This window comes from Macrotis lagotis, chromosome X (genome assembly GCF_037893015.1).
Source record: "Macrotis lagotis isolate mMagLag1 chromosome X, bilby.v1.9.chrom.fasta, whole genome shotgun sequence".
Taxonomy (NCBI): Eukaryota; Metazoa; Chordata; class Mammalia; order Peramelemorphia; family Peramelidae; genus Macrotis; species Macrotis lagotis.
In genome coordinates, this window is record NC_133666.1 from 385,493,007 (window position 1) to 385,637,185 (window position 144,179).

The 144,179-nt window shown below is 35.8% G+C and overlaps 4 protein-coding genes and 1 long non-coding RNA gene across 9 annotated transcripts; 4 read left to right on the top strand and 1 right to left on the bottom strand.

The window, feature by feature from the left end:
• Positions 1-1,710: 1,710 nt before the first annotated feature.
• SERPINB10 (serpin family B member 10) lies at positions 1,711-31,812 on the top strand. Its single transcript, XM_074207276.1, has 8 exons — positions 1,711-1,953; positions 8,840-9,016; positions 10,586-10,654; positions 11,115-11,252; positions 15,256-15,373; positions 20,419-20,561; positions 23,105-23,260; positions 29,699-31,812. The coding sequence occupies exons 2-8, from the start codon at positions 8,849-8,851 to the stop codon at positions 30,101-30,103; spliced, it is 1,197 nt and encodes a 398-aa protein (XP_074063377.1). The 5' UTR covers positions 1,711-1,953; positions 8,840-8,848; the 3' UTR covers positions 30,104-31,812.
• Positions 7,503-53,314, bottom strand: LOC141502525 (uncharacterized). Of its 5 annotated transcripts, none has more exons than XR_012472578.1 (7): positions 53,270-53,314; positions 51,703-51,802; positions 43,434-43,650; positions 22,402-22,535; positions 9,738-9,969; positions 9,279-9,414; positions 7,503-8,615 (listed from the first exon to the last, which is right to left on the bottom strand). It is a non-coding gene; the product is annotated as an uncharacterized LOC141502525 (long non-coding RNA). The 5 variants fall into 5 exon arrangements; XR_012472577.1 differs by lacking the exon at positions 7,503-8,615 and adding an exon at positions 8,634-8,996; XR_012472580.1 differs by lacking the exon at positions 9,279-9,414.
• LOC141502523 (serpin B6-like) lies at positions 43,344-64,766 on the top strand. Its single transcript, XM_074207275.1, is given in 8 exon segments — positions 43,344-43,638; positions 56,548-56,725; positions 57,321-57,458; positions 58,222-58,339; positions 60,093-60,235; positions 62,649-62,804; positions 64,229-64,586; positions 64,589-64,766. Coding segments are annotated over 8 exon segments (1,242 nt in total). The 5' UTR covers positions 43,344-43,597; the 3' UTR covers positions 64,699-64,766.
• Positions 64,767-77,229: 12,463 nt separating this feature from the next.
• Positions 77,230-100,481, top strand: LOC141498421 (serpin B8-like). Its single transcript, XM_074201579.1, has 7 exons — positions 77,230-77,798; positions 89,098-89,273; positions 91,890-92,027; positions 92,380-92,497; positions 95,206-95,348; positions 97,292-97,447; positions 99,850-100,481. The coding sequence occupies exons 2-7, from the start codon at positions 89,106-89,108 to the stop codon at positions 100,249-100,251; spliced, it is 1,125 nt and encodes a 374-aa protein (XP_074057680.1). The 5' UTR covers positions 77,230-77,798; positions 89,098-89,105; the 3' UTR covers positions 100,252-100,481.
• Positions 100,482-106,752: 6,271 nt separating this feature from the next.
• LOC141498422 (leukocyte elastase inhibitor-like) lies at positions 106,753-117,896 on the top strand. Its single transcript, XM_074201580.1, has 6 exons — positions 106,753-106,920; positions 111,567-111,695; positions 113,201-113,318; positions 115,601-115,743; positions 115,878-116,045; positions 117,484-117,896. Exons 1-6 carry the CDS (start codon positions 106,753-106,755, stop codon positions 117,892-117,894), a joined length of 1,137 nt encoding a protein of 378 aa, XP_074057681.1. The 3' UTR covers positions 117,895-117,896.
• The last annotated feature ends 26,283 nt before the right edge of the window (positions 117,897-144,179 follow it).

The following is a 144,179-nucleotide window of genomic DNA, read 5'->3' on the forward strand; positions in this document are numbered from 1 at the left end:
CCTAGGTGAGTAGCAGCCTTGAACCCATGCCCTGGGGTCTTCCTTCCCCTCCTTTCCTACCAGCTTCTACTAGATATGGTTTGTGGTATTTGCCTTCAAAATATTCGAATAAAAATTTTGATCAATGAATTCTAAGCAACAAAAATATGACAGTTGTTTCCCAGAAGTCTACCAAAAAGGTTCCAGGGACAGAAAAAAGTTTACAAAAAAGGAAGAGGAGAAGACAAAGAATATATGAATATGAAGATGAGACAAAAAGGAAAATGAAGAAGTGTGGGCAGTTACTTATATAATTCAGTATTCCCAAAAGTCAAAGCCTAATAATGAAAACTAAGCCATTTTATTAAATAACTGCCTCAATGATCTATGTTTTCGGAGTTTAGACACAGCCCACATAAATTACCTTCTTATATACTTCCCTTAGTGGCAATGATGATGATGTTTGTCCTTTGTTCCTGAGGAAGACCATGACATCAGGGAGGTGATGCCATGAGAAGCACATGAATTGGATTTCAGTGAGGGGGTGTTGTGCTGTCACCAGCCTCACTTTTTCTTCCAGAACCATCTGGTTTAAGTGGCTAGATATGAATCAGGACAACTGGAGATGTCCTTGATGTGAGGAAATCAAGTTTAAGTGACTTGCTCAAGGTCACACAGCAAATGAGCATATCTGAGGTCAGATTTGACCTCTCATTCACCTGACTCCAAGCCAATGCTCTATCCACTTCTGCTTCTTTATAATTTCTATGTTTGATAATAGACTTAGGAGAAGCTCTGAGTTAAAAATATTTGCTTACAAAAAATCAGGAGCCATTTTCAGGAGTGGTTTCCCCAAAGGAATGACAAGTATCTGTCAAACAGGGAAGACTAGAGAGTATGTATGAATGAAGGAAGGAAGTATGTATTAAACTTACACTATGTGCAAAAAATTACAGAAAAGTAAGACAGTTCATTTCTAGAATTAAGGGGAAACTCTATGGAAGATTATTATACTTGAACAGGTTGCCTTTTCCATGTACCTCTATTTTTTTTTATTCTCTTTTTTTATCTTTTTATATAGAACAAAAGGTTTAAGGTATCTTCTCTTGGATGCAATGACCTGGGAAGTCTTCATTCAGCAATAAATGGGTCTATGAATTTTGCTATAAATGCTGTAGTTCAGTTTCATGAATGAGGACGTGGAGAATTGTCTCTCCACTCCCTGCAGTCTTGAGCTTCTGTAGTCAGAATCCATTTCTTTCACAGCACCCATTTATGTGAAATACAAATGAGCAAATTTAATGCACTTTAAACATCTAAGAACACAGACTAATCATCAACTGCTAATTCTTTTAGTCCTATAGCAGTCATTTGGATTTGAGTGAAATGCAAATTATAAGCTATGGCTGCAATTGGAAATAGATCTGACCAACTTTATTTTTGCATGCCTGAAAGCAGTGGAAAAAAAGGGACATCGCTATGCAGTGTCTGCTTACAGGGATCAGTTGCCACTGCCACTCCCATGTGTTGCAATCAGATTTAATAAAATTAAATCGAGCATCAACTTGAAGACCTTCCATGTTGGCCCTTTTACAAGTCTGCTCAGAAATAAAGGATGACAAATACCCTCCCTTGGCAAATGAGGAATCCCATTAAGCCAGAAAACCAGGGGCTACAATCTGCCAGAGCTCAGGTCTGCACAAGTAGCATGAAATGGAAAATCTTAATCTTTTCTAAGTCAAGCAAAACTTTCAAGTCTCCACCTCTCAGAATCTTTTTATCTCCCCTTTTCAGTAGGAGGAGTCTGGAAAAGAGGAATGGAAGTGTACAGGAATGAATGAAGGGGGTGTAGCCAAAGAGGAAGAGGCAGCCCGAACTGATACTTTTTGGCAGTTGCATGTTACTTAATACTATAGTCAAAGGCTCTTACCAAAGCACAAAATTGCCATTTCTGCTCCTTCAAAGAAAAATAAGGTAATGTTAATATATCTTAAGTGTTTTAAAGTTTAAAATTGTTTTTGTTATTAGATCATTCAATTTTAGCAATTTTTATCAGCCAAACCTTGTTGGAAATGATTTCTTTAAATATCATAGAAATAACTATTTTCGTTATTGTAACTTTTTAGAATTCTTAAATTAAATGGATTAGAGGGTAAAAAGAAGGGATGTTTGCTTTGGAGAAAGGGCTAAGAGAGGGAATTTTCTCTCTCTGAAGGTTTAAGGACTTTCTAAAGGGATAGGAGGAAAGCTCTACTGGGATATGGGCTTTGGGTCCGATTCTGATTTCTGTTTGCCCTGATTCAATTAGCACAGGTAGGATAAAATAGTGAACTGGGATAATTATCAAGATTATGATTGTTTGCTTTTGACTGGAATGGAGTGGATCAGATTTTTGGTTATACTGGAATCATGAACTGCTCATAAGGAAAGAAAAATAATCAGTATTTTTACTACATTGGTAGGTTTGTAAAGCTAAATATATTATCATGAGTGATCATCACAACAATTCTAGGAAATAGATGCTATTATTATTCCTATTTTACATATGAGGAAATCGAGGCATGTAGAGGTTAAGAAATTTATCTAGGACCACACAGTAAGTATCTGACGCTGGTTTAAAACACAAGTTTTCCTCTACCAATGTATACCAGAACCTTCCTTGTAACTTATGGTGTGAGATTAATTAACTCAGGCCTTTCTGTCTTAAGGTCAGTCTTCCATCCCACTATTCCAAGATGCTACCTCTCAGGTTAATTCATTCTAAAAGAAAATCTCTCCAAACTAGTTAGTGAAGCAAAGGTCATATTGTTAGGGAAATTATTTGTCTAATCTTTTCTGCAGGATGAAGGAACTATTATCAGTGCTTGTCTGGAATTTTCTGTGGGTCTCAGACTTCCTTCCCATCATTCAGTCTAACCTTCTCAAATGTAAATTCACTAAGATAAAAGAAAGCAACCTCAGCCCCTTTCTCTCAGCCCTCTTCCACCTGTCTGGCTCTTAGCCTTCCAAGAACTATGCCTGACTCTAGTCATATCCAGGTGGGTCACTTCTTGATACCCTCCCCGACTCCTCCCTACATAGGAGGTGAGTTAGGTCTACTCTCTTCTCCATGCTGGACCCATGTGGATCTAAACCTAGTCACCAAGTTGTGAATATTTCTCTTTACTCCCTCTTAGTTGCCCTTGATATTCTGACCAGCCCAGCTTGTAGCTGTTTCTTTGCTTAACTTTATTACTTCTACTAAAACTGATTATCTTGCTGCTTCTCCTAAGAGTCTAATCTATGTATTTTTGTAGTAACTTGTGAACTTTTGCAGTAACTTGTGAATTAAAATATAAGCCTAAGAGAAAACCTAGTGATTTCTTCACACATAGACCCTTAAGCCCCCTTCCTTCAAGCTCATGTGTAATTTGAATTGAAAAGTATGTGAAGTTCATAACTCAATTTTTACCTAGCCTTACTCATTAAATGGATTGACTTCCTCAGTTATACTGTGCTTGTTAAAGATCTTAGATAAAAAGTTGAAAGTCTCCCATGGCATGACATCCAGGATCAATTCCTATTGTCTTGATCCATTTCTGGCCACTGGACCTAGATGACTCTGTAGGAGAAAGTGAGGACTTAAATTTTTGGCTAATCCCTATTTAGGACCTTTCAGGTTTCATTCTTTTAACCCTACTTCTTTGGATTTGAAATCTTTTGTTATGAATCACTGAACAGGCATTTGAATGTGGGAGGATCAGTCCTAATCCATAATCACTCTTTCCGCTACTCCAGGATATGGTTATTGACATAATACCTCCCCTATTGGCAATTCCATGAATTTTAATGGAACTCTGGGTATATCATTTCCAATCTTTGTCCCCAAATCAACTGAGATGGAAAGACTAGGTTCACTTTCTGAGTTTGTTCTTTTCAATTTATATCTGCAAAAAGAAATTACCTGAACTGTTTAATTGAGTTGACTTCAGTTTAAGCATCTAGGTTATAGAAGTATAGGCTGAACCTTAGGTTTCTACTACATGTAGTTCCCTTTTACCCAAAGACATTATTTAGTCCCATAGTTAAATTACATTTTATTCCTTTTTAAAAACTTACCTTTGATTTGGATTTACTGCATATAAAGAACATTTATGGAAATATCCTATGAAATGACAAATCCTAAGAAGGTATTCTTTCTTTTTTCCATTTCCATGTGACCCCTAAAGAAATAAAGAAGCCTACAACAGTATCATTCAACTTGCTGGTTTCAAACATTCCTCTATTACATTTAAATGAGAGACTTAACACTAAAATCATTATCTCTCTTCTAGTACCCTTTTGTAATTAGGTATAAAGAAAAATGGAGCTGAAAAATAGTCTCTTTGGCCTGGAATTAGAAAAGAGTATGCTTCTCTTTCCCCAATCCCCCCTTTTTTTCCCTGCACTGACCAGCAGATTATTGACAGTTGACTCTTGTGTGACTCTCTAACCCCTTCTAAGAAGTTTCCTGCTCTGACTTGGACACATTTATCAATGTCTATCTTTAGTCAGTCTGTAGCTTCTACAAGTCACTATTATATTTTAGTACATGTGAGTATTGGGCCTTGAAAAAATCAAGCCAGGAGGCAAGTCCAGAGGATCCATGTCTGAAAAGGTCAAGAATGCTTTACTGAAGAACTTTTTGCATATTGAAGTTCCCCCTCCCTCTGGAGAATCCTTTAACTCAAATAGCTTAATTAAATTAGACTGTTATTCTAGCAGTTTAAAAATTTAGGAATGCAAGCTCCCAGAAATCAGGAAATATGTCTTTTGTGTGTGTCTGTTTTGTGAAGTACTAGATATTAAATAAATAAATGAGCTTTTTAAAATTGAGAGGGTAGTGAAGAGCTTTCCACAACCCTATAGAGAGGTCCTTGTGGCAGTTAATCAGCTATGTGGCACAGTTATGAGCCTGAAGCCAGGAAAACAGGAGTTCAGATTCAGACACCTAAATAACTTTGTGTCCTTAGGACAGTCACTTAGTTTCCTCAAAAGGAACAAAAAGGGGGGAGGGACAATAATAGCATTTACCTCCTCTCCCTAGCCCTGAGTTGTTGGAAGGATCAAATGAGATAAGATTTGTAAAGCATTTATGTATTAGGTGCTTAATAAATACTTATTCCCTTTTCTTCCCCTCCTCCCCCTCCCCACCTCTTTAAGAACCTCCTTCAACAATTTATGTAGGCAAATAACCTAATTTAGAGTCTTAAAGGTTTCTTAGGGCACTGAGAAATGATATTAATTGCAAATGTGTATACCACTGCTAAATGTTCTAGATTCCAAGGTCTAAAAGCCAATCTTCCTGTACACTGCCACTAATCAGTGATTAGGGTTATTTTTATGCTAACAAAGATGAAGATAAACTCATACTGATTTTCATTTAAAAATCAACTTTTGCACTGCAGAGAATCTTTTCTTTGAATAATTTAAGAACAAATCTAAACTCTAGCAACCAAGTAGATAAAACTCCAGTGGATTCAGATACTGAGATACTTTTAAAGTCACTTCTCTACCCTAAGTGGATGGTTTGGTCACAAAAATCACATCTGTTTCAAAAAAGGTCTGGGTCTAATGCAAAAGAATATAATTTATGCCTCACAGGCAAATAAATTTGATAAATAAACCATAAAAACTGGTGGTAAAAAAGTATAAATGAATTATTTTATTAAATATAATTTTATTATTAATTTATTAAATATATAAAAGGTATAAATACAAATTAATTTCAATGAATATAAATTAATAATAGCAATATATATATATATATATATAAATAATTTAAAAATAAACAATAAAAGCCAATTGGATAAAATCTCCAGGCAAAGCAGAGAAGAGTATCTTACTTTTATAACAATAAAGAAGCCAACATCATACTGATACTGAAATTGTTTTCCAAGGATGATGTGGCAATAGCTTTATGTCAAGATGGAAAAGCTGATTGGGTTAATAAAAAGGTAGTCAGAAAATTCATAAATTTCTTGAATAGGGGAAAACCACAACCAGAATGTAACTTGCCTCAGTTGCTAAATCTGAATTCTGCAGCAAGAGAAGTCCAGTCTTGATGCACTTTGTTCATTTCAAAAAGAACTTTAATTGTGCAAATAAAATTATATCAGCAAAGGGCTAGGGGATTAATCATTGAACACAAATTGAGTCAAATGATTGATAACATGAATGTATACTATGAGTCCTAATATAAAGTTCACAAAGAAGCTTCTCTCCAAGTCCATCTTTGGAAACATACATATCCTCAGGACCCTGGAGGTGGAAGGGGGTGGAAGAAGAATGATTGACTTATTTAATGGGTACCCAAGCACTGTACTGTAGGGCAGAGGTGGGTGTCAAAACTCATGGCCCCACCCCATGGGCATCATGTATCCACCAAACTCCAGGAGTAGACAGAATCAGATAAAATGATATTGAGAAATGTTTAAAAATGAATTAAAATAGAATATAAATTTTAAATATGTGATTTTTCTAAGTCAATGTGCCTGTTTCTATTTGAGTTTGACACTTGCTATTGGGACTGTTTTCATAGTCATCATGTCTATGCATATGTTTTTTCCTACTAAATTAATCAAATTAATTATTTTAGTCTCATGTAGACACAAGTTTCTCTGTATACAAGGTGGCTAGTCTCTTTATAAGAGATCCATTTTCTAATTGATTTATTTATTGTATATTTGATTTTTATAAATGCCGAGGTTATGAAATCCAGTGTTAAGAACTTCAATATGGTTAACAAAGTATTAGAAAGAGAAAAGTGAAAATCCAAAATCTATAGTCATTCAAGAGATAAATCTCTTTTTTTTCTCCTTTCTAAAGAATGATAACAGTGGAGTAGAAAAAGGATAAATTCTTTTTATTTTCTTCCTAAAGAGAGAGAACAATGTGAAAAGAACTCTGGATCAGGAATGAGACTTGCCACTTGCTAGCTCTATGACCACAGGCCAGTCAGTTATCCTCTCTGATCCTCACTTTGCACATCCAGAAAAGGAAACTAACTTACTTGTTCTATCTTCTTCATACCAGTGTTTGTAAACTATGTTGCTAGGCATGAAGTCAGTATTTCCTGAGTTCAGATCTAGCCTGAGGAACTAGTTATGTGACCCTGGACAAGTCACTTAGCTTTCTTTGCCTCCCTTTCCTCAATTAGAATATGTGCTGGAGAAGGAAATGACAAACTATTCCATTATCTTTGCCAAGAAAATTCCAAATGAGGTCACAGAGAATTGGACAATACTGAACAAAAACAACTAAGTATTGTATAAATGGGAAATTCCCCCCCCAAAAAAAAACTTGAGAAAGGGAAATATCCAGAGCCTTCAGGGCAGGGATTGTCTCTCTCTTCTGTATCCTCAGAGCTAAACCCAGTATCTGTCATATAATAGGTGCTTAATAAATATTTATTGATTGGTTGATATTTGCCTTCCTATTTTTTCTATCTTAGATTCTTTTATACTAATAATGCACTATAATTCAAATTGAAATCAAGAAAGAGGCAACAGATAAATTTCTGGTAATAAACACAAATTTATTGTATATTTTGTTCCTGTGAGGAGATATACTTGATGCAGAATGCAAGAAATGGTACCTGACCTCTGGGATCTTTCATGCTAATTAGACAGATAAGAAATACTCACAGGAAAATAACATATGATGTCAGAACAATAACACTGATGCATTAGAAGGCTATGAAAAGTCAGGAGTGAGAAGACCACATTCCACCTAATTAGTCACAGGAATGTTCAAAAAAGAAATGGGATTTGAGATAGGTCTAAAAGAAGTAAAATGCAGGAATAGAAAGGAGAGGTCATCTTAGGTAGAGTGGGAGTCATAAACAAAGGCCTAGAAGTAGGAAAGAATAATGCACAGATCAGAAATCTGAATACTGAATGCTTTCCTTTTATAACAAAGGAAAGATTTAAGGTTCAGAGATCATATCATCTATTTTTCATAGACAGTATTGGGCTAATGAAATATAGTTGGAATAGGAAAGGATTGAAAATTGAAACCTTGGTTCTAGAGTAGCCTCAATAATTCATTAGTCAATTAACTTAATAATGTCTAAACTATGCATTTATTTTATTTTATTTTATTTATTTTTTTAGGTTTTTGCAAGGCAAATGGGGTTAAGTGCCCAAGGCCACACAGCTAGGTAATTATTAAGTGTCTGAGATCGGATTTGAACCCAGGTACTCCTGACTGCAGGGCCAGTGCTCTATCCACTACACCAACTAGCAGCCCCAGAACTATCCATTTTAATCTTCAAATGATTCCATTGACTTTAGTTTTTAGATGCGTCAGTTTAATTCTAAGAGCAAATGTATTTTTGAGTCTTACTAGCAAATATTTTAATCTTTTGTATGTGGGAAGCCTTTTTGAAAAGCATAAGATGAAAAAATTGGTCTCTAGAGTATGACAATTTGTACCAGGCATCTTCATCTTGGAGGTGTGTTTTCTCTTACAGAGCACACTAGGCTGTCATTTCCATACCCTGTGATCCTCCATTGGTTTCATGCTGACACCTCCAAGGGTCTTCTTGCCCCTCTTCTGGGCTCTGCTTCCTCTAATCCCATGTCCTCCACCTGCTGCTTTCCCCTAATTTTTTTCTCCTAAGAGTTCAGAGATGAGATGTGATGTTACAGGGATTGGGGCTAGATTTTCTGGGCAATAAACCATCCCTGTTCTGGGCACAACTTTATCTTTGCCTCAGGAATCAAGAATTATGGTTCTGACATAGAATAATTGTTAATTTTTTTTTTACAGAAGGAAAACTGGCTAAATATAGGGAAAGAAATATTTACAGACTATTTTTTTAATGTATTATTTTTCTTAGGTTTTCCCAATGGATTCTTTAACAACATCAAACAATCAGTTTGCTCTTGAGTTTAGCAAAAAACTAGCTGAGTCAACTGGAGATAAAAACATCTTCTTTTCCCCCTGGAGTATTTCTACTGCTTTGGCCATGATCTATTTGGGTGCCAGAGGGAACACTGCAACACAAATAGAACAAGTAAGTTATAACGTTCATTGATGGCTTTAAAAAAATCAAGAAGGTAATGTTGTTTGGATATGTGCAAATAATTTCTCATAAAAATATAAGCTTCTTGAGAGCAAGAGCTCTCTGTTTTTGTTTTTGTGTCCCTAGTGCCATGCAGCTGGGCACTTAGTGTCTAGGAAAAATGATTGAGGACAAATTTCAATAACATCCCATAATGAAAAGATAGATGATTGCTAATTAATGAATTACTAAGATTAGGGATTAAGTGAGTTACCTAAAGTCACACTGCTCACATGCAACAAAGAGTAGATGTGTAAAATCTTCTTTAGTTAATTCTACATCAGCAGTAGTGATTGAAGAAGAGCTTTGGGACTTGGAAAGGAAAACTGTGGCCAGAAAAGTGAATAACCCTATTAAAAAAAAACCATGCTTACCATTAGCATTTACAACCTGGTAACTTATTCATAGGGATATCACTCAAGTTTATCTTATATGACATTTAAAAGCTTTATCTATATACTTATCTTGATTGTCACTAAACCATTATCAATAGGTGAAAACACTAAGGAAAGATGGTTAGGCACTGCTTGGTGAAGTCAAAATAATATCAACTTGTGTAATAGATATAAGTTTATCTGTGATTGCAATTCTGGTCTATCAGACATAAGGGAACAGCAGAAAGTTGTTTTGATATTGTAGTCAAAGTTTTAGCTGTTCATCCTTATAGGCTCACCTTGCTGATTGTGTTTTCTCATCCAGAATAAGACATCTGCTGTAAGTCTCCTCTCCCTCTATATTTTTTTGGCCTTCAGGAATATACATCAATACCTCTTCTTTCCATTGGCTTTGGCCAATTAAATTAACTTTGTTCTCAGAAAGGACATTGGTTCCTTTTAGAAAATTTCCTTTTAGCTCACTTGCAGGAGATCTGGAGGCCTTCATCTCATCCACATCCTTCCTGCTGACTTGCAAAGGAAACAACAAGATAGGGACAAAAGAGAGTAAGGCAATATCAACTAAGCCACATGGTGATGCTGAACTGAGACAATCATGAGAACAAAGAAGAAAAAATATAGCATTTTATAATAAAAATGTACAAGAGACAAGACATTTGCTTTGTAAATACAGACAGAACTTACAGTCAAGTTTAGGTTCACCTTAAAAATATCCTCAAATGAAAGTGAAACTTAAAGAATAAAATAACTTCATCTATAAGGCTATATTAAGTAATTTATCAACCAATGAACTAGGCAGCTGATGTAATTAAAAATGCAGTCATCTTGTCTGAAATGAAACAGTAGAAATGTTCAAAAAAGAAAAACAATAAATTCATTTAAGCACTGATTTAATATAACTATCAATTTTTATGACTATCAAAGAATTCTTAACTGAGAGCTCAAACTATCTCTTCTATATACCATTTAGATGATGTGTCGATCAGTTTAGCTAATTATTTGCTGGTAATTGAGGAAATGACCTTAGAGCATCAAACTGCATGAATTATATTTATTATATAAGGAAATTATTATATAAGGAAATTTTTAAAAGAATTATTTTTTAATTCTGCAACTATAATTACAGGTGCTTCAACTTAACAAAGCCCAAGGAGCTGAAACAACCAGTCCTCACTTTGAGAAGAAAAGGAAGACGGTATTTCTTATTCTCCCCACTAGAACAGTCACTATTATTACACAGATTTTAGTAGATTCCCTAAGCAGGCATGCAAAATAGACCAAAAAACATAACAAATTTGCAGTATTTTTTAGTATCTTCAAAAAGTCTAGTTTTTGTCATCCTTATTTCTTTGTCTTTTATCTTTTTTTTACCCTCCTCTCTATCAACATCTCTTCAAGCACATTGTTACCTTGCCCTTGGGAGTCTATGCTTAAGCGCATTTCTAAATAACCAGCAAAGACTTCCAAAATTCTACACTAAACCAGCTGAATTCCAGAAGGAAGATCTCACTCTTTCAGTTCAAGATTTTCAGCATTTTCTTCTGGTAACACTATCTCCTTCAAACAGTGCACCAGAAGACACCATTTAGCATTGTATAAAAATTCAATGTTCTAATTGTTTTCAAGAGTTTTAAAACACCCCTTGTCTTTTGAAGGAACTTGGCCCAAGCAAGGCAGAAGACATTTACTCTGATGTCCAGGCACTCATGTCAGAAATCAACAAACCCAACAATTCCTACTTGCTGAAGACTGCCAACAGGTTATATGGGGAAAAAAGCTACCCCTTTCATTCTGTAAGTATATCATTGTATTGGACCCATGACTTCAGCTGCATGGAGACTCAAAATCTACCTAGAACTCATAGTCATAGGGATTTTCCTGAAAATCAGATCAGGAGAATAGAACTTATTGGGGTCAAGAGGTAAAATGTTTATTTGTCTAATTTTTGATAACTTGAATGTAATGTATAATCTTAATAGTAAGTGTTGACTGAAAATGAATAGATAACTTTAGATGCTTAAGGCTAACTTCATCTATATTTTCCAGAAATATCTAAAAAACAAGAAAAATACTTTGGTACAGAGACACAATCTACTAATTTTTTTTTTGGAAAATTCAGATCAATTGAAGAAATCAGAATTGGCAATGAGGAAGCAAAGCTTTCATTCTTTGCAGATGATATGATGGTATACTTAGAGAACCTGAGAAAATCATCTAAAAACTCCTTGAAATTATTAACAAATTCAGCAAGGTAGCAAGATATGAAATAAACCCACATAAATCATCAGCATTTATATCTATCTATATATGTGTGTGTATATATGTGTATATATGTGTGCATATATATATATATATATATATATATATATATATGCATGTATGAACAACAAAGCCCAAGAGCAAGAGATAGAGAAATTCCATTTAAAGTATCTAGAGACAACATTAAATACTTAGGAATCTACCTCCCAAGACAAACCTGGAAGCTGTATGAACACATTTATAAAGCACTTCTCCCTCAAATAAAGTCAGATCTAAATAATTGGAAAAATGCCAAATGCTCATGTTTAGGTCTAGCTAATATAATGTAAATGACAATTCTATCCAAATTAAATTATATATACAGTGCCATACCAATCAAATTACCAAATAACTACTTTAACTCAGCTAGAAAAAATGTAACAAAATTCATCTGGAGCAACAAAAGGTCAAGAATAACAAGGGAACTGATGGAAAAGATGTAAAGGAAGATGGCCTAGCTCTCTACTAGATCTCAAACTATACTATAAAGCAGCAGTCATCAAAACTGCCTGGTACTAGTTAAGAAATAGAGTAATGGATCAGTGGATTAGGATTGGTTCAAAAGAAGTCACAGTAAATGACTACTGCAATCTACTATTTGGCAAACCCAAAGACATCAGCTTCTGGGATAAGAATTAACTATCTAGGGGCAGCTAGGTGGCACAGTGAATAGAGCACCAGCCCTGGAGTTAGGAGTACCTGAGTTCAAATCCGACCTCAGACACTTGATAATTACCTAGCTGTGTGGCATTGGGCAAGCCACTTAATCCCATTTGCCTTGCAAAAACCTAAAAAAAATTAACTATCTCATAAAAATTGTTGGGAAAACTGTTAAATAGTATGGCAAAAACTTGGCATGACCCACACCTCACACCTTATACCAAAATAAGGTCAAAATGGGTACAGGATTCAGACATAAAGGCTGACAACATGGATAAATTAATAGACCAAGAAATACTCCATTTATCAGATCTATGGAAAGGGTATAAATTTATGACCAAACAAAGATTAGAGTACATTATAAACTGAAGAATAAATGATTTTGACTATATTAAATTAAAAACTCTTGTACTAATAAAATCAATGCTGCCAAAATTAGAAGGAAGCAGAAAGCTGGGAAATAATCTTCACAACCAGGAGTTCTGATAAAGGGCTCATTTCTAAAATATATAGAGAATTATATCAAATTTATAAAGTTATAGGTCATTCCCCAATTGATAAATCATCAACAGATATGAAAAGAGAGTTTTCAAATGAAGAAATTAGAGTTATATCAATATATAATCATATGGGAAAATGCAAATAATTATTGATTAGAGAAATGCAAATTAAAACAACAATGGGGTGTTACCTCACACCTATCAAATTGGTCAAGATGAGAAAAAGAGAATAGGACCAATGTTGGAGAGGTTGTGTGAGGATTGGGTTGATGCATTGCTGATGGAGTTGTGAAGGGAACCAATCTTTCTGGAGAGCAACATGGAACTATGCCCAAAGAACAATAAAACTGTTCCTACCTTTTGATCCAGCAATTCCAATTCTAGATCTATATCCAGAAGAAATTATAAAAAATGGGAAGAGGCCTACATGTTCCAAAATATTCATAGCAGCCCTTTTTGTAGTGCCAAAGAATTGGAAATTGAGGGGATGCCCATCAGTTGAGGAATGGTTAAAACAAGTTATGGTACATGAATATAATAGAATATTGTTCTATAAGAAACCATAAAGGGCCAGACTCTAGAGAAGCATGAAATGACTTACAGGATCTGATGCTGGGCAAAGGGAGAGGAACTATGTACACATTAACAACAACATTGTGAGATGTTCCTCCTTAATGGAAGCAGCTCATCTCAGCAGTTAGGACAACTGTATTAGACCATCAATGGACAATGTAATTTCCATCCAGAGGAATAAAAACAAAACAAAATAAAACAAAACAACAAAAGAAAAACCAACCCTTTAGAATCTGATGAACACTTTAAAAAATTATCTCTTTCCCTTACTACTAATTCCTCATACTGAAAATGACTCATATGTAAACAGTTTATCCAAAATATGTATGTATAATGCTAACCTGAGTGTTCACTGCTGGGGGGAGGGGAGTAGGAAAGGAAGACAGAAGGAAATTTTGTAACTTAAAAAATATACATGTGTATATGGATGAAAATAAATAAATTAATTTTAAACAAAGGAAAATGCTGATAAAATCAGGCAAAGATCAATTCCTGGGTTGAAAGTCAGACTTCCTATCAGATGTACTGATCTCATAGTTAATAAATGTAAGATGCAATCCAGGTCTTCCTGACTTCAAATCCAGGATCCTATTTGTTACCAGACACTAAGTACAATGTCATTGGAATGAAGTTAAACTGATCAATAATGGGAATCAGTCTCAAGCTGCTGGGATTAAAGTTAACCTTTCAAGTGAGGACTGCTTCTGAGATGAATTCCAGAGGCAGGTGAGGTCTCTAAGTGAAGCCCAATGGTTGGTTTTCAGTGAATTTCTCCTACCTTTCTTCTACTAAGTCATATTGCTGAGAGTTCCTGGATAGTGATAAATCCTAATGGCAGCTCTAGGATGGTCAGGGAATAGAGTTCTTGGAATCAGGAAGACCAGAATTCAAATTTGATCTAAGACATGAGCCAGCCATGTGACATTGGACAAGTCACTTAACCTCCATCTGCCCCAAATTCTTCAACTATAAAATTAGAATAATAATAGCATCTACCTGCCAGGGTTCTCTTGAGGGTCAAATTAGATAATTGTATTTATTTAGTTTTTTTTTTTTTGGATTTTTGCAAGGCAATGGGATTATGTGCCTTGCCCAAACTCACACAGCTATATATGTATGAAGTGTCTGAATTCAGATTTGAGCTCAGGTCCTCCTGACTTCAGGGCCAGTGCTCTATCCACTGGCCATCTAGCTGCCTCTAGATAATATTTGTAAAGAGTTTATCAGTCCCTGGCAGATCACTGGATCTTCACAAAACATGTTCCTTTTCACTGAACAGTTGAGAGAATCCCACATTTCGAACTATACCAAAAGAACCAAATGCCAAGAAGTCCTTGGTGTTTTGTTGGTGGCTACTATTACACAGGAAATTACAGTTTTGGTTTCAATTTGATTTCTATGGTATCTATAGGAACCAAGTAAAATCACCTACTTGGTTCTCTTGCATGAGAGTCATCTCAAACAAGTACTTCAATTATCCCTTTCAAATCTACACATAGGCATTGTCCTAAATAAAAGAGCAAACGACCAGAGTAGAGGACAGAAACAGAGGATAGATTTTCTTCCTTCTACACTGTTAATACCTAGCAAAGTGACCTTCTAGACCTGAAAGGGAGAATAGAACTTGCTGGTTCAAGAGGCAGAATGTTCATTTATATAATTTTTGATAGCTTGAGTATGATGTATAGTCTGACATAATAAGTATTGGCTGAATATAAATAGATGACTTCAGACACTGAAAGCTAACTTGACCTGTGTTTTTCAGGAATATTTGGAAAACATAAAAAAATACTTTGATGCAGAGCCACAGTCTGTTAATTTTTTAGAAAATGCAGATCAAATCAGAGCAAAAATCAATTCCTGGGTTGAAAGTCAGACTGAAGGTAAGTTGAAAGGCTTTATTTCCCTCCCTTTCATTGAACAAGTATTAATCGAACTTTTATTTATCTATTTAATTTTAAATAAAATGAAAAATGGGGTTTCATATTTAAAATATTTTAAATCTTTTATCCAAGGCTCAAGCTATCTAAGGTCATAAATGGTGATAACCAGAAAGTTGGGCACCAGGTAATATAGGTTTGGGCATGAGTTACTAACTCAGGAATAGATTCTCCTAAGGTATAGAGATCCTGTGACATGTTATACATAGGTAACACGTCCTCAGAAAAAAAGTCAGAACTCACTGAAGGTGATACATATTTCATTCAATATACTTACCATTGTAATTCATGGTAGTTTATTCCATTAGTACCATGGTGACATGACAGAAGCTAACCTTTTTCCCTCAACCTGTATCTGGATTATAAAAATCTGAAGTCCCTATCAATTCATAGCTTTAATCCATTAAAAATTGTAATTTAAATTAACAGCCATGCCATAGAAAAAAGTATTTGACCAACTTTTCCTTTATTAAAATCAAATCTTAACATATAATTCACCTATAATTAATGAATGAATGAATAAGCAATGATTAAAATCGTATGTACATGGACCATAAGAGTTGTCTGAAGCTCCAGGCAGTTTAGTTATTTGCTCCAGGTGACCCCTGGTGGTAATGACCAGAAATAGCATTTGAATTAAACCTTGCTCGAGGATAGTTAGGTGGCACTGTGGTCAGACAGAATGCTGGAATTGGGGTCAAGAATATTCAACTTTGAGAGCTAAAATCTGGCCTTGGACTCCACCTAGTGTGTGTGACCCTGAGCAAGTCACTTAACTCGATTTTTTTTCTCAAGTTCCTCTTCTGTAAAATGAACTAGAGAAAGAAATGGCAAATCACTCCAATATCTTTGCCGAGAAAACTCCAAATGGGGTCACAGAAAGCCAGACATCACTGAGAACAACTAAACAACCAACAACAGCAGCATTCCTTGCTCCAGTGGTAACAGGTTAGCTAGCAACTTCACTATCCTGTTTTTCTTTACAGCAGCCATATCACATCCAGTTTGTTTTAGAGAAATACCAAATAAAGTAGGACATGTTTAAGGAAATTGGGAGTGGGGATAAGAAATGGTTTCCTATCTGTAGTTTTCATATCTGTATTTCCACCTGAAAGTTTCCGTTGAAAGACACAAAGCAAGTATAATTGTTAATGATCACATAAGTTATGATCTTTGTTTCACATCTTAGTCCATTGGCTAATGTGTTAGGTTTAGAGTGCTTCCCTCACCAATGCAAACAGAGATCACTTGTTAGTTAAAGAAGTGGGTGTAAGAACCAGATCTAAGCATGATGCAATAAAAATTACATATAGCAAAGGGCCATGCAAAGACAGACTAAAAATTAATTGGAAATTAAATAACCTAATGTCAACAATGAGTGAGCAAAAAACAAATTATAGAAACAATCAATAATTTCATCCAAGAGAATGACAATGTTGAGATAACATACCACAACTTAGGGAATACAACCAAAGAAGGGGAAATTAGGGAAATATTATATTTCAAAATGCATGTATGACTAAATTAGAAAAAGGAAACCAATGAATTGAGCATTCAACTAAAAAAAAACTAGAAAAAGAACAAATTAAAAGTCCCCAATTAAATATCAAATTAGAAATCCTGAAAATTAAGGGTGAGATTAATGAAATTAAAAATAAAAAGTACTGAATTAGTAAATAAAACCAGGAATTGTTTTTAAGAAAAAAGCAAAACAACAAAATAGATAAATTTTGGTTAAATTGATTTTAAAAAAAAACTGACGTGAGGGCAATGTGGCTTTCATTTGGTAGCCTCTGGAAGTCAATTGAATTCTTACTTACTTGAAAGGAGGGTTGAGAAGAACTGTCACCCTTGAAAACAACTGGAGTTAACTTGATCCTCTGGGAATTTTAGTTTTACTCTGTTAGCAATGGACCTCTGGGAAACTCAGAAAAAGTTAATGTTGTACTCATGTACAAGTAACCAGAAATTCTTAAAGCAAAAATACTCACCAGAGGTTGACCATACCATGCATCTCTTAGGACTGTGGTTATTGCATGAGTGCTTACCACTCAGCAGTGCTGTTTTGTTCAAGGACCTGTGTCCAGGAGGCATTGCTAGTTTGGGCTGAGTTACTTGTTAAAGTTAGGGTGAAGGGAAAAGGTGAGCTCTGGGTAGTCTCATAGATCATTTAAGAGATACTATTTGGCAGTATCAGAAGTTACCCTAGTTGAAGGATTTTAGCTTTTATTTCTACAGAGATAAAAGCCATCCCCTTTTCCTTTCCTACAAATTTACCATACCAATTGAAGCAAGAGAATTAAATGGTATTATAATGAATGGTATAATATGAATTCTCATTGATATATCAGGGAAATTTGGATCTAAACTCTTCCTTCCAAACACCTGCTGGAATTAGTGGAGAATATGGACTATATATCTTTAATTTTTAACCACACTTCTAAAATGGAGTATGACAAAAGCCCAGGGCACAAGTACTTGTACCTTACTCAATTTTAATTCATCTGCAAACATATACATTTCTTCATTGTCATGTATGTGTATGGTAGTAGTTGTTCAGTTGTTTCATTTCAGATCTTGGTGATCCCATTTGGGGTTTTCTTGACAAAGAATTTGGAGTGTTTTGCCACTTTCTTTTACATATGAATGAGCAGAAAACTGAGACAAACAATGTCTCAGGTCAAATTGAACAAAGATACTAGAAGTGGTTTGCCATGTCCTTCTCCAATGTGTCCTGATTTTATTTTATTTTTCCTTTTTTGGTTTTGCAAGGCAATGGATTAAGTGACTTACCCAAAGGCACATAGCTAGGTAATTGTTAAGTGTCTTTGAGTTTAGATTTGAATTCAGGTCCTCCTGACTCCAGGGCCACTTCTCTATCCACTGCACCACCTAGCTGCCCCATGTCCCCATTTTAAAGATGAGGAAATGAGCATTATAGAGTTAAAAAAAATTCATATCATTCTTTTGCAATCTAGCAGAAGATAGGTGGCATATTCATAAATATTATACCATTTAAAATATGATTAATATTAATAAACTTAATTGATAATATTTATTAAGTACCAACTGCATTACAGGTGAGGCAGTTAGGTAGCACAGTGGACAGAGCACCAGACCTGGAGTCAGAAAGACCTGAGTTCAAATGTGATCCTTGATAACCGCTAGCTCTGTAATGCTGGGCAAATCCCTCAGTTCCTCAACTTTAGGTTTTTTTTTTTTTTTTTTTGCAAGGCAAACAGGGTTAAGTGGCCCAAGGCCACACAGCTAGGTAATTATTAAGTGTCTGAGGCCAGATTTGAACTCAGGTACTCCTGACTCCAGGGCTGGTGCTTTATCCATTATGCCACCTAGCTGTTCCAAGTTCCTCAACTTTAAAATGCAGACACGCTGGAGAAGGAAATAGAAAACCACTCCAAGTTTTCTTTGCCAAGAAAACCCCATGGACAAAAATCCATGGGCCACATAGAGTTAGCCTGGATTAAACAACAACATTCCAAGTCCTGATTCATATCTGGACCCTGGACCCTGGTCCCAGATAGTTCTAGAAGAGAAAGTGAGACTGGTATCATATCACAGCACCCCCTAGCTCAAATCTTATTCATGTGCTTGTCATGGCATCCCTCCCTGATGTCATGGTCTTTTTTGAGTGCAAAGGATAAACATCATCAACTTAAGAGCCAAACAAAGGTTAAAAGATATTCCTCAGCTTTGAGTAGACTCTAATATACGAGATAACTTGTAAACAATCGTATGCAAACAAGCTATAGACAAAAGAAATAGGAAATAATGAACAGAAGGAAGTAAGTATAATTAAGAGGATTTGGGAAAGTCTTCCTATAAAAGGTAGGATTTTATTAGAATCTGGAGAAGTCCAAAGAGGCAGAGAAGAAGAGGGAGAGATGGAGTCTCTTGTGCCAGGAATAACAAGGAGATAAGTGTAAGCTGGCTGAAAGAGTATACGGCAGGTGGGGAGAGAGATGTCAGGTATATAAAGGCTAGAAATGTTGGGGGAAGAAGGCTATTAAGAGCTTTGAATCACAGAAATAGGATTTTATATTGGAGCCTGGAGGTGTTTATTGAATAGGAAGTTGAAATGGTGAGATTTAGGCTTAAGGAAGACTACTTTGATAGCTGAGTAAAGGATGAGCTGCAGTGGGAAGAGCTGGGTGACTTCTCTCACCAACCTGTACTATTTCAAAGCACAAAGAACTCTCTCATTTTCTGCTGCTTCCTGTGGGTTCATCTGTATTTGGCCTAGCATCACTTCCCCCTAAGTCAAGGTTATCCAAGTAAACTCACAGCCTTGATGGGACATGATGAGGGATGGGGGGCCATTGATTGGCCAGCTTCTTTGGGAAGACAACCTTCCCTTTATGGTAGTTGTATTAGAATGCCCTGAACTTTTCAGGTTGCTCATGGCAAAAACACCTATTATCTGGCTCAAGGGGCCACGAGGAAGAACTAGATCAGCAACCTTAGCAAAATCAGTCCTAGGCCTTATGCATGAGCTGTGGTACCCTTCCTGCTGCACCCCACCCCCAGTTTTCTAGGAGTCAGTTCATTCCCCTCCCTCTTCCCCTTTCACTTTCTTCCCACCCCTCTAGAATGGGCAAACTTTTTTTTTAAAGGAAAACAAAAGCAAAACACCAAAAATGAAGAAACCACATTTTTTACAAAAACTAATCAAGTCACTTATAAATTTTCCACCAGCCTGTTAGCTTTGTACTCAAAAGAAAACCAGTTTACACTTTACAATGAAAGCCAAGATCTTAATCTCCTCTTTTTTTTCTTCTTTTTTTTGTGTGAAACATCAGGGTTTTGTGACTTACCCAGTGTCACACAGCTAGTAAATGTTAAATGTCTGAGGCTGGAATTGAACTCAGACTCTTGACTCTAGGGCCAGTGCATTATCTACTGTATCACCTAGATGCCATGCCATCCTAGGTAAAATCCCCCCCAAAAAACCTATTTTCTTACTCTTTCAGGCAAAATTGTGAAGCTTCTACCAGATGATTCTATTGATTCTATGACTAGATTGGTTCTAGTAAATGCCATCTATTTCAAAGGAAAATGGAAAGAGCAATTTAAGACTAAAGATACAATAGAAAAACCTTTCAGAGTAAACCAGGTGGGTACCTAATGATCAATAACAATATTTATGGAGCATGGTGAATGTTATCCTTTATTGAAATCCTTTTTACACTTTTTACCTAGGTTACTCACTTAGTGGAGGAACAGGATTATTCATTTTTCAAACCAGAATTGAATAATGCTTTGAACTATAGAACTTCCTTAAGCACAATCCTGACCACACCCTCCCCCTGACCAACGTCAGCCTTGGTTATTCCAAGGACAAAGTTAGAATCATCTCCAGAATTGTACCCCCCATCAAGTATTCCGGGAACACCTGGCCATCTCTGAGTGGCATAGTATCTAAGGAAAGGAGATTAAAGACAGGCAACTCCTAAATAAATAAAAATCACAGATACCTTTGAGAGAAGACAAGAGGAAGCTACTAGAAATTTGGTTTAGAGCCTGGGGTAGGCAGAAGCACTCAGGGAGAGTATGCATATATATATGAGTATGTGGACATATGTAGAAATATACACGAATATATACATATATATATATATAAATATGTACATACATAATAGATATCTTATAAAATAAACTAAAATATATTTGTATAAATATAGCAGTTCCATGTTATATAATAAATATATATATATATTTTGAATTAAATATTTACCTAAATTAATGTTTATTTCTTCACTTCCTTTAGAATCAAGGAATTAGGGAAGACCTAGAGCTATATCTATTACAACTCCTTCATTTTTGCAAATGAAGAACAGGTTCAGAAATAGTGTGGTTTTGTAGTATTTAGAGCAGAAGGGAAGGAGGGGGAAAAAGAAGATAGGAAACAGAAATTTATTAAGTACCCGTTATGTGCTAGGCAAATGCTAAATGCTTGACAAATATCTCATTTGAGTCTTAGGAGAACTCAGGGAGGCAGGTCTTATAATTATTATTACCTGTATTAAATTGATAAAACAGAAGGCAAAAAATCATTAAATGATTTGCCCAGGATCACATAGCTAATAAGTTTCTGAAGCTGGATTTTTGAGCTTGGGTCAATGCTCTATCTACTGAGATGACTACTTATCAACCAATCCATCATTAAACATTTATTAACCATCTCTTATGTGATAGGTACTGTAGTATTTGCTGGGCAGACAAATGGAGTCAAGAGGACCTGAGTTTGAATGTGACCTCAGACACTTGATATTTACTGGCTATGTGAACTTGGGCAAATCCCTTAACCCCATTCTTTGCAAAAAACAAAAAATAAATTGTGTTACAATTAAACAGTTAAGTGTGAAAAATTAAATGCGCATTGAAGTGAAGACTTCACTTGATTTATCTGATAAAAGAATTTTGACTTTGGAATTGGTACTATGAGCAAGAAATGAAAATTCTTAAAAATTTTCAAAATTTGTTTGAATTTAAAAAACACTTAATTTCCTTCCATTTATACCAAATTTCATCATAATAGCTAGAATTTATATGGGAATTTGTTTGCAAAGTTCTTTACATGATGCTCATAATAATTTTATGAGGTTTGTTGCTAATATTATCCTCATTTTACAGACGAGGAAAGCAAGGCAAAGAGGTTATATGCCCCCCCCATGCCAAGACCATCTGCAACATTACCTTCTGCTGAGTCTTTGGAGTTGCTTTCTTTCCATTAAGTAAAGCCTATCGGAAATCCCCCATTTACAAGTTTTACCTGGTTAGCTACAAATCAGCAGTTGCCTCCCAATTATTTTGACTTGACATATATATGACTATTAAAAATGTTTGTCCTAATTGAGATAAGGAATAAATCAATGATTTCACAGATTATAGAGATCTTCAGGATTAGGAAATTCCCTCTAACAATGCAGGTTGGAACCTGTTTTGCCACTTACAGTTTTAGAATGTCTGACACAGAGGTCCCAGAATGCTGACTTCAGGTTTACAAGTCAGCCTTAATGACAGGTAGAACTTGGGTCTAGATCTTCATGGTTTAGGACAGCTATCACTTCACTATACTTTCCTGCACCTGTAAAACAGAAATTACTTGTTAATTGTAGGGGTAATTAGGTGGCACAGTGGATAGTGTCCCAGACATGGAGTAAGAAATTCTCATCTTTCTGAGTTCAAATCTGGCCTAGGCAAGATTTATGTAATCCTAGGCAAGTCACTTAACCCTGTTTGACTCAGTTTTCTCACATGTAAAATGATCTGGAGAAGGAAATGGCAAACTAGTCCAGTATTGTTGCCAAGAAGACTCCAAAAGGTATTGAACAACAGAACATTTATAGTTTATATCTGGAATATATGCTCTAGATCTTGCCAATGTTTTCAGGAATCACAATGGTTTGTTTAGACTGCCATACAGAGATTGGCATTTCCACAATTCTTTTCTATGCTCTTGCCCTTTTAGAGTATCAGTTCCAAGGGAAAAGTTATGGATTTCACTCCTGGGCAGCAGGTGGCATCGTGCCATGGCTTGCTAGGCAATTGGGAAACAAAGGATGAAGGATTAAAGAATTTGGGGAAAACCATTTCAGTGATCTAAGCATTTATTTCAATAGAAGTAAAAAAAAATTGTATATGTCTTTTTAACAGACAACAACAAAGTCAGTGAAAATGATGTCAATGAAACGCAAACTTAAAATATTCCACATAGAAAAGCCAGAAGCCAAAGGCATTCAGCTTTATTATGACAACGATGACCTGAGCATGTTTGTAGTGCTACCAGATGACTCCAATGGTCTTAAAGAGGTAAAGTCAAGTATTATTCACAATGACACAATAAGCAGAATTCAATATTTCATCTGACCAGAAGTTGTATGAGGACTTTGACATCTCTGATCATTAATTCAACCTGTCAAGAATCCCAACTTCTGTACTGAGTGGTGTCTTTGGAATGGTATGAGAAACATTGAGGCTGGATCCACACATATAACAAAAGCAAGTTCCTTGTGATTCTTGAAGGAGTTAGCATAAGCAGTAGAGATTTGGTCCTTACTTCCAGTCACAGGACTGTAGAGACCCCACATAACTTGTAGTCAGTTTAGAGGTCAATTCTTCAGTGTTTCAAGTAGATCCAAATTGAGTGAGAACTGAACAATTCATATCTACTGTATCCATTATCTAGTCATTTATCTGTCCATTTCTATTTTTATATATGTATGCATGTATTAAATTAACTTCAGATATTTATTTAAAAAATCTCCAGCTGAACATGAAAACCTTTAACACTTTTCCCACAAATTATTTATAAATATTAAAAAAGTAGAATGAGACTTGTATAGACTTTATTGTCATCCTTTTTTCCTGACCAGTAAAAGTGAAATTGAATAAAATAGTTATCTGACCCTTGTTATCTAAGACCAAAAATTTTTTTAACACCTTTGAAATAAGTTCATGATAATTTATATGGTCAAATTCAATATCCAAAATTTCAATAGTTAGTATTTATACTAACTATATGGGGAATCCCAAAAATCTAAGGGCAAGTTTAAGCTACTGGAGGTTAATATCTTAATTAGATTAAAGCTGCACTAAAGTTATAAACTTTATGGTTTGTAATATTTTCTTATTCAATACTGACAATAGTTCTATGAGGATAGGTGCCATTATTATCCTTGCATTAAAAATGAGGAAACTGAGGCACCAAGTAGGCTACCAAAGTGGTCATTCCTTTGAGTTGCTGTCTAATTTCTTTTTCACATGAACTGTAAACTAAAATTATGATATTTGTTTAAGATATATATATATTAAATTTAAATCAAAAGTCAAAACAGTACATTTTGTTTCTTAAAGTTTTTATCTTTTTTGCCTCTGTATTTTAAATATTTCATTGATAATTTCTTTTTTATTACTATAACTATCTACTAATCCTTTTTATTTTTATATTATCATTTTCTAATTGCATGTAAATACAATTTTTAGCATGTTTCTTAGCATTTGATTTCCAAATTATTTCCCTTGCTCTTCTCTTTGAGAAGGTGAGCTATTTGATATAGGTTATACATGTGCAGTCATGCAAAATATATTTCTATATTAATTATGTTGTGAAAGAAAACAAAGCCAAAAATATAAAGAAAAATTTTAAAATAATTCTTTGACCAGCAATCATATTCTAACACTTCTTTCTCTTTTTCATCATAAATTCTTCAGAATTTAGGTAGAAACTGTCATTATGTGTGTGGGTCTGTATGGAAATACATACATATAATCAACGTGGCCTATTAAGGGGAATTAACATTTTCCAGTCCTTTAGGTCTGACTTTATTTGTGTCAATGTTTTGTATTTGTGTTTATGTAGTTCTTGGGTTTGTCTTGGCAGGTAGAATCCCAAGGATTTTATATTATCTACTTATTTTAAATGGGATTTCTTTTTTTAGCTCTTTCTGCTGGACTTTGTTGGTCCATAGAAATGCAGAACTTTATGAAGATTTATTTTTCATCCTGTAAATTTTTTAAGTTTTTATTTCAATTAGTTTTTTAGTTGATTGTTGTTTATTTTTAACTATATCAGGATATCATTTGCAAAGGGATAGTTTTATTTCCTCATTGTTTACTTTCTGCCCTCTTTTTTCTTGTCTTATTACTATAGCTAGCATTATAACAATAGTCATAATAATGGGCATCCTTGCTTCATTCTTTATCTTATTAGGAAGACTCATAGCTTATTTCCATTACAGATAATGCATAGATACATACATACATATATATATATATATATATATATATATATATATATATATAGTATAATTGAGCAAAATAGCTTCTAACAATAGTTTTAATTTCATCTTCATTGGTTGTACTTTTTCCCTTTTCCTATAATCCTCTAAGTCCTATGCCTTCTGAATTATTACATTTCAAGTCCACAGATTTTACCCTTTTCACTTTTGATACTGCTAATTTGGTTTTCCACTTTCTTTTCCTTTAGTCAAATTATGCAATAATTTACCTATTTTATTGGTTTTTTCAATAACACAAGCCCTTATTTTTTTATTTGTTCAATGATTTTCTTACTTTCATTATCATTAATCTCTCATTTGACTTTCAAGGTTTCCAGTGGTGTTTAATTAAAAATATTTAATTTGTTCATTTTTCCAGCCTCTTGATCTATATTCAAATTGAGTTCTGTTTCTGTAGTGGAGGAAGCACTATCCCAAGTTTCAGGCTTTTTTTGATGCTATTTTCAGAGCTACCTCTAGGGTGTGTAAATTTTCAGTTCTTCCAAAGCGGTATGATCTAAGATGAGGTGGAGTCATATCAGGCTTGTGTTCTGGTCTGTGAATGATTACAGGAACACTTCTCTTCCTTGAAACAATGAATAGGATCCCTGCACCCTTGTAGTTACAGGTGCTAGTGCCCCTTTTAACTCTGGGACTGTAACCCAGAATTGCATATGGGCAATGTGACAGAGTCCTGAACCTAATGATTACTCCCGTAATATCCTGACAAGTTGTCCGACCTTCTTACCATCTGTGAGTTGAGAGCTCTTGAAGCTGAAATATCTCCAAGGCCTGCTGCTGGCATGCTACCACTGTTTATGCTGTAGGTGACCACCATTCCCCTAAGTATGACCTTTTCTGCTAACCTCCTAAATTGTCCTGGGCTGAAAAATTGTTTCATCCTGATCTTTTGTTGGTTTTGCTGTTCCAAAATTCAGTTTGAGATGTTATTTAAAGTTGTTTGGAAGGGAGTTTGAGAGAATTCAAGTGAGTCCCTGACTTTTCTCTGTCATCTTGGCTTTGGGTTTCTACCTTCCCCTTTTAAATGAAAAATTTTGCTGAATGAGATGTACATATTCATACTAGGATAATATATGAATTTCTTAAGAGTAGGAATAAAGTTTGTTTCTGTTTATTTTCCATAGGTTAAAAGACATTATACTATACAGATGAGTAGATCCCATTTATATGTAACAGAGGCACCAAAGGTTTCTAATCCTCTATTATGAGGCTTTTGAATTGTGTCCACAGGAAACAAGTAATGATGTTAAGATTGATTGGAAAAATCATCTAGCTGCAGAGAAATGGGAGTGTCTGCCTTATCTTAAATTAGTTAATGGTTGTCGTTTGTGTTTGAAGAGGACCATGCCATATAATATGCCTGGCACATTATGGTTATTATAGTTGTACAAATACATCCTTCTCATTGTCACTTCCTTGATATTTCACCTTTGACCTGATTCGTTAGGAAACAGGACTTTTGGTGATGTCTGGATGCTATGGGATCCCTTGACCTCTACCTTCAATATCACTGTCTGGTGGGGCAGGGAAGGAATATTCCTAGAGATGCTTATATCAGACTTCAAACTTTTGTTTTTAAGCTAATCACAATTTACTTTCTTCTATAAACTGCCCTCTATATGGCAGAAGTTAATCACAGAATAGCAGAACTAGAAGAGATCTCAGAGGTTGACAAATGCTTGCCAAAGAAGGTTCTCTTATGGTATATGTTCTCACCTGTAAAGACTTCTCATGAGAGAGAAACCATTATCCTATAGGGCAACTCATTCTACTTTGAAGTGTTTCTAATTAGTATATAGTTTTTCTTTGCACTGGTCCCTACAGAATCTAGTTATGTATTTCTAGTTCTTCCCTCTGGCCCCAAATAGAACAAGTCCAATCCCAATCTTCCATATGATAATCATCCAGAAATCCTGTCCTTCTGAAGCTTTGTCTTCTCCAGTCTAGAATTCCCATTTCCTTCAATAGATAGTCATATGCTACTATTTGAAGACTCTTAATCATATTATAGATCCCTTTTATACAGATACTCTATAAATGTTCATTTTTCCTATAGATATTCTCCATCTTATCAGTGTAGCAACTAGATTTCAATACCATCCTCTCTACATGTGATCTTTCAAGGGCAGATTTTAATCCTGGAAATTATCAGTTTTAAAGCAGTCCAAGATCAAACTTCTATTCCATAGGGTGGAACTAGTTCCCATATAAAGGAACTAATGGCCATTCCTTACGCATTCTTTCATTGTTTGTCTCCTTGTTTTAAACTGAATTTTCCATCAGTGATTGTTTTCAATATTCATTTATTATTTCTGATTTTGGAAATTTGTTCATATCTGCCACCCACTCATCTATTGGGGGATGGTGCTAAATATTATATATGAAAATCAATTCTTATAATATCTTGAATAGTAATAGATACTATTATTGCTTAGATGTTGCCTAAGAATACATTTACATAAACTCATAGAAAGTTAAAGTTGAAAGGGACCTTCTAGCCCAGTCTAGCCCAGCTCACTCATATAGGAAGAGAGACCAAGTGAGTTTGCCAAATTCATGAGGCTGAGTGGTAAATCATATATAAACATCATTTTAGAAGATTAGCAGTCTCAGGAGCACTTTGCATACTTATCATTCATGATTCCCCATTAGACAATATCTGAGGTTAAATATCCAATGTCATCCATAACATAAGACTAATTACAAAGGCAAATAGAATCAGAGGATCTAAAAGTATATTTTAGCCTTGACTTTATGACCCAACAATATCATATCATTGTCAATTGTTCAAAAAAGGAAAGAAAAAAATCATCTTGGTATTCAAAAAGAAAACTGAAAAATTTTTTAAAGTTTTTTTTTCTCTTCATGCCTTTCCTTATTATATCATAGTAATATCCCCAGATTGAACTATTCCTTATAACAAAGAAAAACAGTTAAGGAAAAGAGCCCATACCAGGGACTACAACAGACATTCGATGTGTAATATTGTAGTGTTCTAATATTCCCCACAGTCCTAGACTTCTTTGCCATGAGGAAGGTGGTTAGTAACAGTTGGGGGAGGCTATGATTCTTTTAAATTTAAGGCAATGGGTTTAAGTGACTTGTCCAAGGTCACACAGCTAGGTAATTAAGTGTCTGAGATCAAATTTGAACTCTGGTCTTCCTGACTCCAGGACTAGTGCTTTATCTACTGCGCCACCTAGCTGCCTTATTGGCTTTTTTTCCCTAGATGATCACTGGTTTTTTCAATTACTCAGAGTTGAACTCCATTTGAGGGATTAAAAAAAATTGTATAGATGGAATCCTTTAAATTGTTCATTTGATTCAACTTATTTTGATCTGTCTCAGTTTGAACCATTTGTTCATATTTCTCTGAGTTCTTCATTTTCTTTATTTCTGTCTTCATAAAAATGGCACTTTGTGTTCATATACCATGGTTTTCCAGATATTCTCCAGTTGATAGGAACCCATTTTGTTTGCTACCATAAAGATTATAACTATGAATATTTTGGTTCATATGGGACTTTTACTTTGTTTCTTACTTGCTGAGATATATGCACAGTAGAAGAATCACTAATTCAAAGAGGATGAAAAAAAGTTACTTTTCTTGCACAATTCCAAATTCATCTCCACAACTTTTGGACTAGTTTAGAGTTCTATCAACAAGGAATTACAGTATGTGTTCTTCCATGTCTTTCCATCATTAGCCACTGTCATTTTTAGTTATCTTTGTCAATTTTCATGGTGTGAGGTAAAACCTCAGAGTTGATTTAATTTGAATTTTCCCATTGGATACTATTTGAAAATAGTCACAAAATTTTCAATTTTGGAAATTGTTTATTTTGGCCATTCAGTCATCTATTAGGAGAATGATGTTAAGTATTATATGAATTTCTAAATATTTATATACTGCTATATTTGTACCACTATGATTATTATAATTTATAGATTGAATGTCTTCATTTCTTTTTTTAAGTTGACAAATATCTATTATTTTTCTCTCCCTCCTTCCTCCATCCCTAATTATCACCCCTAAAACCTTGTAACAACTATGCATAATCACAAAAAAATGCAATTCTATATTGTCCATGTCAAAAAGTGTATCTTATTTTACATATTAAGTCCATAACTTTTCTATTAGGAGAGGAGTACCATATCTTTTTATCTGTTATCTGGAATCACAGTAAATCACTCTATCAGAACTTTAAAGTCTTTTGAAGTTGTTAATTTTCGTTGTATTATTGTGATAGTATAGATTGTTCTCCTAATCCTGCTCCTTTCTCTTTGTATTATTCCAGACACATCTTCTCAGATGTCTCTGAAACTGTCTTCTTAGTCATTTTTCGGAATAAATTTTTTCTTTTCCTTTTAAATTTTAAATTATTATTTCTATTTAATTGTTTAATTTCTATTTAATTATTATTTTTATTTTTTTGTTTCATAAATCTAGCTGGAAAAGACAGTTACTTATGGGAAGTTGAGTGATTGGACTCACGAAGACATGATGGAGCTATATGATGTGCAGCTGTACCTCCCCAAATTCAAACTGGAGGAGAGCTATGATCTCAAATCAACCTTGAGCAGCATGGGGATGAGTGATGCTTTTAGCACAAATCATGCTGACTTTTCAGGCATTACTGAGAAAAAAAATCTATTCTTGTCAGAAGTTTTCCATAAGGCTTTTGTAGAAGTCAATGAGGAAGGTACTGAGGCAGGAGCAAGTACTGCAGGAGAGCATTTAGTTCGGATGAAATTCCCTTCCATAACATTCAATGTGGATCACCCATTCCTATTTTTCATTAAGCACAAAAAAACTAATAGTATTCTCTTCTATGGAAGAGTCTACTCCCCCTAGATGTTGCCTCTCACTCACAATGCAAGATTAACTTCCAGCTCTAAAAATGCACCAAAAGATGGAAGTATTCATTTGATCTGAAAAACAACTATATCACTTGATTCTCCTTTATATATCCAGGCTAATAAGGAAGTCATGATAAAAATAATTTTGAAATATGGCATTTTGTCAAAGTTACCACTTTTAAGCACAATTAATACCTGGAATTATAATTTAGATTTTTTATAACTCTGTTGTTTTTTGCTATTATTATTATTATTATTATTATGGCAAATTGCATTGTCTGCCATTATTTAGCCATTTAACTCTATAATTATTGCCATTAGCAAGATAGGAAAAAATCACTGATCTCTTGAAATATAGATGAATCAGTCTCATTATTGATATCATTGAGTGCTATTATTTAAATTCTTCTTGATGGCTAACTGGTTTTGTGAAAAATTTCTAATTCAAAAATGTTTATTAGTAGTTTATCAGGTAATATTCTGCTATGTTGCTTTTTTTCTATTAATTTTCGAAGCCTAAAAACTATTAACTCTCTCTTGTTTGTAAAATTTAAATATTAGTCAAATGTCTACTTTGGCATTTAAATATATGGGTAGTTGTAACAGGAAAATGACTCCTAAAAAGACATGGTGCTGAACTTTCAAATGAAATTTTGTTAGGGTGTCATAGCTCCATTTTTAAATTTTTAAAAAAACTTTATTTGTATACCCAATGTTTTATATTAATGGTAGTTAAATAAGATGAAAAATGATTCTTTTATAATCTTTTTACATATCTTTTATATGTTTTGATCAATGTTAGTTATTTAGGATTTTTATATCATTTTGGTGTGGGAGGCAGATTATAAAAGGAGTGCAAAAATGACAATCAGGCAAGAGTAAAGAAAATACCTAGGGAATTTAAATGGACTCACATTCAAAAAAGATCAATTCTGTTTCAGAAAGTAAAAGAAATGAAATTGTATCTCATCTGAAATGAAATTGTAATGAAGAAATTTTACCTAATCTTGGGAAATGACTCATTTTTATATAGCTCTAAGATTCACAAAATCAATTTTTTCCCCCAATCTTTTTAAGGAGAGAATGCAAAAGTATTAACATCCACATTTTACAGAAGAGGTTGAGAAATGTAAAGTGACTTGTCTAGGATCATGCAATTAAAAATTACCAGAGCTGAGATTTGAACCTAAATCTTTGAATCTCAAATCCAAAATTAGGTGGGCCAGTGGATAGCCTGGAAGACTCAAGTTAAAGCCTCACCTCAGATATTGTTAACTTCTCTCAGCCTCAGTTTTCTCATCTGTATAATGGTAGTAATAATAGAACCCACTTCACAAGGTGAAGACCAAATGAGTTAACATATAAAGAATTTTGCAAAACTTTAAATGCTAATGAAATGTTAGTTATTTATATTCATATTTCCCATTATAACCTACTGTCTCTTAAATATTGAATCACTGTTGGAATAAAATAATCTGGGTTTAAATCTTTTGGCCTACTGTTCTATTATTAGTAAAGGGTTAAATTCAATAATCTGTAAAGTCTTTTTGAACTCAAAATCTATGAAAATGTTTTTATAAAACATTGAAAAAATGTACTCATCAGAATTAAGTTGCTAATGCTTTAGAAATCAGAATAGGACCTACCAGCAAAACATTAAATAATAATTTAAAGGGAGGGAAAAAGATATTTAATGAAATAGAGGACATTCTTTTTTAATTATATAAATACCTTTTGTTTTCCAATTATATACAACAATAGTTTCTATCTATAATTTTTGAAATGATTTTGAATTTTACACATTTCCCCCCACCCTCTGTTTCCTCCCCCTTCCCTTTCACAGAAGGCAGTCTAATAATCTTTACTTTGTTTCCATGCTATACATTGAACAAAATTGAATGTATTGAAAGAAGAATCATATCCTTGAAGAAAAATAAAATATTAGAGATAGCAAAATTATGTAATACATAAGACAACTTTTTTTTTAATTGAAGGTAATAGTCTTTAGTCTTTGTTTAAACTCCACAGTCCTTTCTCTGGATACAGATGGAATTCTCCATCGCAGATACTCTAAAATTGTCCCTGATTATTGCACTGATGGAATGAGCAAGTCCATTAGGGTTGATTACCATCCACATGTTGCTGTTAGGGTGTACAATGTTCTTCTGGTTCTGCTCATCTCACTCAGCATTAGTTCATGCAAATCTTTCCAGGCTTCTCTGAAATCCCATCCCTCCTGGTTTCTAATAGAACAATTGTGTTCTATAATGTACATATACCACAATTTAGTCAGCCATTCCCCAGCTGATGGACATTGACTCAATTGTCAGTTCTTTGCTACCACAAACAGAGCTGCCGTGAATATTTTTTTTTTACAAGTAATGTATTTCCCTTTTTTCATGATCTCTTCAGGGTATAGACCCAGTAGAGGTCTGGATCAAAGGGTATGTACATTTTTATTGCCCTTTGGGTGTAGAAATAGAGGACTTGCAAGAATTCTTGATGAAGAGACCAGACCTGAAAAGAAAATTTTATTTTCAAAGACTTAAGAGAAGTATAAAAAGAAATATATTAAAGAGAAATCATGATAGACTCAATACAAATTGTTTACATTTCCAAAAGAGAAGATGATACATGTAACTTCTAAGAACTTTTATTATTATTATTATTATTATTATTATTATTATGGTAGTCAGAAGGATTCTACATAGAGAGAAGCCATTAGAAGTGAATAGATTATGTTGAGATAAGGTAAAAAAAAAGGGACCAGGGAAAAATGAGGGATATGCTGGTAGAAGGGTGTTAACAGAATTTTACTGAATCTGGGAATGGAAATAATAGGCTAGAGAAAGAGTGCTATTAATCAAGTAATAGTTTAATTAATTTGTTTCAGAGTGAGGAATGCAGATTGTTGCAGAGATTATATACATAAATCACATGTGGGAAGAGAGCAGGAAGGTGAATCACAGTGCAATCATTTTTAAGGTTTGAGGTTTCTCATGTAAGCCCAGGAGTGCAGGATGATACAAATGTCTTCAAATCCTATGGGAATTGTTAAATTGATTGTTTAGTCTTGGGGGTACTTTGGTGGGACATAGAAAACAAGCTTCTGTGATGGGGACAAGTTCTACAGTCTTTGATTTACTTAGTAAAAGAGAGAGGAAATTAGGATGGAGGAAAATACATAGTTGTAGTCTAAACAATGAATGTAAATGGCATGAATTCACCCAGAAACTAGAAGTAGATAACTGAATGAATCAGAAACTAGAATCCAACAATATATCATTTACAAAAAACAAAGAGAAACACATGGACTAAAAATAAGGAGCCTGAGAAGAATCTATTATGCTTCATCTGGAACTAAAAGAAAGGTAGGTGAGACAATCATGATTTCAGATAAAGCAAAAGCAAAAATAGACCTAATTAAAAGAATTAGCAGAGAAATGATATCTTTCTAAAAGGCACAATAGACAATGAAGTAATTTTTTTTTATTTTTTTAAAAGTGCTTTTTATTTATTTATTTAATTTTTTAAATTCTCATTTTGTACAAATTTTTTTTACATTAATAAAATAGTCTTGTTTAAGAGTAAATGAAATACCCCCTCCCCCCATAAATATATACTTGCTTGAGTGATAAAGTAAAGGGGAGAGAAAAAAATTAAAATAAAAAAAAATAATAGTAATAATTGTAGATATGGCCAGGTGGCTCAATGGATGAAGCACCAGCCCTGGAGCCATGAGCACCTGAGCCCACATCCAGCCCCACAGACCCAACAATCACCCAGCCGTGTAACATGCAAGCCACCTGATCCCCACTGCCCTGCAATAACCAAAAAGAAGGAAAAAAAAAGACCCAAAATAAAATAAAATAGCAATAATAGTAGGGGTGGCTGGGTGGCAGACAGATCATTGGCCCTTGAGCCAGGAGCACCTAGGTCCAAATCCAGTCTCAGACAACCAACGATCACCCTGCTAATGTGGCCCCAGGCAGGCCACCCAGCCCCATTTGCCCTGCACCCTCCCCCAAATAATAATAATAAAAAATGTGCTTCAGTCTTTGTTCCAACGCCAACAACTCTATCATGGGTGGATCACATTCTTTATGGTAAGTCCATTGCAAAAGTTACTTCCATATTTTTCCAACGTTGCCATTGCTGATCGCAACTCCCTCCTTTCTTATTTCTCCACTACCATGTACTTTATTTTATCTCTCCTTTCACTCTGACTCTGCTGTAGGGTAGCTGAGTGGCACAGCAGACAGATCCCTGGTCCTAGGGCCAAGAAGCCCTGAGCCCCCATACCACCCCTTAGCATCCACCTGGCCCTATGGTCCTGGACAGGCCTTCCAATCCCAGCCCCTTGCAAGAAGTAAAAAAGAAAATGTGTTATATCTGACCACTCTCCCCCCATGGTCCATCCTCTCCTCCTTTATTCACATCCCCACACCTTCCCCCTGCCCCCCTTCTCTCCTTCTTACTCCAGATGTCTATACCCCATTGAGTATATATGCTGTTTCCTCTCCTAGCCACCTCTGATGAGAGCAAAGGTTCCCTCATTCCCCCTTGCCTCCCCCCTTCCATATGATTGCAATAGCTCATTGTAATAAAGAAAAATCTTATTATATGAAATATCTTGGCCTATTCCCCCTCTCCTTTTTCTTTCTCTCATTATATTTCCCTTTTTTTCTATTGACTCCATTTTTATACCATATAATATCTTCAAATTCAGCTTTCTCCTGTGCTTCAACTATAAAAGCTCCTTTTACCTGCTCTATTAACTGAGAAGGTTCATATGAATATTATCAGTATCATTTTTCTATACTTGCAGTTCATCATCATTAAGTCCCTCATATTTTCCCCCTCTCCTCCAATCTCCATGCTTCACCTGACTCCTGTATCTGAAGACCAAACCTTCTGGCCATTCCAAAAGGAACATTTGAAATTCCCCTGGTTCATTGAAAGTCCATCTTTTTCCCTGGAAGAGGACATTCAGCCTTGCTGGGTAGTTCATTCTTGGCTGCATTCTAAGCTCTTTTGCCTTCCGGTATATTATATTCCAAGCCCTATGAGCTTCCAATGTAGTTGCTGCTAAGTCCTGTGTGATCCTGACTGCAGCTCCATGATATTTGAACTGTGTCCTTCTGGCTGCTTGTAATATTTTCTCTTTGACTTGGGAGTTTTGGAACTTGGCTATAGTATTCCTAGAGGTTGGGTTTTTGGGATCTCTTTCTGGGGGGGATCGGTGGATTCTCTCCATTTCTATTTTGCCCTCTGCTTCTAGAATATCAGGGCAATTTTCCTGTAGTAATTCCTTGAAAATGATGTCAAGGCTCTTTTCCTGATCATAACTTTCAGGTATTCCAATAATTTTTAAATTATCTTTCCTAAATCTGTTTTCCATATCAATTTTTTTTTCAATGAGATATTTCACATTTTCTTCTAGTTTTTCATTTTTTTGGTTTTGAAGTATTGATTCCTGATTTCTGGTAAATTCATCAATCTCCCTGAATTCTATTCTTTGTCTGAAGGATTTCTTCTCCTCAGAGAGTTTTCTTATCTCTTTTTCCATCTGGCCAATTTTGCTTTTTTAAAGCATTCTTCTCCTCAATAACTTTTTGAACTGTTTTATCCATTTGACCTAAGCTGGTTTTTAGCATGCTGTTTTCTTCAGCATTTTTTTGGATTTCCTTGACTAAGCTGCTGACTTCATTTTTTATGTTTTTCCTGAATCTCTCTCATTTCTTTTCCCAGTTTTTCTTCTAACTCCCTCATTTGATTTTCAAAGTCTTTTTTGAGCTCTGTCATAGCCTGAGCCCAATTTCTGTTTTTCTTGGAGTCTTTAGATGCAGGAGCTTATGCTTCCTCATCTTCAGACTGAGTATTTTGATCCTTCTTGGGCTCATTTGCAAAATATTTCTCAATAGTGTTCCTCTTATTTCTCTGCTTGCTCATTTTCCCAGCCTGGGCCTGGTTCTGGGGGTGCTTCCTGAGCTTTTGGGACACTCCCCCAAGGGTCTCAGTGTGTGAGGCTCTGTCCTCCCTCCTGGTCTGTGAATGACCGCAAGGCCCCCCTCTGCCATGGGGCTGAGATGGGGGGGGGCCTGCTGTTCTATGGGGGGGGGCTAGACTGCACTCAGGATCTGAATGTGGTCAGAACCCCAGAGTCCTGTTCCAGGGGCAAAGGACAGATCTCTGCAGTCTCTCTTCACTCCCCTCCCTGAGTTCAATGGGCTCATGCCCTGGGGGCTCCTGCATACTGGCTCTGCCTGCTTCTGTTTCAGCATCTGGGCTGCTGAAAGACCATGCTGCTTGCTGTGTGCCCTGAGGGCTGTGCTCCACCTGCTCCCTCTGGCAGAGGTCCCCTGCTGTTCCTCCACTTTGTGCTGGGTGCTCCCCAGGGTGCAGCTCAGGAGACTCCCCCGCTGCTGTGCTCCTGGGCTCCCAGCATCCTGGGGCTGCCTCTGGGAGGCTGAAGCTCTTTTGCTCTGGCTGGCAACCCCTCCGGCAGGCCGCCCCTCCAACCCCTCCGGCGGGCCGCCCCTCCAACCCCGGGGAGCAGAGCCTTTCTGCTCTTTTCCAGGTTACCTTGTGTAGGAGAACTGCCTCTCTGGGTCCCTTTGTGGGTTCTGTCTCTCAAAAGTTTAGTTAGAGTCCTTAGTTTATAAGTTTTATCAGAGAGTGCCTAAAACTTGATTCCTTCTTGTCACCATCTTGGCTCTGCCCCTCCAATGAAGTAATATTAATACTAAACACATATGTACCAAACAAGAGTGTTCAAAGTTTTTTCTTTAAAAAAGTGAAATTTTAATATTAATCTTTAATAGGGCAAATAAGCAAATAGCAAACATTAATTCTAAATAATTAACTTTAATTCCTCTAAGTCCTAAGTTCAGTGTTTAAAAGAATGTTCCTCCTCATTCTTTGAAGAAGTTAGGAAATATTCAACTCCATAAGCCAACAAAAATGCTCCAAAACCCCATCTGAATCCTCTTGTCAAAGTAGCCCACAAAGTAGAAGGTTTTCCAAATGACCCATATATTGCCAAGCTTCCCTGTGGTCCCATGGATTCCTGCGATCTTGTTTAGGCAATCTTTCCTGGATTTGCTGTAATGGTTTTCCTTCTATCTGCCACAGTTTGTAATCAGGTAATTCAATTTTTCTATCACCATATCCATCCTCATGTTCATGTGCTATGTCTGACAGAAATCGTGACTTCCCAGGGACACAGGAATCTCAACAACACTCCCTGCCCTGTCAGTCAGAGTCGAGTGTCCCAAGTCTTAAAAAGTTAAATGAATCATAGGAGGAAATAGCAAATTTTACTATTGAGGGACTTGAACATTCCCTCCCAGGGGCAGATCAAAATAACAATAAAAAAATAAGAATGAAGTTAAGGAAAAGAATAGAATTTTAGAAAACTTAGGGCTGAACAATGATGACCATTATCACCACAACTTTATGGGAGCTGAAATGGATAATTTTGTTTACATGAAATTAAAAAAGGTTTTGCAAAAACAAAACTAATCAACTCAATTGGAAGGAAAACAACAAAGTGGGTGAAATAATATAACTTTCTTTTATAAAGATTCCATTTCTCACACATATATATATATATGTGTGTGTGTGTTTATGTATGTATGTATTTATGTATATATGTAGAACTGAGCCAAATTTCTAAAAATACAAGCCATTCCCCAACTGATAGTCAGAGAATATGAATAGGAGGTTTTCAGAAGAAATAAAAACTATAGTCACCTGAAAGTGCTCTAAGTCACTGTTGATTGAAGAAATGCAAATTAATGCAACTCTGAGAAACTAATCAGATTGACTAAATTGCGCAAATTAGAGAATGACAAATGCTAGTGGCATTGTGGAAAAACTGAGTCATTAATGCACAGTTGTAAATTAGTCATTACATTCTAGAGAACATTTTGGAACTGTGCTCATAGGGTCATAAAACTATGCATACTCTTGGACCCAGCAATAGCACTACTATCTCAATGAGATCAGAGAAAAGGGAAAAAATTTATTTGAAAAAAAAATATTTTTGTGAAGACAAAGAATTGGAAAAAGAGTTTTGACCCTATAATTGGGTAATGGCTAAACAAGCTGTGATATATGACTGTGATGGAATACTATTGTGTTATAAAAAATGGCAAACAGGATGGTTTCAGAAAAAATTGATAAAACTTAATCGTGAACTGATACAATGTTGCGGAGATGATCAACAGTGAAAGACTTTGATTAAGACAACTCCAAGATAATTTTAAAGCACCCATGATAAAAAAATGTTATCCATCTCCAGAGAGAGAACTTATGAACTCTGAGTGTATAATAAAGTATATATTTTCGAACTTTATTTTTTATTTTTGCAAATGTATGTGTCTTATTTTGCATCATGGTTAATATGGAAATATGTTGTACATGACTTCACACATATATAATTGATATATGGCTTGCCTTCTCAAGGAATGGGAGAAGATTTGGATCTCATATATTTTTAAAAATGAATTTTGCAAAATTGTTTCCATGTAATTGGAAAATATTTTAAAATAGATAAAAATACATATTTTAAAAATAAAATAGAATTAGTACACCCTATATAATTCTGTCTAAGACAGGCCTTCTTTGGCTAACGTGTTCTAATATAATTAGAATAGCAGGTTTACTAAAGAGAAAAGCCAAGGAAATCTATTGGTTTTATCACTATTTTTGGATTCTATTCCTTATACTATGTGCTTTTGTTAATGAACTAGAAAGATGTAATATAGGTTGATCATTTTTGAAGTTCTTGAATTTCAATTTCTCTCTCAACTAATACAATTAATATCTGAAATAGATTAATCAGTGTTAGAGAAAATACAAATCAATCATTTCTAGCCTGTCCATGTTGTTCAATCCTGGAATGACTCCATGAACTTTTCTGGGATCACTTTCCAATGCTGCAGATTGCAACACATTCATACCTTCTGTCTGATTATTTTCTATGTATTCTTATTGGGTCTCCAAGGAGCTACTCAATAAATTTCAGGATTCCTACAATGCCTCATCATTCCAATGTGACCCTTGAAGCTCTCAAAGAATATCAAAACATCTCATTCATTCATTTACTTGAGTTCTCTTTTGTCAATTTTACAATTTCTGTATGATATCTTTTATGTTACATTCCCTAGAGAGCCTTTATAAATACCAAGACTTCATGAAACATCGTATAAAAAAAAGAGATCATAACCCATACTACCTGAAGGGTTTGAATGATGGAAAGACAGCACTGGTTTTATGATTTTGATGGTAGGGGGGGGTCCTGAATGAGAAAATTCGCTCTTCTAATGCTACAACATATAGACTTAATCACCTGAAGGCACAAAGTGATTAAGTAACTTGTCCTGGGTCACAATCAGTATGTGTAAAAGGGAAGACTCAAACCCATATCTTTCTGTAATTTTAGGAACTGCTATTCCTCCACACTAGCAATTTGTCTCTCACAATTTGAGAATGTTTTCTTGTATAGTATGCTTTTATATTCATTATTTCACTTGAGTTTCACAACAGCCTAATGAAGCAATGCAAAGTTCATGCTTGCCTTTTACAATTATGTATAGAGAACTTCCCAAAAGTTTCTACTTCCTTACTGAATACATAATGCATTATTCTTTCCCCAGGAATATCTCCAGTTGTCCTGATTCCTATCTGGCCACTGGAACATATGGCTCTGGAGGATAAAGCCAGGCTGGTAACTTAGCACAGCCTCCCTCCCTCCCCTCCCCTCCAGCACCCCATTCAAGTCCAATTCATATGCAAATAAAGTATTATTGGTGGTTTTTGAATGTAGGCACATATATCTGACATTGAAAAGGATTCTATGTTAGTAATACTTATTTGGTAACTCTGTGGAAGGCAGAGACTAGAAGCAGAGAAACCACTGAAGAGTCTATTTCAGTCATCTAGGCAAAAGATGTTGAGACTCAAAACTCATAGAGAGGTAGGATGAGAGAAATCAATATATATTTATTGAATTGGTAAATTTTTATTTTAATTTATTTTTTGGCAAGGTAATGGGGTTAAGTGGCTTGCCCAAGGCCACACAGCTAGGTAATTATTAAGTGTCTGAGACCAGATTTGAACTCAGTTACTCCTGACTCCAGGGAGGGTGTTCTATCTACTATGTCACCTAACCACCCCTTGAATTGGTAAATTAAAGACACAAAGTACAGAGTTATTGAATGCTAAAGACACTGTAGAGGTAGAGAAGACATGAGCTTGCCACTGATTGTTTATAGAGGGGGAAAGAGACAAGTCAAGTCTCCATGGTGTTACCGGTAAGAATGGAGAAGTTTGGAGATTGGTAAATGTTTTTAGGAGGTATGAATTCCATTTTGGCCATGTTGATTTTGAGAAAGTTTTAAGTTTTTAGTATGCTAAATGAGAAACAATTATCCAATAGTAAATAAACACATTTCTAGAGAAATTGGATCATATCAATCTTGACACAGCTGTTGTAAATGAAACCAAAAGGAAGAAGGAAGTAGCTGTTAAATGGAAGGATGGTTCATAGATATTCCTTGAGGAGGCAAAGAAAAGGATTGGCAGAGTGGATTTTATGCCCAAAGACAATAAAATTATTTCATGATATATTTGGTCATCATATTTTACAGCACTATTACTATAGGTGACATTTATATAGTTCTCATACTTGAAAAGGGCTTTATGTATATTATTTCATTGGATTATCACTAATGATAAATATTTGCAAAATAGATCCACATGAAAATAATTGTAGTTCATTCATTAACATGGTTTACTGAGGATGAAGTAGAGAACTTTCAAGAAATAATAGATAACTTTAAAGATTATTTCAAAATACATTCTGATGTTTGTTGACTTCATGTAAAGGTGAAAAAAAAAAGGTTATGGAGGGAAAACCTTATAGAAAAATATATAGTATCAGAAATGATGATAGTACAAGACCAAAGACTAATAGATTATACAGAAGTTAGGCTCCAGACATGGTGACCAACAAATAACATTTCAAAAAATGAAACAGATATACTCTGCCAAACAGGAAAAGACATGTTATAATGTGGAGTTATTACTGTACTTAAACATTCATCAGGGCTCAGATTAGAATAAGTAAAAAATAAGTCTAAGAAAATATATGGCATACAATTGCAAAACTCAATTCTTGGGAAAGGAATAACAGATATGACATTAACTTGACTATATCAATTTGATCCAAAAAGTTTAAAGTTTAATCCATGTTAAAAAGTTTTTTTTAAAAAGAGTGACAGAATTCAGGAAGTCCCTGCCAGCAAAAAATCTCTCTCTCTCTCTCTCTCTCTCTCTCTCTCTCTCTCTCTCTCTCTCTCTCTCTCTCTCTCTCTCTGCATTCAGACTCCATAGTTCTTTCTCTGGATGTGGATGGCATTTTCCATCATGAGTCTATTAGAATTGGATAGTTCATTGTATTGCTGAGAATAGCTAAAGTCTATCATAGTTGATCATGGTACAATGTTGCTGATACTGTATACAAGGTTCTTGTTCTGCTCAATTCACTCAACATCAGTTCATGTGAAGTCTTTCCAGTTTTTCCAGAAATCTGTCTGCTCACCATTTTTCACAATAGTATCCCATTACATCCAAATACCATAGCTTGTACAACTGTTGGTTACCCTCTCTATTTCCAATTATTTGCCTACTACAAAAAAGAACTGCTCTAAATAGGGGTCAAGTGGCTTGCCCAAGGCCACGCAGCTAGGTAATTAGTAAGTGTCTGAGGCTGGATTTGAACTCAGACTCCTGACTCAGTGCCGGTGCTCTATTTACTGTGCCACCTAGACACCTCCATTTTCCCTTTTAATGATCTTTTTGGGATACAGATCTACTAGTGGTATTGCTGAAGCAAAGGAAAAGCATAGTTTTTTAGTCCTTTGTGTAAACAAATCTGTTATTTCATCACTATAGAAAATTTCCAGTGAGGAAATTCCTTATTCCAATGAAGGTTGGCACCTTTTCTGAAACTTACAGTCTTAAGAGAGTTGTCGAGGGCAGCTAGTGGCACAGTGGATATAGTACCGGCACTGAGTCAGGAGGACCTGAGTTCAAATCCGACCTCAGACACAATAATTACCTAGCTGTGTGACCTTGGTCAAGCCACTTAACCCCATTGCCTTGCAAAAAAAAAAGTTGCTGAAAGACACTGAGAAGTTAAATGACTTTCTTAGGGTCACACAGGCTGTTTGTATCACAGGTAGAATTTGAATTCAGAGATGAGTTCCATGAGAAGAGTGCTCCAAAGGACCCTGATCCCACTGGCGTTGCCCTCAGCCCCAAACTTCCTTATGCCCCTGGTTAGGAAACAGAAGGACCCTGATCCCACTGGCGTTGCCCTCAGCCCCAAACTTCCTTATGCCCCTGGTTAGGAAACAGAAGGACCCTGATCCCACTGGCGTTGCCCTCAGCCCCAAACTTCCTTATGCCTCTGGTTAGGAAACAGAAGGACCCCGATCCCACTGGCGTTGCCCTCAGCCCCAAACTTCCTTATGCCCCTGGTTAGGAAACAGAAGGACCCCGATCCCACTGGCGTTGCCCTCAGCCCCAAACTTCCTTATGCCCCTGGTTAGGAAACAGAAGGACCCCGATCCCACTGGCGTTGCCCTCAGCCCCAAACTTCCTTCTGCCCCAGTGTAGCAGCCCTGGAAGGCGCAGGAGGAGTCGCTTCCCCTGGCTCCTCCCCCGTCCAATCCGGACCCCAGGGTGGCTGGGCTGCTGACTCAGCCGCTGGTCTTATACACTGACCCACCCTGGCCTTGGCCACTTCTCTCCAGGACTGCAGGCCGGCGGTGCCCCAGGGAGCCCCCCGCAGCCGCACTCACCGTCCCCGGCCTCAGCGGACCCAGGTAGGCGGAGGCGGACTGGGCTTTGTGCAGGTCTGCCCGGAGCCCTTCCTCCAATGGCCGCACAGCGGGAGGGGAGGCGCTTAGGGGCGAATCCTGGCCTGAGATGGCGCCGGGCACGCACCCCACTCCCAGCTTGGGGAGCCCGGCTCCCCGAGGCTGTCATCCTGGCGCCAAAGTCGGTGGGCCGAGCGCGCCCGGGTCCAGGGGGCCGCTCGTGCCCCTCTGCCGGCCTCTTGTAGGCTATGGAAGTCCGAGCCTGGCACGGAAGCCTGGCAGAGCGAGGGGCGTCCGGGCGCCTGCTCGGGTGGCCCTGGGCCCGGGAAGGGTGGTCCTTTCCTCCATCCCCACCCCCGCCTCCCGCTGGGGCTCTTCGGGCATCCAGACCTGCAGCTTCGGAATTATGCAAAGGGTAGTTGGGGAGCGGCTCGCCTGTGGCATGTGATCCTCCCCGGAACCTGGGGCTCCACCGAGCTCTCTGGTCCTGCGAGAACCCCGAACCTGCGAGGCAGGAGCAGAGGTGTCCGACAGTCCTGCTTCCTTCTCGGGATCAGTTCCGGAGGGGAGGAAGAGGAAGGCGGTTTCAGAAGGACGACATGGGGGCAGAACTCAGTCGCCCCCAGCTGCCGGCCTCCAGGTGATACTTGCCCTAGAAATAGGATATTTACCTGTGGTTAGAGAGGGGGTGAATGGGCCGTAGACTCCCTAACTCTTCCACCTTCAAAACAAAACAAAACAAACAAAAAAACGCCCGTTGCTGCACTGGGGGAGAAGAGTAGATTTCATCTGGGAACATTCCTACAGTTTTAAAGTTGTAAGTAAACTCAAAGGTTTTCTAGAGGAGCCAAAGCGTAGTCTGGTCCAGGCTACACAGCAAGTGACAGAAACTGGACTAGATAGTATACAGGTCCAGGGCTCTGTATGATATCAGCTCCAGGGATCCCACACAAGTATTCAAACCCTAAGAAGAAGCTATAAATCCTGGAAGTGAATTGAAAAAAGAAAGAAAGAAGGAAACTGAGAAGAAGGCGTTGTAATGAGGGCTTGGGCTCTGGGATTAAATCATTCATTGTTCTTCCTTTTCATTGGAAAGATGTGGAAAGTTGGGGGGCCGGGTATCTGTTGGTTTTGTTAACTGGTCGTGTTATAAGGAGGGGTTCACTGGATAAGGGAGAAGCAAAGGTATATTTCTGGGAAAGACAGCGATGTAAAAACAAAAGGTATCAAAACTTTTAAAAATAAAATAAATTCTAGATAGGACATTTGCAGAGTTGGGGCCCTTCTAATGTTGGTTAGGAAGCAGGCCATTGACTAACCCTAAGCCTATTTGCCACCAAGGATTTGACAGAGCTTCCTAGGTCAATAACCTCAAGACATAACCAGAAGGGAGCAGCTGGATGGCACAGAGGATAGAACACCAGCCCTGTAGTCAGGAGGACTTGAGTTCAAATGTGGCCTCAGACACTTCATAATTGCCTAGCTTGTGACCTTAACCCTATTGCCATAAATAAAAAAAAAAAAAAAACTGAAAAAAAAAGGCATAGATTGGCAACAGCAGCCAGGTTCTGTCTCAAAACCAGTCTGGTGTTTGTAGTTAAAAATTTGAGACCCATGAAAAATCCCATTACATTTTTTTTTTTTTTTGGTTTTTGAAAGGCAAATGGGGTTAAGTGGCTTGCCCAAGGCCACACAGCTAGGTAATTATCAAGTATCTGAGACCAGATTTGAACCCAGGTACTCCTGACTCCAAGGCCAGTGCTTTATCCACTACGCCACCTAGCTGCCCATCATTACATTTTTACATCTGTGAAAAGCACTATGATTTTAGTAAAACCAATTCAGAAAAATGATAAAAATCTAGTTTCTTTAAGACTTAGAGGCACTATGAACTTTATATCTATCATCACTTTCATTTTATTCATGTTAGAATGAAGTGAGTGCTTCAGACTCATTTTGGAAAATCAAGTTACTTCAACAGTAATGATGGGGGGGTGATAAAATTTGAATGTTCAAATCAGGACATAGTGTTATAAGAAGAAATTGGTATAAATGTTTTACTACATTTTATTGCCCAACCTAGTAATGAACCCCATTGTTAAGATTACAAGATTAAAATTATTCCACAAGGTTTTGGGTGGAACCAGATTGAATAAATAGGTTAGATATGATATCATATCGTAATATTTGGATCAGGTTCCTGAATTTTATCTGCTTCTGGAATAAAACAACAGTGTCCCTGTCATTTATATGAATCATCACCAGCTAATTTATATGACTATTGCTAATCACTAGTTAATAATTCTTGAAAATGGACAGTATAATTCATAGGGACTGCTATCACTACTAGATAGTGATATTTTGTTAAGATATGGTCAATATATCATTTGAAGTGGCACACAGATGAATTCCTATCTAGTTCCATTTTTATTTCAAAGCAAACTAGTTTGACAAACTTTATGATTAGTATAAATCAAGGCAAAGACTCCCTTGAGGGAATTTAGATCTTTTTTTTTTACATGAAGGGGAAGACTCCTTGTGACAAGCCCACCATGTAGGGTGTATGTGGGAAGAGTTTATATATCTTTTGAACAAAGAAAGATAAGAAATTAAGGGGAAAGGTGGACTTAGAAAAGAATGAGTCACTGATACCCATCCCTAAGAGGAGGGGATTTAAATCATAAATTATGATTTATTTTTCATAAATCAGATGAGCAGGCTATATAATTCAAGGCTTGATAAGGAGATGTCTCCAAAAACAAATAATTTCAACAACATATAACCATAGTTAGGGGAATGTCTCAAGATAAGGGTGTGTGCCCTGTAGATCCATAAACTACCAAATGGCTCATGTTCTTTACAGCTGCTATGTGCTTAATTGACTTTAGAGTTACTGATTTTCTGCATGTTCAGCTAAGTTTAACTCTTGGGCACTGCAAAGGATTATTGGTATGTCAAGTGAAGATATTTAGTCTACATACAGTTATTCTGGTTGCCTGGATAATTGGGAGTGGGGGGAGGGGCTGTCAAACAACTCAAGGTATCCATTTTCACATTAATTTCTGGCCCATCCTTACAATATTCTGCTGCTTAAATATCAAGGTGTAGGACTACTTCATATTTCCTAAAGTGGTTGTAATAAAATTTAGGACTGGAATAAAGAAAAAAGGATCACTACTATGAAAAAATTGTGAGATGAAGCTGCCTTAAATCATATTAAGGCCAAATACTCCTCCAAAGTGTTATTTACATTTTGTTACCAACAACTTAACCTACTTAGTAAAACTGTACTAATTACTTGGTTTAAGAGTCCAGAATTGCTTTTCTGTGTTTATAGCATATAGTGAATGGTGAATATATTGTTTTATTTTAGGGACAAGGAGAAAACAGAAAGAATAAGAATTGGTTTAAATTTAATATATTTAAATTCCTACTCAAACTCGTTTTCCCTGTAAAAGTACATTCTTTTTTTTTTTTACATTTTTTTGCAAGGCAAATGGGGTTAAGTGGCTTGCCCAAGGCCACATGACTAGGTAATTATTAAGTGTCTGAGACCAGATTTGAACCCAGGTACTCCTGACTCCAGGGCCAGTGCTCTATACACTGCGCCACCTAGCCACCCTGTAAAAGTACATTCTTATTGATTAGTTAATAATCTTCATGACAATGAAGTTTTAATTTTAAAGATTTGTGCTCTATAATATTAACATATTTTAATTATTTTTAGATTAATGTTGTAACTACATCAGAAACTGAAGGCTGATTTGGTTATTTTACTTGATGAAATGAATTGATGAAATATTTGAAGTCCTTGGTTGGCTAACATTTGAGTTTTATAAGTGATCTAAATAAGCTCAAGACCTTACTTGTGCATTAAGTTCAGAATAAAAAAAGCTCTGAGCATTAGTATTAAAATCTCAAAGGATTGACGACCCCAGTCTTTGATTTTGCAATAATTGTGTGAAATGTGGATTTTTATTTTGCATTGTTCTTCTTAGGTTTAGAACTTCAACTTATACATGTCTATTAAGAATTTAAATATTATTTTGCAGTAGTGATCAATTACTTTGTGATCTTATTTTTAAGTCAGATGATATTCTGGTTCACCTTTCAGGACCAAATGCATTAAGTATCTTATCTTCCTCAGTGAATGACTATATTGAAACAGGGCACAGGAAATGATCATGTTGAATTTGAAGGTCACACCCTTTAATAAAAGAAAGACTTGTATGTAGAATGCCACCTAGGTGCATTGGGTACTGTCTTAGCCACTTTTTGGAGGGCCACTCCTGTGGCATACCTATTTGGAATATCTGGAACCACGTGCTAAATCACTCCCCAAACATCACTGTTGTCCAGCTCACTATGGAAATGCCTTTAAGCAAGGGCTTCTGGTGTGGAGCTCTCTCTCACTCTTCCCTCTCTTTTCTTCTTTGCAGGATGGCCACTTTCTAAGCTAGAACTAGGTACTCCCAGCATGGAGTAATATGACCTCAGTTCCATGTGACTGAACTCACTGGAGTCTAAGTCCAGTCTGCTCTTTTGACTGTTTCCCTTTTTCTCTTTCCCTCAGTCACTCTCACCTAGACTTTTTGTTGTTATTTAGCCTGTCCTTAAGCATTTTATTATCTCTCTAGGAAAAAAGTTTAATCTGTGAACTTTGTAGGCTTGTGAAATAAAAATCTAAGCTTTTTCACTTTCTAGAACTCTCATCATGATGGCACCACCAATTTCCCCTGTCATCAGTATTATATAATTAGATATTAATTGTAGGTTACAGTTGACCAAGTAATTGATGTTACTTGTATAATTTTTGCCTAGGAAGGCTTTCAGTAATTATTTGGCAACTGTAGGAGTTTTTTTTTTATTTTACTCTGTTGATAATTGCTTAAAATTGTAGCCTTCAAGAGCTGCAAGGTCCATTAGATATTTATTTTGTAGGTAAATGAGGATCACTTAAGTTGGGACTTGCTAAATAGCAAGTGATTGTCAGAAATGGATCTGGATCTAAGCTCCAGATTTTTGTACTTCAATGTTTTTCCTCACCTTTTACTTTACTTTTACTTTTAAGTAACTGAGAATCAATGATACATCACTAATTTATGGTTACAACTCTAGGACAGTCTCTTTATATAGAGATATTTTTGGCACTTTAGTGATTGCCTTTTTATTTAGGTTCTATAAGGGATTGTCCTTGTGAATTCTGAAAGGCCAAAGATAACACAGATTGACCTTGCTTCAAGATGTTGCTTCAAGATGTTGTCCTAGGGAGCTATGGTGTCAACAGGTCTTTTCTTCTATTGTCTGATGTGTAGTTATTTTTATTTTTATTTTCATATTATATTGTGTCCTCCCCAGTTGCTATTCAAATTAAACTGCTTGAGGGCATGGATTGCTTATTATTTGATCTTTGTGTTCCTGTAAATAGTGAAATGGATAATTTATTAAGCATATACTGCATTCTAGGCTCTCTCTTAAGTTCCAAGATACAAAGATGAAGTGAAAAACCATTGAATAAATTGTTGTTTGATCTTTATTTTTGAAGAAGACCATGATATGAGGGATGTGATACTATGGCATGCAGGTGAATTGGATTTAAGAGAAGGCCTGTGCAAAGTTACCAGATTCACTTTTTCCTCTGGTTTAGTGGCAGATATGAATCAGGACAACTGGACACAGAAATATAAATATATGTCAATGAATAAATGAATGACAGTACAAAAGCTGTATTCTATAATGTTTCCAACTTCTATGAGCCTGGTTGCTAGCCTGGGACAGACATAAATCACAAAGAAAGATACACTCTTAATTGCTACTTAGCTAAATCAGAACTCAGTGTTTTTCTTATTGTGGTAACATTGTTATGCTGAATTCTTGTATACACATCTCTGTCCTTTGGAGGTTATTGTTATGAGGGACAAATACCACACAAAGTCCTCTTATGTCTCTGCTGTCAGAGGTTTTTGAATGGGCCAATGGTCTGACTCCATGTCTGCAATCTGGTTACAATTCATTCTAGAATCTTTAGGGTTATCTGAGGAAAGGATAGGGTTGGGGCTCCCATTGATTAAAATAGTGCAAGGCCAGCTCATAGAAGTCATAATGCGCTGCTCATTATCATATTTCTCATAGTAATTAGAGCTTCAAAATAAGAGTCAGAAAATGTTTCTTTCAAGTGAGGCCTTTTGTGATTTTCACTGAGGCTAGGGATAAATCAGCTGTCTTGTTGGAAGAAGTGAATTTGGTGCCAGTAGATTAAAGGGAACCTTGGACAGTCAAGATAGTATTCATTGGTATTATTTAGGTTTTCCCATATTCTGAGGGAAATAATTAGCAAGCATTTTCCCCAAAATGTTATTTTATTTTGTCTTTTCTAATTACATGCAAAGATAGTTTTCAACATTCATGTTTTTATAAGTTTTTGAGTTCCACATTTTTCTACCTCCCTTCCTTCCCTCCCTATCCCATGACGAGTACTCTGATTTTGATTATACATGTCCAGTTATATTTAACATATTTCTACATTAGTCATGTTATAAAAGAAGAATCAAGACTAAATAAAAAAACACAAAACAAGTTTTAAGAAGTGAAAATATATGCTTTGATCCATTCAGACTCCATAGTTTTTTCTTCTGGATGTTGATTGTATTTTTACATTGTAAATCTTATAGAATTGTTCTTGATCACTGAACTAACAAATGCATTTTACTTTAGCTTTTTAAAAATCAAATGAGATTTCCTAGTTTATTCATTTTTACCTACTAGTTTTTCTATTGTTGGTGTGAGTGAAGATGTTAGTAAACATTCACATTCTGTGGTACCCAAACCTACTCACATATTCCTTTCAATTTCCTGTTTTCTTTTTTTAAATAAGAATTTGGGTTCTATACCTTGTTAGTGATTTCTTTTTAAAATCATAATCCTTGTTACTGATATGACTACTGACAAATCTTGTCTCTTGTTTGCATGCCTTAGCCAGCAAGTCCAGGTCCTAGCTGTCTAATTGGTAATTATTTCCACTAATTTAGAATCTAATAGAATATGAATTGGGGTTCCAAAGCCCTAACTTCCATCCTATGCCCGGGTACCAGGGCCCATAAGTCTAGATAACAACTACCTAACTAGCATCCTGACATGGGATCCAGGTACCATCATTATATCTCACAGGAGTCTCAGTCCATCTATATAAATTGTACAGTTCAGAATATGTGTACCTTGCTTCTGGAAAGAGATCCACAGACATTTGCCACAGACGCCTCAGGAAAATATTCTATATAGACTTGTATAAACAATAGTCACCCTGAACTGACTCAGTCATTTGCCAGTATTGTTTCTCTTCTCTGGATCAGAATCCTGTGCCATAATGCATCTCTGACCAGGAATTGAGCATCTAGACCAGACTCAGGGGGACTGGAATCCAAGGCCAGTTCTCAAACTGCTATGAACCATCACAAATTCCAAAGTTAGCCCCACTAAAAGATAGGGCAATGACTTCTTTCAGCTGGATTTTCCTCCCACCATTTCAAATATCCCATTCTCTAAATGAGAGATAGGATATACAGACTCATGTAGGGTATAATCATGCCACCCATTAATCTCGACCTCCTTTTCTCTTAATGGAGTACATCTTCACCCTGCCTCTCCTTCTCCTGCTGATATTAGAGTACACACCTAACCTATCTGACTATTAAATCCAGTTGACCTAAAACTTCTTTATCTGGTTTGCTTAAAGTAACTTATTATAAAGGATAAATTATTATAAACTTATTATTATTATCAAGACATCAAAGGAAAATTCCTTTATAGATATAATTTTTGAATGTCAATCTCCAGGCAGAGGTCATGTTGGTAGTCAAATGTCGAGAAATTATCCAAGTGTCACATTTGGGGAAATCAAGTAAGAAAAGGTCAAACTTCAGGCTACACTAAAAAAGTCACCCCTTTCAACTTTATACTCCTGTCACCTGAAATGGTCTGTCCATTAACCTACTTGACTTCAGGAACACATTGATCTAGTAACACTTCCCTTTTTGTTGTCCTTCTTGATATCAGATATAAAAGAGAAAATTGATTAAAAGTCCCATGATCTAACAGTAATTTTACCTAATTAGGACTTCAAGTGAGTCCAATTCATAAATTCCAATTATAGTATAAATGGCATCCCAATTAATGAATCCCCTATCTAAAACTCTGAATGTCCTTCCTGGGTCCTTGCTAAACCAGGAATTCTAACATTGGCTGGCCCTATATACTTCATCTCCTACTGCTTGCTCTAGGCCTCTGATTTCCAGACTCGCTTCCCTTTGTCTAAAATTATATCTGTTCTATTCCTATATAAAAATGGTATTGTCAGATTTTCCTTGGCTAGAGACATGTGTTATTAATTAAATATAACAAAACAAAACAGCAGTAAGAATATCAAATGAATTACTAGATTGCACAAAACTGTCCTTCCATTAATACACTAGTAATGAACCCACAGATCTACACCAAGTTTAATATATAATTTAAAATTTCATAGATCCCAGAAGGGATCATTATTTTTGATTTATCTTTTCCCTTATTACCCCTTTAAAGAAATAACATGTTAATTCCAGGCTTTAATATTATAACAGGTAGCTAAATAATTGTAAATATAATTTCTCAGCAGTTACAAAAGAATATCACATAACTGATAAACACATCTTATTCATGTATAAGTTACCTTACAATGGGACAATACAATTGCTGTTTGCTCAATCATCCTTCAGAGCCCCCCATCAGTTGTCTGCAGCTAACATAAGAGAAGTCCACATTCTTGACTCCTTTAAAGTTAAACATACAATTATTAATTTACATTAAACATAAGATTCTTATGCTAATATCTTATTCTTTTAGAACAAGAGCAAACCAAATATCCCAATATCTCTTTCATTTTTGTCTTTCAAGCTAGATTCTCCAAGAATCCAATCTCATAAATATGATACCTTTAAAACCCATAGAACATAGTCACTAATGACTCAGGAAGGCATTCCCCTTCCTGAAGAAATTACATATCCTTCTTTTTCAGCATGAAATTAACACAATTTTGTGACTTTATCCAGTACTTTCTCAGCAACTCAGAAGTAGAAATTCAGTTACTGGGTGGTTAAGGTTATCTAAGATAAAGACTCAAGAAGCTGGTGATGAAAAACTGTTCAAAGGAACAGGTAGCTTAATTCCCTAGGGAATCATTGTCATTGTCATATTAGGGGATTATATAGAGAGACATAAGTGAAATCAGGGTGAAGGAGATAGATTGGGATAACAGTGAACGGTCAAATGATTGTAGGACAAAGAATGAGGTCAAATAGACTTCGTCTAAATGAAGGGGACTGGAGGACAGAGAGTGATGAAGGATAGGAAATTGTAACCAGAAAGCAGAATTTCAGAATTCCAGATTTTATTTGAAGTGATGTTATATAGCTAAGAAATAGTGTAGAGATGAAGGTTGTAGGAGTACAAAAGGTTGAGGTATTGTAATATCAGTGTCACCAGGGCCAGTATGAATATGTAGGAAAGTCTTTGATAAAATGACAAGAAAACTGAGCCCAAGTGCTAAAGTTATCTAGCAGGTACTGGAAGAATAATCTGGTGGTCTTTAGATGACAGTGGTGGTGGGGGGGGGAAGAGAAGTCCAAGTGGATTATACAAACTTCAAGGAAGAAAAGTTAACAATGATTACTGTTTTGGAACAGCTCAAAAGCAGCAGCAGACCAAGTTCTAATCCTCTCTGGAAACTCAGGTTATAATTAATGCAAGAAGGTGTGAAAAAAGGGTCATAGACCTACTGATTTAGATGGATCAGAAGTCAACTAGTGTAATCTGATTTTGCAAATGAACAAAAAGTGCCTAGAAAAGTTACATATTTTGATCATAGCAAGTGACAAAGCTGGGATTTGAACTTAAGTCTTCTGACTCCAAAGTCAATGTCTTTCTCACTGAACAGAGATGTAGGGAAATGTGTATAGAGTAGAAACAGAGTTCCAAAAAGTATAATGAGTAGATCAAGAAAAGAGTGGATAGAAGAATAGACCTAGGTAGTTGTAAAGTGGAAAGAAGGAGAATAGGCCTAAGGAGCTGTAGGGTTGGTGTAAATAGGGATAGGGGCATAAGGAAAAAACAGTTGGGGTAAGTAATTTCAGTTTATAGTATAACACTGTGTAAAGGTGTTTTGGGGGGGTGGAGTGGGCAGGGAGGAATTAGGTAGGATTATGTTAGCAGCAATAGGGGAAAGTGATTAAATTACTTACCTGCTCAATCATGGCTTGAGGGGGAACATGAAGAATTAACTGGACCAAAAAATTCTAAGTGGATTGTTGTGAGACAGAATGTTGGCATTGTAGTTAACTGTTTTCAGGCTATCTTCAGGTAACTGTGGAGGCTCCAGTGAGGAAGGGAAAGGATGGAGGTGGATTTGGAGCCCATTGCTGGTGTTGGTGCTACTGGTTGGAAAGAAGACCAGAAAAATCTGGCTGGTGATACTTCTAGGTAGTTTGGTTTTTGTTTTGTTTTGTTTAGTAGTTTTAGGTTTTTGCAAGGCAGTGGGGTTAAGTGGCTTGCCCAAGGTCACACAGCTAGGTAATCATTAAGTGTCTGAGGCTGGATTTGAACTCAGGTACTCCTGACTCCAGGGCCAGTGTTCTGCACCACCTAACTGCCTCTGCTTCTAAGTAGTTTTAAGCCTTCTACATGGGATTAGATAGAAGGGGTAGTGAATCTCAGAATCTGAGTTCAACATTTATACAAAGAGAATCTCTACTATAATGTATACAACACAGTATTCACTCAGCCTGTCCATGAATATATTTCAGAAGGGAGAACCTCCTCTCTCAAGGAAAGTCCCATCTCTGGACAACTCTTAATTGTTAGGAAATTTTTCCTGATGTCAAACCTAAATTGACATTTTTGTAATTTCTACTGTTAATCCTGGTTCTACCCTCTGGGACCAAATAGAACCCAATCTAATCCTGTTTACTGTGGAAAACCCCTTCAAATGCTTGAAGAAAGTTCTTCTGAGACCTTCCGAGTTTTCTCTTCAACAGGTTAAATGCCCCATTACTACAATCTCTCCAAGTATGTTGATTGCCCCACTTGGACTATTTTCTAGCTTATCAGTATCATTTTTAAAGCATGGTGGTAGAATTAAAACCAGTACTCCAGATGAAATCTAACAAAGGCTGATTTATAGATAGTCTTAACTAGAGGAGGGACTATATCAAATCCTGATTCCTGGAAGCTGTCCCTCCCACTTAATACATGCAAGATCACATGAGCTTTTTGGGTTCTTACATCATCATACTGCTGACTCATTAAGCTTGCAGTCCATTCAAACCTTTAGGTCTTTTTAACAATTGCTGTTTAACCATGCCTATCCCATCTTACATTTGTGAAATTAATTTTTATACCTAAAAGTACAACATTAGCTTTATCCTTATTGAATTTCTTAACTACCAATTCAACCTAATGCTTTAGTACCTGCCAAACTCCTTTTGGAATTTGTTGTTTGCTCTGTTAGCTGAGAGGGATAGCTGTTAGAATGGTCAATGGTTCCTTGAAAAAAATCTGAGGGATTTTTTGATAGAAAGTTCAGAATGAGTCTCCAATGTGACCAAGAAAAGAGAAATTACTACAAGCCCAGGCTGCGTTAGGAGAAGTCTGGTGTCCAACACGAGGGCAGTTACTATTCGTAGATTTATAGGCAGCTATACTTGGGTGAGCATCTTATCCAGTCCCCTCATTTTACAGATGAGAAAGTAGAAGCACAGAGAGATTAAATTACTTGTTCAAGGTAACATAGAAAGTTAAGTATGGAGCTAGGATTTGAAGATACTTCTTGTGACTGAATCTACCAGTAGTATGCTGTTGCATTCATGCTCTGATCAGACTAGAGTGCTGTCATTGGTTTTGTGTTCCACATCTGTATGTCCAGTAGAGGGTGATGTGGACTAAGAAGGAACTAAGAAGGTACTCTTCCAGAAATAGTTGAATGAACTGGGGATGTTTAGCTTGGTCTGGAAGACTGATTACATTTAATCAAGTTTTCAGAGGACAGAACTGAGAACAAAGGGAAATTTTTTAAAGCAAAGTTCCAGAGAAGTAGATTTAGGCTTAATGTAATAAATCCTTGCTAACAACTGGAACAATTTAAAATTGAAAACCATTGCCCTGAGAAATATTGCATTCCCTTTGAGAGATGATTACTTTTTAGATAGGGGTTTTACTGGACATCTTTTGAAGTCTCTTCCAGCATTTATCTTCGATGATTCTTTGATTGGGAATTGTGGTATGATTGATTTTATTCCAGTAATTACACTGATTCTGAAGAGGGCCAAGATTCTCCTCCTAGTTTTAGCTTCCTTCCTATTTGTTATCTATACTTAATGCACACATGCCCAACATTCAGTACAACAGTACCGAGAGCAAGTGGCTTATTTGCTAGGATCAGAATTCATTGTTGACTAATGAGACTCCTAAGAGAAATTCTGGACCCTAGCTTTTGACTATCCTGGTTTCTACCTTATGTGGTTCATGCCTGTTTTTACTTTTATGACTTTCTAAACTTGCCTTTTTACTGCCAGATCAGTAGAACATACTAAATTATTTCTATTCTGTTTTTCCATTTGTTACTCTTTTGTTAGTCTCCAATTGTTTGTTGACCCAAGCTAAAATATCTGCTCAGTTGCCACAGTACTCTTGGTCCTTAGTCCTCTTAGATAAACAATCACATTGCCTCCCTTGCCACATAAGAAATAGCCCTTGCTTTTCAAGAAGAGAGCTTAGATTAAGCAGAACACACACAAGTAATGACTAAACCAAGGATTCTGGAATAAGTGCCAGATGAATTCATGTAGAGATCATTATTGACTAAGGGGATTCAGGAAGCTTTGCGGTGGTGAAGGCATTGGAAATGAACCATGAAGAAGGGTAGGATATATGTAGGTAGCATGAAGGGTATTCATGGTAGCAGGTCCAAATATCAGGAGCCCGGGCATTTAAACAGGGAAGCAGATAGCTTCTTTAGACCAGAAAGACATGTTATTGTCATATTTCCATTTGGGGAGCAAGAAATTGATAGAAAATCTGTGGTAAACTTCAAAGCAGTTTCTAGATATGAATTATAATGATAATTATCAGAAAAACTAAGTTTTTCTGCTTTTTTCCAGTGCTGTAATATTTATTTATTTGTTTGTTCTTTTAGGAAGGCAGATACATGGTGCAGTAGATAGAATGCTGAAGTGAGGAAGACTTGAGTTCAAATGCAGACTTAGACTCCAATTAGCTGTGTAACTCTGGGAAAGTCAGTTTACCTCAGTTTACTTATCTGTAAAATGAAGATAATAATAGTACTTACCTTGCAGGGTTGTTTTGAGAATCAAATGAGTTAGCATGAGAAGTGCTTTATAAATATTAAAGTACAATATAAATGTACTTTAATATTGTTATTGAAGAGGTATCATCAGAGATGATCTAGATTCAAAATGGAATACTTTATATTCATGAAATACATCTCTTTGCTTTCTTATTCCAGGCGTGCAATGATGAATGCACTCTCTGCAGCAAACAACACCTTTGCCTTGAACCTTTTTAAAAATATTTGTGAAGAAGATAGTTCACGGAATGTGTTTTATTCTCCGATGAGCCTCTCCTGTGCCCTGGCCATGATCTTAGATGGAGCTAAGGGAAATACTGCTGCACAAATACAACAGGTAATTTGACCTAAGAGAAAACAAACAAAACAAAATAAAAAACAACAATAATAAACCCTAAGAAACTTTCTATATCTCCCCAAAGTCATTCCTCAAAGAAGCTGACCAGAAAGAGAGTTCTATCAATGGTAGAGCAATAGAGAGAGAGAGAGAAATAGAGTAGAATGGGTTGGTGGTATGAACAGTAGATGTTCTGAGTAGAAATGCCCTTGAGGTTACTAATGCAGTATAATCTTACATTCTTACCTTGCCATAAGTAATACAAGAAGGCTAATTTAGATGGGTAGGGCTGGAAGAGTGTGAGGGGTAGGGGTGGGGAGTTGGGAAATGCAGTGAGGTATAATAAGTCTGAAAGGACAGGTTGTAACCAGCTTGTGAAGGGTTTTAAATACCAAACCAAGAAGATTTGTATTTGTTTCTAAAGGCTATTGATAGGGGGGGTCGTTGGAGATTATAGAATAGATGAGAGATGGCCTCAAATTTTGTTTTTAAATGCCCTTACCCTCTGTAGAACTTTCAATTGGTTTTCCTTTGAGGATTTTGTTTTTGAAGAGAGGAAGATAGTACTGAAGTTACACTTTTTTCTTCTCAACAGGTTCTTTCTTTAAGTAAAGATGCAGATGTCCACCAAAGTTTCCAGTCTTTTCTGACAGAAGCTAATAGATCTGGCAATCCATGCCTACTAAGAATTGCCAACCGACTCTTTGGAGAAAAGACTTATGATTTTATTGCAGTAAGTCTTATCTATTATTTCTCCATGTATCAACTTAAGCAGATCAATGAAATTTTCAATTTAAAAAGAGATGAAGAACTTGTGTGGCAGAAGTATCTCATCTGTTACCTTGTTATGAAAATTATGAACTATTTGAAAAAGTTGGTCACCCCCAGAACATATTATTTTCCCTAATTTTTAAAAGTTAATGGAATGGTTCAATGACATAACACTACCAGAGTTTAAATCTCACCTCTGCTGTTTGATATCCAGACAAGTCTTTTCACTGGGTCTGAGTTTTCTCCTCCATAAAAATGGAAGGATTGAACTAAATGTCTTCTAAAATCTTCTAGTTCTAAAAGCTATGATCCTATATAAAATGGATTATATAAAATTATATTATAATGGATTATATAAAATGGATAAATTGGATTGATCAATACATTCTGAGCATTGACTTTCAAATAACAATCAATTAATTTATTAGAGGAAGTTACTATATCATTAGTTTTCCCCATCTGTTTTCTGACCATAATTATTGTTTTTTAAGGGACCTTTTTGGACTAATAAAACTTAAAGGTATCTAACAAGTCCTTATGTTTATAAATTACTAGGTTTAAGACAAGTTCATCCAAGTCATACTCAAAGATTTGAGGTCATTATAGGATGATTTGTAACATGTTTATAACTATGAAGAAAGGATCCAAAATTTCTTGGGAGTGCATTGATGAAATTTAGTTTCGCTTTTGTGACACTTGGTTAGATTGTTTATCCTGTTTTTTAGTCTTTCAAAGAATCCTGCCAGAAATTTTACCATTCAAATATGGGAGAACTGGACTTTGCTAATGCTCCAGAGGAAGCAAGAAAGCATATAAATAAGTGGGTTGAAGAAAAGACAGAAGGTAAGAAATCATACAATTTCTTTTTTAGCTAATTAAGAGATAGTGGCTAATGGCTTTGATAACACTTTTACAATGTATTAAAAAAAAGGATTGAGGATGCAAAAATCTTATTAATTATTCTCAGATTTTCTTTGTCTTTCCTCTGATTTTCAGTGTCCATAGTATCAATAATGCTTCTGAATGGAATAATTGGCCTGTAGAGTGAATCATTTCTTATTACAATTTATTCCTCCTTTTGTTGAATGACTCAAATGAACATTCCCACCATAGGAGTCTGAGGCTTCTCATTTTGTGATGCTTCCTATAGTTTCCCATCAACCCCAACAATGAGCAACAATGAGTATTCCTCCAATTATTCACTTATTCAGTGTCATCAAATGAACTACTAAAGAATTATTTTATGGAACTAGGAAAAAACAACAAAATTCATGTGGATGAATAAAAGGTCAAGACTATTAAGGGAATAAATGAAAAAAATATGAAGGAAAGAGGACAAGCGGTACTCAATTTCAAACTACATTATAAAGCAATGATCATAAAAGCAATCTGGTACTGAGTACGAAATAGGGGAATGAATCTATCTATGTAATAGACTAAATATACAAAAGATAGTATTAAGTGACCATAGAAATTTTCTTTGATGGACAATTTTTGTCTTTCAATCTCAAAGGAGACCATGACATCAGAGAGGTGATGCCATGATAAACACACAAATTGAATTTGAGTGAGAGGGTGCTATGCTAAGTCACCAGTCTTGCTTCCTCCTCCAGAATCATCTAGGTACAGTGATCACATATGAATCATGAAGACTGCAGATGGCCCTAAATGCTAAGCAATCAAGATTAAGTAACTTTCCCAGGATCACATAGCTAGTAAGTGTCTGAAGTCAGATTTAAACTTCTGTCCTCTTGACTCTAAGATCAGTATTCTATCCACTGTACCACCTAGCTTCCCATTTGATAAATAAAGGCAATATTGTAATAGAGATCAACTGTGAAAGACTTAGGTACTCTGATATAAACAGTGATTCAAGAAAATTCCAAAGGACTCATGATAAAAAAATGGTATCTACCTCCAGAGGAAGAACTTGGCAACTTTGAATAGGAATTGGAGCATCCTTTTAAAAATTTGATCTTTTTTCTTTTCTTTGTCTTTGTTTTCTTTTGCTACATGGTTAATATGGAGTTAAATTTTGTATACCCTCATACATATATACTAAATATTTTCAAGAGGGGTTAGGTAGAAGAGGAGAAAGGGAGAGAATTTAGAACTTAAAATTTAAAAAAAATGAACAGAAATTTTATTTGCATGTAATTGAAATATTTGGGGAAATAAATAAAAATATTTGAAGGAAAAAACTGTAGTAAAAATAATTAAATATCATATCAAATAACATATTGAAAAACCCCATTGTAAAGAGAATATGTTCTTAAAGCTATTCAGTGAAAGAAGGAATGCTCTGTACTTGGAAATGATTCTTTCTTGATAACATTTAATGGATGGATTTTTGCAGATTCTATCACTGTTATGTGAAGGTAAGTGATAATATTTGATTTATTTCTAAAGATTAAAACCCTATTTAGCATATTTCCTGACAGATCATGTAACCAATGTTATGATAATGATGAAGAGAAGGAGGCTAACTAGAATTATTAAGGGTTTGTAAAATGTTTTATTTTTGTTATCTCATTTGTTTTTAGATATGATTATGACTACTTCAACATTAAATTTAATCTCTAATGTTCTTTTACAGGTAAGATTGCAGAACTGCTAACTAATGATTCCATTAATCCAATGACCACTCTGGTACTTGTGAATGCCATCTATTTCAAAGGAAATTGGGAAAAACAGTTTGACAAATGCAAAACAACTGAAAAGATGTTCAAAATCAGCAAGGTAAGCAATTTTGAAATGTCCTGGGATCTCATAGGCAACTGGAACAATGGAAAAGAATCAGCATCTTCACTTTGTTTCTTAATATACAATTGACAGTATACCACTAAACTCTACCTTTTCTTTATTTAACTATTCTTCCTCCCTTTGATCTTGTCTTTCTTTCCTAAAAGGGCTCTTCCTCAATATTTTCTCTCTATATGCTGATATAATAAAAAATTCATTCCTACAGTTCAGGTTTCCTTTATTTTAGCTGTTAGCTCAGCCAGTTTTCTCACCTCAAGACCTTAGAAATTGTCTTATAAAATAGCATCTGCAAGACAGCTTCCTCACTGTTTTATTTGCTAAGGTAAATCATGATAGAAAAGACGATGCCCTTAGACTTGTGTTTTTCAGTTTAACAAAAAAGTTTTGGCCTGGACACCGAGGACATATGTGGGAAATTATTTATAAGCAAGACAAACCCAAGATCAGTGCAAAGATTCTCTTTGGAGAGAGTCATTTTTCTCACTGAGGATATCTCTGTCTGATCTCTAATTGATCAGGTTATTCATTCTTCAGAAGCCTTTTGCTAGCTTCTTAAAAAGATGACATATTTCCCTTCAATCTTTAAGACTAAGCTTAATATAATGTATCATTGACCTAAGAAGTCTACTTTCTTTTCTTACAGACTCTGAACTTAATTCTTTTCTTAACTATTCTTCCTCTCTCCATCTTCTTTATCCCTTAGTAGGGTTGTTCTCAATCTTTTCTATATATAGCCTGATATAATAAAAAATTACATCATTCAACTCAGAGACTTCAATAACTTTTAACTTTTCCATTTCATAGGATAGACCATAAGTACTAAAAGACTTGGAGGAGAGAGAGCAATGTGAATTAATATTATTAGATAATAAAAATGAAACAAAGAATAGACTTTGTAAGATATTATAATATGCATATATGTTTATATATATATATATATTTGTCTATATACATATATACTCATAAAGAGAAGTCATTATTCATCTGAATGCTTTGCTGTTAACTGTCAAGCACTTAGTAAATATTTTATGTTTTAGGGAATAAACAAAGTTCTATAAACAAAGAAAATCTTTTCTATCCATGTACTCTTATGTCAGAAGCTTTATTATTAATGGAAAAATAGTATAGGAGCTAATGAGTTTTAGAATATCATTTAAAGATGAGATATGATTAGATTATCATTAAATACTAATTAAAAATGTGGAAATAGCCCAGTGAGTAATGTATCTGTCTTCTATGAGTTCTTACCTTACCAGGTAGGTACATTGAACACAGAGTGAGCCCTTTTTCCAAAAGGAGTTGATCATTAGAATCAGTGAGCCAAAGTCTAGCCTTACTAGGCACCTTACCAGTCAGGTACACTGCACACACGTACACAGAGTAACTCATAGAAAACAGACATATTAATTTCAGAGGGACTTACACAAAATATATATCAAATTGCTTACTGACATAGGAAGAAGGGAAGGGAGGGAGAGAGAAAGAACATTTGAACTCAAAATTTTATTTTAATAAAGTTTGTTAAAAATCATCTTTACACATAATTGGAAAAAATAAAATGCTATTTAAAAGAAAAAAATGTTCCACAATCCACTCTCCCCTGCAAAAGCACTCACCTCCCCCACTATTTGGAAAAAGTGTAAAAAAATTTACAGTTATATATCAGAGTTTGGGGACAGAGAAAGGTAAGGAACTAGTCTCTTCTTTCTACTTTATCTTATACCTATCACTTTAAAAAGATGTACATACTAGGTAAGTTTTGTGCATAGGAATTGTGTGTTTTGATTAGGATAAAAGGTTTGTGAGATTTGTTTTGTTTTAAGGATTACACAACCTGTTGACACATGAAATTGCTTTAATTGGAGATAAAGTTTTTCATTACAATTTCAGATAAGGCTTAAATGACAAATGCAATTTGAAACTCATTCAGACTGTAGGGTAATTATTGATTGTGGAATTAGCTGAATTTTGAGCCTTCCTTTTTCTTATAGGAAGAAGGAAATGAAGAAGTCAGGAGAGCTCTAAGTGTCTTAATTAAGACAAGTCCTGAAGAAAAAAAAGGAAACTTAGGGACTCTTGGAAATACTGATTTAGTACTGAGATATTTTTATTCATATATGCCTGCCAATAACAGTTCTATGTCACACGAAGGGAGAAAAGATGTATTTTTCTATAGTTAAATGTAGCACATTTCCTTATGAAGAAATAAGCCTCAGGGGATTAAAGTATCACTTTGTAAATATTTGATTTATAACCTCAGAGGGCTTACAGTCTAAAGATCTGAGTAAAGGGCACACAAACACCTCTTTTTTTGAGAAAAGTTGTATTGATGCATTTACACCATTTAGTTGCCATCTATTCAGTTTCTTTTTTATCTATCTCCTTTTAGGAGAAACAGAAACCAGTACAAATGATGTTTATGAAGTCTACATTTAGCATGACCTATATAGGAGAAGTGTTTACCAAGATTCTTGTTCTGCCTTATGTTGGAAAACAAATGGACATGATCATTTTGCTTCCAGATGAACACATTGATCTAAATATGGTGAGAGAAAGTATTATATGCTACCTACATTTGGAAAATTAAAAAAAAATTGATTCAGAACTATAGGCACTGAATTTTGATTATAATAATCAAGTCCTTTAAAATGAATCTTCTTGTCTAGATCAATAACTGGATGTTATACTGATTTCAATGTATGTGTTATGTAACTTGGAGATGGAGTATGGGAGGGGCAATGGAGGAGGATAGAAACCCTTGGTATTCAAGGGATCACTTTACAAGGAATGGGGATTGACAGTGGAAGGTTTTAACTATGACCTACCTGAGGCTCGAAGTATCCAGTGGTTATCTATTAACATTTCAGGGTCTTGAATTTCTAGAGGGGAAGGGAAGTTGGTTTCCAGATTCTGCTGCTGCTGCTGAGCAGCCAGAACAGGATGGGAAATGAAAAACAGAGAGATGTGATTGGGAATCATTATGATTTATATCTGAGGGAGGAAATAAATAAGTCAGCAGCAAGCCCAGAGAGAGAGTTGCCTTTGATTGCTTCATTGGAGGAATATTCCTCTGTTAGAATCTCAGAGAATCCAAACACCATTCTCAATCTGGTCAAGATGGACTCTCAAGACTATGATACATCCTAGTTTTGTAATACATAGTATAAGGAAAAGCTCAGATTTGAGTCATGGGCAATCTTGCCCATTGAAAAGTCAGTATTTTGCTTACCCGGGATATCATGAAACTTCTTTGAGCCAGTATCCCCTTCTGTAATGCCTAAAGTAATTCAAAGGCCTGTTGTGAGGAATGAACAAAGTGTAAGAGAAGTTTAAGATTTGAAGGGAGTAATGAAAGGGGGCAAAAATTGAGCTTAAGAGAGATGGTGTGGATTCTTCTAAGGGAGACAGTTGAGGATAGGAAAGGCAGGGAAAAGGAATTTGGAGTAGAGGTCTAAGACTTTGGAATTCTGGCTCAGCCTCTTATCACTTATGGGATCTGAAGCAACTTCAATTTTCTCATCTGTAAAATGGAAAATTATGCTGAATGTCTCTAAGGACCCTTTCAGATCTAAATCTAAGGTCCTCTGAAGGAAATACACAAAAAAGAGTTTTCAGGCTCTAGTTGGATAGTTTTGTGTGGTGTGTGTGTGTGTGTGTGTGTATGTGTATGTGTGGTGTGTGTGTGTATGTGTGTGTGTGTGTGTGTGGTGTGTATGTATGTATGAGGAGAGAGAGAGAGAGAGAGAGAGAGAGAGAGAGAGAATCTTTATATTTGACTTAGTTATATTTGACATTTTCCTAATTTCTCAAGTAAAACAAACTTCTTGGAGGAGGAAAATCTTTTCCCCACTTTGGATCCTCCACACCTAACACAGTAACCTTGCATATAGTAGGTGATAAGGGAATATTTTTCTAATTAATTAATTAATTCTTTGGGGCCCTACAATATTAAATTCTTTTTATTTCTAGTTGGAAAAAGGACTTACTCATAAGAATTTAGAAGATTGGATAAATCCTGAGATGATGGATGAAAATGAGATTGAAGTTTTCCTTCCCAGATTTAAATTGGAGGAGAATTTAGACATGGAATTCATTCTTCGAAAATTGGGGATGTCAGATGCCTTTGATGGAGGCATGGCTGACTTTTCTGGGATGTCAGCCAGGAATGACCTGTTTTTATCCAAGGTTGTACACAAGGCATACGTGGAAGTTAATGAAGAAGGCACGGAAGCAGCTTGTGCTACTGCAGCAGTTATGATGACTCGATGTGCAAGAATTACTCCACGAGTCATGATTGACCATCCTTTCCTTTTTCTTATCCGAGAAAACAGCTCAAAAAATATATTGTTTTGGGGAAGAGTGACCTGTCCATAAAGAGGTCATTTACTCATGATGTATTCTTTACCCTCATGCTATTTACTTTTTTACCTAGATTTTGATGTGCCTAAATCCAAAGCATCCTTATTAATGTGGTGATAATTCCAAAATAAAATTCTTGATGGGGAAATTCTCTATCTGGAATTGCCTGTATGTATTTTTATCTGTAACCATATTACCTGTGTGGCAAAATCAAGAGTCCACATTTTCCCAGACCTCTCTGTGTCCAGAATCCATCAGTTCATCTGCATATTCCCTCTCAATATCAGATCTCACTTCAAAGGCTGCCCTGAATGGCCTACATAAGCTGATTTCTTAATGTAAAAGTAGCAAAGGGAAATAAAAACCTTGGTGTTAATTCAATAATTAGTTAATATATAATTATTTCACTCATACTAAACTCCAGTAATTTCCTATTGCCTCTAGGATTAAATATAAACTCCTCTGTTGAGCTTTAAAAACCTTTAGTAACCTGGACCTAGCCTATGTTTCTTTTTCTTTTGTTTGTTTTTGCAAGGTAATGGGGTTAAGTGACTTGCCCATAGCTAGGCAATTATTAAGTGTCTGAGGCTAGATTTGAACTCGGGTACTCCTGACTCCAGGACCAGTGCTCTATCCACTGCGCCACCTCGCAGCCTCCAGCCTATCTTTCTTGCCTCTTTGGATCTTACTCTCATAGTACTCTGATTCAGATTCTGTTTCTCATATACAACACTCCCTCATCAATCTCTAAACCTTAGCATTATGTATAACATATTCCTAGACTGCAATCTCTCCTTAACCCTGCCTCAAAGCTTCCTTCTTTTCCTTTAAAGTATAGCTCAAATACCAACTTCTCTGTGAATCATTTCCTGATCCTCCCCAAGTTCTTTCCCTTTTAAACTCTCCTATATTAGCTAATTTGTTGATATTTATATTTATTAATTTTAAATTTATTCTGTACATATTTAAATGTTCTTGTCATTCATATTAGAATATCCAGTTTCTTGTGAGTAAGTATTATTTCATTCTTTGTATTTAGATTCCTAGAGTCTAAATTGAATGACTGGTACATAGGAGGCACTTCATAAATGCTTGTTGGTTAATTGATCTTTCTTCCTTCACTGTCCACTCAGTCTGTTACTTGTGTCCTAACATCAATTTCCTCCATTCCCAATATTGATCCAGTGATTGATAAATGAAGTATTTATACTCTGTCCCAAATCCCTTATCCTATCAATTTTCATTCTTTACAAATCCCACCATGCCTACAAGTGACTGCAAACTGATGTGATCTTAATTTAAACTAGACTCTTACTGCAAAACAACAATAATTTTACTAGAAGAGGCAGCGAGGTAGTATAGTGGATAGAACAATGAGATGGAGTCAGGAAGACTTTATTTCAGATTTTGCTTCAGACACTGTGATCCTGAACAAGTCACTTTCTGTCTGCTTCAGTTTCTCAACTATAAAGAGAATATAATGATAGTATTTACCTTCCAGGGTTGTTATGAACAAATTAGATTATATTTGTTATATTTAACACCTTGTCTGACATAAAGTAGGTGCTTTATAAATATTTGTTCCACATTTATTTTTCCTTTATAGATTATATTTCATATAGTGACAATAGTACAACCTTGATTGTTTCCTCAATATGTCAAATCTTATGTCCTGCTGCAAGAAAATAGAGGCTCCTATAATCTATGACTCCAAAATTCTATATCAAACCCCTTTGTCTTTTCCTAGTATTTCAGTCACTAAAGAAAAAAGATAGTCTTTCTTACCAGGGCCACATCTTCTACCTTTGCTCTTGAGCTCATGGTCTCATCTCCTCAAAGAGTTTCCCTTCTACCATCTCATCTTACATCTTTTATTATCCCCTAGATCATATAAATAGACCCCTGTGACTCTTAACCTTAAAAATTCTTCATTGGATATACACCATTTCTTCAAGCTATCTTTTATCTCTTTTTTCTTAAATAGTCAAATACCCAGAAAAGTTCATCTGTAGTTATTGGCTTCTGATTTTGTCATGTTAATCTCTCTCTCTCTCTCTCTCTCTCTCTCTCTCTCTCTCTCTCCCCCCTTTTTCACATTTACACATGAGTTAAAATAAAAGACTGAAGCAGAATCTATAATGCTTTTGCTGGAGTAAAAAAGCACATGCAGCAATCATGATCTCAGACAAAGCTAAGGCAAAAACAGATTCAATTAAAAGTGATAAATGAGACCACATCAATCTAAAAGATAGCATAAGGAATGAAGTAATAGCAAAACTAAACATATATATACCAAATGGCAAAATAGTTTCTTATATTTATCCTGTGCCCATAAATCCCTTATGCTATCAATTTTCATTCTTTACAAATTCCACCATGCCTACAAGTGACTGCAAATTGATGTGATCTCATTTAAACTAGACTTGTACAACAATAAACTCACTAAACAATAATTTACTAGAAGAGGCAGTGAGGTAGTATAGCGGATAGAACAATGAGATGCAGTCAGGAAGACTTGATTTCTTTTTTTTTTGGGGGGGGGTTGCAAGGCAATGGGGTTAAGTAGCTTGCCCAAGGCCACACAACTAGGTAATTGTTAAGTATCTGAGGCCGGATTTGAACTCAGGTACTCCTGACTCCAGGGCTGGTGATCTATCCACTGCGCCACCTAGCTGCCCCTAAGACTTGATTTCTTAGAGGAAAAGTTTTAGTTAGAGAAGGAAAGAGATAGTAAAACACTACAAGTGGAGGAACTAGTAAAACTAGTGGGGGAACTTCAACATTCCCCTTACAGAAGTCTATTAACCATAAAATAAGAAAAGTTAAGGAGATGAATAGAATTTCAGAAATTTTAGATGTGATTTATCTTTGGAGGAAAATTGAATGATAATAGAAAGGAATATATATTTTCTTAGCTATATATGGCACCTTCATGAAAATTAACCACATATTAGGGCATTAAAAATCAACTAAATGCAGAGGAACAGATATAAAATGCATCTTTTTCAGACAATAATACAATAAAATTTCTAATAAAGGGTCATGGAAGTATAATTTAGAATTAATTGGAAAATAAATAATCTAATCCTAAAGAATTAGTGGGTTAAAGAACAAATAGAAACGATAATTTCACTGAAGAGAATGATAGCAATGAGAATAATATACCAAAATTTGTGGTATGCAGTCAAAACAGTACTTAGAGAATTTATCTCTAAATACATACATCAATCAAAGGTAGAAAGAGCAGATCAATGAATTAGGCAACTAAAATAAGAAATCTAGAAAAAGAACAAATTTAAACCCCCCAATTAAACAGCCAAATGGAAATCCTGAAAATCAGGAGATTAATACTGAAATAAAAAAAAAACACCGCACTAATAAAACTAATGTAGTTTTATGAAACAAAACAAACAGAAGATTGGTTAATTTGATTTAAAAAACAAATTACCAACATCAAAAATTAAAAGGGTGAATGTGTCTCAAATAAAGATGAAATTAAAGCAACTATTGTTAGTTTTCTTAATTATATTCCAGTAAAATTGACACTGGAAGTGAAACATGATTATTTATGCAAATATATATAAATTGTTCAAATTAATAGAAAAAATTAGGATATTTAAATGATCATAATAGAAAAAGAAATTGAGCTCCCTGAGAGAAAAATCCAGAACTAGATGGATTTACAAGTGAATTCAACCAAACATTTAAGGAACAATTAATCCTAATACTTTTTAAAGTCTTTGAAAGAATAGGTAGAAAATGAGTTCTACCATATTCCATTTATAAACATAAATATTTTGCTACCTAACCTAGGAGAGCAAAAACAGAAAGAAAATGAAATTGAATTTTCCAAATGAATATTGATGCAAAAATTACAGCAATATGTAACAGATCATGTGACCATGTGGGATTTATACCAGGAATGCAGATCTGGTTCAATATTAGGAAAACTATCACCATAATTGATCACATCAGTAACAAAAACAACAAAAATCAAATGATTATCTCAATAGATGTAGAAGAATCTTTTGAAAAAATAAAATACCACTTACAATTAAAAATATTAGAAAGCATTGAAATCAGTGAAACCTTTCTCAAAATGGTAAGTAGTCTCTGTCTAAAACATAAGAGCAAGCATTATATGTAATGAGAATAAAGTAGATGACTTCCCAAGAAGAATGAACATTATCAACACTATAATTTAATATTGCCTTAGAAATGCTGGATGTTTCAATAAGATAAGAAAAAATATAAAAGGCAATGAGGAAAGAAAATGATATTTTTTTTTGCAGATCATATGCTATATATACTTAAAGATCCCTACAAAATCAGGTAAAAAGTAATAGTAACAACTTTTGCAAAGTTGCCAGATAAGAAATAAATTCACATAAATGATCAGTATTTTTGTATATTACCATAAAATCCAGAATAAGAGCTGAAAACAAAAAAGAAATTCTATTAAAAACTATAGATAACATAAAATATTTATGAATCTACCTGTCAAGACAAATCCTCAGACCAAATGGGCACAATTACAAATCACCTTTCACTCAAATACAGTTCTTAAACATTGGAAAACTACCAATTGCTCATGGGTAGACCATATCAATATAATAAAAAAAATCTATACAAGTGAATTTACTTAATCAATGTCATACCAAGCAAGCTATCAGAGAAATAAGTTTATTGAATTGGGAAAAAATGAGAATAAAAGAACATCAGGAGAATCGCTGAATAAAAAGGTGGATTTCAAACGATATTACAAAGTAGGAATTATGAAACAGCCTGGAACTGACTGAAAAATAGAGTAGTGGATCAGTGAAAATGATTGGTACACAATTCACCATAGTAAATGGAGTAATCTGTTTGATAGACCCAAAAAAGCAAAGTTTTGGGGGGCAAGTATCTCGTACATTTACCCAAATAAGGTTTAAATCAGTAAGTAATTTAGACATAAAAGGTGGCATGTGAAGTAAAATAGGATAGCATGGGGAAATGTATCTGTCAGATCTATGCATAAGGGAAGAGTTTATGACCAAACAAGTAATAGAGGATCACTGGAAGTAAAATGATCAATCTTAATCAGATTAAATTAAAAAAAATTAAAAAACCAATGTAGTCAAAATTAGAAGGAAAGTAGGAAAGTGAGAGAAAATGTTTTACAGCAAATTTCTCTGATAAAGGACTCATTTCTCAAAAGTGCAAGGATCCAAATCAAATTTGGAAAAAGAAAGGACTTTCACCAGTTCATAAATGATCAAAGGATAGGAACAAGCAGTTTTCAGATGAAGAAATCAAGTTATCTATACTGTAAATCACTATTGATTACAGAAATGTAAATTAAAACAATCTCATATTTATAAGATTGGTTAATATAACAGAAAAGGGAAATATTGGAGTGGATGAGGAGAAACTGGGACACTAATGTTCTGTTGATAAAGTTGTGAATAGATACCCATCATTCTGAGGAAAATTTAGAAGTATGACCCAAGAGCAATCAACCTGTGCATGCCCATTGATCCAGCAGTAACACTCCTAGGCCTTTGTCATGAAGAAATTTTTAAAAAGGGGTGAGGGAAGGATCTATTTGGACAAAAATATTTAGAGCAGCATTTTTTTGTGGTGGCATAGAATTTGGGAAATTGGGAAATTGGGAAAAAACTGAACAAGTTTTTATTATAAAGGAATACTACTGTGTTATAAGAAATGATGAACAAGTTGATTTAAGAAAAAAAAACCTTAGAAGATTTGCATGAACTGATGCAAAGGGAACAGAACCAGAACATTGTTAATAGTAATAGCAATTTTATTACAATGATCCATTGTTGAAAGGCTTAGCCAGTCTGATCAAGGCAGCAATAATGGCTTTTTGTATCTCAGTGATTCACCAACAATATTGCCCATGTTGGGGTGGGGTGGGATGATATAAAAGGATTCTAGAAATTTCACAAAATTTTTATTTCCTGCTATTATTCATCACCAATTCAACTCAATCAACATTTCTTGAGTATTTAAACAATAAGCTAGGCACAATGGGGGAAAAAAACCAAAATGAGACAATCCCTGCCTTCAAGGAGCTAATATGCTATTGTGGGAGACATGTTCACAGATAAGTTACTAGATCTATGAAAAACGAATTTAAAAAGGGGCTACTACTAAATGGAGAAATCAGGAAAGGTTTCTTGTAGGTGGTGGCACTTCAGCTGAGCTTAAAGGGAAGTAAAGTCTATAAACAGTTAAATGATTGTCTCTGACAGACAGAAATGAGGAAGGAAAACATTCCAGGCATTGGGGACAGCCCAATGTAAGGCAAATGGAATGCTACAGTATGGAGAACAAGTTGACCAATTTCAGTGGAATTTAGAATGTGAGAAAGGGGAAGTAACTTTTTTATGTAGCCTGGAGAGCCAGACTGGAGCCTATATAGAATTTTAAAGACACAGAAGTGGAGCTTCTTGAACATAGGGACATAGGCAGATTTGTGAGTAAAGATTATTAGTTTGTTAGCAAAGTTAAAACAGATTGGAGATAAGACAAACTGTAAGGAAACAAATAGGACTCTACTGCAGTAGTTCAGATGCTAGTTCTTCAAGTCCAGAACTAGGTTGGGATATGAATGGAGAAGAGAAAAATGTGGGAGATGTTGAGGAGATAGAATTGAAAAGATGTGGTAACTGACTGAATATGGTGGATGAATGAAAGTATTAAGATAATCATTTATTAGTCATCTGTGTTATATGGCATTTATTAAAAATCTACTATGTGCTAGACTCTTTACAAATATTGCCGTATTTGTACATGAAAAAACTGAGGTAGATAGAGAGTAAGTGACTTGAGATGGTAAATGCCTGAGGTAAGAATTGGAGTCGTGTTCTTGACTCTTTAACTACAATTCCACTTTAACTACAATTCCACTTAGTTGCTTCTACTCAAAGTTCAAAATTAAATACAACTTCTGAATTATTAAATCCCTTATGATTTTTTTCATGTTTATGCTTCTCTTGAGCCTTGTGTTTGAATATCAGATTTTCTATTTAGTTTTGGTCTTTTCATAAGGAATGCTTGAAAGTTCTCTATTTCATTTAATATCAAATTTTTCCCTTGAAGGGGGAAAACTCAATTTTTCTGCATAGATTATTTTTGATGCTTATCTTCTTTGCCTACTGGAATATCATACTCTAAGTTCTCTGATTCTTTAATGCAGAAACCACTAAATCTTTTATTATTGCTGAAAAACTGGAAAAGAGTCAAGGAGAAATTAGGCTTGGGCAGATATCTCATATATTTGCCAAAATAAGTCAAAATTAGTAAGAAATTTAGACATAAAACTTGACATGTGAAGTAAAATAGAGCATGGAAAAATATATCTGTCAGATCTATGCATAAGGGAAGAATTTATGACCAAACAAGTAATAGAGGATCACCAGAAGTAAAATGGACAGTCTTAATCAGATGAAATTTGAACAATTTTTGAATTGTTTCTTTTTGAATGTGCAATATTTTCACCTTGAACTGAGAGCTCTGGAATTTAACTATAATACTCCTGGTGGTTCTCATTTTAGGATCTCTTTCAGATGATCAATTAATTCTTTCAATTTCTATTTTTATTATCTGGATCTAAGATAACAGGGGAGTTTTTCTTGCAGTGTCATAATGTATAGACTATTTTTTTTTATCATGGGCTTTCAAGTAGTCTGATAATTCTTCAATTATTTCTATTTGGTCAATTTTCGAAACCAGTTGTTTTTCCAATGAAATATTTCTTCTATTTTTTCATTCTTTTTACTTAATTGATTCTTGATGTCTCATGGACTCTTTAACTTCTATTTACCTGATTCTAGTTTTTAAGAAATTATTTCCTTCAGTGAACATTGGACCTCTTTTTTCATTAGGTCAATTCTGGTTTTTTAAGATATTTTCTTCAATAATTTTGTGCCTCTTTTTTTTACCATAAATCCTTTCCATAATTTTATTGCATCACTCATTTCTAAATCTAGTTTTTTTCCTGTGCCATTCATCTCTTTCTTTAACTCTCCCAGGAATTTTTTTTAAAGATTTTATTTATTTTGAGTTTCACAATTTTTCCCCCAATCTTACTTCCCTCTACCCACCCCCTCCACAGAAGGCAATTTGCTAGTCATTACATTGTTTCCATGATATGCATTGATCCAAATTGAATGTGATGAGAGAGAAATCATATCTTAAGGAAGAAACATAAAGTAAAAGAGATAGTAAGATCAGACAAAAAGATAACAGTTTTTTTTTTTAATTAAAGGTAATAGTCCTTGGTTTTTGTTCAAACTCCACAGTTCTTTCTCTGGATACAGATGGTATTCTCCATCACAGACAGCCCCAATTTGTCACTGATTGTTGCACTGATGGAATGAGCGAGTATATCAGGTTTGATTATCACCCCCATGTTGCTGTTAGTGTGTACAATGTTTTTCCAGTTTTGCCCATCTCTCTCAGCATCAGTTCTCTTCCAGGAATTTTGGTTGGGCTTGGGCCCATTAGAAACCATTTGATTTCATTAGAAGCTACTGGGTTAACCTTTTACTTTGAAGCTTTGCTTGCAGCTGTTTTTACATTTTTGTCATCTTTTGAGTTTATGTCTTATTCTTCCCTGTAGAAGGAATTCTAAATCTTGAGGGTTGGGGAGGCAAGGGTGGGGGTTATAGACCATTTTGGCAGTCTAGTAAAGCCTTTAGATTCCTTCTGAGAATAAATCTTTGAGGATATCAGGGTTAACTGAAATACCTGGTGCCAGACAACTAGTAAGTGTTTGAGGCTAGATTAATTTTAGATCCTTTAAGCTCCAGGGACAGTGCTTTATACATTGAACCATAAAGTCATCCATCTAAGAAATTTTTCTAATAATTCATAACTGCTAAATTTCATTAGAGATGAGTGAAAATAAAGATTAATTTTTCCCTATTCTGGTTCAAAAATCCCCTATAGTCTAGTCATAGATCCCTGTTTGAAAGAAAAAGTGATCCCAGATGAATTAAATGTAGGGATAATCATGGACAAGGGCCAATAACACTAAGACTGGAAGCTTAGAAAATCTAAACCTGCCTAGTCTGGAACTGTTTTCTTTTATTCTCATTTCTAATTTCCATACTCTAATGTATTGGTGGATATAGGAGTTCTCTTTTCCCTTGGGTGATAATCTTGGTAAATATTCTTTTGTGGTTAGGGGTATGGAAACAGGGTGTAGATCATAAAAAGGGAAATAGGTATAAAGATGCCTAGAAAAGGTGGACGAAGCAGGAAAAAAGAGAAACAAAATTGGGACACAGGAGAGCAGATCTTTATATTATATTTCTGAACCCAGGTTGCTAAATAGATTCAGAGGTCAAAATGTTTAAGATGCGTGGTGCTTCAAAGTGGGTTCAGTTTAGGGATATTTTATGATTAGACAATGAAAGAAGGATCCTGGGAAAAGAGTCCTCTTGATAGATGCCAAAGAAGTATTGCATAAAACTGACTAGTGATCAGTGAATCCTGGAGCTGTACTATAAGGCTTTGGATATAGTCTGGAACTCACATTCAGTTGGGAGTGAAATGACATGTCCACAGAAAATAAAAACAAAACTCAAATGAACATTATTTTGGTGGAGTGCAGAGTAAACTGTGGGGAAAGTATGAAGGAGATAGTCTTCAAATTGAGCTTTGAAGGACACTAAATTCTAAGAGATGAAAGGAAGGAGAGGGAATGTTTCAGGGAATAGTGAAAGATTGTGCAAAGTCATGGAGATTAGAGATGGTGAGCTCAATGTGAGCAACCGCAAGAAGGCTGGTTTGGATGGATCCAAAGATACAGCTTTTATACCCTCTCCTGTAGTCAATACTAAGTCCTCAAAGACTAGTCAGCGGAGGATGAACACAATCATCTTGAAACCAGCCTCATTAATCTTGGATAAATTCATCATCTGGAGATTGTTTCATCAGGTGATTTTTTAGTGCTGATAAGTTATAGCATATGCTCACAATCAGGGAACCAGCCTAGGCCAAAAGAGTTGAGAAAGGGAATATGAATCCTAGCAGCTCATGAAAGGATTTGCTCTGACACAGAGTACTTGTGCTGTACACAGGTGAAGGTAGAAGACCTGTCCTCAGAGATCAAGGAGTTTTAGAAGCATTAGAATAGCATCAACTAACTCTTGCACCAAAAAGAGGACAAACATCTTCTCAAAAGCTTCATTCTATTTTTACTGTCTGTGTACCTGTATAAAACAGGAATATCTAGTTATCTCTTGTTCCTACTTTGGGATTTTGTTTCTAAAAGGGTCTACTTTATATCTAAACAATTCCTAACTCAGCAGAAACATAAATTCACTGGGATTTGATCTATCATTACATAATTATAAGGTGTTTTCCCTTTTGGAAGTATGTTAACATCTATGATCTCAGGAATAAAGATTGTTTTCTCTCTTTTCAAAATTTTAGTCAATATTTCCTTTTTTTTACAATAATATATTTGCAGATATTACTCTTACTTCCTTACAGATCTAGTAAGAAAAATTGATAATACAAAAACTAATTCATGAAATATTTCACAGCTGTAGCCCACTCCACATGCATTTTTTTAATTCACAGAAATCTATTTTCTCTTTATATCTTCTCAAATTAACCAGAAATAGTATGCAGAGTTAGTCCACTGTATAGGGAGAAAGGCTTAGGAGGAGATTAAGTAGAGGAGAAATGAGTCACATTTTTTTTTTTGAGTCACATTTTTTACATGGGATGTGTTTATGTGTGTTGGATGTTAGGGAAGAAAAGTTGTGTTCTTGGGCATTGAGAATCAGAAGGAGGATTTCTGACCTGGAAAAGAAAGAAGATGTAGGAAGTGTAAGTGATAAACCACATCAGATTCCTAAGAGCATTAGAACTTAGAAGTCCATTTGAAATCCCATATTTCATTTTATAGATCAATCAATTAATTAGTACTTATTAAGTACCTACTATATAAGAGATTTTACTTGGTACTGGGGACACTGAGGATTATAATCCTTTCAAATGTTCACTCTGTCTATGAAATACAGTATCTTAATTAAGAAGTTGCAATTGTATTCATAAGGTAGGAAAAAAAAGTGGGTGAGATAATGTGAAGTCCTAGGTCTTAGTAACTCTAAATTTTTATCAAAGCACCTAGAAACATTTAAACAAAATAAAAAAATCATGAAATGGAAGCAGGACAAGTCTGATAGGAAAATCACTGAATGTAAAAAGTGAAAAAAAAGCTCAGATATCATATAGTCCAACCTCCTATTTTGACAAATAAGGAAATGACTTACCAAAGCTTAACCAGTTGTTAACTGCGAAACTGGAAGCAGTATCCAAGATTCCTGCCTCTCAGGCTAACTTCTCTCCCCTATAGCTACTACAATAGGAGACAAATAGGGGTAAGGAATATCCATGTCCCCAGGAATAGGACCAATTCCCGGGACCTAACACAAAAGTCAAAATTTACTCTTTTATTTCCTGTCTTTTCTTCTGCCTCTCTCTAAATACCTAATATCCTAGTAGAGATGTCAATGGTCCTAAACTCTCAAGTGCAGTAGGAACTAGAATACAATGTAATTGGGAAATATTTATCAAAGTAAAAAAATACATTACAATGTAGAAAATGGTAATCTATGGTTTTCTAAATCAATATATTGCTCTCAGGGATATATTTCTGTTTGAGTTGGATACCACCATTAGAACATAGTTTCTTAACTTAGTGTCATGAATTTCTTTGGCTGTTTAGAAAACCTATGAACCCCCTCTCAGATAACTGTTTCTAAATGAATAAAATTTAAAAAACTCATACTACTAAAAAGGAAACCAAAGATGTTAAAATATAATTATCAAAATATATAATTTAAAAAATCAAAGAAGACAGGTTAGGATCTCTTTTCTAGAACTTTTCACTGCCAACCCCAACTCTTTTCCCCTTCCTTCACACTGAATTTTACCCACTTTTTTATCTCACTAACTCAGGACCCATACTGGAAGCTTCATAGTCTGATCTTTTTGTCCCACATATTGGTTGAAGAAGATAATTATTCTCAGGCGATAAACATTTTTTATTTATAATTTACATGATTCTCTAAGAAGATTATAACATCAAGGAGGTGATGCCATGACAAGCACATGAACTGGATTTGAGTGAGGGGTGCTGTACTAAGTAATCAACCTCACTTTTTCCTCTAGAGTCATCTGGATTCAGTTGCCAGATACGAATCAGGACAACTGGAGAAGGCTCTGGATGTGAGGCAGTCAGGGTTCAGTGACTTGCCCAAGATCACACAACTAGTAAGTGTCAAGTGTCTGAGATCACATTAGGACTCAGGTCCTCCTGACTCCAAGGCCAGTGCTTTATTCACTGCACCACCTGGTTGCCCTAATATAAACATATATACACACATACATATGTATATATGTACAAATATATAAATACATACACATATATAAAACACACACACACATACACACACACACACACACACACACACACACACATATATATATATATAGCTGCTGTTCCTAAACCTGTCAGCTAGAAACTTCTTAGTCCCACAGGCTGACAGATAGGTCTTTTCAACATTTCTTTAACTCCACAATAGAAGTTTTACTCTAACTATAGTGCCTTCTGATCAGGGATGGAAGTTTTATTGGTTGCTGATCAGCCCCAGAGAGTCTCAGTTCAGGCCAGATGTTCTGCAGCTGAGCTCCACCCTTCTGGACACATCTTATAATACACAGTGCTTATGTTATTTCATCTGTTCCTCTTAAAAAAGATATAAGATAGTCATTATTATTATCCACATTTGATAGATCACAATATTGCGGTTCAAAGAGTGACTTGCTGGTGGCCACTCAGCTAACGTGCTAAGTGGGCTTTGGATCCATGATTCCTATCAGTAATTAAGTCCAGGATTCTTTTCTATCACTCCACTCTGGATTTGGGGCACAGAATCCACATCTGCCCCTCTGACTCAGCCTCTCTCAGCTCAAAGCAGGACCTAGCACAGAGTGCTTCACTTCCTTCCCCTCTACCTCTCACGCTAAGCAGCAGCAACAGCATCTGCAGAGACTAAGACAACAGCCTGTGGGATAGGGCAGACAATCACAGCAGCAAAAGCAGCAGCAGGAGCAGCAGCAGCAGCAGCAGCAGCAGCAGCAAAGAATCCTGGTATAGTATGGGGAGACTTAATATCTTGATTTTTTATACTTGGACATCTGCTTCTCTGTTCTGTAACTGTTCTGAGTGAAGGAAAGGAGAAGGGTGAGCTGAGTGGAAGAGAGCTAGTATAGTAAGTCTTTTAAGAGAGGGCAAGAAAAATAAGGAGGGGATCAGCTGAAACAGGATTTATTGCCTTAGCTATCATCATCTTCCCTGCTCAGCAAAGTAACTCTAGATGGTCATCTGTTTTTGCTAAACATGACTTTTAAGCAAGCTTGGGGAAGAAACCAGGAGTTTTGCTTACTTTGAGGTTTTCATTTATTTGTTTAGTTCTGACTGTGGTTAAATTAAAATGGATATTACTTTACTTTGGAAGCCTTTTTGGTTTCATATGATATTTTAGAGTAAGAGGTATAATTTCTAGGACTTAGACCAGAGATGAGAGCAAGAGAACATTTGGAAAATGTTTAAAGTTCTCTTCTCCACCTTAATTGTCAGTTCAGTAAAATTGTGCTTCTTTTTGTGTAGCCCAAAGTAGGCTGGGGCTTCCTGACATTACAGGCTATGATCCTGTTACACATAAGGCTGCCATATGTATAGATGAGGAATCAGATTTTGTCTGTTTGGACACAATGGACAAAACTAGAAGCAACCACTTTTAAAATTGTAGAATTAGAAATCTCAATTTCAAATAACGTTCTAATAGACTAGAAAGGAAAAAGGAAGTAGATAGGTTTATCTGTCATCTGTCTATTTTGAAGATATCTATCTACATATATATTATGTTTAATATATATATATGTATATATACACAAGTTGCTTGTCTTTCATTCTCAAAGAAGATTATGACATAAGGGAGGTGATGCCATGACAAACAAGTGAATTGGATTTGAGTGAGGGATACTATGTTAAGTCACCAGCCTCACTTCCTCCTCCAGAGCCATCTGGGTCCAGTAGCCAGGATATGGTTCATGACTATTGGAGATGGCCCTAGATGCAAAGCAATCAAGGTTAAGTGACCTGCTTAAGGACACACAGCTAGTAAGTGTCAAGTATCTGAGGCTGGATTTTATCTTAGGTCCTCCTGACTCCAGGGTTATGTCTCTATCCACTATACCACCAAACTGTCCCTATGTGGAATATAGCAGGTGATATAGATATAGATTTAGATCTAGATATCACCTACTACATGCCAAATACTTTACAAATATTATCTAAATCAATTTGCATAACAATCCTGGGAGGCAGGTGCTCTTATTATCCCCATTTTATAATTTAGAAAACTGATTAAGTGATTTATCTAGGGTTACACAGTTAATGTCTGAGACCAGATTTGAACTTGAGTCTTCCTGACTCCAGGCCTAGTACATTTATCTTACAAGTCCTGGGTGGTTCTGGAGCTCTTTCTTTAATTAAAGACTTTCTCACTACTTGTTGCTAATCTATAGAAAACTGTCTTCTCTTTTCCTTGTCCTGTTTAATATTTTTATCAATTCCTTATATGAAAGCTGATGGTACCTGCCAACATTTTAACACTTCTGTGAATCTAGACAACAGAAGAAGAATCCCCAAAGAATTTGCCATATTTTGCTGAACGACCAAATCTAGCAGGATGAAATATAATAGAATTAAGTGTAAAATAATGTACTTTAATTTTTCAAAAATGTTTTAATTTTACAGTTGCTTGATAGATTGTAGTTTTATTGAATTTTTCTTTCTTCCTTTTTTATTCTTTGTTATACATGATGACTCCCTGGAAAGCAGAGACAATGAAAGATTTAAAACTTTTCCCCTTACTACATAGTGAGTTCCCCGAGAAACTAACATAAGCTAAATGACCACCTTTTAAGGATATTATGAAATGGAATTTTGCTCTGGCATAGGTTGAACTGGATTACCTATAATATTTTGTGATTCTGTGACTTACAGGTTATGGAAGTATGGAATGGGACAAGGAAATATTTCCCAAATTTAAGGATCTGTGGATCAAATAAGGAGCCAGTGCAGGATTTCAAGAATAAGTGGACTGGTCCTGGTGGCATACCCCTGTAATCCATACTCTCAGGGAGGTTGAGGTCAGAGGATTGCTTAAATTTGGGAATTCTAAAATGAAACGAGCTGAGGAAAATCAAGTGTCAGCATTAAATCTGGCCCAAGTAGTGTGTGCTTCCAGGAAAGTTGTGCTACCAGGCTGCATAAGTATATATGATCTGCTTTCAATAATCAGAATTAGTGAGACCCCTGAGGGTAAGGAAAGGATTAGGGGTGCTGGGAGTGGAGGGTGGGATGAGGAGAGAAATAGAGATGAAGAACAAGCACTCTCAGGCCCAGTCAGCACTTATTCTGCACTGCTTCCTTGTTTGATATATAAATTCTCTAATTTCTGGAGCTATTTTATGTTTTCTTTGGCCATAGTCATAAAATAACCAGTATGTAACATTAGTTTTACCCTTAGGAAGAGATCTGGGTTTCTTCATCTACTTTTTTTTCTAGTATAACATCTGGACCCAATCTTCCTGAGATTGTTAAATGTTAATGTTAAATGCCTTAAAGTTAAATGCCATCTTCAGCTGAAATATTTTCAGGATTGTTGCAGGTCTAGGATTGTTTGTCACTCAGACCCTGAGTTACTTGAACTGGTCTTTGATCACAAAGGTGGGTGGCAGGTAAGGGTCTTTGATTGAATTGAAATAAAATTACCTAGCAACATATCAGATTGGATAGGGGTGGAAGGATATGGATAGCAAAGACCAGAGAGTTGGAGTTGGGGTTATGCTAGTGGTGAGAGAGGCAACGGTGATACAGGAGTCAGATCATAGGACCATAAAATGATGAGGAAGGAATAAGTATTTCTATGGTACCTACAATGTGCTAAGCCTTACACATATTATCTTATTTGTACCTCACTACAACCCTGTGAGGTAGGCATTGTTTATTCCCAGTTTACAGTTGAAGAAACTGAGGGAAACAACAATCAATTTGTCCAGAGTCACAACTACTAAGTATCTGAGTACATATTTGAACTCAGGTCTATGCCATCAGCTATCTCCCAAAAGGGCATAGATTTGGAAATCGAATATTAGAAACGATCAGTTCAATCTTCTCATTTTACAGATGAAGAAACTGAAACACCGAGAGTTTAAATTACTTGCCTAGGATCACATAGTTAATAAGTGTTTCAGACAAGATTTTAACTCAGGTCTTCCTGCTTCTTAGTTCATTACCTACTAACCAAAACATACTATATTTCCTTTATTTGATATATGGCTAGGTGGTCATTGTGTGTGTATGTGTGTATACACACACATATACATATATATCTATATAAAATTACATATATATATACACATATTTCATTATAATAGATACTTTTTAGTTTTAATCTCAGTAAAACTAATCTGAGAAGAAGATGCATAACTCTCTTTAACTCTCAAAGTATTTCTTCTTGGGATTCTCTTTAAGTTTTTATGTTTTACCCACAAGATACTGCCAGTTATCAACTCATTGGTATTGCATAGATATTTTCTGAGCACAATGTCTGATGTTGATTTTGTCAGTTGTGTCTACTTCTCTAGATTCCTATCAATGATTATTTATCCAGACATGTCCAGGAGATGGTTCTTTCAGAAACTTATCATTATAGTCTCATGAAACCAAAATACTTTAAGCTTTCAGTAAAAAAAAGAGATAATTTTAGGGATCTAAGACTAAGATGGCAACAGGAGGAGATTCTCTCCTAGGTGTTCTCTCCATAATATTTCAAAAATCTTAAAATTTTGACTTCACCTAAATTTTTGAGAGGCAGAACCCACAGAAAGATCCAATTAGGCAATTCTTCAGACCAAGGTAACCTGGAAAATAGTGGAAAGGCTTCACTCCACTGGGTTAGAGTGGCGACCTGCCAGAGTGAAGAAATGTCAGCCTCCCAGAGGAAGCCCCAGGGTACCTCGGAGTAGTGGCTCCCAGAAGCAGAAGCAGTTTCCTGACTTGCACCCCAGGGAGCACCAGGCACAACTTGGAGGAACAGCTGGGGACCTATGCCAAAGTGAGCTTGGGAAGCCCAGACCCTCAGGGCACTCAGTTCAGCACAGGCAGCCCAGATCCAGGAAAGGGAAGCAGGTGTGGAGCCCACAAGCAGAAGCCCCCCAGCAACTGAGCCCTGAGTTCAGCCCACAGGAAGTTAGGGGAGGTAGACTTCCAAGGTCTTTCTGGACCTGGAACAGTACTCTAGGGCTCTGACCACATTCAGATCCTAATCACAGTGTAGGCCCCCATAGAACAGCCCCTCCCTCAGCCTTGTGGCAGAGGGGGTGTGCTTGTGGTCATTCACAGACCAGGAGGGCAGTCAGAGCTTCACATACTGAGATTCTTGTGAGGGGGTGTCCCAATAATACTCAAAAGCTCAGGAAGCACCCCCAAATTAGGCACAGGCTGGAGAAATGATTAAACAGAGAAAAAAGAAGACACCATTGAGAAATACTTTGTCTATGATCCCAAGAAGAATCAAAATACTCAATCTGAAGATGAGGAAATACAAGCTCCTGCATCTAATGACTCCAAGAAAAAATAGAAGTTGGGCTCAGTCTATGAAAGACTCAAAAAAGATTTTGAAAATCAAGTAAGGGAGATAGAAGGAAAAATTGGGAAAAGAAATGAGAGAGATGCAAGAAAAACATGAAAAAGAAGTCAACAGCTTAGTTAAGGAGATCCAAAAAAAATACTGAATAAAATAACATGTTAAAAACCAACATAAGGTGTGGCTAGGTGGCATAGTGGATAAAGCACCAGCCTTGGGTTCAAATCTGGTCTCAGACACTTAATAATTACTTAGCTGTGTGGCCTTGGGCAAGCCACTTAACCCCATTTGCCTTGCAAAAACCTAAAAAAACCCCAGCATAAATCAACTACATAAAATAGTTCAAAAAGTTATTGAGGAGAGGTATGCTTTAAAAAGTAGTATTGGCCAGATGGAAAAGGAGATAAGAAAGCTCTCTTAGGAAAACAAATCCCTCAGATGTAGAATATAGGTAAAGGAAGCTCATGACTTTGTGAGAAGTCAAGACACAATATTTCAACACCAAAATAATGAAAAATTAGAAGAAAATGTGAAACATCTCATTGAAAATACAACTGATATGGAAAACAGATTCAGAAAAGATAATTTAAAAATTATTGGGATACCTGAAAGTCATGACCAGGAAAAGAACCTTGACATTATTTTTAAAGAATTCCTACAGGAAATTTCCCTGATATCCTAGAATCAGAGGGCAAAATAGAAATTGAGAAAATCTACCCATCTCCCCTGGAAAGAGATCCAAAAGAAAACAACCCCCAGGAACCTTATAGCCAAGTTCCAGAACTCCCAAGTCAAAGAGAAAATATTAAAAGCAGCCAGGACACAATTCAAATATCATGGAGCTGCAGTCAGGATCACACAGGACTTAGCAGCAATTACATTAAGGACTCTTGGGGCTTGGAATATAATATTCCAGAAGGCAAAAGAGCTTGGAATGCAACCGAGAATCAACTACCCAGCAAAACTGAACATCCTCTTCTAGGGGAAAAGATGGACTTTCAATGAACCCAGGGAATTTCAAATGGTCCTGCTGAAATGACCAGAGCTGAACAGAAAGTTTGACTTTCAGATACAGGACTCAGGTGAAACATAGAGAGTGGAGGAGAAGGGTAAAATATAAGGAACTTAATGATGATGAACTGCATGTATTTCCTGCATAGAAAAATGATACTGATAATACTCATATGAAACTTCTCACTTAATAGAGCAGGTAGAAGGCGCTTTTATAGATGAAGTACAGGAGATAGCTGAATTTGAAGATATAATATATTGTAAAAATGGAGTCAATGGTTAAAAGGGAAATGTACTGGGAGTAAGATAAAGGAGAGGTAGAATAGGCTAAGATATTTCATATAAAATATTTTTTTTATTTCAATGAGATATTATAATGATATGGAAGGGAGGAAGGTGAGGGGGAATGAAGGAACCTTCACTCTCATCAGAAATGACTCAAAGAGGAAACAGCATACACACTCAATAGGGTATAGCTAGAGTAACAAGAAGAGAAATGGGGACAGGGGGATGGGGGAAGGTGGGGATGTGGGTGATAGAGGAGAGAGTAGATCATAAGAGAGAGAATAGTCAGATATAACACATTTTCATTTTTACCTCTTGCAAGGGGTTGAGATTGGGTGGCCTGTTCAGGACCACGGGGCTGGGTAGTTGCTGGATCTCAGAGGTGGTATGTGGGCTTGGAGCCTCTTGGCCCCAGGGCCAGTGATCAGTCCGCTGTGCTACTCAGCTACCTTACAGCACATTTTAGAAGAGGGACAGAGTGAAAGGGGAGAAAAAATATAATAAATAGTAGTGGGGAGGTATGGATGGAGGGAATTACAATCAGCAACAGCAACAATGGAAAAATATGGAAGTAACTTTTGTGATGGACTTATCATAAAGCATGTGATCCACTGGATCCACTGCATCAGAACACAGAACTGAAACACATATTTTTTCTCCTTCTTTTACTTTATTTCTCATGAGGGTCTAAATTTTTTTGGGGGGAGGGAGTATTATGTTTACTCTTAAACAGGAATATTTTAGTAATGTACAAAAAACCATTTGCACAAAAATAAATAAATTAAATTTTTTTTTAATTTTAAAAAGAGAGATAATATTTATAGAGGGAAATTAAGGCTTGTTCCCCAACAGAAAGGTTTCTGATTAATTATATGTGATAACTATATAATTCAGTTAGTATGTCCCAAAATGCATGCAAACTTCCTTAAGAGAATCAATTGGAAAGTAGCATTCAGAAATTTAATGTTTTCTTTAAGCTACAGTAAAGTTCCTTTCAGAGCAATGGATTGGTGAGTCAAAATGTCAATTTACATAGACCATAAATCACAAGCTATGTCCATTGAGGATTTTTATGAGATAGCTGTGAGCTCTTTTCTTCCTCTGTAAAATGTGGAATGGGTATATTCTGAGGGATAACATTTTATGACTAGGATCTCAGCCAGCAAGACTGCAATTCACCCATTAATCCTAACATCTTTCATTGATGCTGTTGACTTTCTTAATCCCAAAAGAAATGTGCCTATTTTTCTCTTTTCATTGCCAAATGCCCCTTATGCTTTGTCAAATAACCATTAATTCTTTCTTTAAAATATTGATTTATTCATTTATTTTCAGCCATATGCTTATGTATATTTTTAAATTACAAAATTTCCTTCCATCCTTCCTTCCTACCCCACCTCCCCTCAGCAACAAATAGTCAGGTTAGCATTGTACAGACATATTTGGGATAAATATGTTTACATATTAGTCATTTTCAGTATGAGGAATTAGAATTAAAGGAAAGAAATACATAAGAGATAATTTTTATAAAGTGTTCATCAAATTCTGAAAGGTTGGTTTTTCTTTTTCTTTTTCTTTGTTTTGTTTTGTTTTTCTTCCTCTGGATAGAGATAGCATTGTCCATAGCCAGTCTAATATGGTTGTCCTTGCTCTCTGAGCTACTGAGAGGAGCTGCTTCTATTAAGGTAGAACATCTCACAGTGTTGTTTTTAATGGGTACATTCTCTTGGTTCTGCTCCCTTCGCTCAGCATCAGGTCCTTTAAGTCATTCTATGCTTTTCTAGAGACCAGTCATTTATGGTTTCTTATAGAACAATAATATTCTACAGTATTCATGTACCATAACTTGTTTAGTCATGTCCCAATTGATGGGCATCCCCACAATTTCCAATTCTTTACCACTATAAAAAAGGCTGCTATGAATATTTTGGAACATATAGGACTTTTTCCATTTTTTTATAATGTCTTCTGGATAGAGACCTAGAATTGGAATTGCTGGGTCAAAGGGTATGAACAGTTTAATTGTTTTTTGGACACAGTTCCATATTGCTCTCCAGAAAGGTTAGATCCCTTCATAACTCCACCAGCAATGCATCAGTGTCCTAATCCTCCCACAACCTCTCCAACACTGATCATTTTCCCTTTTTCTCATCTTGGCCAATCTGATAGGTATGAGGTGATACCTCATTGTTGTTTTAATTTGCATTTCTCTAATCAATAATGATGTGGAACTTTTTTATATGATTATATGTAGCTTTAGTTTTTTCATTTTTAAACTGTTTATTCATATCTTTTGACCATTTATCAATTAGGGAATTACCTGTGACCATATAAATTTGATGCAATTCTCTATTTGTTTTAAAAATGAGACCTTTATCAGAACTCCTGGTTATGAAGATTGTTTTCCAGCTTTCTGTTTTCCTTCTAATTTTGGCAGCATTGATTTTATTAGTGCAACCCCTTTTTAATTTAATATAGTCAAAATCATTCATTTTACCATTTATAATGTATTCTAATTCTTGTTTGGTCAAATATTTATCCCTTTTCCATAGATCTGATAGAAAAAGTATTCCTTGGTCTATTCATTTATCTATGGTGTGACCTTTTATTGTCTAAATACTACACCCATTTTGAGCTTTTTTGGTATAGGGTGAGAGATGTGGCTCTATGACAATTTTTTACTACACTATTTTCCAGTTTTCCAAACAATTTTTGTCAAATAGTTAGTTATTATCCCAGAAGCTGATGTCTGGCCCTGAACAAGTAATTTAATTTGGGTAGAATTGTCATTTTTATTATATTAACTCGACCTAATCATGAGCAATTGATATTTTTCCAGTTATTTATATCTGATTTTATCTGAATGAGAAGTGCTTTATAATTGTGTTCATACAGTTTCTGGATTTGTCTTAGTAGGTAGATTCCCAAGTATTTAATATTGTCTTTATTTATTTTAAATGTAATTTTTCTTTCTATCTCTTGCTCTTGAGCTTTGTTGTTCATATACAGAAATGCTGATGATTTATGTGGGTTTATTTTATATCCTGCTACTTTGCTGAATTAGTCATTATTTTTTTTAATTTAAAAAGATGCAAGTGAACCAAAAATTCTTTGTTCTAGCTATGAGTCATATGTTTATTGTACAAATTTTAAGCCACAAATTAAAAATATGAATACAGATGGTGCATGACTAACACTTGTACAATGTGTGACTATCACATTGTATCATTTGCTGAAGGTCTGTCTCCATAACAGAACTCACTATCTTCACTTCCTTCTCCAATCTACCCCTTTTCCTAACTTCTCCTTTCTCTTCAGAGCACCAACATCCCTTCAATAAACTAAGTTCTCAACTTAAGAATCATCATGATCTCCTCACTCTCCCTCTTCCCACATAGCCAACCTGTGGATTACCTTGACCATTTTACCAATTCAATATTTATTGTATACATCTCCTCTCCACTAAAATAGACACACTCTAGTTCAGGTGTTTATCTTCTCTCACCTGCACTATTACAACAGTCTCCCATTTAGTCTGTCTCAAATTTCTCTTCACTCCCATTCAGTAGGTGTCTGAAACTCATCAAAATGGAACTCATTATTTGTCCCTCATTATCCTCCTATTACTGCCAAAAGCTTTCAACGTAGGAGTCATCTTGGATTCCTCAAAATCTCTGCCTCATCAACTTCTGTATCTAAGCTGTTGTCAAGGCTTGATGAGTTTTTTCTTTGTATTATCTTTGGAAAGGTTCTTTCTCTTCTGGTGCTGTTACCACTCTAGCGCAGGCCCCCAGGAACTCGTGGTTGGTTTGTCTCAACAGCTTTCTGGTGAGCCAGTCGGCCTCACTCCCTACTCTAATCTATCCACTATTCAGTAACTAAAGTCATATTCCTAAAGCACAATTCTAATCATGTCAATGGCCTTCTCTTTCCCCACTCAATAAACTTCAGTGGTTCCCTATTGCCTTCAGGATCAAATATGAAATGCCCTGTTTGACATTCAAAGGCTTTCATAACCTAACGCCCTACTACCTCTCTAGTCTTCTTTTACCTTACTCCCCACCATGCACTTGCCTCCTGATCATTCCACAAACAAGATAGTCCACCACTTGCTGTCCTTCAGGCCTGGAACACTCACCTTCTCCTATTACTGACCTTCCTAGGTCCCTGATCTCCCTTTAAATCCCTTTAAGTCATCTTTTACAGGAACCTTCCCCAACTTCTCTTAATTCTAGTGCCTTCCTTCTCTTAATCATTTCCTTTTTGTTCTGTTTATAGTTTAATTTGTCTCTGTTTGGATGTTCTCTCCCCCAATTTAATTGTAATCTCTTTGAGGGCAGGAATTGTCTTTTGCCTCTTTTTGAATCTTTAGCACTTAGCAAATTGTGCTTAATAATTCATTGATTGACCTGGGTACCCTTTTATAAAGGAGGTTTTGGAAGGATTCATTCAATCTGGGGAAAGTGCCTCAGGAGATAGAAGTGAACTTCCAGGAGGAAGCAGTTTCTGGAGAAACTGAAGAATGATAAAGGTAGGAGGTAAGGCCACAGTCTCTCCTTTTATAGAGGAGTAGACTTTCAGAGAGGCTAGACCTGTGACCTGGAAGCTATTCTCACATTAAAAAATATATGCAAATTCCATTTTAGTATTAGTAAATACATAGAAGTTAGAGCCAAATGACCAGGGTTGAAATTGGTTCTGTAATCAGTGTGACATTGGAGAGGAAACTCCTTCTTACCTCAATTTCCTCACTTATAAATTTGGAAGAGGATGAAATAATTTTTAAAGACTATCCATTTCTAATTCCTGTGATTATATTGCTAACAAAAGAATAGTAAGCCCAAACTTATTCCTTTTCTTTCTAATTAAATAAATGTTTGTTTCTTGAGTAAATCTCAGTATTAATTGCTGAGAAAAAAGATGGAATGTGGTACATCTATGTAGCATAAAGGCAGTGAGGTGGTGCAGTGTATAGAGCATCAGGTCTGAAGTCAGGAAGATACATCTTCTTGAATTCAAATCTCTTATCTATCTATCTATCTATCTATCTATCTATCTATCTATTTATTTATTTATTTATAGGTTTTTGCAAGGCAAATGGGGTTAAGTGGCTTGCCCAAGGCTAGAGAGCTAGGTAATTATTAAGTGTCTGAGACCGGATTGGATTTGAACCCAGGTACTCCTGACTCCAGGGCAAGTGCTTTTTCCACTGTGCCACCTAGCCTCCCCCTGAATTCAAATCTTACTGTGTGACCACAGGTAAGTCATTTAACCCTGTTTGCCTCAGTTCCTCAATTGCAAAATGAGTTGGAGAAGGAATGGCAAACTATTCCAATATCTTTGCCAAGGAAACCAAAATGGAGCCATGAAGAGTTGGACACAGTTGAATAACAACAATGATGACTATATATCATGACCTTTTGTGATTTCTTCTAGGTTACATTATGGAGTCCCTCTCTGAAGCAAATGGTCCCTTTGCCATCAACCTTCTGAAAAAATTGAGTGAAGAAGATAACTCACAAAATGTGGTTTTTTCTCCTCTGAGTATCTCATCTGCCCTTGGCATGCTTTTCTTAGGGGCCAAAGGAAATACAGCAACCCAGATTGCAAAGGTATGTTTGTGGGTATCTAGAGAAGATATAAGATAGCTGGATTTCTTTCTTCATTTCTCACTGATATTGCTTGCTTTAAAAAGAAAGCCAATATTTAGTGTCCTTTTCTGCCAAGTGACCTTGAAGACTTGGATAAGATCAGAAAAGCAGATTTCTTAAAAAAGTTAATGCTTGCATGACTAAGGACCACCTTTTTCTTCTAATTTTACAAAATTTGGGTAGAACTGAATGTACACATGATATTTTTCCTTTGATTTCATGAATTTAAGAAACTTTTCAGGTTTCTAGTAAGCTCTGCTGAGAACGAAAGATAGGAAAACAAAATATGAAATGGAAGCAGCAGAGAATAGATTATTACAATACAACCAGAGCCATTGTAATAAGAAAAGAAAAAAGGGGGCAGATACAAATGAGTTTGCAGAAATAGAATCAACAGGATGTGGTAATCAAAGGACTATAACAGATAAAAGAGAGGAAAGAGAGAGTAGGTAAATGATAGTTACCTATCACATTAATAATGAAGTCAGAGACTGAACAAAATTTCATGTTAACTTTTTCCCTAAAGTTCTCCAGAAGTAGTTATTCTACACAGGAATGGGTCACTCACCATATGCCACTTTAACTACCTAAAGATCAGTTCTTTTATTCCCATGCTAACAGCATATTGACCTTTGGAACAGTCCAGGATCCACCTATGATGCCTCCTCAGAAATATAATGCTATTTTTTTTTGTCACAGACAGGGTCTCCCCTGTGCTCTCTCTTTCATCATTAATCTGATCTCCTATTAGTAGACCATATTGACCATCCCTTGAGTATACCTTTAGAGAGCATTTCTTTTTTTTTTTTTTTTGCAAGGCAAATGGGGCTAAGTGGCTTGCCCAAGGCCACACAGCTAGGTAATTATTAAGTGTCTGAGACCAGATTTGAACCCAGGTACTCCTGACTCTAAGGCTGGTGCTTTATCCACTATGCCACCTAGCTGCCCCCAGAAAGCATTTCTTTATGACCCTGGTAATCTTTCATCAATTACTATAAATCCATCCCCTACCATAATAACCCTACCATAGCATATCTAATACACTTCCCTCATTGTAGCTCCTTAACCCTCTAAATGTCATTTCAGAATTGTACTATTAGAGCCATTCTGTCTCAAAAGATTCCCCTCAGAATTTCTATCTGGTACCCCTGTTTTATTGGAAACCTCACTTTTCCTCATCTAACCCTCTCACATTCTATCACTGAACCAGCCCAGTCAGGGTGTTGATGCAGCAGTCTCTCTGCAGACAATGGACATCCCACCAATTCTCTTTACCTTCAAAATTTACAGATGATTACTCTTTCCAACTTATTCAACCAATAAACTTATTTTAGTTTATGCCCAATTCATATAAGAATTTCATGTGAAATGCTTGTGTCCCATTTTAATAATGCATTATGGGTACAAATTATATGAACTGACACTTTGTAGTCCAAAACAAAATTCTACAGGAACCAAAAATTCAGATTATCATCAATGTGTGGTCATTCCTCTTTTTTTTTTACCTTATCGACTCTAATTTCATTAAGGTTTTCCTTTGTTTATTCAAGTCATTTATTTCTATGTACCTCAGTTTCCTAATATATAAAAATAAGGGAATTGGAAGGCCTTTGAGTTTCCTCCTAGTTCTAAAATCTATGCTATATGAGTGTCATCAATGATCCTATTTTCTGATGCATAGCAAATATTAGATACCTAAGATTTTTTTTTTTTTTTTTTGCAAGGCAATGGGTTTAAGTGGCTTGCCAAAGGCCACACAGCTAGATAATCATTAAGTGTCTTGAAGCCGGATTTGAACTCAGGTACTCCTGACTCCAAGGCCATTGCTCTATCCACTGTGCAACCTAGTCATCCCCGATACCTACGATTTTTAAATGTGCTCTTGCTCACTGCTAAGGAAAGCTGCACCTTTTACCCAAAGAAAACGAGCCTCTTTAATAACAGGTTATAAAATTATTATTAGAACAATTCTAGTGAGAATTTTAATTTGGAAAGAATTACCAAGATAATTTTACTTTATTTTGTACTGCAGTATAGACCAAATAACCTCTAATGTTTGTGTTAATTATCCCACAAGGCATAGCTGTAGTTATCTTGCTAGCTACCATCCAACTAGTGACGTTGGACTAAAGGAAAATGCTGAAAGAATCAAAATTATCTTCTATAAATTAAGGGATCCACAGATTTTTGTGTAATACAAATTAAAACCACCACCATCACCTCATAGCTTTCTGATGCAATGGCTATGATAGAATTCATCTGAGTCTGAGAAATTTTGAAAAAGAAACCTCTTTATTTAGAATTCAGGTATCATCTGCCTCAGAGCTTTTTTTGTTCTAACTTCTGTTTATCTTCTATTCATTTTTTTTTCTTGGAATAAAGACCTTATTAAAAAGTGTTCTTCTCCTACCATGAATCAAGCCCCCTTATTTATAAAGGAAACCAACCCATCCCTTTTCATTTGAGGGAAGATGCTCTGGTATTCAATCACAAGGTTTGCAGTCAGCCGGTGGTTCTTTGGATGCTGAAGGTCAATGTTGACAAGGATTTTTGTTTGTTTCCTTTTTCTTTATTTAGGTACTTTGTTTAAACAGAGGTGGAAACATCCACAGGGATCTTCAGGTACTTCTCAATGAAGTGAACAAATCAAGTACCCAGTACTCACTGAGAACTGCCAACAAACTCTTTGGAGAAAAGACTTATGATTTCCTCTCAGTAAGTTGAACTGATTAAGGGATAAAGAAGGAAATGAAAATAGGTTGCAGGGAGAAGGGGTTAGAGCATCTTGGTAAAATTTTAATAAACTGAATGGGTTATAATTGAAAATTGGACTTTAAAAAATCATTTCCAAGGTACATTTTGTCTTTTCTTGACTGTATTTGATATATATCTCTGCCTGTACACTGTTATCTTAAAAAAGGAAAGAATATATGAATTATGTAAAATGAGGGCCTAGAACTTGAACTAATTTGCTTCCCAAAAGGTACATAATTATTTTTAGTCTTAATCTGTGTGACAGACTCTGTTTTAGTAACTGCAAATATTGCTTTATTTTTTCTCTTCATAGATATTTAAAGAAGATTGCCAAAAATTTTACAATGAAGAACTGGGAGAACTTTCCTTTGCTAAAGCCCCAGAGGAGTCCAGGAAACATATAAATGTCTGGATAGCAGAGAAAACTAAAGGTCCCAAGTTGCATTTATATGTAAAATGCTGACTGTTTCAGTAATATTGTTATAAAAGTCATTAAAGAGATTTGTTGCCCCTTTCAAATAGGGCTACAAGGTGTAGCCAAATATTCATTACATTCCTGGAGAATCTGGGAAATATTGCATAGTATAAAACAAATATAAAAAACAAACAAACAAGCAAAAAAAAACTGATTTTGTTAACAGGAGAGACATGATGTAAAGACTGCTTTCAACATTTACTGGGTATGTGGCCATGAGCAGTCATTTAACTACTCTGAGTAGCAGTTTTCTCCTCTGTAATGCAATGATTTGTTGTTCAATGATGTCTGATTCTTCATGACCCCATTTGAGGTTTTCTTGGCAATGATAATGGAGTGATTTGTCATATTTCCAGGTCATTTTACAAATGAGGAAGCTGAGGCAAGACAGATTAAGTGACTTATCCAGCTATTATGTGTCTGAGGCCAGATTTGAAGTGAGGGAGATGAATCTTTCAGAGTCTAAGCCCAGTAGTGCCATCTAGCTACCCAAAACAGTTGTAGTAATATCTATACTTGTATAATAGGGTTGTTTTTAAGACAAGCAGTGGGCTAGGATAGAAGGAAACCTGATTCTGAAGTGAAAGAATCTATTTTCAAATATTGCCCACTTTCATTAGTAATGTCACAATGTAAAATGAGGAGAAGCCGAGTAGATGACCTCTAGGATTTTTTTTTCTGAATCTAAAGATATTTTCCATGATCCAGTGACATGATTTATATGAAGAGTTTTATAAATCATAAGATTCTATATAATTGCTGAATATTGTTTATTAGTAGAGCAGCATCACAAGGTTAGTAGGCATGTCAATCAATCTTATTCATCTTCCACATTTTTATGGGTTGATTTGGTTGCTTGAAGATGGCTTTGTCTCCAGGAATCCCTTCAGCTCTTCTCTCTCTAGAGGGTAACTTTCCTCTCAAGCCAGGTTTTTGAAGATGGAGAAAAATGGCAGAGGCTAGAGCAATGACTACCAGTCAGTCCCCTTCATTATCCTTAATACTACTGAAGCATTGTCTAGAAGAGGGAGTCTTTTTTTGGTCACATACTCCTTTGGTAATCTATAGAAATTTATGGGCTCTTCTGAATAGTGTTTTTAATTTCAAAAAATAAAATACATGAACTAAAAAAATGATTATGGGTTATATGCATATGTATATACATATACATACATACATATATGTCTGTGTGCATGGATAAAAACAAGTATAGCAATTGAAAATTAAGAAATTTTGGTCAAGAGAAACTTTGTTATAAGTAATCTTTCTGACTTAAGTTGAAAAGAAAGGAGAGAGAAAGAGTTAGAGTGACAAAGTCAGAGATAGGGAGACAGAGACAGAGACAGAGAGAGAGAGAGAGAGAGAGAGAGAGAGAGAGAGAGAGAGAGAGAGAATTTTGTAGTAATTCTCTTTTAGAACTCTGAGCTCACAACCACAGATTTCACTCTGGCAAAATACTGCGAATTTGAATGTTTCTATTAAAATAGTCTTTTAAATTTTTCCTCTTTTGAGAAGCTTTCTGGGGGTTACATCTCAGATCCATTTGAACAATAACACAGTTTAGCGTTGTGGATGACTAACACCTCTTATCACAATTTCTGACTTAAGAAACAAAGCAAAAATGTAAATGTAGAAAGACTTGCAAACTTTAGGCCTCTAGGAAGAGATAGAGGCAAAAGAAGTAGGAAGAGAAATAAGGAATCACTGACTCTGGCCTCAGATCTTACCAGATTCCAGCAGCATAATATTCTATCCCATGTCCCCCATATGATTTGATCATACTACTCCACTCTCCAGGGTCCTGGCACCTATCCTCCATGGTTGCTGCCACTCTTCATTGCTTCTGACCTCCAGATTATTTTATGCTCTTCTCTCCCTTATAGTTTCCTTTCTCAGGATACATGGCAAGTTCTCTTTCTAAACACAATCCCTTAGCATGGGAAGGGATAGCTTGGAAGTTATACCAGTACCCCCCATCTCACACAAATCAGGGCAAAAATTCCCAGGAGTCAAACAGGTAAGTAGGAGGCTAGGACATTTCTATATAACCAATAAATTCCTCTAGCATCCTGATCTCCTTGGTTATTGTCTAAGTGTTACTATTAAGGCATAATATGTTTCGCTATTTTTTTCACATTCATCTAAGGTGACAACTCTTCTCTCTTTGTGTGTGGCCATGGGCAATGCATTTAATATCTATAAGCCTCAGTTTACCCATCTGTAACCTCATAGGTTTGAACCAAGCAACTTATTTTCTTTCAGCATCAGATACTATGATGTGTTAACAGACTGATTAGCATAAATTCAAAAGAGAAAAATTTGTAAATCAGAAAAATAATTTATTAAATTGATAACTTTTTATGGTATTGGATATAATCTTATCATAAGTCCATGAGTAACTAGAACATTAGAAATCCCAAGCTGCTTCTAGAGCAGGGACCTCAGTGGAACTCATGAATGCTCATTCTTCTGCTATATACCAGTGATAACCAAAGGGAAATAATCTTTGCCTTCAAGGGATATTAGATAGATGAAGAATTTTTATCAGGCTTTGACTCCAACATTTGCGAATTTAGATTGCTGACCCTGATTTGAATATCATGTCACTTTTGTAAAAGTATTTTTTTTCAAATATTGAATCAATTATTTCTGTTTTCTTTAAAGGTAAGATTGCAGAGATGTTGCCTACCTCTTCAGTGGGTCCACTGACTAGACTGGTCCTTGTGGATGGCATCTACTTCAAAGGGAAGTGGAATGAACAGTTTAAGGAAAACCATACAAGGGAGATGTTTTTTAAAACCAGAAAGGTAGGGAAAACTTTTCAGATATTCTGATTACTTGCATAAATGAATAACATAGGAAAATATAGTGTAGATCTCTTTTTAGGGTTTTGTCTTTTGACTTCCAACATCTTGTGATATCTGAGACAAAGATTTCTGAGAGAATAAGGAAGGTGTTTAGTCATAGAAACAATGTATCAGCAACATGGGTTGATCATGACCTTCTCTAATCTCTGTGTTTAAGACCTTGGGCAAGCAACTTTCAGCAGAGCTTAGCCTATATTTTCTCCAGGAAATACAAAGTGCAGGCAAACCAAGCAAAACATTGGAAAACTATCCAGAAACAGAACAATAGAGACCTTACTACTCTATTTCCTTCAAAGAGATTCTGTTCTTCAATGGTCATAGAATGGTGTAGTCCATATATATACCAGTTCAGTACTTTTTCTTCTCTTGTGATATGTCTGCTACTATATTAATTCTTGAAATAAGGATTGGTACAGCTTCAGAAATATTGCTCATAGATTGTCTCTTGGCATTCCCATGCTTCAACCTCCCAGACTCTCTTAATGTGATAATATCCTTTCTTCTATTATTCTTTCTTCCATCCTTTGCTATTTTTTGGGGGGGAAGGGAAATTATGACCCTGTGTCTACATATAGAAAGTAGGAATTGATTCATCCTTGAAAGTTATTGCTTTAACAATTTCCTACCAAAAAAAAATCTCCCTTTGGTTACCTTGGCTGGTGATGTTCTGCTGCCTTCTATTTGGTCACTTATTCTGACCAAAAGGGAGACTGAAAGTTCTCATCTCATTGCATTTCTTTCTGTATCTATTCCTTTTTTTTCTTGCAGATTTTGCTTCCCACAGTTCTTCTGAAGAGAGATATATTTTCTGAGGTCATTACCATACATTTTTATGATTCTTTTGGATTTCAGATCCTGTACCACCAGAACTCTGTATTTAATGATTTTGTAGACCAGGAGATCCTCCTCATCTATTTATGACTTCTTGTACTGAATAACTTATCAAAAGAAAGGTGAAGAAAATCAGGCCCTATCCTCCTTATTGATATCATTTTATGGCAGGAAGGATTTGGGGGCAGAGTGGTGTGAGTTACACACTCATTCCTCTGAGCCCACAGATAATAATGGCCTGGCTGGTTAAATATGTCCATACACTGAGAGTCTGTTGTCTCTACTTGCCTATATTGCCAATATTGGTTTAGTCCCAGTGCTATATTGCCTTCTCCAGGGCATATTAATTACCATTGCCAGACCACTGAAGCAGAGATACTATGGAAGAAACAAAGGTTATGATGATCCAGAAATTGTCAACCCAAGGAAGTCTACTGAATTCCACTTGTAAAGGTTCAGAAATCTCTCAACTTCTCAATGATTCCATTCTTTCTATTCTAGACCCCATTCCCTCTCCTTGGACACTTAACTATAGTCTTGCATAAGTTGTCAAATTGGAAAAAGAAGTATATTTTTTAAAATGCCTTACATACAGTTACAGCCTGCAGCTTTATGGCATAACAAGGAAAATAGGGTCAAAATGTTAATATATCTTTTTTTAAAGTGTTTTCATTTTTATTCAAATAGGTATTGTGGCAAATGGGGGTTAATGGTATATTTCTTTCATTTTGTCAAAGGGGAAAACCCTGATTTCTTGTCATGACAAGTAAAGAAGTTTCCTTGTAATTTTATTGCATAAAGAAATCTCTACATATAACAATATTTTAATTTTTCAAAGTTGAAGTAGTGGTTATCTATTTTTTTAACTGAAAACTTTTAAGCAGGTATTATTAGTTAATAACATTTTTGCATTCACTGACAAAGGCACAGAAATGGTGATTTCTTTTTATGCATCATAACTATTTCTTTAAGTCAAATTTCTCTTTTCAATTAGTTTTATTAGCATCTTCAATAATCAGATGTTAATGTAATGTTCAACTTTTCCCCATTAGAATGAGAAAAAGCCAGTGCAGATGATGTTTAAGGAAGCAACATTTAAAATGACCTACATAAAGGAAGTGTACACCAAAATCGTAGAGCTCCCTTATATGGGTGAGGAGTTGAGCATGGTCATCATGCTTCCAGATGAAAATATTGAACTAAAAAAGGTAAGTTAATGATTCCAAGATAATTGTCATATCACTTAATATCATAATATCCTTGAGGCTTATCTGGTCCATTTGAAAATTTATTATAGAGAAATAATCTTGTATAGTAGATGGAGAACTGTTTCACCAGGAATCAGAAAATCTCTATTCTAATCATGCTATGACTTCTTTTCTCAATGAAGACATTTAGTACTTTTGGTTTTTTTTGTTTTGTTTTATTTTGTTTTAGATTTTTCAAGACAATGAAGTTAAGTGGCTTGCCCAAGGGCATACAGCTAGGTAATTATTAAATGTCTGAGGTTGAATTTGAACCCAGGTACTCCTGACTCCAAGGCCAGTGCTCTATCCACTGTGCCACTTAGCCACTCCATTTAATCTTTTTAAATCTTGCTTTCATCACCTGGATTCAGAAGATCTGTGCTTATATTCTGACTCTGCCACTTAGTAGTGTGACCATGGTTACTTGACTTCTCAAAGTTTTCATTTCCTCACTTGTGAAATAAAGAGAATGGGTTGGATAATATATAAATCCTCTCCTAGTTCTAAATCTATGGTTCTGTTGCTATCAGAATCAATGAAATCAACAACACAGGCATACAAGAAACTGCATTGCCACTGGAAGAGAGAATGTTTAAATGCTGCTGGCCTCTTGGCTTTGGGGATAAAAGTTTGGCATGCTAAAAGTTGGATTTGAAAGCCAATAGAGAATTTACTGGACTTCATGGGAGTTCTTTGAAAAAAAAATACATAATCAAAATGCTGATTCTGGAATTAGCCACTCTTTATTTTAATCCTCATAGAAATATTCAACTATGATTTTTTCTGTCTATAATAAGGGATCAGTCAATAACAAGAAAGTGCTAAGTACCTATTTCATGCCAGATGCAATGATTGAGATAAAAAAACCAAATTAAATTTCTACTAACATTTCTAGAGTCTTTTAAGGTTTGTAAAGCTCTTTGTATGTTATTGCCTTTGATTCTCAAAACAACCCTGTGAGGTAAATGATAATATTTTTTCTCATTTTGTAGATGAGGAAACTGAAGCTGAGAAATGTTAAATGACTTGTCCAGGATCACACACTGAGGAAGTCTGAGGAAGGTTTAGACATGGATCTCCAAGATCCAACTTTCTAATGACTAAGCCACCTTACTGCTAATCAGCAAGCAAAGCACCATTGTAGGGTTTATTTACCTGAGAACTATTTACCATGAACTTTATTTTTAGATAGATAGATAAATTAAAAATGAGAATTTATTAAGTGCCTCAATATACAATTTTAGTATGCATTGTGCTAATCACTTTACAAGTCTTATCTCATTCAATTTGGCCAATAATCCTGGAGGTTCATATTATTATTATTATTTATTATTATTATGCTTGATTTGTTCAGTCACTTTCAGTCATGTCCAATTCTTCTTGATCCCATTTGGGGTTGTCTTGGCATAGGTAGTGGAGGGGTTTTCCATTTTCTTCTTAAACTCATTTTAAAAATGAGTAACTGAGGCAAACAGGATTAAGTGACCTACCCTGGATAAATGTTTGAGGCCAGATTTAAACTCAGGAAGATGAGTTTTCTTGATTTCAGGCTCAGTGCTTTATCAATTATATCACTTACCTTTATAATTGAGGAAACTGAGGAAAAAAAGCAGCTAAAGTGACTTGCCCAGATCACACTGCCAGGAAATATCTGAAGCTGGATTTCTAGATCTAGTACTCTGTCCATAACTCCACTTAGTTATCTATAAAGGGATATCCTTTAGATACATATTTCAATATAATTGAATTTTTAATTCGAATTCAAAATTAATTTTAAAAGTTTAAAATTCTATTGAATTTAATTAAAATTGAATATTTTAATTTCTATATTTTATTTTATTCATTTAAGAACACGAGTATGAAAAGGGGTCCATGGATTTCATCACACTACCAAAGGGATCCATATCATAAATAAGAATAAGAATTCATTTGGGGCAGCTAGGTGGTGCAGTAGATAGAGCACTGGCCCTGTAGTCAGGAGGACCTGAGTTAAAATCTGGCCTCAGACATTTAATAATTCTTAGCTGTGTGACTTTGGGCAAGTCACTTAACCCCATTGCCTTGCCCCCCCAAAAAATAACTCAACTGAACCTGAGTTTAAATTCTACTTCTCTGTGTGGCTTTAGGCAAACAACCTCTCTTTGTTTCAGTTTCCTCATCTATAAAGTTAAAGGAGATTAAACAATGGGTCTAGTTTTTCTCAAATTTATCACCTAATTCACAGGACTGAGATAACTGAATCTTCAAGGTGTCATTGACCCTGAGACACTGACCTGCCAGGGAGGGGGTGCAGTTCTGGAGATGGAATGAAAGTAACTTACTGTTTTAACAGTACATTATCATTTTCAACCATTTTCTTCCAGGTAGAAGAAGAATTGACCTATGAGAAATTTGTAGCCTGGACAGGACCACACATAATGAAGAGAACAGAAATGGGAGTGTTTCTCCCCAGATTTAAACTAGAGAAGCATTTTGACATGGAATCTCTTCTTAAAAGTTTTGGAATACTGGATGCTTTTGAAGGAAGCAAGGCTGACTTTACTGCAATGTCAGCTCAGGGAGGCTTAGTTTTATCTAAGTTCTTGCACAAGTCCTACGTGGAAGTTGATGAAGAAGGTGCTGAGGAAGATGATGCTGCAATATTCCGAGTGCCCCTTTGTGGAAAAGTTCTGCCAACTTTCATCCTTGATCACCCCTTCCTCTTTTTTATCCGACACAACAAAACTAACAGTATTCTCTTCTGTGGCAAATTTTCTTCTCCATGAAAATATGCAATTACTTTGCTCATAGATCATTCACTTTTTCTGCTTCTCTGTATTTTCAGCTAAAGCAGAATATTCATATCTATTATTCAAAGTAATGTGCTTAATGTAGCATGCAGAGCAGAATAGCAATTATGCTTTTTCATATTTTCTCCATTATCTAGGACAGGTTTGGGCAAATTGCATGCATTCAGTAGTATCTTTTTGATTGATAATAAAATTCAATTAGTGAAACGGAATGTTAGTGTTTATTTCTATTTTTCTTCACTGAATTCTATGATTTTTTTTAGCAGTATACTATAATGGGAAGAGAACTGAATTAGGTGCCTGAAGGCTGAGGCTTAAATCTTGACTCTGCAACTTAACTTTTTTGACCTTGGGCAACTTCACCTGACTTCTCTCACTTTCCTTATTTTTTTTCAAAATGTGGAGGATGGACTAGATGGTCTGTCTCTAAAGAAGCCTTAGATGGTCTCTTATAAACTCCCCACTGGTAATTATGTGCTTGATAATATAACTTTTCTTCTTCATTTACACATACTTGATACTTACTAGTTGTGTGACCTTGGGCAAATCATTTAACCCCTTGTCTCCCCCCACACACAAACCAAAAAACCAACCAAAAAGCCAGTACTAAAAATATTATTTACAAACTTTGATGTAGCAAAATTAGTAACTAATACATGGTATGAAGTAAAAAGAGACAGACTCAGAAGTAGATTTCATAATGATATCTTGAATGAACAAGGAAACAAAACCCAGATAATAGAAATATTACATAACTAAGTAAAAGATAATAATAAGACTGTATATCAAAATTTCTGAGATTCAGAGGAATGTTTATATCTTTGAAAATCATACATTAAGATTTATTCTGTTAGACTGATAGGCTGTATATAAAATTTTAAAATTGTAAAATAATTCTAAAATAAAAAGAAAATTGACAAAATTGAAAGTTTCATGACGAACATAAAATGGAATCTTTTAAAAAATATTGAATGGTATTAAAGGTGTAGAACGTCTGGTAATTAATTAATTACTTTAACCTCTTCAAGTAGTATTTAATTATCTAGTCAACCTAAGAACCTTTGATTACTACATGTTTTGAATAGTCAGACTACAATTGTGCTCCCATCTCCTTCCAATTATAAGTTGATCCTGCAGTTCACACTTATTTTTAGCATGAATTCCTTCTAGACCACATTTTTGTATAGATGCTCTTACATGAGCATTGAACTTAAACACTGTTTATGAAGAAATGATCCTGTAGATTGCTACCGCATCCACTGAAATACAACATGCTAACCATAGATTCCATAAAACATTTCCAAAAGTAGTTTCATTCCCCTGGAGTGAGAATTTCACCCTTTAGGCAATGTTATTTTCAAATTCAACCTTATGACTAAATATCAAGAAGCAGATGACTTTTTGTCTCATTTAAAGTTTCTATATACTTTTGTTGACTTATATGTATAATGCCATAACAGTAGAGTAGTTTCACAGAAATGAACTCTTTTCAAGGTTAATCAGCAATTGAGAGTTTGAGAGAGTTACAATAAGTTACTTTTTCAGGAACACACATCTATTATTTGACAAGGGCAACAATTGTACCTAGATCTTCCTGACACCAAGACTTTTGCTCTCTATCAATTTCACAAAGCTGCTTTTCTATTATTATATAGTAACATGAAATAATTATGCTAAATCCTTGGCAATAGCTAAATTATTATGACCCACAAAATTTCACCATGTTCAAGGGCATTAAAAACTCTTAACAAGTGCAGACAAGTAGAAATGTTGAACTCATTTTTTACTGACATTATTCAATAAAAATATAATCCATAAGTGTAATTTGAAGAAAGAACTTTAACTTAAATAGACACAAAATTTAATCCTATATAATTTGTAAGTCAAAGAAGAATTAATAGAATGATTAGTTTTATCAAGAACACATCAAGACAGCTTGTTAAATTTTGGAATGCAACAAAAATGGAACTTTGGAGAAATTTTTCTAATCCTAACTCTTTTATCAACAAAAGAATTAACAGAACAATGAACTGGACATGAACAACTTCCCCCTCCCTCCCTCCCCAAAAAACCAACAACCTAAAAGAATACTATTCTTAAATTCTAAAAGAATAATATCAGAGACAAAGCTAGCTAAATAACAAAATAGAAATTCTGAAGAGTAACAAAACTAAAAACAATGGAATAAAACTTTGTATTTCTAAATTAGAACTTTGGGATTAATAAGATATATAAATTTTATAAAACAGTCCAATTTTAAAATTTGTGCTGAGAGAAACAGATAAACAGACAGAAGAAAGATGAAAGTTCCAATATAAAAAAATGAAAATTCACATCAAATAAAGAAAAAAGGAAAGAACTATTAGAAAATATTTTGCTCAATTATATATCAATATAACTAATAGCAAAAGAAATGATAAAATGTATGAATACACACAATTCAGCTAAAAATAAAAAATAGAATTTAAATGGCAATCTGCAAAAAAAATTGGAGAAAAACTATCATGTTGAATTTATGTGAATTTTATCAAATATTCAAAGAACAATTTATTTCAAAAACTGTTTATTATCCAAAAATATGAAAAGAAGGGATCCTACCAAACTCCTCCCAAAATCCAAATTGTTTACAGCTAGGAAAGATAAAGAAGGGGGAAAAAATTCTATGGATCAAAATCCTTAATGAAGACTAATAAACTATTTTAAAAGTGATTGTCACAGTAGATTAAGAAAAACTTTTGCCAAAACCAGTTTAGTTTTACACCAGGGACAAAAAGTAGCTCAATATTGATTAAATTGTAACCATATTGTTTTGTAAGGGTTTTTTTTTTTTTTTGCAAGGCAATGGGGTTAAGTAGCTTCCCCAAGGCCCCACAGCTAGGTAATTATTAAGTGTCTGGGGCTGGATTTGAACTTAGGTACTCCTGACTCCAGGGCCAGTGCTCTATCCACTGTGCCACCTAGCTGTCCCTAACCATATTGTTTTAATAACACAAACAATAAAAGTCAATTGATAATATTAATGTAGGCAGAAAAAAAACCTTTTGATATTATACAGTCACCATTTCTATTAAAAAAATCTAAAAGGCATGGGAAAAATGCACCTATGTTCAATATAGTGAATTATGTCAATAAGTCAGACAATAAACATTAATTAGAAGATTAGTACCTACTTCAGCCACCTTCATGATAATTGGAACAGCGAGATGCTTAAAGCTTGTTCAGACAGGGAAGATTTCAAAATCATGCACTGTATCCCTGACCAGTTCCAATTGTCTTGAGTTTTTTTCTTGCCACTGGACTTCATGGTTTTGTAAAACTGACTCACTCAAATGCAGTGTGCTCACATCATCCATGGAGACAATGGTCCTCTTGGAAAATGAAGGATGAACAACAATAATAATCACTATAATAAGTGGTGGGGATACAAAGAGAGAGATAAAAGTCAGTTCTGACTGAAGGATCTCATAGGCTTGGGCGGGGGGGTGGGGTGGAACAAAATGCAACCATGCTATGTATAAAGGCACAATTGAAAATAATTAAAAAAGAAAGGGTACCAGAATTAATAGGATCAGTCAATGCTTCCTATAGAAGATGGAATTTTAATTTTGACTTTAAAGAAGTTGGAGAATCCAGGGAAACAAGAAGATAGAGAGGATGATTGAGAGCACTCCAAGAATGCTAGACAGTGAAAATGGCTGAAATTGGGAGTAATTTAGTGAACTACAAGGAGGTCATGCTGGTGAGATCCCTGAATATGGAGGGGGACATAAGGTTTTAAAAGCCTGGAAAGGTGGGTGAGGGCAGATTTTAAATATTTTCATTGTTATACATAAGTGTATCTTTGACCCAAGAGGAAATAAGGAGCTACTATTGTTTGGGAGTAGAGGTGGGAGACAAAACCTGTACTTGAGCAAGATTATTTTGACTATTGACATGTGACTGGAAGATCAAACACTAGGTTATTGTAATAGTACAGAGGAGAGAATGGAACTTGTGAGACAGGCCTTTGCAACACATGAGATACTAAGGTCAGGGAAGAATGAGGAATTGAGGATAGCACCTAGCTTGTTAATCTGGGTGTCTGGGAAGATAGTGATATCTTCAACAATAATAAGCAAATTAGGAGGAGGGGAAGGTTTGTAAGGGAAAATAATGAGTTCCAAATAATCTTTTTCTTTTTAAAAAATTATTTAAGGCAATGGGGTGAAATGACTTGCTCAAGATCACACAGCTAGGTAATTATCAAGTATCTGAGACAGAATTTGAACTCAGATCCTCCTGACTCTAGGGCCAGAGCTCTATACACTGTGCAACCTAGCTGCCTCAAAATAATATTTTTTCTGATTAATATCTGCCTAAAAACAAGAGCCATTATTCAATGTCATAGGAAAAAAAGCAAGACATCTTCAACAAGAAAAGTTTAAAGAGTGTGAGAACTGTTATTTGATACTATATTAGAAATTTCATCTACAATAACAAAATAAGAAAAATTTGATGGAAAAAGCATACCAAAGAGAAAACTTGTCAGAAAAAAGAGAAAAATCAAATTTTGTGGATAAAATATGACAACCCTCAAGTCAATTAAAAATTAACTGAATCAATGACATCAGCAAAACAGCAGGAAATAAACCCCACCTAAATTATATCTTTTCTAAATATTAACAATAAATTAACCAATAAATGAACTAAGAAAAGGAAAGTCAATTAAAAATAGACACAGAATATATAAAATATTTGGCAGTATACTCTTGATGCATGAGAATTATAGGAATACCTGTATTCCTATAATTCTCATGCATCAAGAGTATATATATATATATATATATATATATATATATATATATAGTTTCTTTTTTCTGTTCAGTTGGATGAGTTTCCACATTGTTGCAAAAAACTCTTAATATTTAGTTACTAGATTCTAAGCACTAGGAGAGGAGGGACTATTTCATTTTTATTTTTGTATCTCCAGCATTTACTATACTATCTGGCACAAGGTACTGAATAAATGCTTGTGGATTGATTGATTGACTGATTATATATATATAAGCAATAACTAATTCTTGATTTTTTTCACTTCAAGAATGTTATATTCCACAAAATTGAGTCTTTTCCCCCAAAAATAATGAACATTTTTGGAGCTTATGGATATAAAATAAAGAAACAAAATGTAACTGTTCCCAGAGAAAGAATGTTCATGTGTTCCATCTAAGTGTCAGAATGTCAGAGATGATGAGAGAGCACACCTGTGTAAGGGATTAGTCAAGACTGGATCATTTAATAAGGGCAGATTTATTAAAACAAACACAAATAAATGCTTTCTTCCTCACCCCACTGTTAGAATCATTGTACCCTACAGATTTTCATCATGCCCATTTTAGGAAAACACAGCTGACTTCTCCACTCAGGTGACTTCCACCCCCAGGTACAAGAATTCTTGGATCCATGCCATCCTGTCAAGCCTTCCAGACACTAGCTGGGCTTATATAGTCTGAGAACAGATCTTGTGTCACTGAAGGAAAGGTGACTGTCTTGTCAAGTTTTCTACATCTGGCCTCTGACTAGGTAAGAGCATGCCTCCTGGGCCTTCATCAATGCCTAAAAAAGGGGAGTGTGTGTGGGCAAAAATTTTCAGTGCTTCACCCTTGGGACTCCTCCTCACTAATGGAGCTTTTAGACTATCTCCAGCCCAGATATCCAATTTGGTTTGGTAGACTTGGCTTGGCAAAGGAGGGAATATCACTCAAGGATTCTATTTCTGGGTTGGCTCCAAGAGTTCAGGAAAGAGCTTTCCAGTATATACACCCCATGCACTCTATTTCACAAAAATTATAGTAGTAGGACTGTGGAGGCAGTGAATCAGCAGGAAGGAAGAATTGTGAGTTCGGAGGAAGGCACTGGGGAAGTTCCATATTTGTTGATATCTTGATTCTGTTTTGCCTCTGAAATATACTGACTTTGTGATACTGGGAGACATGAATTCAGTTGAGTCCTCAGAAACATATGGTGTGATCTTGTGCCAGTCATGTAATCCTTATTTGCCTCAATTTCCTCATTGTAAAAAAGGAGGTAATCTTAGGATTTACCTCCCAGGATCAAGTGAGATCATATCGTTAAAAATGTAAATATAGCTAAATATAGAAATAAAAGTTCTATGTAAAATACTACTAATAATAACTTTTTCCCCTCATTCTCTATTCCTCTTCCTCCCCTTCCTCCTCCTCCTCCAGCATGGGGTTACTACTACTATATGGGATTAGTCTTCCTAGATTTTCTCTAAGAGACCACATTTTATATATTAGCAAGGTGGCTGAGAAGTCTTAAAGGATTTGATTCCCTTTATCTCTTCAGGTGTGATTTTGGAGTTCTACAATCTAATCAAAACAGACTGTAGATTAGGAAAAATGCTAACATCAGGTTGTTGTTATCACTCTGAGATATGTTACTATGTCACTGTTTCTTTTTTTGTAGTCTTAAACCATGAAACAACTGAATGCGTCAAATAATTATTTTGCTGTTAATCTCTACAAGACTTTGGCTGAAACCCATCTAGAAGAAAACATCATATATTCTCCATTTAGCATTTCAGCATCTCTGACTATGATATTTATGGGAGCCAATGGTGAAACTGAAGCAAAGATTTCAAAGGTCAGAAAAAAAATCTTTCCTATTAATTTGAAAGCAGAGTACCCTGCTTTCTAAACTATCTTAATACTTGTTTTTGAGTTTTTAGTGAATTGTTAAAAGTTAATTATGTATGTAATTGTATGTATGTAACTTAACTTTGAAACCAAATTCTTAAAAGACAACCCCCTCTAAAGAAAGGGTTAATTTATATTTGACTACCTTTTCCTACTAGCAAAAATGTATTGACATGGGTTGAGCTTTTGCTGCTGTTTTGCATGTGGTGATATGACAATCTAACATCCTCTGTTATACTATACATATTATGCAGTAGGACTTGTCAGGGACACATGTACCCATACACATAGACACAAATGAACAAATTTTTAGGGTTTAGATTAGACAATAGAAAGAACTTTCAGGTCACCACTACTATAAGAAATGATACTATGTTCTATTTGTGCTAGATCATGTCAGTCTGATCAGTCACTGTCAGACACTCTGTACCTTGACTTCTATATAGTGATGTTATTTTAGTCCTCTTCCAGAACGAAGGACAACCAACCAATTATAAGAAATGGAAACACTCTACCAAAAGGGAGATAATGAAAACTTACTTTCCCTGAGAATTTTCTTTACAATGGTAGCCAGCTATCTTTCTGGGATGAATTGGGTATAAATCTTCCCGTAGTCACTGGAAATAAGCTAGTGACTTCATGAGATTTCTCCCGGTTATATTCTCAAATCTGTCAGTGACAACACATTTCCAGTGGAAAGATCACTGGACTTGGACTCAGAAGTCCTTGTTAGCTACAAGACCTTGAGAAACTCATCTAATCACTGTGAGGTTCTTTTCCTTACATTAAAAATGGTATATTAATATTTACATTACCTGACCCAGCATTGTTCTGTGGTTACAATAAATAAAATTCTTTGTAACTCTAAAACACCACTTAAATTTGTATTTATTACTACTACTTCTATTGCCACTAATACTCCCGTATTAGTAATACTCCCATATCATTACCACCAAACCAGAAGAATCTTGTTTATAATATATCACACTATTCCATTAACAAAAATCATTATCAGAAAAATACCACAGGTGAGCTCCCTCTTTATCAAGATTTAGGAAGGACAATAGATTACTTAAATAGAAAAAAAAAAGATGAAGCCATTAACTTTCTGGGAAGGGAACAATTCATGATCTTAATTTCAGTTTTTTCTTTGTTCATTTAAGTAGCCCAAACAGATCTATTAGCTCAGCTTGGGGAAAAAATTTATGAACCAAAGATTTTACTTACATATGTAAAACCAACCTGCCCTTACTATCACTGCCTTATCACTTACTATCATTGCCCTCACTGAATAATTTTCTCCTCCCATGTTATAAAGAATTTTAGATAAATTAATTTTTATGAAGCTATGTTACCTTATAATTTAATATTTTATATTTTTAAGAGTTTGGCACAGCAGCTGAAAGGCTGTCCTTAGAGTCAAGAAGACCTATTCAGGTTCTACTTCACATAAACTGGCTGTGTAGTTGCAAAAGTCATTACATCTCTTATTCTAAGTTAAAGATATATTAAAATTTGAGAAGTTTTCCTTATAGGTGTTCCCACCTCAAGTCGTATCACATCCAGAACTACAGATAGATAGACATACAGACAGATAGATTGACTTCAACTTGAGGTAAATCTAGCTGAAGTTCCAACAGAAGAAGAGGTTTTGAATATCATTAGAATGCTTTCAAGTGGCATAGCACCTGATGCTGATTCTATTCTAGCTGATATCTATAAGGTGTGTGTGTGTGTGTGTGTGTGTGTGTGCGCGCGTTGGGGGTCCATTGCTCATCCAAAAGTTGACTGAAGGGGCAGCTAGGTGGCACAGTGGATAAAGCACTGGCCCTAGAGTCAGGAGTACCTGGGTTCAAATCCAGTCTCAGAAACTTAATAATTACCCAGCTGTGTGGCCTTGGGCAAGCCACGTAACCCCATTTGTCTTGCAAAAAACCTAAAAAACAAAGCAAAAAAAAGTTGACTGAAATTTTCCAGATTATATGGCATGAAGAGGTTATCCTCCAAGAATTCATGGATGCCTCCAACATCCATCTCTATGAAGGTCAAGGGAATAGCTTGTCCTGGGACAATCACTGGGGTGTTTCTTTTTTAATCACTGCTGGTAAGATTCTTGCCAGAGTTCTAAATAGGCTGATCCTTCTCCTGGGAAATGGTTACCTCCCTGAGAGCCACTGTGTCTTCAGAAACAATCTATCGATGTTTGCTGCCCAACAACTCCAGGAAAAATGTCAGGGAGAACCCAGATCTGTAGGCAAGATTTGTTGATCTGACCAAGACTTTTGACATCACCAGTTGGATTTATGGAAAATTATGTAAAAACTTGGTTCCCTGGAGAAGTTCATCAGTATTGCATGTCAATTTCATGACAGCATGCTCTCCTAGTTTCTAGAAAATGGATGATGCTCTCAAGATTTCTCAGTCATCAATGTAGTGAAACAAGGTTATGTTCTTGCTCCCATGCATTTAAGTATAATGTTTTCATTCATGTTATCAGTCATGTTATCAAATGCCTTCACATGGCTTCAAGATCTGATGGCAAATTTTTTCCACTTGGAAAGACTACAAGCCAAGACCAAGGTAGAGAGAGGGTTGGTGCATGATCTTCTTATGTGCAGATGATTGTGTACTCAATGCAGCCTCTGAAGCTGAGATACAACAAAGTATAGATCAATTCACTGCTGTTTGTGCTAATTTTGGTCTAACAACACCAAGAAAACACAGGTGCTCCATCAGTCAGTACCACACCATCCATATGTGGAACCATTGATTACAGCAATGAAGAAATTTTGAATACTGTGGACACGTCCACTTGGCAGTGTCCTTTCCAGGGAGGTATACATTGACAATGAGGCTGACACACACATTGACAGAACTAACTCAATATTTGGGAGACTCTAAAAAGAAAGTATGGTTAGATTAACTTCCAATTGAAGGTCTACAGAATCATTGTGTTGACTTCATTGCTATATGCCTAAGAAACCTGAACAATAAACCATCACCATGTCAGGAAACTGAATCACTTCCATTTAACTTGTCTTAGGGAGATTCTGAAGATCACCTATAGGAGAAGATACCAGAAACTGAGGTCTTTTTTTGAGCTAAGCTACCTAACATTGCAACATTACTACAGAAAGTGCATCTAGATTGGTCTGACCACATTTTTAGAATGCTAGAAGTATACTTTCCAAAAAAGACCATTTTCTGGAGAACTCACAGAGGGCAAGTGGTCACAAGGGTGGTCAAAAGAAGTGATACCAGGATACCTGAAGGTCTCTCTTGAGAATTTCAAAATTAATTGTATAGCATGAGACATTAGAACAGGACTGCCCAGTGTGGTGTGCCCTCATCAGAGAGGGTGCTGCATTCTATGAGGAAAGCAGAATTGAAGCAACTCAAAGGAAACATGGCATACATAAGTTTAGAGTAAATAGCCCAGGTGTTCACATGGACCATTTGTACCCAACTTGTGGTAGAGCATCCCAAGCTCGTATTACTCTGATCAGCCACAGTTGGACACACTGTAATTTGTCTCAAACATAGTGATATAATTTTGGTCTTATTTGATGAAGAAGGAAACACAACCAAATAGGTAGGTAGGTAGACAAACAGACAGAAACATAGATAGAATTCTATCCACATGCTACTAGCAAAGATATAGTTTGAGACTTAGGTTTTTCTGTTTCCCTTGCCTTTTAAAAAAAAGTTCAAATACTGTGAATCATTCATTGCAATCATCCTTGTCCACATGTCTAGGAATAACATGTACTTTTCATTGTTGATTGTATTTTATAACAAATGAATCCATTTAGCGTCTTTTGAAAGAAATAATAATTGCATGGATGTTAAACCTTAGAGTATTATATTAATATGTGGATATCAGAAGAAATTCATTTCTGATAATATCAGAGTATTAAAAGGAAGAATTATATTCAATATTGTATATATATAATACATATATATGTAGAACATGACTTAATCCTGATTAGCTGTATAAGTTCTCAGTATAGAAAACTGTATATAATATTATATCTATCTATCTATCTATCTATCTATCTATCTATCTACTATATGGAGTCTCTCTCTTTATATACATATACATATACATATACATATACATATACATATATATATATATACATATACATATACATATACATATACATATACATATATATATACTATTATATGGAGTCATAATAAAGCCTGCTATTTAATGTGTGAAGGAGTAAAAATTGTTTGCATAAAAGTAGTAAAGAATTCTGGTTTCATTTATTTAATAATGTTATCCTGAAAAGAAGGCAGAAAAGAGGTTTATTAAATATGTTACACTCATTTGTGAGTGTACAATTACTTTTGGAAATTTGAAAAACATTCTGTGGTGATATAAATATTTGTATCTCTATTGGTTAATTTTTCACTATAATTTTTCTTGTATTTAAGCTTCTTTTCCAGTAAAAATAGATAAAATAGTATTTCAAAAATTATCAATGACAAAAATAGTGTAAATTAAATTGGTGGAAACAGGAATATCTTCCTATTAATTAAAAAACCTTTTTAACAAAATTCCTTTTTTTCTCTTAAACAATTCAGGTCTTGAATTTTGATAAAGTTGATTCAAGTTTTCAGAACTTCAAGTCTGATATCAACAAACTTGAAATTTCTTTCTTGAAGAAAACTGCTATCCAATTATTTGGAGAGAAAACATACAATTTCCTTTCAGTAAGTATATTTGGGGAGAAGTATATGAAGAGAAAAGCTCTAATTTCCTTTCAGCATTTTCTAAACAAGATATGCATTAGAAAACTGAAAATATTCTACAAATATATTAGTGTTACCATCCAACCAAGGAAAATGCATTGGCAACCTACTGTGTGCAAAGCATGCTATTTAGGGATATTGAGGATGCAAAGGAGAGAGAGAGAGAGAGAGAGAGAGAGAGAGAGAGAGAGAGAATGTTTAAAAAATTGGAGAGAAAGATCTCCCCAAATCATTACTCTCATTTTGTGCATGTACATATAAGTATGTATGCATGTATTTATAACTATATATAATTATATGTTTGTGCATAATGTATGGGTGTCTGTATATATATATATATATATATATATATATATATATATATATGTGATTTGACACTTAATTATTTAAATTTACTTTGAACCAGACAGTACCTTATTATTATACATAGAATATCTGACAATTTCAAGATGTTACTCTCCCATATCAGTCAAGATCAATAAAAGTGGTTTTCTTGTTTGACCATATTGGTGACATAATCTATCTCCATTTTTCTTTTTCCATTGGGGTCAAACAAACTTGTGTTTGAATCAAAATCTTACACTTTGGATGATCTCTTGACTAGGATTCCAAATGCAATTCTTTTCAGTTAAGTAGCATCAACTAATGAAAGATTTGGAGGTGGGGTGGGGAGGACAAAGTTAAAAAATCAGTTAGATTGATATTTAGTGTAAGTTGGTAGTTATGTTATATTTTAAGAAGAAGCAGAAATATTTTGCATTGTTAAATAATGAAATTTTCTCATTTCATTGTCAAGTTTGTGGCTTTTATACTTTTGAAGTTATAGTATGTTATAGTGTTTTAAATTTCATTAACACTTTTGGGTCAGTATTCATATATGCAGATTTCTATTTATATGCAAATATGTGTGTGCATAAATGTGTATGTATAACTCACAAGGTCCTTGTTCTGAAATATCATGAAATTTGTACAAATGATAGCATTTTAAAAAGTCAGGAGTACTATTTAATTAAATGAGCTCAATTAGAAATATTAGTTTATTTTTAAAACTTTTATAAATGTGACAATTGCTTTGAAGAGTTCCAGATAAATGTTATACAATAACAATATTTTTCAGATCAATATATAGCTATCAATTGAAGTGAGTTTTTTTTAAATGGTAGTTAAATTACCAGGTGCTAAAAAACTAGAACAATAACTACTAAGATATTTTGTCCAAGCCACTTCAGTGCTCCTTGGGGAAGATTAATTGAATGAAAATATTGTTCATAATTTATACTGGAAAAACATTATGATGATGTCTTTGAAGAAGGGTTCCTGTATTTTTTATGAATTGTATGTAGCTCCAGAGTTACCTATATCATCATATTATTGACCTATGAGACTAAATTCTCTGTCACTTCTTGCTTTGGAGGATTTTTTTTATAACTACTCAAATTCCTTGATTTAATCTTTCTATTTTGTAGGAATTCTTGGATTCTATCCAGAGATTGTCTGGTGTTGAATTGGTCACTGTTGATTTTAAGCATGCTTCAGAGGATGCAAGAAAGGAGATTAACCAGTGGGTCAAAGAACAAACAGAAGGTAAGAGTACTCTAGGTAGAGCACTGAACAAAATCTTTATATACTTTTTATACACTCACGCACATACACATATATGTAGTTCTATGGCATAAATACAATTATTCCTCCTTCTCTGTTACTATTTTACTATTTTTTCCTCATCCTCAGCCTTCTATCTCTATTCCTCAACTTGTGCCTATTATACAGAAGACAAAATTTATTTCTCAGCCTCTTTAGGAGGACTCATTTGCATGTCTACAAAAATCTGCAACGAGTCTATTTGCCTTAATAATTTCAATCAATGGAAATGGATTTGGAATCAAGGAGACATGGGTTGGAATCATGCCTAAGACAATGCCTTTGTGATCTTGGGCAGGTCACTTAGTTTTTCTGAACCTCTGTTTTATTCATCTGCAAAATAAAACAGTAAGATTCAATATTCTGTGAAGTCCCTTTAAGTTTTAAGTCTGTACTAATCAGATCCTATAAAGTACATGTTAGGATCAAAGATGAAAGATTATAACTGATTAGGTTCTCAAAACTGAGGGAGTGTTGGTGAAGATGATTGTACACTCAATGCAGCCTTTGAAGCTGAGATGCAACAAAGTGCCCGTTGATTCTCTGCTTCTTGTGTTCATTTTAGCTTAACAATTAACATTGAGGAAGCGTAGGTGCTCCCTCAGTCAGCACCATACCGTCCATATATGAAATCATCAATTACAGCAAATGAAGAAATTTTGAATGCTCTTGATAAGGTCACTTACCTTGGCAGTGTCCTTCCTAGAAAAGTCCAAATTGATGTTGAGGTTGATACCCACTTTTCCAGAGCTAGTTCAGTATTTGGGAGACTCCAAAAGGAAATATGGGCGAGAAGAGATACTAGAATGACTACCAAATTGAAGATATACTTTGCCATATGCCTGCAAAACATAGACAGTTAACTCTAGCTATTCTAGAAAACTGAAGTGTTTCCTATTTAAATTGTCTTAGGAAGATTCTAAAAATCAGTGGCAGAAGATACCAGACAGAGATCTTTTCTTGAGCTAAACTTCCAAGTATTCAAACATCGCTAAAGAGAGTTCAACTGCAGGTTGTTAAAATGCCAAATATATGCTTGTCAAAGACTTTTATAGAGAACTCACACAGGGAAAGTGCTCACAAAGGGCTCAGAAGAAGTAATGCAGGGGCACCCTGATGGTTTCTCTTAAGAATTTTAGCATTGATTATACATCCTGGGAGACATGGGCACAGTTCCTATGTTCTATAAGCCAGGAAGGATTAAAAGCAGCTCAAAGGAAACTTGAGATATGTAAATTTTGAGTAATCTCCCAAGGGGTCAATATGGATTATCTGTGCCTGACTGTGATAGAGCATTCCAAGCTCATATTGCTCTGATCAGCCACAATTGGACATGCTGTAATTTGTCTCTTAGTGATACCATTTTGATCTTTTTCAATAATGAAGGACAAGAACCAATCAACCAGTCAGATCAAATCATTTGATGACATTGACTGAATGATATTTTTCTTCTCAATGGCTAAGTTTAAGGATTAAAACAAATATAAGAGTTGGAGTTATAAGAATAAAGTTTTTGAGAACATTCTAGATAGTGTGAATTCAAATGACATAAAAATATTTTAAGTTAACTTTTTTTGTAAATCATTTATACAAGCATTAGAGATCTTCTTTAACTGTTTCAATCTCTGTATTGTTTTGTAATAGTGCTTTCCTAGAGCACTCAATATACCCAGATTTTTCCATGAGAATTAGTGTCTAAAAATCTCAGTAAAATTCACTAGAATTACTACCATTCCATGACCATAGATTGTGCTTGTATAAGGGAAAAATTTGCCTTTTGGAGATGAGATAAAAAACCTTTAGGTTCTCAATATTTTATTTCATTCATTTGACTTATTTCATATATAGTGACTTAAAATAACTGTCAAGAAATTATTTTATTTAAATGAATGATTACCATATATACTGTCATGTGGTTTATTAATGGATGAGAGTCTATAGGCACTTGGCTATAAGCCTATTTTCTCCTGTTGGCTGTGGATTTGTATTAGATTCCACTTCCTTTATGGTTTATGTATTATACCTGGTTGAACAGCTCATTGCTTGATTTATTTTTTAAGCATTCTAGATATGGCTTTTTAAATGTAGTCTTCTATATGCCTGTAGAGGATAGGTTCTTACATGTTAGAAGTCAAGTATTACTTAATTCAGTTACATTACAATTTTGATGAGTTTAAATTATGCCTTTTTACAGTAATTAATCTATCACCTCATTTACTTTTCAGGTAAAATTCCAGAACTATTGGCTTCAGGTGAAATAGACAAAGAGGATGTTCTGGTGCTGGTGAATGCTGTCTATTTCAGAGTAAATTGGGAGGAGAAATTTGATGAAGCCCTTACTACTGATGCTCTATTTAGATTAAATAAGGTGAACAGGAGAATAATAAATATATAATAAATAGCCTTTTTGCAAAGACCAATATGTAGCCATGCTTTTAAAAGCAAGCATTATTCATATGTTATGCTGGGTTGTCTTTTTTTTGTATATTTCTATATGTTTAGAGGGAGAAAAGATCAGTGAAAATGATATGTCAGAAGAAGAAGCTGCACTTTGGTTACATCAAGGCTCTCAAATGTCAAGTATTAGAACTCCCTTACACGGACAATAATTTGAGCATGATCATTCTACTGCCAGATGATATTGAAGATGATTCTACTGGCCTGAAAGAGGTACCTTAGATACTTCGGATACTTTTTAGTTTATCTTTAAACACATTGGTTTTTCATACAACACTAGACTTCAGGTTATGGGAGCACAAAGTAGATTTCACGCCATAACTAAAATCAATGAGACTTCATGCATATATATTTGTTGTTCAATTGTGCCCAATTCTTCATGATCCCATTTGGAGGGCAAAAATCCTGGAGTGATTTGCCATTTTCTTCTCCAGCTCATAATGGAGTGGAGAAGCAGAAACAAATCAGATTAAATGACTTGTCCAGGATCACCCAGCTGGTCATTGTCTGACGGAAGATAAGCACCTAGTTGCCCTTTGAACAAATTTACTCTTACTCATCATGCTTCTAAAATTGCTATTAGAACTACCCAATTAAAGATGCTTGTTCTCTAGGAAGTATACAGTAGTAATCTAAAAGTTCTTTATTGTCATTGTTGCTGTTGTCCTTCAAAGGGTTTATAGGTTATACTTCAAAATTGTTTTAGATTTATGGTTTTGAAAAGAACAGTTCAATTTATTAATTTTGAAATTTTTGCTAATAGAGCTTCATACAGAAAGACAGAGTACAGAGACAGAGACAATATCTCAAATAGATAAACAAAAAAAGGAGAAAAAAATTTCAAAACAGGATGATATCAATGGGAGATGATGACTATTTTTTTCCTCTGGCGAAGTTCAGGTCATCACCTGATTGAACTCAATGTCAAGCAGAGGAAGAAGATTCTTACACTACTTTAAGTTTATTCTTCCACAGATAGGCATGAGCCCTAGTAGATTAATAGAATTAGCATCACAAAATTTAGGTTTACTCTTAGCTTTGCTCCTTGTTATTATGTTTCCTTGAACAATCAATCAATCAATCAATGAGAGATCATTTATTAAGCATTGTTTTGGGAGGGGCTGTGGTGACCACAAGGTAAAATAGAGAAAAAATTCATAAAAATAATGGTTTCTACTTGTAAGCTATATATTTGCTTACTAAGCAGGCAATTGATAAAAATAAGAAAGTCAGTTTTAACTTCAGGTATTCTATTTCCTTTTATTTAAAATGAGGCTTTGAATTGGATGAGCCTAAGGAGTCTTCTAACTAAAAATAATATGATCCTGTAAACATAAGATTTTTGACCACAAGAACATAAATGTAGTCATGGTAAGAGCTCAGTGAATATTTGTTGAGTGTATGGATCACATGCCCAAATTTACCTCACTTTGTCTTTTAGTAAAAAGAAATTAATTTGTGTTCTCTCATCACCAGCCCAACCTGCCAGATAATGAAATCAGTTTTGTGATGGGATTTGAAGGGAAAGAATGAGTCATCCTCTCTGATCTGTACATTTATTTAAATAATAATTATAATCATTTTGTCAATTCACCTATCTCAGCAACTCAGCTGTTAGGGTTCTATCATCTCTCCATCTTTTTAATTTCAGATTGAAAAGCAGCTCAGTATGGAAAAGTTGTCAGAATGGACAGATCATAAAAATATGCAGACCATTGATGTTTGTGTATGCATACCCAAATTCAGGATGGAAAATACCTATAACCTCAATTCAGTGTTAACACGAATGGGTTTGGATGATCTCTTTACCAGGGGTAAGGCTGATTTGTCTGGAATGTCAGGAAATAAAGATCTCTTTATCTCTAAGATTGTCCATAAGTCTTTGGTGGAAATAAATGAAGAGGGCACTGAGGCAGCAGCTGCTACTGCAGGTACTTCATCATTTGCCAAGTTGATGTCAGAAAAACCAAAAAAGGTTATTGCTGATCATCCATTCATATTCATCATCCGTCACAATCCCACTGGAATTTTCTTATTCTTTGGCAGATTTTCTTCTCCATAAAAATCTCTGGAAATGCAAATTTGGAACAACAAATTTTTGTATCTGAATGTTAAAAATTCAATTTAGTTTATTTGCTATATTGAATTTTCCCAATAAAATTATTGTTCAGAACTACATTTTAAGTTTTTTGCTGATTTAATTCATAAAATTTATATACATATCTATATACATATGTTCCAAAGCTGTGAGGAATGTTTGTTGAAATCAATCAGTGGTTCACTTATTGCCTAAAATAGTCTCTTTTAGAACTAGAGAATTATTTACTTCTGATGGGAGATTTAAATTCAATAAATGCCTGCTAGGTAAATAACATTATGTTAGTTACCTGGGCTATAACATCCAAAAACCCCAAAACAAAACAAAACAACTCAGCCCTACACTAAGGAACTTGAGATGGGGAAGGGAGGAAGAAGATGAACATGTCAGTAGAATGTCAAGTAGAGTAGTGAAGATAGAAAGGATAATATGCTAAAGATATGCACTCTTTGTTATTATCCTCTATTTACAAATGGTATCTAAGATAATTTCTTGCAAGATATTGTCCTGGCTCTTTTTCTGATTATGACTTGTTGCACCAATAATTCCTAAATTACTTCCCCTGAAACTATTTTCTAGGTCAGTCATGTGGAATTCACATTTTCTTCTATTTTTCAGCCTTTTGGTTTTGTTTGATGGAGTCTTGATGTCTCAGAGTCATTAGTTCCCATTTGCCTAATTCTAATTTTTAGGATTTTATTTTTTTCAGATAACTTTTGTGTTTCCTTTTCCAGTTGGTTAATTATCTACTCCACCTAAACACCTCCATTTATTGGCATGTTTTGCATGGTCCTACTGCAATTGAGTCCATAAAACATTTCCAAAAGTAGTTTCATTCTCCTGGAGTGAGAATTCCACTCTTTAGGCACAGTTACTTTCAAATTCAACATTATGACTAAACACCAAGAAGCAGATGACTTTTCATGTTTCATTTGATTTGCCTTTTCCTCTTTTTGACTCAAATTTTGACTTTAATACCATCCCAGTAGGGCAACTTTGTAGAAGTGAACCTTTCACTGATGCAAATTAGCAAATTAGAGTCTGTGAGACTTTCTGAGGAACAATAGCTATTATTTGGCAAAGGCAACATTTGAACCCAAATTTTCCTGAGATAAAGATGTTTTCCTTTCCATCAACTGCATCAAGCTACCTTTCTATTGTAATAAAGCAGTATGAAATAGTTACGAGGGCATAGAATCTCAAACAAATGCAGACAGGCTGAAATATTAAGCTCATGTTTTACTGACAATACTCATTAAGAACACTACAGGAATGCTAGACTCAAAAAAAAATCCTCAAATGTACTCAGAGAAAGAATTTTAATTTAAAAGGAGAAAATGTAATCCTGTAGAATTTGTAGGTCAAAGAAGAAATGAAAGAAACATTAATTTCATCAAGAAGACACTATGACTATGTGAGGAATATGGAGGTGTTTGGGTTCCACAAGAATGTGAAGTGAGAATTGTTAGTTTACATTACAAAGACTAGGGTCTGCCTATATTGTTGCCTATGGGTAGGTACTGAATTAAAGTTAAAAGCCTCAATCTAATAAAAACTGAAATTAGGCCAGGTAAATCCCACCTATTTCTAAATTAACCTAGGGTATTGGACCTCCTCCTTTGCCTTTATTGAATGAGGTAGCAGTTCTTGCTCATTAGTATAATGAGCTGGGGGTGGGGATGTATGGGGACCATTGTATTAGATTATGACCCCAGACTATGACGGGCATGAAGGGGAAGAAACAAAGTCTTTCAAGCTGCATAAAAGACCCCAACATTTTTAGGATTTCATGCCCCCTCCCACCTTGAGAGAGGTGTCCCTTTTTATTAAGATATCTTAGTAAAAAAACATTTTACTCACTCTGGACTAAGTGTTTACGAGCCATTTTTGACAATTACTTGTTAAATTATGGAATGCAACCAAAGCAGAATTTTGAGGAAATTTTGTATCACTTAACACCTTTGTCAGCAAAAGAGAGACCACAAAATGAATTGGGCATGAACACCTCCTACCTTAAAAAAAAAGCTCTAACCTAAAATAATAACAACTTTTTTAAACTTTAGAAGACTAATATACCAGAAATGAAAATAAGAAATAAAACAGATATTCTGAAGAATAACAAAACTGAAAACTAAAGAATATAACTTTAAATTTCTAAATGGTCTTATTTTGAAGTACATGGGAGAGTGAAACAAGACAGACTGACAGAAGAGAGAGAGAGGATGATGAAAGTTCTGCGAAAAAAGAAAATTCACAATAAATGAAGAAAGGAAAGAACTTATTAAACAATATTTTGCTTAATTATATACCAATAAAACTAATTACAAGTGGTATGATAAAATGGATGAATACACACAATATAATGAAAGAGAACAAAAAATAGAGAATTTAAACAACTAATCTCAGGGAAAGAAATTTAAAAGGAACTCACCAAAAAACCCTGTCATGTTGAACTTATGAGTGAATTTTATCAGACATTCAAAAAAATTAATTTAAACACTATATAGTTTTCCAAGAATATGAAAAGACAGAACCCTCCAAGTTCTTTCAACAAAGCATATGTCTTTCTACCTAAACTTGAGAAAGATAAAGAAGAAAGGGAAAAACCCTTTAGACCAAAATCCTTAATGAAGATTATCAAAATATGTAAAATAAGAGTGGCTTTCACAATAGATTAAAAAGAATTTTGCAAGACTTAGTTTTAAACAAGGGACAAAAGGGAAGTTCAAAATTGATTAAATTTTGTTTTATTGTTTTAATAATACAAAGAATAAAAGTCAACTAATAATATTACTATATGCCAAAAGCATTTTTGATATAATACAACCACCATTTTTTAAAAATAATCTAAAAAAGCACAGAAAAAATGCACTTATTTTCAACATGATGAATTGTGACAATGAGTCAGTTCATAACCATTCATTTGGAGAATTAGTGCCTGCTTCAGCCACCTTCAAAGCAAATGGAACAGAGGGATGCTTAAAACTTGGTCAGACATAGAAGATGTCAAGGTCATACATTGTATCTATGGCCAGCTCCAGTTTTCTTGAGTTTTGTCCAGTCTCTGAACTTCTAGGACTCATAATGAAAGTGTTTTAGGAGTATCAATATATATCATTTAAAAATAGTCTCAATTTGAAGTGCATGGGAGAGTGATACAGACTGACAGAAGAGAGAGAGGATGATGAAAGTTCTATGACAAAAATGAAAATTCACAATAAATGAAGAAAGAACTTATTAGAAACTATTTTCCTTAATTATATACCAATAAAACTAATAACAAGTGGTATGGTACTAACAAGTGGTATGACTTCAAGCAACTGCCTCACTCAAATGAATTTTACTCACAAGTCATCATCCATTATGTCATTGGTCTTCTTGGAAAATGAAGGATGAACAACAATAACAATTAATCATAGTACTAAATGGTGGGGATATAAAGAAAAGACAGTTCTGACTCTGATGGAGCTCATGGTCTCAAGGGGGAGACAAACTGCAACCATGCTATATACAGGAAAAATTGAAAATAATTAACAAAGAGAGGGCAATAAAATTAATGGGGATCAGTCAAAACTTCCTATAGAAGGTAACATGTTAGCTTTGATTTGAAGGAAGTAGGGGGAGCCATGGAAGCAAAAATGTTGAGAGGATGATTGAGAGCACTTCAAGAATGCTAGATGTTGGGAGACAGAGGATCTTTAAAGCACAGTAAGGAGGCCATAGTGACTGGATCCCTGAATATGGAGGGAAGCAGAAGGTGTAAGAAGACTAGAAAGGTGTATGAGGGCAGGTTTTAAACATTTTCACTGTTAAAGAGGATTTTATCTTTGATCTTAGAGGAAATAAGGAACCACTAGAGTTTAGGAGTAGGGGTCGGGGATCAAATCTATACCTTAGAAAGAACTCTGTGACTACGGACTTGTGGTAGGAAGCTCAACCACAAGGATCTTGTAATAGTTCGGAGGAGAGAATGGGACATATGAGACAGGACAACTATAAACCATTCACTTTCCATTCTTTTCATTGTTTCATTGGGTGAGTTCCCTCATTGTTGCAAAACACTTATTATTTAGTTCCTGGAACCTGAGCACTTGAACACAGGGACTAATTCATTTTTACTTTTGTATCTCCAGCACTTGTTATAATGTCTGCTCCAAAGAGCTTAAGGACTGCTTTTGGGTTGATTGGTTGAATGATATATAATATTTTGTATGTATATATGTATATATAAATATATATAATATATATATAATATATATATTATATATGTGTATATTATATATATGCTATAAACAATTCTTGATTGTTACCACTTAAAGGATGTTATATTCCACTAAATCATGTCATCCACACGCACAAAAATAATGGAACTTTTAAGAGTCAATGTATATAAAATAAAGAAAAAATAAGACTGTTCCCAGAGGGAGAATATTAACCTGAACTATGTAAGAACTAGAAGGTCAGAGAGAGCACCTATGTAAGGATTAGTCAAGTCTAGGTCATTTAATAAGAGCAGCCTAAGAAAAGAGGAAATAAATGCATTCTGCTGCACCCCACTGTAACAGAGTCATTCTATCCCACTGACTTTTACCATACTCATGTTAGGAAGAATACAACTGATTTCTCCATCCCAGGGTGACTTTCACCCCCAGGTATAAACATTCCCAGGTATAAACATTCTTGGACCCATGCCTTCTTTGCAAGCCTTCCAGACTATAAAAGGTACAGCAATTGGACTGACTTAGTCTGTGAAGTGACTACTTTTCTCAAGTTTTCTCCATCCCAAACCTGACATAAGACTATCCCTTCTGGGCCTACATCAATATCTAAAGGAGGAGTGTGTATCTGTGTTGCTACTGTGTGTGTGTGTGTGTGTGTGTGTGTGTGTATGGGTGGGTGCTTTGCCCTTGGGATACCTTCTGTCTAATAGAATCTTTAGACTTCCTCTAACCCAGACATCTGATTTGGCTTGCAGGTGAAAAGGACCACTTAGTTCAGGAAGCACAGCAGGATTCCATTTCTGGGTCTGCTCCAACAGTTCGGGGCACCAACACACATTCAATCTCTTAGAAAACATAGTGGGATGGGACTGTGGAGGGAATGATTGGCCAGGAAGTAAGAAGATGTAAACTTGGAGCAGGTACTGAGAGAACTCCAAATTTATTGATTTTGTTTTTGCCTCTGACATATCCTGATTTTGTGACACTGGGGGACATGAGTTCAAATGAGTTCTCAGAAACTTATGGATGTGTGCTGGGTCTATACGCTGAAGAGATCATGAAAAAGGGTAACAAAATCACTTATACAAAAATATTCATAGCAGCTCTGTTTGTAGTGGTAAAGAATTGGAAATTAAGTGAATGCCCATCAATTGGGGAAATGGATGAACAAATTGTGGTCTATGCACATTATGGAACACTATTATTCTATTAGAAACCAGGAGGGATGGGAATTCAGAGAAGCCTGGAAGGATTTTCATGAATTGGTGCTGGCTGAGCAAGATAAGCAGAACCAGAAGAACATTGTACACCCTAACAGCAATATGGGGGTGATGATCAACCTTAATGCACTAGTTCATTCCATCAGTGCAACAATCAGGGACAACTTTGGGCTATCTTTGATAGAGAATACCATATGTATCCAGAGAAAGAATTGTGGAGTTTGAACAAAGACCAAAGACTATTACCATTAATTTTAAAAAAAAACACATTATCTTAGTATATAGCTTTGCTATCTCCTATCCTTAAGGATATAGTTTTTCTCTCATCACATTCAACTTAGATCAATGTATACCATGGAAACGATGTAAAGACTAACAGACTGCCTTCTGTGGAGGGTGGGGGGAGGGAAGCAAGATTAGGGGGAAAATTATAAAATACAAAATAAATAAATTAAATAAATTAAAAAAAGAAGAGAATCATCAACTACCACCTAACTTTTACTGGATGATTAATAGAATGTAAGATCCCCAGAGAGCAGGAACCATTGTTTCTTTGTCTCTATATATCTAGTATCTGTCCCAATGTTTATATCCAAGAGGTGTCTAATAAATGTTTATCGGATTTAAAAAGAAAAGAAACTTATGGGCATGACCTTGGCCAAGTCACTTAATTCCTATTTGCTTCAATTTCCTCATCTGCAAGAAAGAGATAATCTTAGCACTTACCTCACAGAATTAAATGAGATAATATCTGTAAAGTACTTTGCAAATCTCAAAAGTAACTAAAAATAGCACCCAAATTAATTATTATTAATAATAGCTCTTCTCTTCTTCTCCCTTTCCCTCTCTTCTTCTTACTTCTCTCCCTCCTTCCCCTTCTCCAACCTGAGGTTACCACTGAATATTAGTCCTCCCAGATTTCTTCCAAAGAAGAACACATTTTATATTTTAGGAAGAAGGCAGAAAGGCTTACAAGGATTTGATTCCCTTCCTCCAGTTAGATGTGATTTTGTGATTCTACATTCCAGTCAAAACAGGCTAAGGATTAGGAAAAATGCTAACATCAGATTGGTTGATATAGTCCTGAGACATATCACTGGATTTTATTATTTCTTGTAATCTTAAAGCATGAAACAGCTGAATATGAAAAATACCCAACTGTTAATCTCCACAAAACACTGGTTGAAATCCATCAAAAAGAAAACATGTTATACTCTCCATTTAGCTTTTCAGGAACTTGACTGTGATATCCTATTAATTTGAGAGAAGATATCCCTATTGTCAAAACTACTTAATTCTACTTTTTTCAGTTTTCAGTGAATTGTTAAAAGTAAATACTATTATGTATATAACTTAATTATGAAGACAAATTTTTGAAAAAGCAACCCATCCAAAGAAAGGATTAATTTATATTTGGCAACTTTTTCCCACTAGTAGAAATTTGTTGACATGGGATGGGCTTCTATTGCTATTTTGCCTGTAGTAATATGACAGTCTAATATACCCTGTTATAGTGTACATATTATGTAGTAGAATTGGTCAGGGACACATGTTCCCAAACACATACATAAATGATCATTTCTTTATGGTTTAGATTAGATAATAGAAAACTTTCACCATTAGTATAAGAAATCATCCTACAGACTATTTCGATAAGATCTATGGAAGAGTATTCAGAACTCGTGTTGGTCTGATCAGTCACAATGTACCTTGACCCCAACATAGTGTTATGATCCTCTTCCAGAACAAAGTACCAACCAATTATAAGAGGTGGAAACACTCTATTAAAAAGGAGATGATGGAAGCTTCTTTTCCCAGAGAATTTTCTTTACTATGGTGGGCAACAGATGATTTGTGTATAGGTCTGCCCATAGTCACTGGAAATCAGCTAGTGGACTTCATGAGATTTTTTTTCCTGACCTATGAGATAGTTAATGTTTTTCAAATTTATCACTGATAATACTCATTCTCAGTGGAAAGATCACTGAACTTGGAGTCAGAAAGCATAACTCCAAGTCCTTGTTAGTTACATAACTTAGAGAAAGTCTTCTAAGCTCTGTGACATTGAGTTTGCTTAAATAAAAAAATGGCATTTTTTTATGTTTACACTACCTGCTTCAGCTTTCTTCTGTGGTTACATGAATAAAATACTTTATAACTCTAAAACACCATATAATTTTTATTATATAACCATTTTATTTTCCAATTATATACAATAGTAGTTTGTACCTATCACTTTTTGTAAAGTTTTGAATTTTACAATTTCCCCTCATCCTCTCTTCTCCCCTCCCCCACAGAAGGCAATGCTATAATTTTTACATTGTTTCTATGCTATGCATTGATAAAAATTGAATGACACAGCATATAAATTTACACATATTCATTATTACTACTGCCATTGTTACTTCTACTAATACCACCTCCACCACCAAACCAGAAGAACTTCATTTATAATACATCATATAATGCCAAATACACTGGGATATATAATGAATGGATGGAGGGTGAAGAGTTCAGTCTTACCTCTGATTGTAAAGGGTTGAACACATAAATCAGGCCCATACATTCTTTTTCATTTTTTATTTTTTATTATATTTATTTTTATTTTTATACAAATTATTTTTTAATACATTACTAAAATATTCTTGTTTAAGAGTAAATATAATACCCTTTCCCCCAAAATATAGACCCTCATGAGCAATAAGGTAAAGGAAAGAGAAAAAAAATTAAAATTAAAATAAAAAATAATAATGATAGGTGCAGCTAGGTGGTCCAGTGGATAGAGCACCAGCCCTGGAGTAAGGAGCACCCCAGCTGTGTGACCTCAACAATCACTCAGCTGTGTGACCCTGGCAAGCTACCCCAACCCCATTGCCTTGCAAAATAATAATGATGATGATGATGATGATGATGATGATGATGATAATGGCAGCTAGGTGTCACAGTGGACAGAGCACCAGCCGTGGAACCACACAGCACCCAGCTGTGTGGCCCTGGACAAGTCACTCAACCCCATTTGCCCTGCAACCCCCCAAATAATAATAATAATAATAATAATAATAATAATAATAATAAATTTCTTCAGTCTTTGTGTTCCAACACCACCAGCTCTGTTGCAGGTGGATCACATTCTTTATGATAAGTCCATCACAAAAGCTACTTCTATATTTTTCCACTATTGCCATTGTTGATCACAGCTCCCTCCATTTGTACTTTCCACTACTATATACTATATTTTCTCTCTCCTTTCACTCTGTCCCTCTTCTTAAAAGTGCTGTAGAGTAGCTGAGTGGTGCAGGAGACTGATCACCAGCCCTGGGGCCAAGAGACTCCAAACCCACATATCACCAGCAACTACCCGGCCCTGTGGTCCTGGAGAGGTCATCCAATCCCAGCCACTTGCAAGAAGTAAAAAAGAAAATGTGTTATATCTGACCACTCTTTCCCCATGGTCCACCCTCTTCTCCATCAGTCACATCCTCCCCTTTCCCTTGTTCCCTTTCTCTCCTTCTTACTCTAGATGTCTATACCCCATTGTAATAAAAAACTTATTATATGAAATATCTTAGCCTATTCCATCTCTCCTTTCTCTTACTCCCATTACAGTTCCCTTTTAGTCATTGACTCCATTTTTACAATATATATATATATATATATATATATATTTATATATATATATATACAAATTCATCTCTCTTCTGTCCTTCATCTATAAAAGCTCCTTCTACCTGCTATATTAAATGAGAAGTTTCTTATGAGTATTATCAGTATCATTTTTCTATGTTTGTTTTCCAGTTCAGTTGTTTTTTCAATGAGATGTTTCACATTTTCTTCTAATCTTTCTTTCTTTTTCGTTTGAAGTATTGTGTCTTGACTTCTCATAAAGTCAGCAGCTTCCTTTAGTTCCATTCTACATCTGAAGGATTCGTTTTCCTCGGAGAGCTTTCTTATATCTTTTTCCCTCTAGGCCCATATATTCTTAATAATGCTTCATACAAAGAAACAAAGAGAGAGAGAGAGAGAGAGAGAGAGAGAGAGAGAGAGAGAGAGAGAGAGAGAGAATATCATCTTAATTTAGATAATCATAAAAACAACAACAAAAAGAGAAAATGTTCCAAAGTATGCTGATGCCAAGATACTCAATAGCAAGGAGCAGAAGATTCTTGCACTACTTATTCCTGCATATTCCTTCAGATAGGCATGAGATTTCATAGACTAATAAATAGAATTAACTTCACAGAGTTCATTCAATGCTGTGCTCCTTACTATTATTTTTCAATAAAACAGAAATCATTTATTAGACATTTCTTTTTGCTAGGGACTATGCTCAGCACTAGAATATAGAGGAAAATGCAGAAAAATCTAAATGATTTCTATGTTTCAGTACCAAATATGCTTAATAGTTAGGAAGTTGATAAAAAAGAAGACTGATCAATATAAGTCCTGTGGATAACCAGAGATATAGGACCTGAGGAAGTTGAGCCTTCATCCTGCTTCTCTTTCTGGCTTTTGTCGAGGTGGTGAACATCTTTGAGCATCAGGGTTTGCTGCTCCTGGTACTTTGACTTTTCCTTCTTTCTCTGTAGCCTCTGAGGGTTGATCTTACACTCCAGAAGGTCCCCAATTTTTTGATTCATCAAATCTGTCATATGATCACTTTCTTCATCTCAGCTGTTACTGTCTGTCTTTGTGGATATCACCTCAGTAGAAGCCAGCACCTTGTTCTGGAGGTAAAAAAAATTGCTGGTAGTATCTCTGATGCTCTGCTTCTGAGAGATGGGGCCCTCTAGCAAATTTCATGAGGGCTTTGGTCTTAGTCTCTGAGTGCAGCATCTTGGTAGACAGGTCTTGGATAGCTTCAATCAAATCCCAGTGGGACAATTATTTGATCTCCTCTTCTGACATACCAAATATCCTCAGCAACTTCTGTGCTTCATTTAAGGTGAGTCATTGAAGGTCTGCATCAGTACCCATCACTTTACCTGCCCCCAAACTGGTTTTGTTTTCCTGCTTGGGTTTACTGTCCACTTTAACATAGGAGATGCCTTCCCCACAGCCTGTGGGGTCAGCAACTCCTGTCACCTCCAGCAGACACTGTCTCTTGGTGGCTGCTAGGAAGGTCTGAGTTGTGTTCCATAGAGCAACCTGAATCTCATTTTCAAGAAACATGCTTTCATCACTGGTCTTTTCTGGGCTACCTCCCCTTAGCCAGCATCCCTGAGGCTGGGAGGCCAGCATGCTGTACAAAGCAAAATACTTCTCTGGGGTTGACATGTCCCTCAGTTCCTCTTTACTTGGCAGGCGGAATTCGTCCTTCAGCACCCACCAATTAAAATACATCCCTCTTTGATGGAAATCGGAACACGTAGTGAGCCTCCTTCAAATGCTATTCTTAGAAATTCTGGAGAAGGCCCTATGAATATCTTCCATGCAAATCCTGCCAGGGCTGTAAGAGCTCTCCCCAAACTTCCTGTATATAAACACCTGAAGGAACTCATAGATTTAATTTGCTGCCATTTTTGAGTTAGGGGCAAGAACTTCATCCAGTGGGCACTGCTTCCAACAGTAAATATATTTTTCACCTCCCTCAGAAAGTAGACTGCTTTTGTCACTACAACTAGGAAGTCTGTGTCTGCTATCTGATTATGGGAGGCTGAAAGATTTTGTTTTCCAAAGCCCATAGGAACTGTCCAGCATGGAGTTACCCCAGGAAGGGTGAGGATGAACAGAACCCATATTTGTAGGCAAGAGGCCCAGGGTCCTACCCATTTTTCTCTTTGTAATACTCCTGGATTATGGAGGCCATTCCAACATGGTTCAAATAGGGTAGTCTCCTCACTCCATTGCACCAGAATGAGGTCTCCAACTTGCTCAATCAGGTCTTGGATTATCTTCATAAAAAACATGTGGGGGCAGCTAGGTGGCATAGTGGATAAAGCACCAGCCTTGGAGTCAGGAGTACCTGGGTTCAAATACGGTCTCAGACACTTAATAATTACCTAGCTGTGTGGTCTTGGGCAAGCCACATAACCCCGTTTGCCTTGCAAAAACCTAAAAAAACAAAACAAAACAAAAAAACCCATGTGACCTCCCCCTGAAGCCTGCAGCTCCTGCTGCCATTCCTGGGCTTTCTTGTGGATGTGAAAAATCAAGCTGTGGACAGGCTGGGGCCCTTTCCCCAGCCATCTGACTGGTGGTCGATGAAACAGCTGGAGCTGCTCAAATATCAGATGGGTAGGAAAGAAACTACAGTGTAGATCCATTGCTGGAGCTGAATGCTGGATAATGGGATCCCTGAAGGACACCTGGAGGCCATGCTACCAGGGGAAGAAAAACTCGTCATTGTACAGGTCCCAGGGGTCCTTGGCTTTTAGCTGGACTGGAATTTGCTCAGCCTCATCCAGTCCCCTGGTGCCACATTTTAGCATGATTTGGCTACTCTCAGAAGGCTGCTTCTAGGTCAGTAGTCTAGGGACTAGGGATTCTACTTCTTGAGACTCCTTGATATCACATAGAAGAAGCTTCTCATAATCTGGATCAATGGAAAGGACTATAGGATAGAATGGCTTATGTATTGCTTGGGCATCCCAAATAATGTTGTCCTCCCATTGTCCATGGATAAGCTCTTCATTTTCAGTGACAAAAATTGGCCCACCAGGCATAGAAGTATTCCTGGCACCTGTTTCAAAGAATCTGGTCTTCTTAGAGGGAATCTACCCTGCCTGAGAAACTTTTTTGGGCATCAGGGAAGGAATTTCCAATGTCTCTGTTATCCCAGATTATGCCATCTTCCCAAGATTTTTGAGTGACCATCAGGAAGTTTTCATCCTTCAGCAAGGGGTGGTCTGTTTGGATTGACTCCTCTTCTTCTGGTGACTTCTCTTTGAGTTTAAATCCATAATCAAATCCTCTCCCATGAGGAGGAAACCCCAGCATATCATAACAAAGTCTGGCAGGACCATAGCACCATTGGTCCACCTCCTCTGACTGAGGGTCAGAGGGAGAGTCAGACAATTGAGAGTCAAGCTGGGGTACAACTGGAGCTATCATTTTTATCTTATCATCTGTGAGGCATTCCTCTGGATCTGGTGATCTTACACTCTGGGGGCCCTCCAGAACAGGCGATGGGAGACAATTTCCCTCCTACTTTCCCCTTCTTTTCAGCCTCTTTCTGACCTCCTGCTACCTGGATGTTCTCTTCTTGGCATCAAAAAGTTTGAGGAAATGTAGAGGCTTTCCATGATGAAATTCTGGCCAGAGTTCTGTGACTGTAGGTGTTCTGGCATTCCTCAGGTTGACTTCCCTAGGATCTCCAGGACCCTGCTCCTCCTTATTTTCAATATCCTCCAAAGACCTTCTGGAATTCAAAGATAACTCCTCTGGGGAGGAGGTATAGCTATCTCTGAATTGTAGGGTCCTGTCTTCTTCTATTTGAGATCCTGCAATTCTGTTCATGTGCACAGGAGAGAGAGAGATGGGAATCCCCTCCACTCTATAGAACTGGACAGGTATAATAATAGGAATCAACTTCAAAACTGGCTTTTATACTTCGTTTTTGAAGAGGATTCACACCTTTCCAGAAGTCTAAGAATGACTGGGTTCACTTAAAAGGGATGTGATCATTCTCAGAAGTGAGAACTCTCTCAGTATTCCTGCAGGGTCTTAGTGCTCATTCACACCAACACTTGTGATAGAAATCATACAGGTTAAGGGTCAAGCTAACATCTGAGGGTCCTTACAGACCATTATTATTATTTTTTCCATATTTACCATGTTGAAAAATAAAGCACAAACAAACAAAAAGAAACAGAAAATAGACAATCAAAAATAGTCTACTTTCTACAATCAGAGTTTATCAGTTCTGTATTGGAGGTGGAGAGCATCTTTCTTCAGGGGACCTTTGGAATTTTCCACAAGTCTTCATCAGGGTAGCTAAGTCTTTAATAGCATCACTTCCTTATCATGTGACTGCTAATTTTGTACAATGTTGTGGTTCTGCTGACTTTACCTCACATCAGTTCATCTAAGTTTTCTCATGCTTTACTATATATCATCTTTTTCATTTCTTATTGAAAAATGATATTCCCTCATATTAATTACAGACAGGAATGCTTTCTACCCCCTCCCACAACAATTGGAGTTCCCTGTTTTTTTTCACTAGCTCTGGAATTCTCAGACTGAGCAAGAAAGCCTTTCCCGATTTCCATAATGTTTCTGCTTTCCTCTTCATTCCTCTAAACCCCCAACCAGCCCAACCCCAACTTGTAGCCTTAAACCCATGCTTTCTCTTGAAAATTGGAAGGTGAAAAATCAGTGTTTGAAAGATTGGTGTTCTTATGATATTTGAAAATCAGCAATGGTGCTGAAATGTGCCTTTAAACATCCAGCAATTTCCTGAAATGTCTAGGTCCAACAAACATGAATCCAGTAAAAAGCTGGGGACAATCCCTCACCCAAATAGCTTGGCTTGAATCTCATACATTCAAACAAGTCCCTGATCTGAACAAACTGAGCAGAAACTAGTGCAAAAGAAAACAATGGTGTAACTGGCAGTCTTCCTAGTCCCTGGCAGAAAAGAGATCATGAGAAGCAGTAGTTCCAGGAAGAGGAGCAGGAGGAGGAGGTGGAGGAGTTAGCCGGAGACAGAAAAACAAAGGGGTGGGTGCTTCCTGGCTAAAAATAATTAAAATGAGATTTTAGAAATGTAGAGAAGAGGTACCTTCTCTAAATGCCCCACCTGAAATTTCCCTTGGAATTATGACTCCTAAATGGAAAATGTGTTTTTTGGGGAAGAGAATCTTAAAGAGATTGGGTTTTGGTCATGGGTATGGTCATTATCTGGCATTTTTTGGAGGGAACCCATCTGTTTGCGAGGGAGACAAGCACAAAAAAGATCCCCCAGCACATGTCATAAACCTTGGAAGGTGTTGGAGGTGCTTCTTCACTTTTACCAACAGATTAGATCTTTGAGGACAAAATAAAACTCGGATTAGATGAATGAGGTTGCTTAGCATTCGGTATGGTCAATCATCTACGCAATCACTGGACATCATGGTCCACTTGGATCATCCAGAGGCAAGCTTCACTGTGCTTTTCAGGAAAAGAAGAAACTCTATTTTGTCCTTAAAATACACCAAAGATGGAGATATGCAAAGATTTGTACAGAAGTTTGGTTGCTTGGATGTGCCTTGCATCAGCTTTTATTCGGCAGATATAGTTTCCAGATATAGCTCTGGAATACCTGTATGGCCTGGACATTATTCACAGGGACCTGAAACCCAGAAGCAATCCTTTTTAAATGGCGACATGCACATTCAAATTGCAGACTTTGAATTAGTCAAAATCTTGCCTCCCTGTGTTGAGCCAGCCAGAGCGAACTACTTCGTAGGTACACTGAATGTGTTCCCAGAAGTCCTCCTGAAGAGTGGTTGAGTTCGGACTTGTAGGCCTTGGGGTGCATGATCTACAGGCTGTTAACAGAGTTCTGCCCTTTCCAAGCTTCAAATGTGTATTTTATGTTCTATAAAATCACCAAACTAGAATATGACTTCCCAGAATATTTCTTCCCAAATCAAAAGATCTTGTGAGAAAGCTTCTGGTTTTATATTCCACAAATCGATTAGGCTGTGAAGAAATGGGGAGCTATGGGATCTTGAAGATCCACAGTCTTTCAAAATATCACCTGGGACATTCTGCATCTTCATCACTGGATCCTTAAGTTTTCCATCTGATGATGAAAAGGGGTTGGGAAATTTTGACATACCTCAGAGACCTTCACCTTCTTCCCATGGTTTGACTGCAACAGAACCAAGCTCACACCAGTCATCTACTGCTTGTATGAAGGACTACATCCATCAACTGGTTAAAAAAATTTGGAACTGGACCTAGGCTTTTCTGAAGAAGAGAGGAGAAGGAGGATCGTGGGAACCCTTGTCATCAATTTGTAGACAATCTTTTAATCCTGAAAATGGATCCAGTGGATTATTCTTTGACTGGAAGAGCAAGGATGCCCACCATCACCAGTTGCTTCTCACAGAAAGACCCCCCTGCCCCAATTTTGTGGATCCAGTCCAAAAAAGTCAAGAATAGAGAAATAGAGAAATCCGGGGCAGCTAGGTGGCACAGTGGGTAGAGCACTGGCCCTGGAGTCAGGAGTACCTGGGTTCAAATGTGACCTCAGACACTTAATAATTACCCAGCTGTGTAGCCTTGGGTAAGCCACTTAACCCCATTTGCCTTGCAAAAAAAAAAAAAGAATAGAGAAATCTCTTGTTCCCCCAACTGTGGCTACCAAGAATTTTAGGACCATTTTTATTCACATACCTAAAATGACCTATCACCTGATATACCCAAGTGGGAATGCTCTTTAGTGATGCCAGAAGATCCAAGACATTTCTAGAGGCATATGCTGATACTAGCCCTGAACTGCTATCTAGGCACACTCATCCCAAGAGGACCCAGAGGCCCTGGCAGTTGCTCTCTGCCTCATGGGTTCTATGACCCCAAAGAAAACAATTTAAATTGTGGGTTCTACTTAGAAACACAAACTGTCACTCCAGGCCATGTCTGAGTTCCATCCATGTAACAGGAAAAGATGCTATTGTTCCTCCTGCCTCATTCTCCACTTCCCTCTGTCTCAATGATCATTGAAACCTGGGGGTTCTTTAATGTCTCTGTAAAGTTTGGTTTTTATTATGTTATTTTGTTCCTGTTCTACTTTTTTGATATATGTATATGTATATGTATATGTATATGTATATGTATATGTATATGTATATTTAGAAAGAGAGATTAGGACAAGAATATTTATATATATATTATATATATATATTTGTCAGAAATAAACTTTTGCCTTATACTTTGCTTCTTGCCATTTTATGAGTCCAAGATGATCTTGCTCAGTTATCTTCCCTCATCCTTTTCCATAAGATTTCGTGAATGCAATCATACAGCAATAACCAGCATGTATAGCTCTATGAAGCTGACAAAGTACTCTCCATTAGACTGATAACCCCTTAAAAGCCTGTTCAGGTTTGACCTTTCTCATATTCTCGGCACTTACCACAGTCCTTTGAAAAAAGTATATATTCCAAAATGTTTCCTGATTTCCTGTGCACACATTCTCATTAAAGTCTATTAAACCTCAGGGAGGGACCTCAAGGGAGCAAGGAGTTCATTAAGGGTTCCCTAGGTGATAAGTTCCGATATACCAAACACCTGCTAAAACAAAACAAAGAAACAGGGCAACCTTTGCCTTCCGAGAGTTTGTGTTCCAATAAGAGTCAAAGGCATCCCTGCCCTCCAGAGGTTCATATTATGAAACACTTCTTCCATTCAATCATTATCTATTTTAACTGGTTTTAAAGAAAATTATCTAGGATTGGATATGATACACCCAGTTCATTAACACCTCTCCTCTTGTACCCTTTTTTACTGTCAGTCAAGAGCTGAACAATCTGCTGATAAATTGAAGGGGGTCAGGGTGGCATGACAGCTGATATCATTGGGCAAGCAAGGGGGGGAGAGGAGCTTAGTTTTGGGAACAGAAGACAAAGCATTAAGTGCAAGGTGTTCTTCCCCATCTTGCCCATAACTCATTCATAGATGCCACCTAGGTGAGGCTCTTCCTGTAGTCTTAGGACTAAAAGGGATATGTAGGATAATGAAGTCTGTCCAGTGAATAAAGGAGATCCTAAAGAAGCACCCAAGGTCACAGACAATTTTAACTCAATAGGCCTAGCCTCCCCACTCTTTTCACTATATCACCCCAACCTCCAGGGGCAACATTTCTTCCTTCTTGGCTGAGTTCACTGAAGCTGTTATTACTATGGCAGTCAACAGTGCTTAGAGTCCCATCCCTGAAGTCCGGAGGATCTGAGTTCAAATCCAGTCTCAGACACTGGTGACTTAGTATAGCATTCCCTCTCTCATATCCAATTCACCTGCCTGTTGTCATGATCTTTAGAAAAAGAATAAATATCATCACATTGCTACTGTGGCTCACTGAGTGACTTTCCCATGGTTGCTGAATCTTGAGTCCATCAACTAGGACTTTTAAAATATTTTTGTAAAAGATTTGATTCCCTTCATTTTTTCTATTGTATTTTAAGTGTTCTGGAAAAGGGCTTGCTTGGCTGAGGCTATCAAAGGGATTATGATCCAAGATGAAAACCTGGGTGAGAGCCCTTACTAGGTAAGAGTGCTAGTAATGGAGGCAGGAAGACCTGAGTTCAAATCCAGTTTTGTGTCTCAGATGGGAGCCTGAGCAAGTCACATCAGTTGTCTGCTTCAATTTCCTTATCTGTTAAATGGGGATAATAATTGCACCTTATTTCCCAGAGTTTTGGTCAAATAGAATAATAACTGTAAAACATTTAACAGGTACTTAATATATTAAATAAATATTAATGAATTGATAAATTAAATTAAACCCTGGGTGCTAGCATTACCCTAGATGATTCAAAGAAATGATAAAAAAAAAACTTCAGATACTTGTGGTGGTTGTAAGAAATTTACTTTCTAGTTTTTAAGTATTGTGGAACAACAAATATTGAGGAAGGGGCACACTGTCACCTCCAGGCACTGGAAAGACAAAGGCTTTTAAAAATCCCTTCCACTGCTGACCAAGATGGCAGAGAGAAGCCAGACCCTGTGTTGTTTCCTGGCTTTCCCTCAGAATCAATATGAATGAAGCCTCTTAAGGGAATTCAAATCCACAAAATGCAGAAAGAGCAACAGAAAAGTAGATTGCAGTAGCCATTTACTTTACTTCTTTTGAACTTATCCTAAACCACTGATCCATTACTCTATTTCTTAACCAGTACCAAGCAGTTTTGTTGACTGCTGCTTTATAGAACAGTACAGCTTTAGATCTGGTAGAGCTAGGCCACCTTCATTTACATTTTTGTTTTCATTAGTTTCCTTGCTATTCTTGACCTTTTGTTTCTCCAGATGAATTTTGTCCCTATTTTTTCTAGCTCAGTAAAATAGTTATTTAGTAATTTGATTGGTATGGCACTAATAAGTAAAATAATTTGTGTGGAATTATCATTTTTATTTATATTATCTCAACCTAACCATTAACAATTGACAATTTTTCCAATTATTTAGATCTGACTTTATTTGAGTGAGAAGTGCTTTATTTATTTATTTAGTTAGTTTTTTTTACAAGGTAGTGGGGTTAAATGACTTTCCCAAGGTCACACAGTTAGGTAATTATTATTTGTCTGAGATTGGATTTGAACTAAGGTTCTCCTGACTCCAGGGCCAGTGCTCTATCCACTGTACCACCTAGCTGCCGCTGCTTTATAATTGCATCCATACAGTTCCTGGGTTTGACTTGGCAGGTAGATTCTCAAGTATTTAATGTTGTCTATAATTAATTTTAATGGAATTTCTCTTTCTAGTGCTTGCTCTAGGGCTTGGTTGTTCATATATAGAAATGCTGATGATTTATGTGGGTTTATTTTGCATCCTGCTACTTTGTTGAATTTGTTGATGTTTCAAGGTATTTTTTAGATGATTTTCTTGGGTTCTCTAGGTATACCATCTGCAAAGAGTGAAAGCTTTGCTTCCTCATTGCCAGTTCTGATTCCTTTAATTGATCTACATTTTCAAAAAAAAAATTAGTAGATTGTGTCTCTGTACCAGTTTTTTTTCCTCATGTTTTTCAGATATTTCTGGAAAATATAGATGAAGTTAGCTTTTAGCATCTAAAGTCATCTATTCATATTCAGTCAACACTTTTATTATTTAGGCTATACATTACATTCAAACTATCAAAAATTGGACAAATAAACATTTTGCCTCTTGACCTCAATAATGTTTTTCTTGACGTTTGCTGAATACTATAAGGTTCAAAGTTAGGGTCTAGAGAATGGCTATCTTAGGCTCTGTCAAAGGTGACCAGTGGTGTTGAATTGAGTCCTTAAAGAGATAGAGGAACAGAAACAAAAAGACAAACAGGCAGTGAGCCAAAGTGAGAGGATTAGAAAGAGAGGAAGAGTGAGAGAGTGGGGAGAGAGACAAAGAGTAAGAGAGAGAGAGAGAGAGAGAGAGAGAGAGAGAGAGAGAGAGAGAGAGAGAGAGAGAGAGACTTCCTGGCTAAAAATTATAAAAATGAGATTATAGTAATGTAGAGAGGAGGCACCCTTTCCTAAATGTCCCACCTTAAATTTAATTTCTCATATGAAAAATGAGTAATCTGTAAACATGTTTAACATATATGTGTATTTACAACACTAACCTGACTATTTCTGACTGAGGGGAGGGTGGAAGGAAATTTTGTAACTTAAAAATATACATATGCATATGTATAAATGTTAAAAAATCCTTCTTAACATGTTTTGGGAAATATAAAACACGAATAAAAGAAGGACAACAACCAACCAACATTTTGTAGTTATTTTTAAATGGAATTCTCTAACACTTTGTACTGAGATTTTTTGGTTTATCATCTCTTTTGAGAAAGTAGCTAGTTGTAGGATATTGAATCACACATTTTTGTATATAGTAATAGGAGGAATTTATTTTGTTTGAACAAGAACACAGTATTTAATAGGAGGAATTTGTTTTTATTGTTTCTCTCTCTCTCTCTCTCTCTCTCTCTCTCTGTAGTTAAGCAACAGAAAAAGAAATAAAATTCAGGTTCGTTAAAAACTTTAAAGAATTTAAAAAGAAGCATGTTTCATATTTAAAATATCAAAAAAATAAAAAATCAATAAAATTTAATGAAATATCATTTATTTTGCACACTTCAGGTTAAATTGTTCTTGTTTTGCTATTAAGTAATCTAGTGCAAGGTAAGATTCCTTCTTTAGTTTATTAGAAGTCCCCAGATCCTCTGAGAGTCTGATTGTGTTTCTCTAGTATTTGAACTGCTTTTTTTCTAGATGTATGAAGATCTGGATTTTACCCTTTTGAGATTTTTTTCAAGAGTCTATTAGTGTAGTTATTTTATTTTTGCTTTGTCATATTCCTTGCTATCTCAGATGTGAATAGTTTCTATTTGATCTATGCCAGTTTTCAGTGAGTCCATTATTTAGTAGACTCCTTTATTACTTTTTGTTCTGTTATTTATTCTCTTCTCATTCACACCTTTTATTTCTTTTCTTATCTTTTGCTTTCTTGATTCGGGGTATTCACAGAATCTTTGGGGGAAATCTACTTTTTCCCCCTTGAGTCTCTGCATTCAGTTTTTGTGATTACATTTTTTCTAGGTAGGATATTTTTGATATCTCTGCATCTACAAGAATTCTTTACAGTAGTTTTTTTTAGTTTACTCTTCACTCCAGCCATAGTTCCTGAACTTGAACTTTGTGGCAGAGTCAGGCTTTGTTCCTGTTGCACTTTATTACAGGGGTGATAGACCCTACTGGTTTCAACTTGTTTATCACAGTTTCTGTGCTCAAATTCACTTTTATGTGTTAGCACTCCTGTCCACCAACCCCCTTTGCAGCTCAGCACAATGGATCACCAGGGCCCTTCAGAACATCTCTAAAACGCATTCTGGGGACTGTGCAGCCCAAGGGTCCAGGCTGTCTAAGTGTTGCAGCATCATTGGTTGTTATAGATATAAATGGATTCCAAGATCCCCACAGTGGGTTCTGAATTCCTATAGTCATGTCTAAAGGAACTTCCTATCTCCCTCCACATCCCACCTCACTTTTTGCTGCTCCCTGGCCCATGTAGAAAATTTCTTAGTAACGGCACTTTCTGTAAGGTTTCTTGGGAGAACTATAATTTATTAAGAAAATCTCATATCTCATTTAATAAAAAACTCATCCAATGAAACCTGGGTTTTAATTGATCTGGTTATAAGCAGATAACTCTAAATTAACATACCAATATAAAAATCTGTATATCAAATCTATATAATTATAGAGCCATAAACACAACAAATACCTTTACCTGTCCTTCAGTGAAACATTCTATAAATTTCACCAGTACTCTCTCTTTTACCTTCAAATTGAAAAGTTTGAGTCAGTGATATATGAATGCAAAAAAGGAGCTGAAAGAAAGAGGATTTTAATGATGCAATATTTTACCTCAGGATAAGTTGAAAAAAATTCCGTTTCTTACTTTTCTGTTCTCTTGATATATTCCTAACTGTCATTTGGCTCTGTTAAGACCGAACTTGTTGCTCTGCACTATCAGTACTTGTATCTTAAGCTGAATGCTTCTCTAGGAGGCAAAGGGCGGGCTGAATGAATCTATTGCTGTCTCTGCTCCCCTATACCCATGGGAGGATTGTGTGTATGGGAAACCTAGTTGAAAATATAGAAAACACAATTTATAAGATAATGTGTATTTCTACAATTCTCCTCATCACACTGTGTTGGGTAAGACATTTGGATACACAATCTGACTACTCAAAGAAAAGGCAAAATCTCTGTCTTCTAAGAAACAGAGATTTAAATTTTTTTAAATAGACATGATAATGAGAATATAATATAATAATGAGAATATAATATAATAAAAAATGTAAAACAAGAAAGATAAAATGTTAAAAACATGACTGCAAAAGAACCATACCCAAGCTTCTGTTATACTTATTTTTGTAAAGGTCCTTAGTAATCTATATTTTAAAAATACTTTAAACTTTATTTTTCAAAAATAGAAAAGTTTAATTTACACTTTGAAATACAGTACAAGGGGCAGCTAGGTGGCATAGTGGATAAAGCACCGGCCCTGGAGTCAGGATTACCTGGGTTTGAATCCGGTCTCAGACACTTAATAATTACCTAGCTGTGTGGCCTTGGGCAAGCCACTTAACCCCATTGTCTAGCAAAAACCTAAAAAAAATACATTACAGAAAACAAGGTATCATGCCTTCAGAGCAGTGAAAACTTTTAAAAATTTATATATATATATATATATATATACATACATACATATATATATATATATATATATTTTCAAAAATAGCTAAGGTTTATCTACAATTCCAAATACATTACAGGAGGTCTGGAGGAACTGGTCCTTTCTTGGGTAGAGGGAGCTCTGATTTCTGAGTCTGGGCCATGAAGTCTGGTGCTTTTTCACAAGGCTGTGCTGAACTTTTATATCTCTCTAGAAATCAGTTTTGAAGTGATGCATATAGACAGGTGTTTTGAAGGAGGTTCAGATTCACTCTGAGCTGACTGAACAGGTGATGAAAGATTTTTCTGAAGGGAGTTGTCAGAACACTGACATATATGAGCCCACAGGAGGGCTCACAGGCCTTTCTAAATGTTTCTGGAGAGACAGTATTGGATGAAGTGGTTCTGTGTTCTGACCAGGTTTATCTATATACATCAGAGAAGGAATGCTCCCAGAATTTTCCAAAGGTTCCTGGGGAGACATTATTGTGTGAGGTAGGCAAGTCTTCTGAAGGGGTTTGTTTCCATGCTTCATAGAAGGAATTCTCTTTGGACTTTTCAAAGGTTTCTTGGAAGACAGTATCACATAACATGGTTAAGTCTTCTGAAGGGGTTTGTCTATATGCTTTACAGAAGAAATGCTTCCAGGCCTTTCTAAAGGTTCCTGGGGAGATAGTATTATGTGAGGTGGTTCAGTCTTCTGAAGGTCTTGGTTCACAAGCTTCACAGTTGAAATGTTCCCAGACCTCTTCAAAGGGCATTTTGGAGACAGTACTATAGGAGGTGGTCACATCTTCTGAAGGGATTCTTGCTTAGACCTCTCAGGTCTTTTCAAAGGTATTGGGGAGACAATACTGGATGAGATGGTTCAGTCTTCTGAAAGGGTTTGTCTATATGTATCACCAAGGAGTGATCCAAGGTCTTACCAAATGGTCATGGGGAGAGTACTGTATGATGTGGCTGAGTCTTATGAAGGGGTTTGTCCTTATGCTTTACCACAGTCCTCTTAAGTCTTTTCAAAGGGGCCTGCAGAAATAGTAAGTACTACAAGAGGTGGCTGAGTCTTATGAAGGGACTTCTTGTTATGCTTCCCAAAAGGGGTGCTCCTAAGCTTTTCAAATGGGACCTGAGGAGAGAGTATTGGGATGAGGAGATTTTTGTATGTTTCCTAGATGGATGATGAGGAGGAGCAGGTTAACATGGGTGCCAGATGCAGTTCATTCTTTGATCAAGGTCCATTGGCACAAATTATCTTTTCCGGGGAGGGCCACATAGACTCTTCTGGGGTAGGGATCTTTCTGAAGGGGTTTGTCCATGTGCATCCTAGAATGAGTGCTCCCAGACTTTTCCAAAGTGTCCTAGGGAGACAGTAGAGTTTGAGATAGTCTAGTCTTTTGAAGAGGTTTGCTTATATGCTTCAAGGAAGAAATGTTCCAAGGCTTTTCCAAAGGAACATGAAGAGACAGCTACCAGATGAGATTTTGTATGTCTCATAGATGAATGGCAAGGAGGAGCAGGTTGGCATGGGTTCCAGATGCAGTTCATACATTCATCAGGGTACATTGGCACAAGTCATCTCTTCTGGGAAGAACCAGATTGACCCTTCTTGGGTAAGAGGCACTTCTCAATTTTCTGAAGGGGCTTGTTTATATGCTTCACAGAAGGAATGCTCCCAGGCTTTTCCAAAGGGATCTGAGGAGACAGTACCAGATGAGGACATTTTTAATGGCTCTTGGATTGAGGTCAAGGAGGAGCAGCTTGGCATGAATACAGGATACAGCCCACACTTTCTTCAGAGTCCATTTGCACAAATCATCTCTTTTGGGGAGTGCCAGACTGGCTGTTCTGAATTAGGGGATGATTCACAATTCTCACATTTGATGTCTTGCTTTTAGAACTCAGCCATAGTCTCAAATAGCTTTTCCTTCAAGCAAATTTTGGTTCCTTGGGATTTGATAAGGGACTCCTGAGGGAGTTTAGTCATTTCCTTCTACTCCTGTTCCCAGATCATGATATTGAGCCTGGAGTTAGATCCTCAAATGAATAGTTCTTAGGACACATCTTATTTGTCTTAATGTGTCCACAGGAGCCACATATTAGATACAACACAGAGTTCTCTGGTTATGGAAATTTCTCATGAGAAGAGTTTTTTTTTTCTTTCTTTTCCTTTTCTATGCAGAATCAACAAAGTTTATCTTAGAGTCCTTTCTTCTCTTGCCACAATTCCTGCTGCTGCTTCTCATCTGCCAGAAAGATAGCATCTTCGGTGTTCCTCACTTGGCTTTGATCACTGCTTTAATCATCAAACTGTCTCGCTCCGTACAATATTCCTTGGAGACTCATTAATATTAGGTGAATAATAAGAGATAGAGAAGCTGAAGAAGTTGAGGCCTCATCCTGCTTCTCTTTCTGACTTTTGTTGAGGTTTTGAGCAACTTTATCTCTGTACATCAGGTGTTGCTGTTCCTGGCACTCTGGCTTTTCCTTCTTTTTCTGTAATCTCTGAGGGCTGATCTTACTCTCCAGGAGATCCTCAATTCTTTGACACATCAAATCCATTATATGATCATTTTCTTCATCTGAGCTGCTACCATCTGTATCTGTGGATAGCACTTCAGTAGAAGCCAGGACCTTGTTCTGGAGGTCCAAAGTTCCCTAGACCTTTTGCTGGTAGTGTTTCTGCCCATTTGCAAATTTGGTGAGGGCTTTGGGCTTGGTCTCTGGGTGTAGCTCAATGGTGGACAGGTCTCATAGATGCAATCACCTCCCAGTGGGATAGTTTCTTGATCTCCTGACATGCCAAATATCCTCAGTAACTTCTGGGCCTCTTACAGGGTGAAATGTCGAAGAGCTGCACCCATACCCAGCACTTAACAAACTGGTTTTTGCTTTCCTGCTTGGGTTTATAAGCAACTTTGAGATAGGAGATGACCTTCCCACAGCCTGGGGGTCAGCCACTTCTGTCAGCTGTAGTAGACACTCACCCTTGGTGGCTTCTAGGAAGGCCTGAGTTTTCTTCCATGGAGCAGCCTGGATCTCATCTTCAAGAAACATGCCTTCATCATTGGTCTCTTCTGTGTTCAGGAGGGCTACCTCCCCATAACCAGCATTTCTTTATTTTTTTTAGGTTTTTTGCAAGGCAATGGGGTTGAGTGGCTTGTCAAGGCCACACAGCTAGGTAATTATTAAGTGTCTGAGGCTAGATTTGAATTCAGGTACTCCTGACTCCAGGGCTGGTGCTCTATCCATTGTGCAACTTAGTTGCCCCTATTACTAGCATTTCTGAGGTGCTGGGAGGCCAGCATGCTATATAAAGCACAGCAATTCTTTGGGGTCAACATGTCCCTCAATTCCTCTTCACTTGGCAGGCAGAATTCATCCTTTAACACTTTTAGCACCAATTAAAATATATCCCAGCCTGATGGAAATCAGGAACACTTTAGTGAGCCTCCTTCAAAAGCTATTCTCAGAAATTCTGGGGAAAGCCCTGTGGATATCTTCCATCTAAATCCTGCCAGGCATGTAAGGGCTCTCCCAAAACTGCCTATGTAAAAACACCTGGAGGAACTCATGGATGTAATTAACTATCATTTTTGAGATGGAGATGGGAATTTCTTCCAGCAGGCACTGCTGCTCGAAAGTAAATTCTTTCAATTGCCTCAGAAAGTAGCCTGTTTTTATCAGGACAATTAGGAAATCTGTGTCTGCCATTTGATGTGAGTAGATGGGAGCCAAAAAGTTTGTTCTCCAAAGCCTGGAGGAGCTGTCTAGCATGGAGTTGCCCCAGGAAGGGTGAGGATGAAAAGAACAGAAGGTTCCCATATTTGTAGGCAGGAAGCACATAGTCCTTCCCCATTATTCCTTTTGTAATAGTTCAGGGTCAAGGAGTCCATTATGACCTAGTTCAAGACCACTAGAATGAGGTCACTGTTCTGTCCACTTAGGTCCTG

What these genes read in the sequence shown, in the direction of transcription:
- SERPINB10 (XM_074207276.1), top strand. Translation starts at nt 8,849, where the DNA reads ATGGATTCTTTAACAACATCAAACAATCAGTTTGCTCTTGAGTTTAGC. An exon ending in CTGCAACACAAATAGAACAA is followed by an intron (nt 9,017 to 10,585) that starts GTAAGTTATAAC and finishes CTATAATTACAG; the next exon opens with GTGCTTCAACTTAACAAAGC. An exon ending in AAAGCTACCCCTTTCATTCT is followed by an intron (nt 11,253 to 15,255) that starts GTAAGTATATCA and finishes TGTGTTTTTCAG; the next exon opens with GAATATTTGGAAAACATAAA.
- LOC141498421 (XM_074201579.1), top strand. Translation starts at nt 89,106, where the DNA reads ATGGAGTCCCTCTCTGAAGCAAATGGTCCCTTTGCCATCAACCTTCTG. An exon ending in TGTTTTTTAAAACCAGAAAG is followed by an intron (nt 95,349 to 97,291) that starts GTAGGGAAAACT and finishes TTTCCCCATTAG; the next exon opens with AATGAGAAAAAGCCAGTGCA. An exon ending in AAAATATTGAACTAAAAAAG is followed by an intron (nt 97,448 to 99,849) that starts GTAAGTTAATGA and finishes ATTTTCTTCCAG; the next exon opens with GTAGAAGAAGAATTGACCTA.
- LOC141498422 (XM_074201580.1), top strand. Translation starts at nt 106,753, where the DNA reads ATGAAACAACTGAATGCGTCAAATAATTATTTTGCTGTTAATCTCTAC. An exon ending in CTCTATTTAGATTAAATAAG is followed by an intron (nt 115,744 to 115,877) that starts GTGAACAGGAGA and finishes CTATATGTTTAG; the next exon opens with AGGGAGAAAAGATCAGTGAA. An exon ending in ATTCTACTGGCCTGAAAGAG is followed by an intron (nt 116,046 to 117,483) that starts GTACCTTAGATA and finishes TTTTAATTTCAG; the next exon opens with ATTGAAAAGCAGCTCAGTAT.